This window comes from Sorghum bicolor, chromosome 9 (genome assembly GCF_000003195.3).
Source record: "Sorghum bicolor cultivar BTx623 chromosome 9, Sorghum_bicolor_NCBIv3, whole genome shotgun sequence".
Taxonomy (NCBI): domain Eukaryota; kingdom Viridiplantae; phylum Streptophyta; class Magnoliopsida; order Poales; family Poaceae; genus Sorghum; species Sorghum bicolor.
In genome coordinates this window covers 19,587,719-19,731,897 of record NC_012878.2, presented here as the reverse complement: position 1 = coordinate 19,731,897, position 144,179 = coordinate 19,587,719, and the positions used below count along the sequence as shown (strand labels likewise).

At 48.9% G+C, this 144,179-nt stretch overlaps 1 protein-coding gene across 1 annotated transcript; it reads right to left on the bottom strand.

Annotated features, from left to right (window-relative positions):
* LOC110430419 (skin secretory protein xP2-like) lies at positions 74,871-124,026 on the bottom strand. The gene is made up of 9 exons (XM_021448094.1): positions 123,980-124,026; positions 123,105-123,517; positions 122,496-122,621; positions 99,103-99,665; positions 98,986-99,017; positions 75,647-75,762; positions 75,219-75,286; positions 75,102-75,133; positions 74,871-74,877 (listed from the first exon to the last, which is right to left on the bottom strand). The coding sequence occupies exons 1-9, from the start codon at positions 124,024-124,026 to the stop codon at positions 74,871-74,873; spliced, it is 1,404 nt and encodes a 467-aa protein (XP_021303769.1).

The following is a 144,179-nucleotide window of genomic DNA, read 5'->3' as shown; positions in this document are numbered from 1 at the left end:
AACTCTATAGAGGTTCTTCTTCTTTTAATTAGCTCATGTTGAAGTATCATTACCTATTCTCTAGGTTGGCACCTGTACTATTACAAGCAAGTATAGTAACATGATGGTACCTCATCGTAGCATTCATGCAACCATTTATTATTATAACCCAAGTGTTCCATAGTCCTTACTACGAGGACGAAGCTCATGTCAAGTGCTCACTATCCAGGAGCGATGGCGATTCGAATCGATTTCTAACCAGCTGGCGAGGTATTCCCCACACAAACCACACTCACTGATCAAGTGAGCTACAGGTCACCGTGTTACACTATCCAGGACCAAATCGCGGGATCGACAGGCACCGCCAGTACCCGAGGACCGTTCCGGCGACCGAGGTATCCAAGGTATACCAAGGTTGCGCGTCGCGCCCTCGTCGTCCTCCTCAACCATCACCAATAGAGCGGATGGCGGATGGACTCCCGGCCCGGATAGTGTTCAGGCTTCGCGGTCCGAACGACTTATCCTTCCAGCTAAGTGTGGGGCATGCGTTCAACATGACAAGAGGGCCGTCAACGATCGGTCCTTAATCGACACAGGCAGGGGCACTATAGTCAACCCACCATAAGACCCTGCCTGGTCGCAAATTCCATTCCACACTTGGTTATTCTTTCTCAAAGCAATCACTGCTTAATCAAGCAGGTATCCACCTATATCTCGCAGGTGACAGGAAATCACCCGACTTCTACCGGACTAAGCAAGCTAAGCATAGACTCCGTGCCTATCTACATAGGACAAGGTAGATAAACGAGTAGAGATAACAAGGAGTACATATGCATCAACGGTATCAAGCAATTCCTATCACGTACATGCAACATAGTAGAACAAGCATAGTATATCATGTAAGTTAGCGAGAATAGGGAGACTTAGAATGCTCCGGAGCTTGTCTTTCTCAAACATGCTGGGTCTGTGATCCGGACACTCCTGTAGCTCTTCTCCGGGTTCTGGTGCTCCCAGAGGTTCCTGCTCCTGGGTTTCCTCTGGCTCCTCGGGTCCCACCTCGTTCTCCAGCGAGCCTGTATGATGCATGTGTGCTCATGAGTGGAGTGCGAGATGCCCGAGTGGATGCTTGTATGAGAAGGTACCAAATGACCATGACATGATGCATAGGTGATTTAATTGGTCATGCCCTTTGCAAGGTAGTCAACATTATCCAAGAACATGTAATTACACTAAGCATCCATTTCCTTCTTTCCTACAAAATTATTTTCAAGTGTAACCAGCAACTCACAAGATGCTTCAAAGATACACTAAACCTCTTTTATTCTACTTAATCTACATAAAACAATTCATAATTTCTTTATTCATTTCTAGGCCCATCAAAATAGGATGCAGTTCTGTCTATCAATAAATTCCACAAAAATTACAGGAGACAGTCCACCATAAATTTTTCATAATTTTGGACACTTATTTTGAGCTACAAAATTCAGAAGATTAATTATTAAAGGCAAGTACAATTACTCTACTGTGGTATAAGTGTCAAACAGCAGATTTCATATTTTTATAATTTGCCTAATAACATCAGAAACATCCACAAAAATTACCAGATTAATTGCATAATCCAAATTTTTATTAAAAAATCATAAACCACTGCCATGCAAGCATTTAAATCATTATAATTTCATTTATACATCAAATAATGTGTAGCAACATTTTCCTAGTGATTAAACATACATGCAGAGCCAACAAAACAAGTTTCACATTTTTCTAAGTCCTATTTTAATTACTATGCATTTTCCAAATCCAGCAAAAACATGGATTAAATATATTTATACAGAAAAGTTATTCAAACATGACATGCAATTACATCAAACTGTAGATCTAAGAACAGAGAGCACACCAAAATTTATTTCACTAATTTTGGAGCTATAATTCTCAAGATATGGATTTTAGATCATTTAAACCATTTTCTGGAAATCATTTTACTGAAAAACAAATCAAATCCACCCCGGGACCGGCTAGGTGCACCCGGTGCAGTGCACCCGCGGTCGCTGACGAGCGGACCCACCTGCCAGCCGGGCCCGCTGGCCAGGACGCAGAGAGGGGAGGAGATCCCCGGCGATGGCTCGCCGCGGGTGATGCCTCCCGGCCGAAACCAACGGCACTAACGCGTTCGCCTCCCTCTTGCGACTCGATCCCACCCCACCACTCGCCCTGGAACCTCGCACAGCGAGCTGGCCACCGGCAATGGCGGACCGGCGGCGCTGCCGCAGCGGTGCCAGCCACCACACTCCGGTAGAGCGCCCAAGTGCGACTCCTCGCGACTCAGGGAGTCACGACGACCACGATGCACGCGCTAGCGAGGCAAGAGAGGGTCGAGAGAGAAAGCCAGAGATGCCGACGTCGCGAAGAGCTCCGGCGAGGCCGCGCACTCTCCGGCGAGCGATTCGGCCCCCTAGGACCGCTCACCTGCGCGAAGAAGTCACGTCCGAGCACGCGAAGACGACTGCGGAGCTCGGAGAGGTGGAAGGAGGCGTTGGAAGGCGACGGAGTGCCGGGGACAAGGTGAACGGAGCTCGGGGAGCTCCGATGGCGGGCGGCGGAGCTGTGCGCGCGGAGCGGAGGTGAGAAAGCGCGAGAGAGGGCGAGAGAGCGCGCACCGGGTGGAGGCGAGAATGGCAAAGGAGGTGGCGCTGTCCACAGCGGAGGAGGGGGTCGTGGCGCCGGCGAGCAGCGCATGGCGTCCATGCGGCGCCGTCGGCCTGACACGGTCGGGCGCGCGCGGCGCGGCCGTGTCTGAGCGCGCGGGGAGGGAGGTGGACGCGACGCGGGCAGGCTGGGCTGGCTTCGCTGGCTGGGCCGGTTGGTTGGCGCCGGCCCGCCAGTGAACAGCCCCCTTCCCCTTTTTTTAAAATTTTATTTTCCCCAAATTCTTTCTAAATTCATTTGGACCATTTAAAAATCACTTTCACCCTTTTCTCCTAAAAGCAAAGTTGTTCCAAAACAAAAATCCTACAACTTTGTTTTAACAAGCAAGATCAAATTCCAAATAGAATTTGAATTACAAATTAAAACTAGTTCTAGGTTTTCAAATAAATTCATTTTGGAGATTTTTGTATAAATTCCATTTCTCAAATTCTATGGCTCCAAAAATTGCACAAAAATACTCTTAAATCTTTTTGCACACAAATCAACCTAGTTTGAATATTTCACAATTTTGGAAGCAAGCATAATATTTTTACACATTTAAATCACATAGAATAAAGCACATAAAATCTCATTTTGAATGGATGACATGCTCAGGTGATGCTATGCTTGATGAGAATGCTTATGAATGTTTTGCTAAGACTAAGTGCATGCTTAACACCTAGGGTGTTACAGCCCTTCTCCCTTAGGGAAATCTCGTCCCGAGATTTGAGTTACTAACCATTTCTTATGAAACTTTTGATAAACTGTTTTTAGATAACCCTCGGTTTCCCAGGTGGCATCCCTATCGTCATGATGACTCCATACCACCTTGTATGTTTTGACAACTCTGTTTCGGGTTACTCGTTCCTTGGTATCTACGATACCCACTGGCTGCTCTTTATACTCTAAGTCTGCTTTTATTTTGATCCCTCGAGGTTCAATCCTCTGTTCAGGTACTTTCAAACATTTCCGTAGCTGGGACACATGGAAAACTGGAAAGATCGAACTCAACTCTTCAGGTAACTGAATCTTATAGGCCACAGGGCCTTTCCTTTCTAGTATCTGATAGGGTCCCACATATCTGGGTGCAAGTTTACTTCGAACTCGGAAACGTTGGACTTTCTTCATTGGCGTAACCTTGAGGTACACATAGTCACCTATGTTGAATTCAAGTGGCCTTCTTCTCTTATCAGCATAACTCTTTTGTCGTGATTGTGCCGCTTGCATATGCTGCTGTATGATTTGCACCTTTTTCTCAGCCTCGTTCACGAAGTCGATACCATAGTATCTTCTTTCACCAGGTTCAACCCAGTTTAACGGAGTTCTACATCTTCGGCCATACAACGCTTCGAATGGAGCCATCTTGATGCTCTCTTGATAGCTGTTATTGTATGAGAATTCAGCCAGAGGTAACCATGATTCCCATGATCCCTTGGACGATAGTACACAGGCCCTCAGCATATCCTCTAACACTTGATTTAACCTTTCAGTTTGACCCGAGGTCTGGGGATGATACGCCGTGCTTCTTATCAGACTAGTCCCCAAACTCTTATGCATTTGCTCCTAGAAGTGAGCGGTGAACTGTGGTCCTCTATCTGATATGATGGTCTTGGGAATACCATGCAACTTGACAATCTCAGCCATATATATATCAGCATACTCGGGAGGTCTGTATGTGTTCTTAACTGGAATGAAATGAGCCGACTTGGTCAATCGATCTATGATTACCCAAATCGAGTCATTCCCCTTCCTCGTCGTTGGTAAACCTGTGATAAAGTCCATATTGACCTCTTCCCATTTCCACTCTGGAACTGATAACGGTTGCAACAGACCTGTAGGTTTCATATGGATGGCCTTAACTCTGCAACACGTGCCACAACGGGCCCCATATGCGGCTATTTCTTTCTTCATCTTGGTCCACCAAAAGTGGGGTCTTAGGTCTTGATACATTTTACTACTGCCAGGGTGAATAGAAAGCTTGGAGAGATGGGCCTCATCCATGATGTGATTCTTCAATTCTCGACTCTTCGGAACTACTAGACGGTGCTGAAACCACAATACCCCTTTCTCATCAACTTGAAATTGAGTTTTTGGGTCATCCTAGATCTTCTCTTTGATGTGAAAATACCCTTGTCTATTTTCTGACCTTCAATGACTTGACTCTCCAGTGAACAACTAAGCTGTATGTGACACAAGACTTCAGGATGCATGAGATTGAAACCATATTCAAACTGTGGTTGAACCAATTGACAGTGCGGTTTGCTACTACATTAGCTTTGCCTGGATGATAGTGAACCTCCAGGTCATAGTCTTTGATCAATTCTAACCATCGTCGCTGCCTCATATTCAGCTCAGACTGAGTGAAGATATACTTCAAACTCTTATGATCGGTATAGATATGACACTTATTTCCCAGCAAATAGTGTCTCCAGATCTTCAAGGCATGTACTACTGCTGCTAACTCAAGGTCATGAGTTGGGTAGTTGACTTCATGCTTTCTCAACTGTCGTGAAGCATAAGCTATCACTCTGCCATCTTGCATCAACACACACCCCAAGCCACTTTTCGACGCGTCGCAAAACACGTCTAAAGGCTTCTCGATATTGGGTTGCGCCAGAACGGGAGCGGTGTTTAGCAATTTTCGCAAGGTGCGGAAGGCTAGTTCACACCCCTCCGTCCAGACAAACTTATGATCCTTTTGTAGCAAACTGGTCATTGGCTTAGCAATCTTGGAGAAGTCGGGTATGAAACGATGATAATACCCGGCCAGACCAAGAAAACTTCTAACTTCCGAGACAGAAGTTGGTGCCTTCCAGTCCATGACTTCCTGCACTTTTGATGGATCCACAGCAATCCCTTCTTTAGACAGAATGTGCCCTAGGAAAGGAACTTTCTTCAACTAGAACTCACACTTGCTGAACTTTGCATACAACTGATGCTCTCGTAATCGTGTCAGCACGATTCTCAGATGCTCGGCGTGATCTTGCTCATTTTCTGAATAAATCAGGATATCATCGATAAACACTACAACAAACTTATCTAACTCCGGCATAAAGACTGAATTCATCAGATACATGAAGTATGCAGGAGCATTCGTCAACCCAAAGGACATGACAAGATACTCATACAACCCATATCTGGTAGAAAAAGCAGTCTTCGGGATATCTTGCGGGCGAATCTTGATTTGGTGATACCCAGATCTCAAATCTATCTTGGAAAACACTTTTGCCTTGGACAACTGATCAAATAAGATATCGATCCTTGGCAAAGGATACTTATTCTTGATTGTCACTGCATTGAGTGGACGATAGTCCACGCACATGCGCAGCGATTGATCCTTCTTTTTCACAAACAACGCCGGACAACCCCATTCTGATGAGCTTGGCCGGATGAACCCTTTATCCAGCAACTCCTTTAGTTGATTCTTCAACTCCGCGAGTTCATTTGGCGGCATTCGGTACAGCCTTCTGGATATCGGTGCTGTACCTGGTATCAACTCGATTGCAAACTCTACCTCCCTATCGGGGGGAAGTCCTGGTAATTCCTCGGGAAAAACATCAGGGAACTCACAGACTACTGGGATCTGTGGTAATGGAACCATGTGCGTAGCACAAGAGATGCTAGCAAAGTCAAGGCGATGGGGCAGAGGTACTTGAAAAGAGCTACTACCCTGGGGTTCTCTGAGAGATAACATCCTTTTCCCAGTATCTATGACCGCATCCCATTCTCTCATCCAGTTCATGCCCATGATAACATCCAAAACTAAAACCGACATGACTACTAAATTCACTCGAAACACCCGGCCACTTATATCCAGGGTTGCCCCTCGAACCACTCTATTTGTTAACACATCTGCCCCTGCTGAGCTGATGCGATAGCCATAACCCAGATCTATAACTGGTTGATCATGCTTTTGTGCAAATGCTTAGCTCATGAATAAATGCGATGATCCAGAATCAAACAAAACAACTGCAAGATGTTGGTTGACAGGAAACATACCAGCTGTTACCGGTTCTCCTTCCGGAATCTCCTCGATCGAGGTATGGTGCACACGAGCTGGATAGGTTGGCTGTTGCCTCTTGGGGTAGGGACATTCGTTAGCAAAGTGCTCCATCTTGTGGCAGTTGTAGCACGGACCCTTGGTCGCATTGTTGGCGGCAGGTGCCGCAGCTTGAATTGCCTTTGGCTTGGCAGGAGCTATCGCCACCTTGTACGGCTTCTACTGAGTTGGATGCCCGGTGTTCCTTCTCTGCGGTGCTCGAAACCTAGCACCCGGGGCAGGAGGACGATACTACTGTCGCCCTACCACTGGTGCCCTGAACTGGGATGACCCGGCCTCATAAGCTCTCTTACGAGACTTGGATGCACTATAGCTATTGTTATTGTTCTCCTGGGTTAGATAGTCACTGATATAAGCATTGAAGGTAGCCCTGGCTCCTGTACCCATGGTTTTCAGCATCTTTGGGTTCAAGCCCCTCTAGAAACTAGCAATCTTCTTGGCCTCCGTGTTCACAAACTCAGGGGCGTAGCGAGCGAGATTGTTAAAAGCGTGTAGATACTCCTTTACAGACTTCGTCCCCTGAGACAGCCGCATGAATTCCCCAACCTTCATTTCAACCACACCCGGAGGAATGTAATTTCCCTAGAAAGTGGTGGTGAAGAGGTTCCAGGTGATTGGGGTCCCCTCTGGGTAGGTAGTACGGTGATGGGACCACCAAATCCCAGCAGGTCCCTGCAACTGATGTGCCGCATACTCAGCCTTGAGTTCTTCGGTCATTCGAAGAAGACGGAACTTCTACTCCATAGTGTTGATCCACTCATCTGCCTCGAGCGGTTCCAGAGCCTCCTTGAAGACAGGTGGCTTGGTATCCACGAAGTCCTTGAAAGAGCTGTACTGGTTGACTTCACGGCCGCCCTGGTTATCCCCACGGTGGGTGTTGTCAGCTATGTTGCGCAGGGCTTCTTCCATATTGTGCTGCATCTGCTCCATGTTGCGTTGGCTCCCCAGAAACTGTGCGAAAAACAAGTCCGCAGTGTACCGAGGAGGCGGTGGTGGTGGCGGTGATGGCGCTCTTTCCTCGTTCTCTTGAGCCCCACCTCCGGAGGTACCTGCTCCAAGACCGGGGTTGCTGTTACCCCCGCCACGTGTTTGCACCATCTGCATGCGTCAACGATAAGCATTCGTTAGGAGTTGCCGTTAACGGTAGACATATGTAGAATCATGCAGTACTGAATTTACTGAGGAAATAAATTCGCATAATAAACAAAGGCACAACAATTCATCATCCACGCATAACATCACTAACGAACTACTTAACATTCAAGCAACAAGGTTCGTATACATCCAAACTTGCCAGCATACATACACTGGACTTTCAGCGTCATCTCATCAAGTTTTACATGGCCCAGATCCAAAAGTACAAGACATGCCATGCAACAACAACAACAAAAAGTAGAAGGACTAGCTCTAGAGCCCTAGCATCTACTCGCTATGGTCACTGTCCATGCCGGAGCCCTCCTCGTCCTCATCTCCACTAGCAGCTGCCCCTATCTCGGGATCCTCATCCATCTCGTCCTCAGAGTCTAACTCAGCTGCTCCAGGTAGGGGGTGAGGGTGGAGCTGGTTACGCAGCTGGTGGATCTCCTCATGCAAGTTCTCATTGTACTCCTCAGCATTAGCTAGCTGCTGCTCAAGCTCTAGCTGTCGGGCCCTCAAAGTGTCCTCGTGCCAGGCTTCATTCCTCTGACCAAGCACATGGACTAGCATGCGCTCACAGTTCCTGTGAGCAGTAGTCACCCTGTCTCTCTGCTCTCACACTGCAAGCAAGTCCTGGCTCAGCTCACTGTTCTTCTGAACCGCCTGATCCCTCTCTTGGGTCACGCGGGCCAACTCTGCCTGCAGCCTCTTGACCTCAGTGTCGAAATCACGCTGCAGCTGGCGCTTCTCATCCTGGACAGTGAGAAGAGACCTAGACAAGCGCCCCAAACAACGCTCCAGGCCTCCATAGGTCTTCATCAAAGTGTACATAGCACTCATAGCTGTGCTGTCACTGTGCTGGTCCTCATCCGCACTTCTCTCTAGAGCATTCACCTCGGACTGATCCTACACCGAAGTGTAGGGGTCACCCCGGGGAAACACCCCAGTGAAGGCGTGGGCCAGCTCCTGTGGAAACCTCTCCATGAGGTCCCTTAGAACTGCGAAAGCTGCCCTGCTGGCACCGTGAAAAGGTGTGGTACCTCGGAACTCGTACACCCAACCGCCCCAGGCGGGGTCACCTCCACTGGTAGGGACCACTGCCTCGATCCCCACCAGGGTCCCGTCACCAAGCTGCTCCTTGTCCCAATAGTAGCGAGGCTCCCTTCCTTCGGGATACCCCATCGAACTGAGCACCCTCCAAAGCAAAGTAGGCATCCCAAACTCCTCCAGGAAGTTGCTCTGATGTCGCGAGCTCCTGGCTGCCAACGGATGGCGAGGGGCCCGCCCACCAGTGGACTTACGAGCGGTGAGCCTAGTGCGGGCCATCTGCTGCAAAGGGAATACCTTGGGTAAGATTGAGGATTATCTTTAATTATTTTATTTAGAACTGGGACAGATTAAATTAAGGGGGAAAGTAAGCAATGATATGAGATGAACATGATGCATGCACGGACTTACTCTCTCACAAACTTAGAGACAAAAGTTAACGCTATGCGGTATATGCGGTGGCACACAGCGTTCTCTCATAACGTATCTAGAGTTCTAAGCGAGAACGTGGTTAGTGTACCTGCAGAAAATTCATTTCAGCCCAACCACAATATGAACATGCAGAACAAGAATTCAAAGTTGTACACCCCATATATACAGACACCCCGTCCATGCACATGACGTGCTACTACCCACATCATCGCCCTAATGACGGCATCGCCTCTCAGGACGGAATCTTCCAACATGCGGTACTGTTCCCAAACACACCAATCATGTGTGCATGACACAGCACCTAACAACACTCCCGTAGACCTGCAGTGTATGCGATCATGCTCTCACAGCTCCCACTTACCGGGGCGTAGAGGAAAACTTGATCCATACATTACCACTCAAATGAATGGTACTCATACTATTGCACGCCGTATGAGCGACGAAATAAAAATATGATGCATTAACCCTCAAGTCAGTACTTAACTGGCCACCTTAGAGTCCTTAACTGGGCATAAAGGATATGACCATGGCACAATAGGTAGTTTTTCCAGAAACTTAGTTTACACCTTGATTATCATTAATACAAATCTCTTAATAAACCGGTTTAGATTTAGTTCAGAATGTACTTATGAACAGTAACTCGCTAAACCATGCTCCGGTGCCAGGTGTAACAGAACCGCCCAAATTATAAGAGATTAAGCCTAATAGTGACCATTGGCATAGTCAAACCATCGAGCTTAAGCCCATATAATCCCGGTAGTCCGTGAAATCTCGAAGGATTTCAAACTACAGATCGTACATACAGCCAAGATCGTAATAAGTTCAGCGGTCACCGTTCACAGTTACATCCAGCTCAAAACCATTCATCGAAAACATCGGAGTGCTTAAGTTATTACAAGCCATGTTCACAGATAGCGGAAGCTTCTTAGTTCTAAAATAACACGCACATACTTAGTCTGATACAGTGCCATAGTTTTGGTCATTCCCACAACAGCAAAAGAAAAGACGGAGTGACCATCGCCCTTGGTCTAGTCTTCACCCATAGCTGGGTACAGGCAGAGGATGCAATAACCATAGTACATTTGACCATCTGCAAAACAACATGGGAATGGAACCCTGAGTACGAGAATGTACTCAGCTAGACTTACACGTCATAAACTCAAAAATAAAGACTTTTCAAGGATCATGAAGGCTATATAGTGGGGTAGCTGATGACCTTTGCATAAAAGCACTCTTATGTTAACCAAACTCTATAGAGGTTCTTCTTCTTTTAATTAGCTCATGTTGAAGTATCATTACCTATTCTCTAGGTTTGCACCTGTACTATTACAAGCAAGTATAGTAACATGATGGTACCTCATCGTAGCATTCATGCAACCATTTATTATTATAACCCAAGTGTTCCATAGTCCTTACTACGAGGACGAAGCTCATGTCAAGTGCTCACTATCCAGGAGCGATGGCGATTCGAATCGATTTCTAACCAGCTGGCGAGGCATTCCCCACACAAACCACACTCACTGATCAAGTGAGCTACAGGTCACCGTGTTACACTATCCAGGACCAAATCGCGGGTTCGACAGGCACCGCCAGTACCCGTGGACCGTTCCGGCGACCGAGGTATCCAAGGTATACCAAGGTTGCGCGTCGCGCCCTCGTCGTCCTCCTCAACCATCACCAATACAGCGCATGGCGGCTCGACTCCCGGCCCGGATAGTGTTCAGGCTTCGCGGTCGGAACGACTTATCCTTCCAGCTAAGTGTGGGGCATGCGTTCAACATGACAAGAGGGCCGTCAACGATCGGTCCTTAATCGACACAGGCAGGGGCACTATAGTCAACCCACCATAAGACCCTGCCTGGTCGCAAATTCCATTCCACACTTGGTTATTCTTTCTCAAAGCAATCACTGCTTAATCAAGCAGGTATCCACCTATATCTCGCAGGTGACAGGAAATCACCCGACTTCTACCGGACTAAGCAAGCTAAGCATAGACTCCGTGCCTATCTACATAGGACAAGGTAGATAAACGAGTAGGGATAACAAGGAGTACATATGCATCAACGGTATCAAGCAATTCCTATCACGTACATGCAACATAGTACAACAAGCATAGTATATCATGTAAGTTAGCGAGAATAGGGAGACTTAGAATGCTCCGGAGCTTGCCTTTCTCAAACGTGCTGGGTCTGTGATCCGGACACTCCTGTAGCTCTTCTCTGGGTTCCGGTGCTCCCAGAGGTTCCTGCTCCTAGGTTTCCTCTGGCTCCTCGGGTCCCACCTCGTTCTCCTGCGAGCCTGTATGATGCATGTGTGCTCATGAGTGGAGTGCGAGATGCCCGAGTGGATGCTTGTATGAGAAGGTACCAAATGACCATGACATGATGCATATGTGATTTAATTGGTCATGCCCTTTGCAAGGTAGTCAACATTATCCAAGAACATGTAATTACACTAAGCATCCATTTCCTTCTTTCCTACAAAATTATTTTCAAGTGTAACCAGCAACTCACAAGATGCTTCAAAGATACACTAAACCTCTTTTATTCTACTTAATCTACATAAAACAATTCATAATTTCTTTATTCATTTCTAGGCCCATCAAAATAGGATGCAGTTCTGTCTATCAATAAATTCCACAAAAATTACAGGAGACTACCAGTCAAGCATAAAGTCCACCATAAATTTTTCATAATTTTGGACACTTATTTTGAGCTACAAAATTCAGAAGATTAATTATTAAAGGCAAGTACAATTACTCTACTGTGGTATAAGTGTCAAACAGCAGATTTCATATTTTTATAATTTGCCTAATAACATCAGAAACATCCACAAAAATTACCAGATTAATTGCATGATCCACTTTTTTATTAAAAAATCATAAACCACTGCCATGCAAGCATTTAAATCATTATAAATTCATTTATACATCAAATAATGTGTAGCAACATTTTCCCAGTGATTAAACATACATGCAGAGCCAACAAAACAAGTTTCACATTTTTCTGAGTCCTATTTTAATTACTATGCATTTTCCAAATCCAACAAAAACATGGATTAAATATATTTATACAGAAAAGTTATTCAAACATGACATGCAATTACATCAAACTATAGATCTAAGAACACAGAGCACACCAAAATTTATTTCACTAATTTTGGAGCTATAATTCTCAAAATATGGATTTTAGAACATTTAAACCATTTTCTAGAAATCATTTTTCTGAAAAACAAATCAAATCAACACCGGGACCGGCTAGGTGCACCCGGTGTAGTACACCCGCAGTCGCTGACGAGCGGACCCGCCTGCCAGCCGGGCCCGCTGGCCAGGACGCAGAGAGGGGAGGAGATCCCCGGTGACGGCTCGCCGCCGGTGATGCCTCCCAGCCGAAACCAACGGCACAAACACGTTCGCCTCCCTCTTGCAACTCGATCCCACCCCCACCATTCGCCCTGGAACCTCGCACAGCGAGCTGGCCACCGGCAATGGCAGACCGGCGGCGCTGCCGCAGCGGTGCCGGCCACCACACTCCGGTAGAGCGCCCAAGTGCGACTCCTCGCGACTCAGGGAGTCACGGCGACCACGATGCGCGCGCTAGCGAGGCAAGAGAGGGTCGTGAGAGAAAGCCAGAGATGCCGACGCCGCGGAGAGCTCCGGCGAGGCCGCGCACTCTTCGGCGAGCGATTCGGCCCCCTAGGACCGCTCACCTGCGCGAAGAAGTCACGTCCGAGCACGCGAAGACGACTGCGGAGCTCGGAGAGATGGAAGGAGGCGTTGGAAGGCGACGGAGTGCCGGGAACAAGGCGAACGGAGCTCGAGGAGCTCCGATGGCGGGCGGCGGAGCTGTGCGCGCAGAGCGGAGGTGAGAAAGCGCGAGAGAGGGCGAGAGAGCGCGCACCGGGTGGAGGCGAGAATGGCGAAGGAGGTGGCGCTGTCCACAGCGGAGGAGGGGGGATCGTGGCGCCGGCGAGCAGCGCATGCCGTCCACGCGGCGCCGTCGGCCTGACACGGTCGGGCGCGCGCGGCGCGGCGGTGTCTGAGCGCGCGGGGAGGGAGGTGGACGCGACGTGGGCAGGCTGGGCTGGCTTCGCTGGCTGGGCCGGTTGGTTGGCGCCGGCCCGCCAGTGAACAGCCCCCTTCCCCTTTTTTTAAAATTTTATTTTCCCCAAATTCTATCTAAATTCATTTGGACCATTTAAAAATCACTTTCACCCTTTTCTCCTAAAAGCAAAGTTGTTCCAAAATAAAAACCCTACAACTTTGTTTTAACAAGCAAGATCAAATTCCAAATAGAATTTGAATTACAAATTAAAACTTGTTCTAGGTTTTCAAATAAATTCATTTTGGAGATTTTTATATAAATTCCATTTCTCAAATTCTATGGCTCCAAAAATTGCACAAAAATACTCTTAAATCTTTTTGCACACAAATCAACCTAGTTTGAATATTTCACAATTTTGGAAGCAAGCATCATATTTTTACACATTTAAATCACATAGAATAAAGCACATAAAATCTCATTTTGGATGGATGACATGCTCAGGTGATGCTATGCTTGATGAGAATGCTTATGAATGTTTTGCTAAGACTAAGTGCATGCTTAACACCTAGGGTGTTACAGCCCTTCTCCCTTAGGGAAATCTCGTCCCGAGATTTGAGTTACTAACCATTTCTTATGAAACTTTTGATAAACTGTTTTTAGATAACCCTCGGTTTCCCAGGTGGCATCCCTATCGTCATGATGACTCCATACCACCTTGTATGTTTTGACAACTCTGTTTCGGGTTACTCGTTCCTTGGTATCTACGATACCCACTGGCTGCTCTTTATACTCTAAGTCTGCTTTTATTTTGATCCCTCGAGGTTCAATCCTCTGTTCAGGTACTTTCAAACATTTCCGTAGCTGGGACACATGGAAAACTGGAAAGATCGAACTCAACTCTTCAGGTAACTGAATCTTATAGGCCACAGGGCCTTTCCTTTCTAGTATGTGATAGGGTCCCACATATCTGGGTGCAAGTTTACTTCGAACTCGGAAACGTTGGACTTTCTTCATTGGCGTAACCTTGAGGTACACATAGTCACCTATGTTGAATTCAAGTGGCCTTCTTCTCTTATCAGCATAACTCTTTTGTCGTGATTGTGCCGCTTGCATATGCTGCTGTATGATTTGCACCTTTTTCTCAGCCTCGTTCACGAAGTCGATACCATAGTATCTTCTTTCACTAGGTTCAACCCAGTTTCACGGAGTTCTACATCTTCGGCCATACAACGCTTCGAATGGAGCCATCTTGATGCTCTCTTGATAGCTGTTATTGTATGAGAATTCAGCCAGAGGTAACCATGATTCCCATGATCCCTTGGACGATAGTACACAGGCCCTCAGCATATCCTCTAATACTTGATTTAACCTTTCAGTTTGACCCGAGGTCTGGGGATGATACGCCGTGCTTCTTATCAGACTGGTCCCCAAACTCTTATGCATTTGCTCCTAGAAGTGAGCGGTGAACTGTGGTCCTCTATCTGATATGATGGTCTTGGGAATACCATGCAACTTGACAATCTCAGCCATATATATATCAGCATACTCGGGAGGTCTGTATGTGTTCTTAACTGGAATGAAATGAGCCGACTTGGTCAATCGATCTATGATTACCCAAATCGAGTCATTCCCCTTCCTCGTCGTTGGTAAACCTGTGATAAAGTCCATATTGACCTCTTCCCATTTCCACTCTGGAACTGATAACGGTTGCAACAGACCTGTAGGTTTCATATGGATGGCCTTAACTCTGCGCCACAATGGGCCACATATGCGGCTATTTCTTTCTTCATATTGGTCCACCAAAAGTGGGGTCTTAGGTCTTGATACATTTTTCTACTGCCAGGGTGAATAGAAAGCTTGGAGAGATGGGCCTCATCCATGATGTGATTCTTCAATTCTCGACTCTTCGGAACTACTAGACGGTGCTGAAACCACAATACCCCTTTCTCATCAACTTGAAATTGAGTTTTTGGGTCATCCTAGATCTTCTCTTTGATGTGAAAATACCCTTGTCTATTTTCTGACCTTCAATGACTTGACTCTCCAGTGAACAACTAAGCTGTATGTGACACAAGACTTCAGGATGCATGAGATTGAAACCATATTCAAACTGTGGTTGAACCAATTGACAGTGCGGTTTGCTACTACATTAGCTTTGCCTGGATGATAGTGAACCTCCAGGTCATAGTCTTTGATCAATTCTAACCATCGTCGCTGCCTCATATTCAGCTCAGACTGAGTGAAGATATACTTCAAACTCTTATGATCGGTATAGGTATGACACTTATTTCCCAGCAAATAGTGTCTCCAGATCTTCAAGGCATGTACTACTGCTGCTAACTCAAGGTCATGAGTTGGGTAGTTGACTTCGTGCTTTCTCAATTGTCGTGAAGCATAAGCTATCACTCTGCCATCTTGCATCAACACACACCCCAAGCCACTTTTCGACGCGTCCCAAAACACGTCTAAAGGCTTCTCGATATTGGGTTGCGCCAGAACGGGAGCGGTGTTTAGCAATTTTCGCAAGGTGCGGAAGGCTAGTTCACACCCCTCCGTCCAGACAAACTTATGATCCTTTTGTAGCAAACTGGTCATTGGCTTAGCAATCTTGGAGAAGTCGGGTATGAAACGATGATAATACCCGGCCAGACCAAGAAAACTTCTAACTTCCGAGACAGAAGTTGGTGCCTTCCAGTCCATGACTTCCTGCACTTTGGATGGATCCACAGCAATCCCTTCTTCAGACAGAATCTGCCCTAGGAAAGGAACTTTCTTCAACTAGAACTCACACTTGGTGAACTTTGCATACAACTGATGCTCTCGTAATCGTGTCAGCACGATTCTCAGATGCTCGGCGTGATCTTGCTCATTTTCTGAATAAATCAGGATATCATCGATAAACACTACAACAAACTTATCTAACTCCGGCATAAAGACTGAATTCATCAGATACATGAAGTATGCAGGAGCATTCGTCAACCCATAGGACATGACAAGATACTCATACAACCCATATCTGGTAGAAAAAGCAGTCTTCGGGATATCTTGCGGGCGAATCTTGATTTGGTGATACCCAGATCTCAAATCTATCTTGGAAAACACTTTTGCCTTGGACAACTGATCAAATAAGATATCGATCCTTGGCAAAGGATACTTATTCTTGATTGTCACTGCATTGAGTGGACGATAGTCCACGCACATGCGCAGCGATTGATCCTTCTTTTTCACAAACAACGCCGGACAACCCCATTCTGATGAGCTTGGCCGGATGAACCCTTTATCCAGCAACTCCTTTAGTTGATTCTTCAACTCCGCGAGTTCATTTGGCGGCATTCGGTACGGCCTTCTGGATATCGGTGCTGTACCTGGTATCAACTTGATTGCAAACTCTACCTCCCTATCGGGGGGAAGTCCTGGTAATTCCTCGAGAAAAACATCAGGGAACTCACAGACTACTGGGATCTGTGGTAATGGAACCATGTGCGTAGCACAAGAGATGCTAGCAAAGTCAAGGCGATGGGGCAGAGGTACTTGAAAAGAGCTACTACCCTGGGGTTCTATGAGAGATAACATCCTTTCCCCAGTATCTATGACCGCATCCCATTCTCTCATCCAGTTCATGCCCATGATAACATCCAAAACTAACCCCGACATGACTACTAAATTCACTCGAAACACCCGGCCACTTATATCCAGGGTTGCCCCTCGAACCACTCTATTTGTTAACACATCTGCCCCTGCTGAGCTGATGCGATAGCCATAACCCAGATCTATAACTGGTTGATCATGCTTTTGTGCAGATGCTTAGCTCATGAATGAATGCGATGATCCAGAAGCAAACAAAACAACTGCAAGATGTTGGTTGACAGGAAACATACTAGCTGTTACCGGTTCTCCTTCCGGAATCTCCTCGATCGAGGTATGGTGCACACGAGCTGGATAGGTTGGCTGTTGCCTCTTGGGGTAGGGACATTCGTTAGCAAAGTGCTCCATCTTGTGGCAGTTGTAGCACGGACCCTTGGTCGCATTGTTGGCGGTAGGTGCCGCAGCTTGAATTGCCTTTGGCTTGGCAGGAGCTATCGCCACCTTGTACGGCTTCTGCTGAGTTGGATGCCCGGTGTTCCTTCTCTGCGGTGCTCGAAACCTAGCACCCGGGGTAGGAGGACGATACTACTGTCGCCCTACCACTGGTGCCCTGAACTGGGATGACCCGGCCTCAAAAGCTCTCTTACGAGACTTGGATGCACTATAGCTATTGTTATTGTTCTCCTGCGTTAGACAGTCACTGATATAAGCATTGAAGGTAGCCCTGGCTCCTGTACCCATGGTTTTCAGCATCTTTGGGTTCAAGCCCCTCTAGAAACTAGCAATCTTCTTGGCCTCCGTGTTCACAAACTCAGGGGCGTAGCGAGCGAGATTGTTAAAAGCGTGTAGATACTCCTTTGCAGACTTCGTCCCCTGAGACAGCCGCATGAATTCCCCAACCTTCATTTCAACCACACCCGGAGGAATGTAATTTCCCTAGAAAGCGGTGGTGAAGCGGTTCCAGGTGATTGGGGTCCCCTCTGGGTAGGTAGTACGGTGATGGGACCACCAAATCCCAGCAGGTCCCTGCAACTGATGTGCCGCATACTCAGCCTTGAGTTCTTCGTTCATCCGAAGAAGATGGAACTTCTACTCCATAGTGTTGATCCACTCATCTGCCTCGAGCGGTTCCAGAGCCTCCTTGAAGACAGGTGGCTTGGTATCCATGAAGTCCTTGAAAGAGCTGTACTGGTTGACTTCACGGCCGCCCTGGTTATCCCCACGGTGGGTGTTGTTAGCTATGTTGCGCAGGGCTTCTTCCATATTGCACTGCATCTGCTCCATGTTGCGTTGGCTCCCCAGAAACTGTGCGAAAAACACGTCCGCAGTGTACCGAGGAGGCGGTGGTGGTGGCGATGATGGCGCTCTTTCCTCTTTCTCTTGAGCCCCACCTCCGGAGGTACCTGCTCCAAGACCGGGGTTGCTGTTACCCCCGCCACGTGTTTGCACCATCTGCATGCGTCAACGATAAGCATTCGTTAGGAGTTGCCGTTAACGGTAGACATATGTAGAATCATGCAGTACTGAATTTACTGAGGAAATAAATTCGCATAATAAACAAAGGCACAACAATTCATCATCCACGCATAACATCACTAACGAACTACTTAACATTCAAGCAACAAGGTTCGTATACATCCAAACTTGCCAGCATACATACACTGTACTTTCAGCGTCATCTCATCAAGTTTTACATGGCCCAGATCCAAAAGTACAAGACATGCCATGCAACAACAACAACAATAAGAAGAAGGACTAGCTCTAGAGCCCTAGCATCTACTCGCTATGGTCACTGTCCATGCCGGAGCCCTCCTCGTCCTCATCTCCACTAGCAGCTGCCCCTATCTCGGGATCCTCATCCATCTCGTCCTCAGAGTCTAACTCAGCTGCTCTAGGTAGGGGGTGAGGGTGGAGCTAGTTACGCAGCTGGTGGATCTCCTCATGCAAGTTCTCATTGTACTCCTCAGCATTAGCTAGCTGCTGCTCAAGCTCTAGCTGTCGGGCCCTCAAAGTGTCCTCCTCGTGCCAGGCTTCATTCCTCTGACCAAGCACATGGACTAGCATGCGCTCATAGTTCCTGTGAGCAGTAGTCACCCTGTCTCTCTGCTCTCACACTGCAAGCAAGTCCTGGCTCAGCTCACTGTTCTTCTGGACCGCCTGATCCCTCTCTTGGGTCACGCGGGCCAACTCTGCCTGCAACCTCTTGACCTCAGTGTCGAAATCACGCTGCAGCTAGCGCTTCTCATCCTGGACAGTGAGAAGAGACCCAGACAAGCGCCCCAAACAATGCTCCAGGCCTCCATAGGTCTTCATCAAAGCGTACATAGCACTCATAGCTGTGCTGTCACTGTGCTGGTCCTCATCCGCACTTCTCTCTAGAGCATTCACCACGGACTGATCCTACACCGAAGTGTAGGGGTCACCCCGGGGAAACACCCCAGTGAAGGCGTGGGCCAGCTCCTGTGGAAACCTCTCCATGAGGTCCCTCAGAACTGCGAAAGCTGCCCTGCTGGCACCGTGAAAAGGTGTGGTACCTCGGGACTCGTACACCCAACCGCCCCAGGCGGGATCACCTCCACTGGTAGGGACCACTGCCTCGATCCCCACCAGGGTCCCGTCACCAAGTTGCTCCTTGTCCCAATAGTAGCGAGGCTCCCTTCCTTCTGGATACCCCATCGAACTGAGCACCCTCCAAAGCAAAGTAGGCATCCCAAACTCCTCCAGGAAGTTGCTCTGATGTCGCGAGCTCCTGGCTGCCAACGGATGGCGAGGGGCCCGCCCACCAGTGGACTTACGAGCGGTGAGCCTAGTACGGGCCATCTGCTGCAAAGGGAATACCTTAGGTAAGATTGAGGATTATCTTTAATTATTTTATTTAGAACTGGGACAGATTAAATTAAGGGGGAAAGTAAGCAATGATATGAGATGAACATGATGCATGCACGGACTTACGCTCTCACAAACTTAGAGACAAAAGTTAACGCTATGCGGTATATGCGGTGGCACACAGCGTTCTCTCATAACGTATCTAGCGTTCTAAGCGAGAACGTGGTTAGTGTACCTGCAGAAAATTCATTTCAGCCCAACCACAATATGAACATGCAGAACAAGAATTCAAAGTTGTACACCCCATATACACAGACACCCCGTCCATGCACATGACGTGCTACTACCCACATCATCGCCCTAATGACGGCATCGCCTCTCAGGACGGAATCTTCCAACATGCGGTACTGTTCCCAAACACACCAATCATGTGTGCATGACACAGCACCTAACAACACTCCCGTAGACCGGCAGTGTATGCGATCATGCTCTCACAGCTCCCACTTACCGGGGCGTAGAGGAAAAATTGATCCATACATTACCACTCAAATGAATGGTACTCATACTATTGCACGCCGTATGAGCGACGAAATAAAAATATGATGCATTAACCCCCAAGTCAGTACTTAACTAGCCACCTTAGAGTCCTTAACTGGGCATAAAGGATATGACCATGACACACTAGGTAGTTTTTCCATAAACTTAGTTGACACCTTGATTATCATTAATACAAATCTCTTACTAAACCGGTTTAGATTTAGTTCAGAACGTACTTATGAACAGTAACTCGCTAAACCATGCTCCGATGCCAGGTGTAACAGAACCGCCCAAATTATAAGAGATTAAGCCTAATAGTGACCATTGACATAGTCAAACCATCGAGCTTAAGCCCATATAATCCCGGTAGTCCGTGAAATCTCGAAGGATTTCAAACTACTGATCGTACATACAGCCAAGATCGTAATAAGTTCAGTGGTCACCGTTCACAGTTACATCCAGCTCAAAACCATTCATCGAAAACATCGGAGTGCTTAAGTTATTACAAGCCATGTTCACAGATAGCGGAAGCTTCTTAGTTCGAAAATAACACGCACATACTTAGTCTGATACAGTGCCATAGTTTTGGTCATTCCCACAACAGCAAAAGAAAAGACGGAGTGACCATCGCCCTTGGTCTAGTCTTCACCCATAGCTGGGTACAGGCAGAGGATGCAATAACCATAGTACATTTGACCATCTGCAAAACAACATGGGAATGGAACCCTGAGTACGAGAATGTACTCAGCTAGACTTACACGTCATAAACTCAAAAATAAAGACTTTTCAAGGATCATGAAGGCTATATAGTGGGGTAGCTGATGACCTTTGCATAAAAGCACTCTTCTGTTAACCAAACTCTATAGAGGTTCTTCTTCTTTTAATTAGCTCATGTTGAAGTATCATTACCTATTCTCTAGGTTTGCACCTGTACTATTACAAGCAAGTATAGTAACATGATGGTACCTCATCGTAGCATTCATGCAACCATTTATTATTATAACCCAAGTGTTCCATAGTCCTTACTACGAGGACGAAACTCATGTCAAGTGCTCACTATCAAGGAGCGATGGCGATTCGAATCGATTTCTAACCAGCTGGCGAGGTATTCCCCACACAAACCACACTCACTGATCAAGTGAGCTACAGGTCACCGTGTTACACTATCCAGGACCAAATCGCGGGTTCGGCAGGCACCGCCAGTACCCGAGGACCGTTCCGGCGACCGAGGTATCCAAGGTATACCAAGGTTGCGCGTCGCGCCCTCGTCGTCCTCCTCAACCATCACCAATACAGCGCATGGCGGCTCGACTCCCGGCCCAGATAGTGTTCAGGCTTCGTGGTCGGAACGACTTATCCTTCCAGCTAAGTGTGGGGCATGCGTTCAACATGACAAGAGGGCCGTCGGTCCTTAATCGACACAGGCAGGGGCACTATAGTCAACCCACCATAAGACCCTGCCTGGTCGCAAATTCCATTCCACACTTGGTTATTCTTTCTCAAAGCAATCACTGCTTAATCAAGCAGGTATCCACCTATATCTCGCAGGTGACAGGAAATCACCCGACTTCTACCGGACTAAGCAAGCTAAGCATAGACTCTGTGCCTATCTACATAGGACAAGGTAGATAAACGAGTAGGGATAACAAGGAGTACATATGCATCAACGGTATCAAGCAATTCCTATCACGTACATGCAACATAGTAGAACAAGCATAGTATATCATGTAAGTTAGCGAGAATAGGGAGACTAAGAATGCTCCGGGGCTTGCCTTTCTCAAACGTGCTGGGTCTGTGATCCGGACACTCCTGTAGCTCTTCTCCGGGTTCCGGTGCTCCCAGAGGTTCCTGCTCCTGGGTTTCCTCTGGCTCCTCGGGTCCCACCTCGTTCTCCTGCGAGCCTGTATGATGCATGTGTACTCATGAGTGGAGTGCGAGATGCCCGAGTGGATGCTTGTATGAGAAGGTACCAAATGACCATGACCTCTTTTATTCTACTTAATCTACATAAAACAATTCATAATTTCTTTATTCATTTCTAGGCCCATCAAAATAGGATGCAGTTCTGTCTATCAATAAATTCCACAAAAATTACAAGAGACTACCAGTCAAGCATAAAGTCCACCATAAATTTTTCATAATTTTGGACACTTATTTTGAGCTACAAAATTCAGAAGATTAATTATTAAAGGCAAGTACAATTACTCTACTGTGGTATAAGTGTCAAACAGCAGATTTCATATTTTTATAATTTGCCTAATAACATCAGAAACATCCACAAAAATTACCAGATTAATTGCATGATCCAAATTTTTATTAAAAAATCATAAACCACTGCCATGCAAGCATTTAAATCATTATAAATTCATGTATACATCAAATAATGTGTAGCAACATTTTCCCAGTGATTAAACATACATGCAGAGCCAACAAAACAAGTTTCACATTTTTCTGAGTCCTATTTTAATTACTATGCATTTTCTAAATCCAGCAAAAACATGGATTAAATATATTTATACAGAAAAGTTATTCAAACATGACATGCAATTACATCAAACTGTAGATCTAAGAATAGAGAGCACACCAAAATTTATTTCACTAATTTTGGAGCTATAATTCTCAAGATATGGATTTTAGAACATTTAAACCATTTTCTAGAAATTATTTTTCTAAAAAACAAATCCACCCCGGGACCGGCTAGGTGCACCCGGTGTAGTACACCCGCAGTCGCTGACGAGCGGACCCGCCTGCCAGCCGGGCCCGCTGGCCAGGACGCAGAGAGGGGAGGAGATCCCCGGTGACGGCTCGCCGCCGGTGATGCCTCCCAGCCGAAACCAACGGCACAAACACGTTCGCCTCCCTCTTGCGACTCGATCCCACCCCACCATTCGCCCTGGAACCTCGCACAGCGAGCTGGCCACCGGCAATGGCAGACCGGCGGCACTGCCGCAGCGGTGCCAGCCACCACACTCCGGTAGAGTGCCCAAGTGCGACTCCTTGCGACTCAGGGAGTCACAGCGACCACGATGCACGCGCTAGCGAGGCAAGAGAGGGTCGTGAGAGAAAGCCAGAGATGCCGACGCCGCGGAGAGCTCCGACGAGGCCGCGCACTCTCCAGCGAGCGATTCGGCCCCCTAGGACCGCTCACCTGCGCGAAGAAGTCACGTCCGAGCACGCGAAGACGACTGCGGAGCTCGGAGAGGTGGAAGGAGGCGTTGGAAGGCGACGGAGTGCCGGGAACAAGGCGAACGGAGCTCGAGGAGCTCCGATGGCGGGCGGCGGAGCTGTGTGCGCGGAGCGGAGGTGAGAAAGCGCGAGAGAGGGCGAGAGAGCGCGCACCGGGTGGAGGCGAGAATGGCGAAGGAGGTGGCGCTGTCCACAGCGGAGGAGGGGGGGTCGTGGCGCCGGCGAGCAGCGCATGCCGTCCACATGGCGCCGTCGGCCTGACACGGTCGGGCGCGCGCGGCGCGGCCGTGTCTGAGCGCGCAGGGAGGGAGGTGGACGCGACGTGGGCAGGCTGAGGTGGCTTCGCTGGCTGGGCCGGTTGGTTGGCGCCGGCCCACCAGTGAACAGCCCCCTTTGTAACAGAACCGCCCAATTTACAAGAGATCAACTATGAAAAACTCCCGCCAAAGCAGTTGCTTTAACATAATCGAACTCTCATAAACCCGGTAGTTCGTGAAATCACGAGGGATTTCAAACCAACCATCATACAAGCCAAGATCGTAGTGATTCAACATAACAAGTCACATGTTACATCCATTTCACAAGTAGTTTGATATACATCGGAGTTCAGTAGAGTTATTACAACTTGAGTTGAAAAGTAGCGAAAGCAAAGTAATTTGAAACTAATATTGCACTCATTTCAAATACATGCCAGTATCCGGGTCAATTCCAACAAAAGCAGCATAGATGAGGTAACTAAGAAGGATCATGCCCATGATCTTTATCCTCTAATATGGTAGGAGTCATCCAACTCTTGCAGTAGCCATGATACATCACAACCTGCAACAAGTGGGAATAAACCCTGACTACGAGAAGGTACTCAGCTAGGCTTACCCGTCATAAACCAGAAATAATATGACACCAAGGAGTATGCAAGGCTTTATTGGTGGGGCTAGCTTGACAACACTTTTTGCATAAAAAGCTTAGGTTACAGGTAAGTAACTTTTCAGATATTTAGCTCAAGTTAATAATCATTACCTGTCATCTATATTAGCACCTGTACTAGAGCAATCACTTGATTAAGATACAACAGTAGTACCCATATTTGATGTGACATTTCCAACATCATCATCATACCATAACCATCCAAGTGTTCCATAAACATTACTACGATGACGAAGCTCAAGTCAAGTGCTCACTATCCAGGAGCGATGGCGATTCGAATCGATTTCTAACCAGCTGGCGAGTTATTCCCCACACAAACCACACTCACCGGCCAAAGTGAGCTATAGGTCACCATATTACACTATCCAGGACCAATTCGCGGGTTCGGCAGGCACCGCCAGTACCCGAGGACCGTTCCGGCGACCAAGGTATCCAAGGTATACCAAGGTTGCGCGCCGCGCCCTCGTCGTTCTCCTCAACCATCACCAATACAGCGCATGGCGGCTCGACTCCCGGCCCGGATAGTGTTCAGGCTTCGCGGTCGGAACGACTTATCCTTCCAGCTAAGTGTGGGGCATGCGTTCAACATGACAAGAGGGCCGTCAACGATCGGTCCTTAATCGACACAGGCGGGGATAGATAGGCACCCAAGACCTCCATGTCTTGTTACTTCTCTATCATCGTCCCGCCCGGTCTCCAATTATTCATCCTCATCACTTGGTTATTTCCATGATAGCATATATAGCCAACCTTTTCTGGTATCCACCTATCTCGCTCAGGTGACAGGACATCACCTGGCTTCTACCGATCTAAGCATAGCTAAGCATTTAGATTCCATCCTGAATCTACATAGGGTCATAGGTATATTTACTGGACAAGGAGTGTTATATGCAGCAAGGGTTTCACCCAACTCCTATACTTAATGCAACAATACATATATAACATATATTCTCAATTGCATTCAAAAGTAGTAGGAGACTTATAATGCTTCGAGGCTTGGCTGGGATCAACGCTGAGTCAGTTCAGTTAGTTGCGCCATCTTGATGACATCTTAGGTCGCAACACTTGCTTAGTCCTTCCACCTTCGGGATGGGTCTACCCAACACCGTCTTCGGGTTTGTTCCCACACCAAGACCTTCACGTGACTCATCTAGCGCACCTAGATGAGATGCAAGATGCAAGTGCATGAATATAAAGAATAATAACACAACATGCATCACATAAAAGTATGCAAGACATAGGTATCTAAAGTTATTTAGCTAACATCACACGACCAATTATATAGAGCAAACATATCAATAATGACACAAGTTTTACATGGTTACAAGTGTATTACTTAATCACCGTTAAAGACATGAATCACAGTTAGCACACACCAATTAAAGCAATCAAGCATTCATGCATTTTCAGCAATTCTGGACATACATGCAGCAACTCAGTAAATAAATCATAACTAGAGCTAAACAGCTCCAAAAACTATGCAATAGGACATTCTTGAAAGAATATAAAATTATCTACAATTCATCTTTAATCATCTCAGTATGATTAACAAGTTAACTAAGTCAAACATGCATGACCATATAATCTGGTCCAGGAACTTCCTGAGAACAAGCATTTCAAAGGATGAACTTCATACTACTGTAACTCATAAACCAATTAGCTGAATGATATGAAACTTTACCACAAGATATATTTGTAAGTTATCTACATCTTTTCTATATACAAGTTTGACAGAAAATATCATTTATATCATGGAATTAATTGCATAAATAAAACTGCTCATGCTGTTCATACAGTAGAGGTACAATTACAAACAGAAAACTAATAGGTAATTCAAAGCAGCACAACTGGAGTTGTAGACATCCAGCAAACATAATTCTTATATTTGTGGAAAGCTTATAAAGTTACCTACAACTTTCTTATTATCATCTAAATATGAATCCACAGTTAACAAGGTCAATTAACCTCATAAAGACATCTCTGTCCAAAACATGGACAGAATCTGTCATGCCACATTACACAGTTATAACTTGAGTTTCACATGTCCATAAATTATGGTTATGTACTTTCTAGAAATCTCACTAAATGGTGAACAACTTTGTTATAAACATCTACAGCTAAATCTACCATTAATAAGGTCGTACATTACAAACAATGCAACCCTGTCTGGGTTTAGACAGAAACTGGAACAGTACTTTAAACCACTATAACTAAACATATACTTAACCAAAAATTGTGCTACTTAGATTTCTGGAAAGCTTATGAAAAGTACTACAACTCACATATTTTCATCCAGGCATGATTCCCAACTTAACTGAGCCAAACAATACAAATATGCAGACCTACTCAGAATAGGAGCAAAGCAACAAAAGGGCATTTGTTATTTTTATAACTCTTAATATATCAACCCTAAAATCATGAAACTATTACCAGACATCAGGAATCATATTAAGCATATGTCACAATATTTTCACATTTATTGGAGCAATACTACAGCAGTTATGAAAAAGACAAATATAAGAAGCAATTAAAACCTAACTGCATAAATCTATTTTTACGATTAAAACTTCAAACTAAACCATGCCATATTATAGATCTAATGCATAGAGAATTTCAAAAGGATTCCAAAAAGTCTACATTTGCTATTTTACGACTTTTCTATGAATTACTATGCATTTCCAAAGTTCATCGAGAAATCTGCAAAAACAAAAGGAAAACAGATCTTGCACCGGGAACCCTAGCTTTTACAGGAATCACGCCACAGCCCAGTAACACTATTCATATATATGAGTCTTGGCTTCGCATGTGGAACCCTGAGTTGTTTCTTATTCTAACCCGAGATCCCTCCCTTCTCCCTTCTTAAGGAACATAGGACACAGACAACGACACAAGGACATGGCCTGCTTCGGGATTCTGCTGGAGAGCGCTGGTGGCAGCGGGGAGCCAGTCGACGGCCTGGCCTCGGCCAGCCGTGGCCACGCCCGGCCCTGGCCTTGGCCGGGTGCAGCTAGCAGGGGCAGAAGCTCGAGCTGGGAGGCTTGCCATGGCGGAGCACACACTCAGAAACAACCTGTGAGGGCGAGGATGGCGAGCAGGAGTGGAGGAGGATGTGGAGGCGAGTGAGTGAGGGAGTGGTGAGCCCCTCTGGCTGTCCCAAACATGAAATGGAGCAGCAGCAGAGGTGCAGTAATGGTGGGGCGCGCTCTGGTGCATGGCGACCACGCAGGCATTTCATCGAACACGTGGCGCGCATCGGAGTAGGCAAGGTTGGAGGCGATTTTGGGCTTGTTCCTGGCCGAATTTGAAGATGGTCCAAAAACGAAGTTTGTTCACACCATCGTGCTCTACAACTTTTATTAAGGGTGCTAAGTCATTAGACCAACAGATTAGGAGATAACTTGATGCCAAGTCACGAGTGTCAACGTATTGACAGTGATTAGCAAAACCAAGAATTGATGGTCCAAACCATGTCAAACATGATGCAACTTTTTACATGACCTTCTCCAAGTAATTGCCCACCACTTTTATTCTTGGACGAACTTTAGTTGCTTAACAAAAACATGAGAACGCGGCATGTCAACGGGTACACGTCCGTTTAGCGATAAAACAACCATTTGCTGTTTTGGGAGCTACTTTTAGATATCCAAATGAACTCAAAATTTGATGATACTTGATCCATTGCTTTCATCAAGAAGAGTACTCCAACTCATATTAAAGAATCCAACTGAGTTACTATATGAATTTGGATAATAAAACGTCACGAAGGAGCTAACTCACTGCTGTCCTTCTAGGGACTTAGAACTATTTCTCAGGGCTGAAAAACAGCAGCTGATTCGAACTTCGAGCCTCAGTTTGAACTATTTGCAAGCTGATTTGGTTCTTGACCCTTGAATAAAGTTTCTTCTACAGAAGGAAAACTACAACTTTTATTTAGGGTCAATCCTCATAACTCGAACCAAAGTTAAACTTCCACTTTGGTCAAAGCAGTATCTTGATAAAGCTCCAAATAGGGTTTTAGGCCAATTCAAGCATTTTCTTGACATAAGCTCAACATGAACCATTCATGACCTTTGTTGTATAATTCATCTAGTGTCATATGAACAAGTTTTCATGGTTTGGTTGGTGACCCATGATTCTATTTCCTTAATAGAGTGATTCCAACAAGGATATAACTTATCATTTCATGTGACTTCTTGATTCTAAACTTCACCAAACTTTTCCAGAGACCAACATAGATTGGGATGGATATAAGACACATGGAAAAGGTTCCATTAGCATCATCAAAGCATACCTTTTAAAAAGGCATATATGCATGCAAGGTTGCATCCACCAAGCCCAAGTTGGGGTTTACTTTCATAGATTGACTTTGACCTCTTTATTACCATTGAACTTGTCATGTTTGAGCTCAAACCTAGTACTTAGCAAGTGATAAACACCTAGGGTGTTACAGCCTTCCCCGCCTTAAAAGAATCTCGTCCCGAGATTCGGTGCAAAAGAGTTTCAAGGGAAGAAAACAATGTCATCCATCTCCCAACATCAGTTATAATAGTGGGCTACTTTGCTTGGAACATCAGAGAAGCAAACTTGGTCCAAACATTTCATGATACTTGCTCTTCATAGGGTAACACCCCAGGTGTTTGTCACTTGCTAAGTACTAGGTTTGAGCTCAAACATGAAAAGTTCAGTGGTAATAAAGAGGTCAAAGTCAATCTATGAAAGTAAGCCATAACATTATGTAACGTCCCGCCTCCACGAGACCGGGCCCACTTACATCTGACAGCTTTTCTAGAACATAGTCAGTCCCCGCAGACCAACACTAGTCTTTTCTGCACACTTTGTCCTTACTCGTGCGCACCCAAAAAGTACTTCCCGGTCGGTCACCCATCCCTAAATTTCTCTAGGCCAAGCACACTTAACTTTAGAGTTCTTTGGAGATGGGCTTCCGGAAAAGAAGTTGCAACTTGTTGGTATGAGTCTCTTATTAATCCTATTAAGCCCTGGGCCGAGTGTTACATCTGTTACAGCTGGTATCGGAGCAAGGTTCAACATTAAACTTGTCATATGTATATTTAAAACAAAAAATTTTGTCTAAAGGTGTGTTCAAATATAAAAAGTTTTTATCTAAGTATGCCAGTGGTCATTTCCTTTATGCCCAATAAAGGACCCTGTCGAGGGTATCAACAAGGGGTACCCTCACCAATGCGTATAACGAGATCATCCGTACACACGCGCGGCCATCGACGGCCGCAGCCTCGAAGACGGAAGTAGCATCGAGCGAATCGATCAGGGCTCAAGCGACAGCTGCCGTCGAATACGGAAGCGGGCTCGAGCGAACCGAGAGGCGTCGAGCGCAAGGACACTGTCCGCCGCCTGACGCGCGCACGAGAGCCAGGGCATTTAACGCACCTGACGCTTCCCCACCTAACACACGGGTCACGGGAGGCGTGATGGGAACAAGCTTATGTCCCATCGTTCTTTTTGCAGCCTTCCCACCGAACGACCCAGGGCGTGTCAGGATGCAGGAAACAAGGATGGAACGTCTCATCGGGACCCCCTCGAGACACCCAAGGTCAGCGCTCCAGATATCAGCAAATTACACGGCGTCCGACCCTCGACCGAACAGGGACCCTTCCTAGGGACGAGTTGGGCGTCGACTGACAACACCACAACTACCCCGCCGGATCTGCCGCCATACCGTATAAGCGTGCGACCTCAGAACCAGCGCGAGGCGGCGGGCAGGGCAGAACGCAGGAGCACGCGTAATCATCACCGGGCTATCAAGATGGGACGGCTCGAGGCCATGCCGTACGGAAGCCTCGAGTAGGTCAGCGCTCCATGCGGCTATCGACCCCTACTCTAACATCTACGCATGTACCCTGGGTCTCTCCTTGGAGCTATAAAAGGAGAGACTCAGGAATAGAACGGGACACAACACAAGACCACGCTCATATGTAGTAGAGCTCCACACTTCATACCACGCTTGTATTCGCCCCTGTACAAGCACTTAGGTGCAAGATAATACAAACTCTCTCCCCCCGCTGGACGTAGGGCCTTCTCTTGCCCGAACCAGGATAAATCTCTGTGTCTTCTTGTATCACCATCCGGGAAAGGGAGCACGCATACAAATTTACTCGTTGGTGTGACCCCCCCCGGGGGAAAACACCGACAGTTGGCGCGCCAGGTAGGGGTCCTGCGTGTTTTTCATCAATTTCCCACTCCTTTCCAGATGGCTACTCTTGCCTCGCCGTTTCCGCGCTCCACGGTGATTTGGTTTGGGAGCCTCGAGTTCATGTCTACGGGCTCCGGCTACGACATGATCTTGCTCTCAGTCAAAGGACCAGGAGGAGCCCGCGTTACGCCAGCACGGTTGAAGGCCCCGAGACGCCCTCACCACCACGCCTCCCCGCCTAAGAAGAGGCGCGGACAGCACCGCCGCGGCCCCTCTGCTTCAGCACGACCAGCAACTCGTGCGAGGCAGGACGTAGGCCACAAGTCGGCAGCACCGTGTGACGGAGCAACAAGCGCGACGACTCAGCACCGCGCGACGACGGGAGGGGACGCGTCTCGCGCGCTCTCCCCCACCGCAGCTAGGCTACTTCCACACGGGTTGTTCTCTCCAAGAGCGGCACTGCCGTTCGGATTGGACAACGCCGCGGCGTCGCTCGCCAGGGCGATATGCCCAAACGCCCAGACGTACGTAGAAAGACCAATGGTCCTCCCACGTAGCTCTAAAGCGCGGCGGTCGGCATCCGAGCTGCCGGACCTTTCCCGAGTACAAGGCCTCCGTCGTCTAGGCCCCGGACGATACTCGATCACCTCCCTCAGGCAACGATTGTTGGAGGAAGGACGTGGGTGTTTCTACGCCGCCGAACCGAACTCCGACTATGAGACAGATAGCTATGACCCTACGAGGGAATGCTATCACATCGACGGGGCGGTAGAAACTACTGACGAGACACGGGATGCTGCTGCGGGTGGTCGAGCCCCCGCAGCGCGAGAAGACCCCAGGACGCCTGGGAATGACGGACAGGTCGACCCCCCTCCTCAGGAAGATAGAACCGCGCAGCTCGCGCAGCTGCGGGAGCTCAAGATGAAGCTTGACGAAGACCGCGAGCGCCTCGTCCTGCTCGAGCAAATCCTCGAGCAAGACCTGCCCTACCCGCCGGGCGGAAGTGTCCGCAGACGCGCTCGAGAGGTACATCGACAGATCGTCGGCGATTCAGAGCCAGAGCAACCTGTCAGCCGTTTCCCTCGAGCAGGCCAGAATGTAGTGGCAGCGACGATGCTGCTACGTAACATGCCAGAGCCGTCGAATTCCCAGGCCCGACGCATTCGAGATGAGGTACAGACATTGCTCCAGGTGGCGGCGGTTCAACAAGCCGAAAGTTCGGCGTCTCGACGGCGAGGAGCTGCCACAGAGAAGCGCGACGAACAGCCTCTAAACGAAGAGGAGGTGTCAGTCCAACAACAACCTCCCCCTCGAGGTAGAAAGACCGCTCTCATCCGCCCCGTCGACGATCAACGTCGACACGACGCGCGGCACGACATCCAAGAAAATCGACGCCGCCGGCACGGAGACGCGGAAGAGCGCGGTTATAGCGCACATCGCGGTGGGAGATACGACAGCGACGAGGACCGGGTGGCCCCCGAGCCACCAGGCCCACGGGTGTTCAGCAGGGCGATCCGCAGCACGCCCCTGCCCAATCCATTTCGACCCCCGACCAGCATCGCGAAGTACAATGGAGAGACCAAACCAGAGTTGTGGATGGCCGACTTTAGGCTGGTCTGTCAGCTAGGTGGCGCTCGAGGTGATGATCGAGCCATCATCAGACAGCTACCCCTTTTCCTCTCCGACACCGCCCGTCGATGGCTCGAGGAACTCCCTGCCAATCAGATCCACAACTGGGTTGATCTGGTCAGAGTCTTCGAGGGTAACTTCAAAGGGACCTACATACGGCCAGGGAACTCGTGGGACCTCAGCAAGTGCAAGCAGAAGTCGGGAGAAACTCTTCGGGAGTATGCTCGATGCTTCTCGAAGCAGCGCACTGAGCTGCCGCACATCCCTGACCACGACGTCATCTTGGCGTTTGTCTCGGGCACCACCAGTCGAGACTTGGTGCGGGAATTAGGTCACAATTGACCTCAGACCGTCGACGAGCTGATGGACGTAGTAGCCAACTACGCGGCAGGGGAGGAGGCAGTCGGCGCCTTCTTCAGCTCAGAAGGAAGGAAAGGCAAGCAGCCCATCGACGAAGATGGGACCCCCAGTCGAGGCCTCAAGAAAAACAAAAAGAAGCAGAAAGTGCGGCAGTTCCACCGGGAAGATTCCGATGACAACCTTGTCGCCGCCATGGATCGAAAGAAGCCTCGAGGCCCTCCGGATGGAGGCATCTTTGACAAGATGTTGGAGGAGCCGTGCCCTTACCATAAGGGAGGCGCCAACCACAAGCTCAAGGACTGTCGTATGCTGAGAAAGCATTTCGACGGTCTGGGGTTCAAAAAAGATACGCGTGATGACTCCAAGAAAGAGAAGGCTGGCAGCAAGGAGGACAACAAAGATGACGACGGCTTCCCCGCCGTCCACGACTGCTACATGATCTATGGCGGGCCCTCGACTCAATTGACCACGAGGCAGCGCAAAAGGGAGCGTCGCGAAGTCTTTGCAGCAAGAATGGCGGTGCCCCAATACCGTAGCTGGTCAAGCACTCCTATCACTTTCGACCGAGAAGACCACCCCGACAAGGTAGTCGCCCCAGGTGTCTACCCACTCGTCGTGGACCCCATCATCGTCAACACCTGGCTCTCAAAAGTGCTGATGGATGGCGGTAGCAGCCTCAACATCATCTACCTCGAGACCCTTGACCTCCTCGGCATAGATAGAGGGAAGCTCCAACCAAGTGCCGGCGGGTTCCATGGCGTCGAGCCAGGAAAAAAGGCGCTGCCAGTAGGTCGAATTGACTTACCGGTCTGCTTCGGCACGGCGGCCAACTTCAGGAAGGAGACCCTCACCTTCGAGGTGGTTGGGTTTCGAGGCACGTACCACGCCATCATCGGGCGCCCGGGCTACGCCAAGTTCATGGCTATACCCAACTACACCTACTTGAAGCTGAAGATGCCCGGTCCCAAAGGTGTCATCACTGTCAGTTCCTCCTTCGAGCACGCGTACGAGTGCGACGTCGAGTGCGTCGAGTACGGGGAGGCGGTCGAGAACTCCACCGAGCTCGTCGCGAAGCTCGAGGCCCTGGCCGCTGAGGCTCCAGAGCCTAAGCGCCACGCGGGCAGCTTCGAGGCGGCGGAAGGAACCAAGAAGATCCCGCTCGACCCCAACAACTCCGACGGCAAAGTGCTGACGATTAGCACCGACCTCGACCCCAAATAGGAAACTGTGCTCGTCGACTTTCTCCATGCAAATGCCGACATGTTTGCATGGAGTCCCTCGGACATGCCAGACATACCGAGGGAAGTCGCCGAGCACTCCTTGGAGATTCGAGCCGGTTCCAAGCCAGTGAAGCAGCGGTTGCGCCGATTCGACGAGGTGAAGCGCAAGATCATTGGCGAGGAAGTCCACAAGCTTTTGACGGCCGGATTCATCAAGGAGGTTCATCATCCTGACTGGTTAGCAAACCCTGTATTAGTTAAGAAAAAGAATGGGAAAATGAGGATGTATGTCGATTATACTAGTCGGAATAAAGCATGTCCAAAAGTTCCGTTTCCATTGCCACGCATTGATCAGATTGTCGATTCTACCGCGGGATGTGAAACCCTTTCTTTCCTTGATGCATATTCTGGTTACCACCAAATAAAAATGAAGGAGTCCGACCAGCTCGCGACCTCTTTCATCACGCCTTTTGGGATGTATTGCTACGTGACCATGCCATTTGGGCTTCGAAACGTGGGAGCCACGTATCAACGTTGCATGCTGCACGTGTTTGGCGAACATATAGGGTCCACGGTCGAGGCCTACGTCGACGACGTTGTCGTCAAGTCAAAGCGACGAGGAGACCTGATCCAGGACCTCGAGATTGCCTTTAGCTGCCTACGCACCAGCCAAATCAAGCTCAATCCCGAGAAGTGCGTTTTCGGTGTGCCTCGAGGCATGCTCCTAGGTTACATCGTTTCGCAGCGCGACATCGAGGCCAACCCCGAGAAAGTCTCGGCCATCATGAAAATGGGGCCGATCCGAGACATCAAGGGTGTACAGAGAGTCATAGGGTGCCTGGCGGCTCTGAGCCGTTTCATCTCGAGACTAGGAGAAAAGGCATTACCATTATATCGACTCTTAAAGAAGGTCGAGCGTTTTTCTTGGACCCCCGAGGCCGAGGAAGCACTCGAAAGGCTGAAGAAGACGCTGACCTCGGCACCAGTCCTGGTTCCACCTCAACCTGCAGAGCCGCTGCTCCTCTACGTCGCGTCGACGACCCAGGTCGTCAGCGCGGCGGTGGTGGTCGAAAGACAAGAGGAGGGTCATGCGCTGCCGGTCCAAAGGCCAGTCTATTTCATCAGCGAGGTGCTTTCGGAGACCAAGACGCGTTATCCCCAAATCCAGAAGCTGATCTACGCCGTAATCCTTGCCCGCCGCAAGCTGCAGCATTACTTCCTCGGTCACCCCATCACGGTGGTTTCGTCTTTCCCTTTAGGAGAAATAATCCAGAGCAAAGAGGCCACAGGAAGAATAGCAAAATGGTCGGTCGAGCTCATGAGTGAGACTCTCACTTACGCGCCTCGGAAGGCCATCAAATCGCAAGCCCTGGTAGACTTCGTCGCGGAATGGACGGACTCCCAGCTTCCCCCGACTCAGGTCCAGGCGGAGCTGTGGACAATGTATTTCGACGGGTCACTCATGAAAACTGGGGCCGGGGCCGGCCTGCTGTTCATCTCACCCTTAGGCGTCCACATGAGGTATATAATCAGGATTCATTTTGCCGCATCTAACAATGTCGCAGAATATGAGGCCCTGGTCAACGGTCTCAAGATCGCTATCGAGTTAGGAGTCCGACGCCTCGACGTCCGAGGTGACTCCCAACTCGTCATCGACCAAGTAATGAAAACCTCGAGCTGCCACGACCCAAAAATGGAAGCGTACTGCAAGGAGGTCCGCCGACTCGAAGACAGGTTCCACGGTCTCGAGCTTGTCCATGTCGCTCGACGCTACAACGAGGCAGCCGACGAACTCGCCAAGATCGCATCGACCAGAGGCACGGTGCCGCCTGATGCATTTTCAAAAGATCTTCACGAGCCATCCGTCGACCTAGGCATGGGGGCTGGCGTCGACGCCACCACCGCCCAACCAACCAATGCCGTCGATACGCTCTTGATGGTGGAAGAAATGATGGAGATAGAACGACGACCAGGTCGACCATTCGATTGGCGCACACCGTTCCTCGACTGCCTTATCCGCGGCGAGTTGCCAGAAGACAGGTCAGAAGCTCGTCGTATCGCTCGGCGGGCCAAATCATATGTGATCTATGGCGAAGACAACGAGCTATATCGACGGAGCCCGACGGGGGTCTTACAACGTTGCATCACTGTGGAAGAAGGCCGAAAACTCCTCGATGACCTGCACTCGGGGGCTTGCGGTCACCACGCCGCTCCACGAACCCTTGTAGGGAACGCTTTTCGACAAGGCTTCTACTGGCCAACGGCCGTGGCGGACGCCATCGAGCTCGTACGATCATGTCACGGGTGTCAGTTCTACGCCAAGCAGACGCATCTGCCTGCCCACGCTCTTCAGATGATCCCCATTACCTGGCCGTTTGCGGTGTGGGGGCTCGATTTAGTAGGACCTCTACAAAAGGCGAAAGGAGGATTCACCCATTTGCTGGTGGCCATTGACAAGTTCTCCAAATGGATCGAGGCTCGACCCATCACCAACATCCGCTCCGAGCAGGCCGTCCTTTTCTTCACCGACATTATCCATCGGTTTGGGATCCCCAATGTCATCATCACCGACAACGGCACCCAGTTCACCGGCAAAAAGTTCTTGGACTTCTGCGATCGGCATCACATCCGTGTGAACTGGTCTGCAGTAGCCCACCCTCGAACTAACGGCCAAGTCGAGCGTGCCAACGGCATGATTTTGCAAGGACTCAAGCTAAGGATCTACAATCGGTTGAAGAAATTCGGCAAAAAATGGGTCGAGGAACTTTCCTCAGTCCTATGGAGCCTTAGGACAACACCAAGCAGGGCCACAAAATACACCCCGTTCTTCATGGTCTACGGCTCCGAGGCTATCCTCCCCACAGACCTCGAGTATGGGTCACCTCGACTCAAGGCCTACAACGAACAATCGAACAAAGAGACTCAAGAAAACGCGGTCGACCAACTTGAGGAGGCTAGAGACATGGCCCTCCTCAACTCTGCCAGATATCAGCAAAGGCTTCGACGCTACCACGACAAGCATGTGCGCAAGAGGGACCTCAACGTGGGTGACCTAGTCCTACGACGCCGGCAAAGCAATCAGGGACGCCACAAGCTGACTCCGCCTTGGGAAGGTCCGTACGTGGTAGCCGAGGTCCTCAAAGGCCCCTCAAAGGCACGGTTCAAGTAGCTAAGGCACCTCGAGCCCCTCAAAGGCCGAGGGACAACGAGCTGGAGAACTCCTACGCCCCCGGGCTACGGAAACTCTACTCGCTTCCCCACCATTGAAGTGATCGAGGTGGTCTTTTACGAAAAATCGAGCAAGGGATACAAACGTAGGCGCAAAGAGAAATGAAAGCATCAAGCGGAAAGACAAAATAAGCATCTAACAATTACGAAAGTGATACAGCATCAGTTAACCACAGAATTAACAAAGTATTGTACAAGGGGCCTCAGGCGCCCTGAGCAGGCTCGCAGGCCTCAGTCCATGGCACGATCTTCACCGCCCTCGCCTCCGCCCGAGCTAGCCTCAGGAGGGAGCACCTCAGGCTCGAAAAGCTTGGCCAACCTTTCCCCAGGAGCCTCCGCGTCCTCGATCAAGGCATGGAGCCTCTCCTCATTCTCCGCGTCGGTCTTGGAGATGTCGGTGACGAAGCCATGGGACACCACCTCCATGTCGTAGGAGAAGCCCGAGCAGACAACCGCCATCGCCCGCTTCACCCCGATGTGGAGGGCGTCCCGCACCCGATCTCGCAGCGTCGCGCCTATGTAGCACAACTGGTCGACCAGGGCGTCGCCTCGAGCATCCTCCCTCGACTCATCCATAGGCTCGACCTCCCAAGAGGTCGAGAGATCACTTATCGCCGTCCGTACTCGACGGTTCAAAGCAACCTCCGCCTCGAGCTGAGCCTTGGCGTTGCGAGCCTCGGCTTGGGCGGCCAGGAGTTCGTCCTTGAGCCCTGTAAAAGCCAATACAAAGAGACCTTAGGAAAACCTAAGCACACCTCGGAAAAAGGAATCTAATAGAGGAAACATACCGCGTACGATCTCCTCGAGGGCCGTGTTCTCGCCGACCAGCCAGGTGTTGGCCCCCTCGATCTCTTTGTTGGAGCATGCCAGCTCGGTGTTGGCAACGCGGAGATCCTCGATCGCCTTGCCAGCCTGAGCAATGGCCCCACTCTTCTCCAGCAATTCTCCCTTCAGACGCTCGACGTCGTTAGAGAGACTGCGGGATCGAGCCCGCTCCGCCTCGAGATCTTCGAGGGCCTTCTTCTTGGCTTCCTCCGCGGCGCCCCTGGCGACCTCGCCGTTCACATGCTCCACCTTCATCTTTCGGAAGGACTCTCGGAGAGAGTCCAGGTCGGATTTAAGGAGGCCCTTCTCCTTGTCCAGATCCGCGATAACGCTCTTGTAGGACAGGGCCTCCTCCCGGGCTCTGGACGCGGCTTCCTCGACCGTAAGAGTCCGCTCCCGTAGCTGCATCGTCTCCTCCTCCGCCTTCTTCGAGGCCTCTCGGGCCTCATCCAAGGCAGCCTCCCTCGCCTTCTTCTCCTCCTCGAGTGCTATGAGATCTTTGTAAGCTTTAAGGAGCTTTTCCTGCGACTCGAGGAGTTGATCCTTGAGGAGGGGGAGCTGCTCCCAACCGCCCCTCGTGGCGTGTATGAAGCTGGACTTGATGCGGGTGGTCTCTTTCATATCCTGCGAATCAAGAGTCGGATGGATTAGAATACAGAAACCAGAAAGCACCATGAGGATTGGAGTTCGAGAAACACTTACGAAATAAGCCGGGCCGAGCCCATTGTTGATAATGTCCGAGAGGAGCCCCACCACATGCTTCATCCAAAGGCGGAGCTCCTCGACGTGTTCCCACTTCTCCGCCTCCTTCCGATCGTCGAGGAAGATGTCGGGCTCAGACGGGTCGTGGGAGGCCCGGATACGGATGCGATCGGGGCACCAGTGCTCCATCTCCCGGCCACCCCGCGTCAGGGCTCCAGGCCCCTCGAGGGCAGGCACTGGCTTAGGCGCGCCGGTCCCCGCCTGGCGGGCGCCGGGACTGGCGCTCCTACGGCCGGCATCTCCTTTCTCAGAGGCCGCTGGGGCCTAGCCAGACCGCTCTCCCTGGGCACCGGGGGAGGGCGCGGTGCGTCTTGGCCCGCCTTGGGCGAGGGAGGGGTGTCGGCCCGGGGCGACGAGATCCGCTCGGACCCTCCTCTGGCGCCTCCGTCCGGGGGGCGTCGACGTCACCTCGAGGCGGGCCCTCGAGAATCCGATCGAGGTGCGACGCCATCCCCTCGGAGTCGTCGCTGTCCTCGTCGTCATCGTCATCATCGTTAGGGGATTCTTCCTCAGGCTCCCCCTCTGCCTGGATTTGGCTCGACGCGCCTCTAATGCTTGGCGGTCGAGGTTCTTCTTCTTCTCCCCCTTCTTTGCAGAGTCCTTGGCAGACTTTAGCTTTTCGGCAGATTGGCGCCGTTTGTCACGATCGACCTCGTCCTCCTTTACCGGAGGCCTCGAGGACCGGACATCAATCCGACCCTGCCAAAACTAAGGTAGACTTAGAAAAAAGAGAGGGGAGAAAGGAAACCCAGAATCGACGCTGCGCGCAAGAAGAAAGCGTACCAGATCGATCGAGCCTGCATCAGGTCTCATGGGGAAGCCGTTAACGTGCTCCGGCTGAAAATCACCGGCAATTGCAGCCCTGACTCGGGCCGCGACTTCGTCGTCCGCCGGAGCCTCGTTGGACATCCGACACGCCTCGAGGTCTCGAGATGAGACGCCAGGGCCCATCTCGTCCATCCTCAACGGTCGAGACATCAAAGGGAGAACTCTCCGGTGATGGACGGCCGAGAGGACGAGAGCGGCGGTCAAACCCTCCTGGCGAAGCTTCTTCAGGGCGTCGAGGAGGGGGTCGAGCCGAGATTGATGAGCTTGGACGACGCCGTATGTCCAATCCGCTGGACGCTCCATGATCAGACGGCCCGAGTAGGAAGGCAGGAGGTTGTCATCATTCCGCAGGTAAAACCACTGGGAGTCCCAGCCGGCGTGGTTGGTCGATAACCCTACCGGGATGTACTCCCGCGGCCTGTCCGTCTTCCCCGTCTTCTGCACCAGATTGAGGCATCCCGCCCGCACGGGCTTCCTTACGCCCGTGGTTCTGGTGGGGGCATGGAAAAGCTCGCCCCTGTAGAGGTGGAGCCACAGCTCCCAGTGCGGCATCATCCCCAAGTAGCCCTCACACACGGCGGCGAAGACCGCCGCTACGGTGATGGCGTTCGGAGAGAAGTGCTGGAGCTCCACCCCATAATGGAAGCAGAGGGCCCGCATGAAGCAGCTCGGCGGCGCGCCCAGACCGTGGCGGTGGAACTTGGCGAACGACACCACGTAGCCCTCGGGCGGCTGAGGTCCCCTGTGACTCGCCGGCGGCGCGATCCACTCTGGCGACGATAGCGAGGTACGGCGGCGCAGCAGTCCCTCTTTCTCAAGCTCTAACAACTGGCGCTCCGTCATCGACGAGGGGCGCCAGTCGTCGGCGGCGACGAGTCTTACAGGCATCTCGGCTGGAGGGACGGTAGATTCACTACAGCTCGAGGAGGCGTGTGCGCGTGAGACGGCGAGAAAGCAAAGGCAACGAGAGAATAAAAGCGAGAAGGCGGAAGGGAGAGGAACGGCGGCGACGCCACGACGTATTTATAGGCAGCGGTCCGCCAACGGACAGATCCGAGAAATAAGGTAACTCCCTCCCATAAATGCGCCGTCTAACGGTCCTTTCTCTCCTCACAGGCCGGACGCTCCGAATTCCCCGCCGATACAGTGTCGCAACGTCACTTACCTCAAAAGGTGCGCCCAACGGGCAGAAAGACGAACCGGCACGGCAGTTTCCTTACTTCGTAAGCCAAGGTATGCGCCCACGATAGTCTCGAGAGGTCGATGGCTGGCCCGTCGAAAGGGTTCGACAGCCGATCTCGAGCACCAAGAGTCAGGGATCCCCAACGAGTGGTCGAAAATCGAGGCCCGCCTCGAGGACTCGCTGGCGATGTCCAAGGTAGGGTCGAGACAGTCGAGAGGAATCCCCCCGAAGGGAGGCATCGAGCCGCTGGACTCTATCGAATGAGACCGGTATCCCCGACCACGTCGACCCTGCTTTATGAGGACGCCTCCGGGCTACAGCTGACCCCCTCGAAAGGGGCACAGGTTCTCACTTGGACTACCCGCTAGGAACTCAATCTGGGGTGGAAGACGCTCGCTCTATCAAGAGTACGTCGAAACCTCCACGCAAGGCAAAGCCGAACAGAACCTTCCACCACAAGTGTTGACAGCGTTTCTGCAAATTTGGCAAAATAACCCTCGAAGGAGTTAAAATACTCCCTCGAGGGCTCGGGGGCTACCCCCGCGGGGTCGCTCGCGCGCCCCCGTGGAAGCTCGACCGTAAAAACGAAAGCCTCCACTCGAGCGCCAGCGCTCGAATGAAGACTCGGGGGCTACTGTCGAGGGTATCAACAAGGGGTACCCTCACCAATGCGTATAACGAGATCATCCGTACACACGCGCGGCCATCGACGGCCGCAGCCTCGAAGACGGAAGTAGCGTCGAGCGAATCGATCAGGGCTCGAGCGACAGCTGCCGTCGAATACGGAAGCGGGCTCGAGCGAACCGAGAGGTGTCGAGCGCAAGGACACTGTCCGCCGCCTGACGCGCGCACGAGAGCCAGGGCATTTAATGCACCTGACGCTTCCCCACCTAACACACGGGTCACGGGTGGCGTGATGGGAACAAGCTTATGTCCCATCGTTCTTTTTGCAGCCTTCCCACCGAAAGACCCAGGGCGTGTCAGGACGCAGGAAACAAGGATGGAACGTCTCATCGGGACCCCCTCGAGACACCCAAGGTCAGCGCTCCAGATATCAGCAAATTACACGGCGTCCGACCCTCGACCGAACAGGGACCCTTCCTAGGGACGAGTTGGGCGTCGACTGACAACACCACAACTACCCCGCCGGATCTGCCGCCATACCGTATAAGCGTGCGACCTCAGAACCAGCGCGAGGCGGCGGGCAGGGCAGAACGCAGGAGCACGCGTAATCATCACCGGGCTATCAAGATGGGACGGCTCGAGGCCATGCCGTACGGAAGCCTCGAGTAGGTCAGCGCTCCATGCGGCTATCGACCCCTACTCTAACATCTACGCATGTACCCTGGGTCTCTCCTTGGAGCTATAAAAGGAGAGACTTAGGAATAGAACGGGACACAACACAAGACCACGCTCATACGTAGTAGAGCTCCACACTTCATACCACGCTTGTATTCGCCCCTGTACAAGCACTTAGGTGCAAGATAATACAAACTCTCTCCCCCCGCTGGACGTAGGGCCTTCTCTTGCCCGAACCAGGATAAATCTCTGTGTCTTCTTGCATCACCATCCGGGAAAGGGAGCACGCATACAAATTTACTCGTTGGTGTGACCCCCCCTGGGGGAAAACACCGACAGACCCTTAGGTGGCTTATCTAAGTACTGACTTGGGGGTTTCTGCATCATATTTCTATTTCGTTGCTCATACGGCGTGCAATAGTATGAGTGCCATTCATTTAAATGGTAATGTATGGATCATTTTTCCTCTACGCCTCGATAAGTGTGAGTTGTGGGAGCATGATCGGATACACCGCCGATCTAGGGAAGTGCTTTTGGTACTGGATCATGTGCACATTTTACATGTGCCTATGAAAAGGTACCACATGATGGGTGATTCCGTCATTAGAGGCGATGCTGTCGCTAGGACGATGATGTGGGTAGTAGCACTACACATACGGGTATGGGGATACACGTGTGTGGAGCACATAGCTTTTAAATCTTGTACTGCATGTTTCATACTGTGGGTGGGCTGAAATGAATTTTCTGCAGGTACACTAACCACGGATGCGTAAATTGAATATTACGACTAGCTATATGTCGAGAGTGTACGTTTTATGCCACCGATATAGAACGTGATTGCCACCTGGCAATTTTGTGAGGACGAATAGGATGAAACATGCATCATCATGATTGTTATCTGTTGACACTTCTTAACGCAACCACCGGATATCGGCGACGGCGCCAGAAGTGCCCTGGTAGGGTAACTCTATTTACTATTGGATAATTCCGCAAGCGCACAGAATGTACCGCTGTAGCACTTCACCAAGGAGTATTCCAAGGTATCGTAATTTATATTTTCCCAAGGGAAAGCGGCTAAGTGTGTTTAACAAAAAGGGGAATGAGATTCCTTGAGTTATCTAGTATCAACTAGTGAATAAGGGTCGTAAATAACGAATAGGAAGGGTAGTGGTGAATCCAAGGTCCTATGCTAAAGGTAAATGGTAGAGTTAGCTAGGTGGGAGGACAACGTGTGAGTAAAGGACTCCTATGTATCTAACTTGACTTCTGTGACTTACTTTAATAGATAATTGTCTTAACTACGCTAGAGCCTTACTAACTGTGTGCGAGGGATAGCCGAGCTGGTAAGACGCTTAGAAGGTTTTTCACCTAACCCCTTACCGAAAGCGACTATTGGGCTTATGGACGCCTTACCTTTTAAGAACTAGCCTGTACGTGAGGAGAACCTAATGCCGCCCACGATCTGTCACCTACTAGGGAGTGCGCTCCTACTTTCCGTTCAAGCCAGCGGTAATCAAAGGTAATCTTAAGTATGAGCACCACGCTCACACTTAATCCTACAACGCTAACTAGTTGCAGCTAGCTAGAGCTCCTATACAAGATAGGACGATGATGCACACACAGGAGTGGTTACAGGTCACTAACTTCACTAAGACAACTATATTACTAAAGTAAATGCACAACAAGACTAAAAGACTTGCACTAAGTAAGAACTCAGTAAAGTAAAGTAAGAATAATATATTAATAAAAGGAAAGTCTTACAAAAGTAGAAAGGTACAAGAGCTATACCAGACTCTCCAGAAGACGACTCCGGAGACCCCGAGCTTCGCTCGACTCGACTCTAACTCCCACTCTAGACTAACTACTACTCTACTTGTATGCTTGGAACTTGTAATGCACTTGGCCTTGGAATTGCACACTTGAAATGAAGGATGGAGGCTGCCTTTTATAGAGGGAGATGGAGTAGGGGTTACTCCATCGCCACGTCATCGATCCGCGTGACATCTTCTCTCCACCCTTGGATCAAACCGACCTCACAACCGCCATTTGATCAACGGCAGGGGCAAATCAACATGTGGGACATGTGGGGAAGGTCGGTGGGAGGCCACCGACCCTGGAACCGCCTTTGATGTGGGGTCGGGCGACCCCACTTCTGGGCCTCTGGGCCCACCAGCAGTGTCCACAGGGGTCCCTTATGTCGGTGGACTAGGTGGCACACCTGGGTCCCACCAAAGAGGGGTCGGGCGACCCCCTCCCTGTGGGCCCAGGGTGTCACCTGTTGTCCCCTCGATCTCCTCTTGAGGATTCTGATGTTGGCTTTGTCAAATAATGTCTTGAATTTGTTGTTCCTGCATAAACAAGCTAAGAGTACAAGTGGAACTAGTTATGGATAAAATATGTTCATGTCATGTCGTTTCCCCTTGCAACCGAGGCATGTTGACGGTGTTTTGTATGTGGATTTCTATGGTATATCCACCGTCAACAAGATCCCCCAAGCTTAACCTTTGCTCGTCCCGAGCAAACAATCAAACTTAGCCTCGGTGGATCAGGTATTGTTACTATGTTCACATTTCAAGAGTACCATGTGTACAACAAAGTTCTTCTCTTTGCATGAAAAATTTAGCTATGTAAACTTACCCCTATTACCTTAGTCCCTTATGGGGCTTATGGCTTTTCCTTTGTCTTAGGTGGTTGAGAGACAGAACAGTTTGACTTGAGCACTAACTTTCTCATTCTTAGCAAGTTTCATATCAGAGGTTTTGTGATATTTTCAAAAGAAAGCTTAAATGTTCCTCTTATGGTTCTCTCATGTCACTCAAATGGTGTATGATTCCTCACCAAGGCATATGGTAAGAGTTGCCTTCTCTATTTCATCCTATTTCTAAAAGGCTTATGTGGAGTTCAAGGTAGGGATGAAAGGAGATAGCATACTTACTTTGCATGTATTGCGAAGTCAAAGCTCGATCCTTGAAGAGAAGTGTCATACTCCCAGATCAAGATGTGCAAGTGTGATATATGGTGGACTAGGTTGCTCCTTTATTTGATAGACTCTCTATGTATTGAGACATGGCTAGCATTTTTTTCTTCTTTTTTTTTATATATATGAGCTTTCATGTGCTCAATTTTCTTTTTCTGTGGACTTGCACATGTCCATCTTTTTATTTCATTTTGCCTAGCCCTTTTGATGTCTCATTTACCAAATAATGCTTAGAGAGATGTTCTAACATTTAGAGTATGGAGCAACCTATTTAGTGGATGCGAAATACATGTGGTTGCGTACTTCCAGTGTAGAAGCAGCATATATATATGTGGTGTGTACGTGATCTTGATCTTAGGAGCATGAAAAGTCTCTTAACAAGGGTCAACAAGACTTGACGACACTCAACACAAAGCAAATAGCTTATGTGGAAAGGTTGCAATTATGTAAAGTAGATATGGCTGTGGTAGGAATTCATCACCATTGAGGAACAATTAAGGTTTTGATCATTTTAAGAATAAATCTCTGATAATCATGCATGCTTAGAAAAATATTATAGTAGCTCTTGTCTTACTATCTCATGTCCCACAATAACTTAGACTTAGTTCTAGCACTTGCAACCCACAAAGTTTTTAGGTTCATGGCAGTTTAAGTGAGCTAAGTGATCCATACTTAGAGAAATACTAAGTTGTATACTAGGCACTAGAGAAACATTAACAAGCAACTAGTCATAATTTCCATGAGGGATATAAACATACATGAAGCATATATGCTAAAGGGAAATGCTAATAAATTTTTTTTTTAAGTAAGAATGATAAAATGCATGAAAATAAATAGGATAGAATACTTACCTTAGTGGGGGAGAGGATCTCCCCCAAGCTAGATCTTCGCTCACTGTGGTGGCGGGAAATTTTGGTACCATCCAGCCCAGCGTTGTGCGTCTTCCTCTCGCACACGTCGGATATGTTGGCCGTTTTGTAACGCCAGTTGCAATGTTGCTTCTTGCCCAATCTGCAATTCGCCCATGTCATTAATGAGACTGTCCATACCTGTGGGCTGGTGACGCCTAGCCCTGTCCCTTGGGCGTGGAGTGCGTTGTGGAGGTAGACCCATGGAGTCTGAAGCATCCACTGACATCGCTTCATCGCCCTCTTCAACGTCATGGTGCGAGGATCCTCCTTGCTCCATCTGGGCGGCTTGCATCATCCTTCTTGTCACCCTGCGTGTCCCTGCAACATCTGGACTTGCCACTCGGGCTAGTCTAATGGTAAGTTTGCGGACCCCATACAACCGGCGCCTCGCACATGGGAGAGGAATTTCGGTTGTATAGCCCGGATAAATCATTTTAAGTTCACCATTTGGATCTCTAATGAGCATGTTAGCATTGATAAAGAAGTTCTCATCTACCACTCCTCTAACATAGCCAATGTCTTCAAAATAATGTGATTCAAGTAATCCAAAAGTATCGGCTATTCGAGTAATAAAGGATGTGAAATAGATGGGCTTCCCATACTCAATAGAGTTAAGCCAATAGTTCACTAGCAGTTTCACAGGGGAGACCTTGATTTTACTAACCATGGCATAGAGAATTTTAAATTCATCATCAATTAAAGTATCAGTTCCCATGCCAGGATCTAGAGTGCACATGATCCAGAAGTGAAGAAAGCGCAAGGTTGGATTATGGATTTCAATGGGAGTAGGATTTGAACAATCATTAGAGCCAGAAATTGCTTTCCAGAATCTAAATTTATCGAACATTCTAGTGGCATGATCTAGATCAAGTTCACATTCATGTTCACACCCTAAAGCAGTGTTTAGCAAACTCCAATTTAATTGATGTTCTTGCTCACACATGCGAAAAGATATTCCATTATTTGTGAGTTTTAGGGTGCATAGAAATTCCTTAGCAAGCAATTCTTTTCCAAATTCAGGCACTTGCCAAAAACTACTCCAACCAATTGCTCTAAACACCTTATCGAATTCAACATCCATACCTGTGCGGGCCAAAAGGTCCGGATCGATGATGCTAGTGTGTAGGAAGAGACCCTCTCGGATGATGTAGTACCTTTGCAACTCTTCTTGGCTTAACATGAGGCCGCTCTCGGGCTCTCTCATCCTTGATGGAGGCTCGTAGGGTACCATCCCTTCTTCTTCCTTCCTTCCATGAGCATGGTGAGAGCCTTGAGAAGAGCTCTCACCCTTTGCTTTCTTGAACTTGCCGAAGATATGCTTCTTCATCCTCCTACACAAGTGAGGCAAACCAAGCTCCTACTACTACTACTATGCAAGGGGAATCTTTTTGGGTTTTTGTTTTGATGACTATTTCTAAACTAAACTTGATAAATGGCTTGTAACAAAGAGAGAAGAGAAAGGATTGTGAGCTCGAAATGGTTCTGGTGGTTTTGGGTGTGGAGTTGAGCTCACAATGCTGTGGTATTTATAGGGGGAGAAGGGCAAGTAGTGGACCCACAATATAGGGGTCGGCCGACCCCCCCTAGAAGCACTTTGAATTTGAGTTTAGCTTTATACAGGGAACCATTCTGCATGTTTTCAAGATTTTGCAGAGATGGTCCAAAATGGGGGTCGGCCGACCCCCATCCTAGCCCCTCCTCCACTTTAAACATTGTGTCATTCATTGTCCAGAAAAGTAAAGGCTAGGTGTGGACCAAAAGTTTTCAAATTGTTTCTGAGATTCCCTGTTTTAGTGCTTTGTGAAAGGTAAAAGATGAATGGCAAAAGTGGAGACATGTCTAAAGTGATTCCTATGGACCATGGGAGCACTCAAGCATGCCTAGGTGACCACTTTGCAGAATTTAAGCTAGTGGAGTGGTCCCAAAAGAATCAAAGATGAAACGAGCATCTTATGACTAAAGTAAAGGATCAAGGGACCACTCTTTTTCAAACTTTAGCTAGTGTTACAAGCATAGGACTCCATTGTGATTCAAATGGTGGCCAGCAGGAGGCAAGTGGGGCCAATATGGGGGTCGGCCGACCCCCACATTGGAGCTCCCAGAGCATCCAAGTGCTGGGTTGGAACCTCTATGACTAGCAAGGTTGAAATGTGGTGAAGTGGGCCCCAAGGTGGGGTCGGGCGACCCCCCTTTGGGAGCTCCAGCAGCTCAAATTTTTATGACAAGTTATTCTCAAGATTTTATTTATTATGGCTAAACATTTTGTCGAAATAAGATATGCAAAATTCAAAGTAAGAATGCAATTGAAAAGTGAATAGTAGAAATTGAAATGCAGAAAATAAATATGGGATAACTACTGATTTACCTTATCAGCAAGGGCTCCATGTTTTAGGTCCGTAGAGCAGGACCTCTCCATCTTGTTCATTCTTCGGGTGCATCAGATGGTCCCGGAGATGTGGACCTTGATTGCACCTCTTTCTCCCGCCATACTTGCTTGGTATTGATTTTTGGTTCAGCGGGTTCCTCTTCTTTCTTTTCGGCCCTTTTGGCCGACTTACCTCTCTTGTCCCTTCGGCGTCGGATGTGGCGAGGCTTAGTCGGAGGTTCTTTTTCCTTCACCTGCATGTTAGCTTTATAACCATTGAATGGACATTTTACCTTCCATCCTGGGAATTGGAGGTGAATCTGGCCGGACCCCACATAGATGACTGCATTGACCGTGTTGAGGAATGGCCTTCCCAAGATGATCGAGACATCATTATTGGATCCCATATCCAAAATGATGAAGTCGGCAGGGACGTAGTCGTCTTGGACCTTTACCAGTATGTCCCTTGCCAACCCCTTAGGGAACCTGATCGTCTGATCTGCCATCTGCAAACGAACAAATGTGGGGTGCAAAGGCCCTCCTAGCAAATTATCATAAGTTACCTTGGCCATGATGTTGACACCCGATCCAAGGTCGCAGAAGGCGTTGTGGAAGATTTGCGGTCCGATCTCACAGGTGATGGTCGGCAGGCCTGGGTCGTCCTTCTTGGTGATGAAGGGCGAATCCAGATGATAGCTCCAGTTGGATTGTACCGGAGGCTTACCGAACCTCGTAGTAACTAGTTTAACTCCTTCAATTGGGTCCTCAGGTTTCCCTGGGATCTTGCCTTGCTCGAAGGATGGGACAGCTGCTGCTAATTGAGCTAATTGTGTTTCTAGCATTTTGTTAAAGCTCAACTGATTTTTCATAGCAGAGTTAAAGCTATCCAACTTTTCACTTAAGTTTTCAAGGATCTTATCATTAGCCATCATTTTCTTGTTAATGCTATCATTGATTTTAGATTGGCCTAAGACAAGATCTCTAAGAGAAGGTTGGTTACCAAAAGAATTATTGAAATTTTGATTGTAACCATTACCTTGATTACCTTGGTAGAAGGGGCGCGAGTTCCATTGCTGTTGTTGGGGCCGGTACCCATTGTTGTTGTTGTTGATGAAGCTCACTTCCTCCTTTGTTTCGGGACAATTGTTTCCCGAATGATCATCTCCTCCGCACACTTCGCACCATGAATCAGATTCAATGGCCCGTGCAGTGGCGTAAGGTTGAATGGTCTCTTGCTTGGAACTTTCTTCCATCTTCTTCATTAAGAGGTCCATCTTAGCAGAGAGCATGTCCACCTCATTCAAGGCATGGACACCTCTTCTCTTGGGTTGGAGGCGTTCCTCATTCCATCCTTGGTTTATAACCATCTTTTCAATGAGGTCCTTGGCATCCTTGACATTGTGTTGCAAGAATGCTCCTCCAGCGGTAGCATCAAGGTGACTACGGGCCAAACCGGTCAGGCCATGGTAGAAACCTTGGATTAGGAGCCACTCCTCTATCCCATGATGAGGACAGGCGCGAATGTACTCCTGCAGACGTTCCCATGCTTCGGGAATTGTCTCATCTGCTTGCTGTTGGAAGCTGGAAATCTTTCCACGAAGGGCGCTGGTCTTGCCCATCGGAAAGAACTTCTTGAGAAATGCATTGGCGCACCTCTCCCACGTGGTCACTTCACCCTTGTTGGCGTAGAACCATTGCTTCGCCTTCCCCAATAACGAGAATGGGAAGAGGCGAAGACGGATGGCGTCTGCGGCGACATCCTTGATGGTGAAGGTGCCGCACACCTCCAAGAAGTGTTGGAGATGGGCATTGGCATCCTCGTGTGGCTTTCCACAGAAGGGATTAGCTTGCACCATATTGATAAGCGCAGGTTTCAACTCAAAAGTCGCATCCCCCAAGTTAAGCTGCGGACCCGTGGCGACATTGTCAGCCGACGGTGCAGAGTACTCAGAGATGGTCTTCTGGGCCATAGCTTCTTTGATAACCGGTGCAGATACTCCTTCCTCTAACGGATTCAGGTTCGAGATGAACCTTTGAGGTGGAACTTGACGACGTCTAGTTCTCCTCAACAGTTGCTCAGGATCTTCAACGAAGTTTGACGGCAATTGGAAACCGCTCATACACTGTCAGGCTTCACAATAAAGGAAGACAAGACAAGTGATGGGTTATCCCTATCACTACTTGATAACTAGCAAACTCTGGATTCTCTTTTTGTTAAAACTCTTAGACAGACGCTCTCCCCGGCAACGGCGCCAGAAATGCTTGTTGACACTTCTTAACGCAACCACCGGATATCGGCGGCGGCGCCAGAAGTGCCCTGGTAGGGTAACTCTATTTACTATTGGATAATTCCGCAAGCGCACAGAATGTACCGCTGTAGCACTTCACCAAGGAGTATTCCAAGGTATCGTAATTTATATTTTCCCAAGGGAAAGCGGCTAAGTGTGTTTAACAAAAAGGGGAATGAGATTCCTTGAGTTATCTAGTATCAACTAGTGAATAAGGGTGGTAAATAACGAATAGGAAGGGTAGTGGTGAATCCAAGGTCCTATGCTAAAGGTAAATGGTAGAGTTAGCTAGGTGGGAGGACAACGAGTGAGTAAAGGACTCCTATGTATCTAACTTGACTTCTGTGACTTACTTTAATAGATAATTGTCTTAACTACGCTAGAGCCTTACTAACTGTGTGCGAGGGATAGCCGAGCTGGTAAGACGCTTAGAAGGTTTTTCACCTAACCCCTTACCGAAAGCGACTATTGGGCTTATGGACGCCTTACCTTTTAAGAACTAGCCTGTACGTGAGGAGAACCTAATGCTGCCCACGATCTGTCACCTACTAGGGAGTGCGCTCCTACTTTCCGTTCAAGCCAGCGGTAATCAAAGGTAATCTTAAGTATGAGCACCACGCTCACACTTAATCCTACAACGCTAACTAGTTGCAGCTAGCTAGAGCTCCTATACGAGATAGGACGATGATGCACACACAGGAGTGGTTACAGGTCACTAACTTCACTAAGACAACTATATTACTAAAGTAAATGCACAACAAGACTAAAAGACTTGCATTAAGTAAGAACTCAGTAAAGTAAAGTAAGAATAATATATTAATAAAAGGAAAGTCTTACAAAAGTAGAAAGGTACAAGAGCTATACCAGACTCTCCAGAAGACGACTCCGGAGACCCCGAGCTTCGCTCGACTCGACTCTAACTCCCACTCTAGACTAACTACTACTCTACTTGTATGCTTGGAACTTGTAATGCACTTGGCCTTGGAATTGCACACTTGAAATGAAGGATGGAGGCTGCCTTTTATAGAGGGAGATGGAGTAGGGGTTACTCCATCGCCACGTCATCGATCCGCGTGACATCTTCTCTCCACCCTTGGATCAAACCGACCTCACAACCGCCATTTGATCAACGGCAGGGGCAAATCAACATGTGGGACATGTGGGGAAGGTCGGTGGGAGGCCACCGACCCTGGAACCGCCTTTGATGTGGGGTCGGGCGACCCCACTTCTGGGCCTCTGGGCCCACCAGCAGTGTCCACAGGGGTCCCTTATGTCGGTGGACTAGGTGGCACACCTGGGTCCCACCAAAGAGGGGTCGGGCGACCCCCTCCCTGTGGGCCCAGGGTGTCACCTGTTGTCCCCTCGATCTCCTCTTGATGATTCTGATGTTGGCTTTGTCAAATAATGTCTTGAATTTGTTGTTCCTGCATAAACAAGCTAAGAGTACAAGTGGAACTAGTTATGGATAAAATATGTTCATGTCATGTCGTTTCCCCTTGCAACCGAGGCATGTTGACGGTGTTTTGTATGTGGATTTCTATGGTATATCCACCGTCAACATTATCTTATGTATAACTATGTGTCTCTCACCTTTGTTCTAACAATAAGTAACTTATGAATCAATGTGGTGTCACCTTGCTTGTGTGCAGTTGGATAAAATGCTTTGCTACATGTTGCTTGAATAGCTATAATTAAAGATAGGGTATAATTTGCTTTGTTTTGCCTGTTGTGGTCAGTCTGTGCACCCTGTCAGTATGATGCACATCTTTAAGATGACTAGTCTTTTAAGCATAAGTTAAAATTTTGTTTTCACAACTAGAGAAGAGACATACGCCTTTCTAGTAAAAGAAAGTGAAAGATAAAAACACCTTACCATCATGTTTTGTATGTTCATGTGTACTAGTGTTGCTTTAGATGACTCTTGTTATCTACAAAACTTTGTGCTTAGTAATGATTGTTGGAGATAGTGTGACTGATGTTCTCAAATGTTTGCTTAAAACCATGATGCATGAGTGGATGTGTTGTAATTAGGTAGTGTCATAGTTGTTACCTTTTTGTCCTTAGTAAGCATGTGAGTGTTGAAGAGCCATATCTTAGAATAACACTCATGTCACTTTAATCTCATGGTTATCTCCAAGTAGATTCCAATGATAAAGAGCTTGAGTTTGTGCATGGTTGTTAGCTCTTGAATGTTGTGTATCCGTCCCCTAATCTGTGTATTGACTCCATCTTTCAAATCTCAATCGTTTTATCTCCAACTCTCTTGAGTCTCTGGGTGTTTATCCGTCTTAATCTCATGTGATCTATGTTCTCTAGTACTATGTTTTAAATCACCTCCTTGTGGACTTCTAATCTCATGACTATCTTAGTTTGATGCCCCTCTTTTGCAAAGTGCTCGCTGCTATGCAACCCAATTTTTGCCATGAGAGATTTCCTTTGGGTTGTATGTTCGGTAATGGTGTCTTGGTTAATGATTGATGGTGCCGTGACAAAACCGAGAGCCCCTTGTGGCGGCCGACACATGGTTGTGCTGCTCGGCACGCACTGGTATCATTGATTGCTAGCCAGGCTCTATTATAGAACTACACCAATGTGTCTTCTCATCATGAGTTTGTCCTTAATTATCTATCCAGATTTGATCAGAAGATCCTTACTTCACGTGTAAATAAGAGAACTTCGTATGAAGTTACAAAGAGGATAACCTTTGAAGAATAGGTCACTGACATAAACATTAACAGACTGCAAGAGATGGTAGACAAGTGACACTATTTAACTATCCATGCAATGATGATGGTCATTTAATGAGCAACATGGGTCATCCACGCCAAACCAAAAGGACAGATGACACTTAATGTTGGACAAGCATCGATCATCACCATTGTATTTATGATCTAGTTTTCCTAAGTCTTGATCTTTATGTGCATCATGATCATACAGCTACAGTCAACCATCTTTAGCAAGTATCCTTATCTCCTAACTTTGAAGGTGACCAATTGCTAAGCGTCAGCCACAATTGTTGTGGTTAAGAGTGGAGCTTTGGAAATTTTAGTGCCGAGAGCCAATTGATTGGTTGCTAGTAACAAGGCGAATCTCAAGCAAGGTAATGATGGATTGACAGCCACGAAGGATATATTTCATCAAATAGTGAATCAAACTTTAGAGTTGAGAGATGTCTTGTCAGTCCGGAACACTGCCGTTTCAGCATCGAACAAGTTTAGTATGTATATGTTCTGCCTACACAAATGGTGCCCGTTTGAGCTGAATTTTGATCAGAGGTTGGAAGACTCATGGATCTGTATTTCTACCAAATTTCATGGGGATGTGAGCGATAATTGGTGAAATATGAACCGAAACCCAAAAAGGGGGTAGAAATCTGCAATCTCCCTTTTGATATCAATCATCCTTCGTATAGAAAGTGGTGTTTGTCTTGGTGCCATGGATTACAGTATGGGCAGTGTTTTGGGGTATAGATAGTGCTTATATGCCGAAATAAGATTCTTTGTAACCATTTATGCCAGTGTGAGCCAGAAACATTTTGAAAGGTGTCAGTCAATAGTTTCCAATGTTGGAGCTACCGACGGATCCTAAAAAGGAAAACCTCAAAGTCAAAAGTAGTTCCACTGGATTGGTTTGCTTTGGGACAAGTCAACCTAACTCTATGAAACTGCATCATGAAGAAAGGTCATGCTTAACCTACTTGGTGGTACATTATTTCTTTAGTTGGTTGAACACTTGCAACTGTTGGTGACATATAGGCCCCACTATCATCCTTTGTCAGTAGTGGTTATCCAATTCTTACATGCCTTGGGTACCTTCTATCTGTTACTCAACAAGTTACGTCTGATTCAACCCACATAACTTTTGTTGTTTGGATACAAGAATCTCCTTAAAGTAAATGATCATGGAAGGCGTTGAACCAACAAAGTCAGCTATCACATTCACCGTTCTCTTAATCGGGTAGTCAGTACAATGTTGTCATTAGAGAAAGGGAACTGCAAGTGTGGTAAGTTATAATTCAACCATTTTGGTAGAGGACTGCTTTTCAAATCTTGTGAATGAGCCTGGAATCACTATAGTGCGCAACCATTAGAAGCTTGTGACCTGTTGTGAAGTTCATATGGCTTGCATTAGTTTCACTAAAGAAGCTAATGGTACAAGTAGCTCCTTAGGCTCTAAACAACCAGAAACAAAGTACATGGAACAGTGTTGTCTTGGATTCCTCCTAAAGTAACAGTGCTTCACTAAAGTCAAACAAAAATGGAGATTCTCTAAATAAAGGTTTACTATGAAGGGCAAGTATCAGAAAATGTTTGGATCAAGTTAGCTTCTCTGATGTTCTAAGCTAAGTCGCCCACAGCTATCGCTAATGTTGGAAAATGTGTGACATTGTTTTCTTCCCTTGAAAGTCTTATGCATCGAATCTCGGGACGAGATTCTTTTAAGGGGGGAAGGCTGTAACACCCCAGGTGTTTGTCACCTGCAAAGTACTAGGTTTGAGCTCAAACATGAAAAGTTCAGTGGTAATAAAGTGGTCAAAGTCAATCTATGAAAGTAAGCCCTAACATTCTGTAACGTCCCGCCTCCACGAGACCGGGCCCACTTACATCTGAGAGCTTTTCTAGAACATAGTCAGTCCCCACAGACCAACACTAGTCTTTTCTGCACACTTTGTCCTCACTCGTGCGCACCTGGAAAGTACTTCCCGGTCGGTCACCCATCCCTAAATTTCTCTAGGCCAAGCACGCTTAACTTTAGAGTTCTTTGGAGATGGGCTTCCGGAAAAGAAGTTGCAACTTGTTGGTATGAGTCTCCTATTAATCCTATTAAGCCCTGGGCCGAGTGTTACATCCTCACCCCCTTAAGAGATCGACGTCCTCGTCGATCAACCCCAAGCCAGGAACGTCCCCTCTTGGCCACGTCCGTGCATCCAGTGCCAGCGCATGTGCCATGCTGTGTGACCACTCTGGGTCCACACCAGCCATGCACACCATGCCTGCGCAACTGCGACACACGCGCCCGTGAAACCGCGAGAGTCGGCTTTGATACCATTCTGTAATGTCCTGCCTCCACGAGACCGAGCCCACTTACATCTGACAGCTTTTCTAGAACATAGTCAGTCCGCACAGACCAACACTAGTCTTTTCTGCACACTTTGTCCTCACTCGTGCGCACCCGGAAAGTACTTCCCGGTCGGTCACCCATCCCTAAATTTCTCCAGGCCAAGCACGCTTAACTTTAGAGTTCTTTGGAGATGGGCTTCCGGAAAAGAAGTTGCAACTTGTTGGTATGAGTGGTATCAGAGCCGACCCTCGCGGTTTCACGGGTGCGTGTGTCGCAGTTGCGCAGGCATAGTGTGCATGGCTGGTGTTGATCCGGAGTGGTCACACAGCATGGCATATGCGCTGGCACTGGATGCTCGGACGTGGCCAAGAGGGGACGTTCCTGGCTTGGGGTTGATCGACGAGGACGTCGATCTCTTAAGGGGGTGAGGATGTAACACCCGGCCCAGGGCTTAATAGGATTAATAGGAGACTCATACCAACAAGTTGCAACTTCTTTTCCGGAAGCCCATCTCGAAAGAACTCTAAAGTTAAGCGTGCTTGGCCTAGAGCAATTTAGGGTTGGGTGACCGACCGTAAAGTACTTCCCGAGTGCGCGCGAGTGAGGACAAAGTGTGTAGAAAAGACGAAGTGTTGGTCTGTGGGGAGTGACTATAGCCTAGAAAAGCTACCAGATGTAAGCGGGCCCGGCCTCGTGGAGGCAGGACGTTACACCTCTCAACTCTATGATGAACTTGTTCTCCTCCAAGGGCCAGGGGGTCTGCTTATATAGTGCCCTTAGGTGAACGTGGGCTGTCGGATCAAACCGACATTGATTGAATGGTTATCATTGATTCATTTGAAAAGGCTATATAAGCAAGGCCCCTGGCCCCTAGAGTGGAGGAGAATCCCATTATTCGTTAGCATATTTTCCAGAGAGGATTCAGAGAGATTGGTTCCTTAGGGTTCCCACCTCATAGGGCTTAGCATCCAATGTGAGAGTAGAATTAGTTCTACTAGATTGAGAGAGATAGAGTGGAGGTGTAGATCGGAGGAATCCCGGCCTGTCGGTGTCTACTCCGAGGTTGTACCTGCGGGATCAAGTCTCCTATCCCGAGGCTTGCTGCTAGGATTCTTCAGTATTTCGACTTCTAAATTCTAGTAAGTTCTTTGTTTTATTGTTCTTTGGTTTATGTTTACTTTGATTTCTTCGCGTAGAGTTTAGAGTAATCATCTCTAGAGTAAATGTGGTGTTTGGGCTAGGATACTCATAGATATCCCCTGTCTAGCCGGACCGTGGCAGTAGCGAGGAACGTGACATTTCCGAGTTACCTTTGTAGCCACTATCCCATTAGTAGGATCGATAGGGTTTATAGGTGCGGGTCGAACATCCCTATGGTGTCTAGATTCTGTGAGCCCCCCAGCAGAACAGTAGATCATCCTTACCAAGGTTAGAATGAGAGTACGGTTGTAGTCTTCTCTGTACATCACTCACATCGAGTCACATAGTTTGTACATAAAGGATAGTAGTAATAGACCGGGTTAGTCAGATGCACGCTTTCTTCTAGTGGTAAAAATATAAATACGATACTCTGCATAACTTCCTAGGTGAAGTGCTCACCGATATCCATGCGCTTGCGGATCATTTCCTGATTGCGTTACCAAATATCAACAGCGAATTCCACCGGACTATAAATATGTGGGTAGACACCCATGGAGACATCAACCACTTCATTATTCATCAAGGCCTCAAGCCATCAAGCATCAAACGCCTTCAAGTTCATCAAGAGCCTTCTAGTTCATAGTTCTAGTTAGTTAGATTAGAAGTAGAGGAGATCTAGTTCTTCATCAGGATCTAGAGCCCATAGCGTCGGTCTGGAGCGCAAGAGTTCGGTAATAGATCTAGTTCTTACTTTATAGTATTCAATTGTATATTAGGGGGACTTTATTCTTAATATATTCATATGTTCTTAATTACATTAGTCATTGTCTACTTTGATTATATGTCCAGGATAGTTGGTTTGATCTTATTGAATTCATGTAATTGCTCGTATAGCGTTTACCTAATCGATCGTTGGGTAGATGATAGACAATATTTAGACGTGGTGTCTAGATATCTTGTTTGTCTGCGAGTGCCCCCTGATTTGTCGGGCCGTGTGGTGGTCCGCGTAGGTGACAGCTGCATTGGTTCCTCTGTAGTCCACCCCCCGTACGTAGGGCTAGCATGGGTGCGGTCGCGAAGGAGGTGACGGTTGCGTCTTAAAACCCTCATTAGTTGATGCCTCTTTACATGTAATTATGATACAGGGTCGACTTAACGATGATTTCTAGATGTAATTGCACTAGTTAGAGTTATTCATTGGCGTAGTTATAGAATTACCTTAGATCCAATTCCCTAGTTTATCCATTGGCTAACTATGATTATGACTAGTAGATGCTCTAATGATTATCCTTAATTATGATACTTGATGATTATGCTACCATTATTATTTATCTTGTGACCTCTGTCTATTATGAGTAGATTATAGGACTTGGGTAATATCATTTATTCATCCTATATAGTTTCTCATCAATATAATAGAATATAGTTTAACACTTAGCCTTCCCTGTGGTATAAATATAAATCGACAACCTGGATACTTCCTTGGGTAACATGCTACAATGGTATAATTATCTATCCGCTTGCAGAACCCATTTAGTTTATAATTATATTCATAATTGTTATTCTCTCTCTTTATAATAGAACATGTGCATCTATATTAAATTCCTAACAATATAATTAGGGATGACAACCTACTTTGTGCTTAGGAATATTTGAGTGGTTAGTTGCTATTTGACAAGTTAATTAAATATCATGCATTTTTGGTGTTGTTACTAGGAGTAGGGTTTACCTCTATTTTTAGTGATGACGGTAGTAAATCTCAACAAGCATTTTTGGCGCCGTTGCCGGGGAAGGCATGATAAACTTAGGATATATTGATAACATATATATGCATGAATAAAGTTATATTACCAATTAATTTCTGCTCAATCAGGTACACCCTTCGTTGTTATCATTTTTATTATCTTATGCAGGGTGATGAATGAATGGTTTTGCTCTTCCAAGAAACTTTACTGAAGTTCCAGAGAAACTCCTTACGAAGAAGAAGTTTATAGAAGCAAGGGACAAATTTGAATCACCATCAAGAACACCCTCTACTGCTCAATCTAGCTCTTCAGAGGAGCTAGATCCAACATTAGAAGAGGAATTTGAAGAACAAATAGAAGAACGAGCGGAAGAGTTAGGTGGAAACCTAGCTCCTGTGTTTGAAGACATGGCTGAGAAGACACTGTGAGAGTTCTCTACCGCAACAACAGCAAACATTCGGACTGGACCAGTAGTCAACACTGGGAAGAATGGATTCGAGCTCAAGCCTGCTCTCATCACCATGGTTCAAGACAGCCAATTCTGTGGAAAAGCTCATGAAGATGCAAGTGCACACTTACAACACTTTCTAGAGATCTGCAGCACCTTCACGATCAGAGGAGTACCAAAGGATACTATCTTACTTCGTCTTTTCCCATTCTCATTACTGGGGAAAGCCAAGCAGTGGTTCTAGACAAACAAAGACAAACACAATACATGGGACCTTTGCTCGATTGCTTTCCTGGCAAAATTCTTTCCTACAACTAAGACTAATGCTCTGCGTGGGAAGATTTCAAGTTTCCAACAACAACATGATGAATCATTGTTGACACCATTTTTTGGCATGAATCAGGATAGTCAAGGGGAATTGATCGGCAGTCAAGAGGATGTTGTGTCAAGTTGATAAGGAGATTGCTGATTGCCGATGATACTGATGACAGGATGACAGATGGAGGATGTTGCTGGCCTGAAGATTGAGATGTAGTCATTGATCATTGCCGATTGATTGTCGACACCGATGATTACCGATGTCGATGAAGAAACATGTGGAAGTTGCTGAGGATACACGGAGTATGCCGATGCCGATGAAGGAAGGCATGGAAGCTGTTAACGGCAATAATGATATGCCGATGGGGCAGAGCTGATGAAAAGTTTCATCATAGTTAAGTAGACATCAGGATAGATAGGTAGATATTTTCCATATTTATTAAAGTATGCCTTATGTAAGAGTCCTGTTTTGTTTAGAATTAGAATCCTAGTCGTATACGGTTGTAACTCTTTAGGTCAGGGTATAAATATAGACCTAGCAACAATGTAAGGAGGAATCAATCAATATTATACACAAAGTTTTACATCTACTATGACATCTACTTTTTTGACGACTTCGTCAACTCGCACGTTTTCTTTTGTTTACGAGTTCTCCAGGATTCAACGAACAATACTCAGTGAATTCTCGAGTTCCGCGTGAGTACCTTTTGGCCATAGCATCCGGGCGTATCGCTGTTGTCAGGACCAAAGTATTCAAGTTATCACCTTTTTCGATTGTTAGGTCAAATCGGCTGGCACGCCTCAATGTTTGAATCGGCTATTTGCCCTTTGTGTTTGTAGATCTATTTTCGCATCAACACATCTTTTGGCACGCTCGGTGGGACAAATCTATCAACAAGATCAACATGGCTACTATTGAGCTTCATGCAGACAATGTCATTGGCGTGATAGAAGCTGATCTTAGGGAAGAATAGAAGCAAGCCATGGAAAGGGTTACGGAGGAGTACAGGCAGCTTTGTCTGAAATCCTCGGCAGGTTACTTTTGATCCCAATCCTGGTAAATTGCAAGACATGGTTAATACTGCTATTAATCATGCTTTGATCAATCACTCCAACGTGCTGTCCAATACTGTTTACAATGCTGTGGTTTGAACTTTTAAAGAAGGACAGACACCACCAGTTTATGCCGGTCCGGCCTACCATTAGCCAGGATTATCATCGGTTGCGGCTCCATCAGCTCCTCCAACCGTTGCGGGTACAGAAGCTACTTCTCCTCCAAGCACATTAGGATTGACTAATGAGCAATCTACGACAATGAGATGTAATCCAATGACGTCAGGGGGATGGGTTCAGCTCAACACAGATCTATTGGTATTGGCAATGTTAGGGTCTGTATTTCAGAATTGTCAGGTTCCTCCCAATTGGTGGGGATATGGTATGCCTCTAGAGTTTTTAGAAAATAGTTCTGGAACCTCTCAGGCCACTGACTTAGCAGGAAAAGCTCCTATGACATCGGCACCTCCAGTCTCGTCAATGACCCAAATTCCTCAGTATTCTACAACTAGTACTGCAAGACCTGTTACGGGGAATTTTCAAATGCTAGCATTCTAGATGCCTAATGCAAATTCATTGGCAAATCCATTGCCAACACAACAAAGGTTTGTGACTCAAACAGGTTATGTCAACCCAGCAACAATGCTTAATTATCAGCCATCAGTAGGACCTACACCGATGAACGCCAACAATGGTTGGACAGGGTAGTTGGTCTTTCCACATGCAACATAGCAGAATCATCAGGCTGCAGGGTTCCAGCAGGGTCAGATGCAGGTTGGTTTACAGGGACTCGTGAATCAGCCGATGAATCTCGCTCAGCAAATCGGTGGTCAGCAAGCTATGGCTAACGTAATGTTTCCTGAAGATCGTGTACCCAGAGACACGTGGAAGCTTATAAGTAGGTACCAGAAATTCAAGCCATACATCGACAGGACGTCGATGCCTATTGGGCCAATAAGATAGCAGAGGTTATGCAAGACCAGTTTGGGATAAATCCCAAAGTTAACACCTACTTGTTTATGCAAAACTAATCTGCAAACATAAAGGGCTAATACCCAATTAAAACGTTAAGGCGTGCCAGCCGATTTGACCATACAATCGACAAAGGTGGTAACTCGACCACTTTAGTCCCGACAACAGGGATGCGCCCGGATGCCACGGCCAAGAGGTGATCACGCGGAACTTGAGAACACGCCGAGCTTAAGTTGATGAATTCCTAAGAACTCGTAATAAGAAAATATTGACGAAGTCGTCGAAAAGTAGATGCTGGAATATGAGTAAAAACTTGTGTTTTATTGATTGATAGATTCTTCATTACAAGGCCCTAGGGTCTACATTTATACCCTGCTCAAAGAGCTACAATCAGACATGACTAGGACTCGAATTCCAAATTAAACGGAATCCGTATACAAAACGAATTTAAACAACTAAGGAAAACATAAAACTATCCCCTTGTAACCGACCAGGACACCGCCACGGATCAATCGACAATCTCCATGATTTCCTTCAGAGTCATCGGCAGACCTCCTATTATGGCCATCGGCAAACACTAATACTGATCATCGGCACGAACACGTCACCACCTCTGGACTTAGTCACATTCAATCGTCTCTTCATCGGCAACCATCCCCATCGGCAACTTCCCTGCAGACTAATTACTGTTGCTCCATCTGCCGATCTATACTTTACTGATCCCCGGGTACGTGTCCAAAAACGGTGTAAACACATGCCCCCCAACTTCGGAGTATAAAATCATTAATGCTCCAAAATTCTCTGTAGTAATGATGCCTTACCGCAATTAATTCTCCCAATTTGGTAACCGCTCGTCAAATTCGAACAACCTTGGCCCGATTCTCTTGCATATTCCTCGAATTCCTCAACCTCCCGAAACGAATCTCTCCACTTTATGCGCCCATCGGCAATATTACCGTTAGAGGGAACTGCCGATGGACCGACTAGGAGATCTTGTACAGTGAAATATCTCCAAAATCATGACCGCTTGCTGTCAAATCACCTACGCAATCCCTTGATTACCGTGCGAACAGTTACCATATCCACCAGAGCACCCTCGGATTTCACGGATGCGACGACAAGATAAGTTAGATTTGCCCCTGTCTGTTTTGTCCTATAAATAATTCCTTCTCCGGTACTCTTTCTCCATCTTGTCATTCTACAGCCCAAAATCCACTTTCACAAGGGCCTTTCTTCACCAACCCCCAAGCCTTCGATCTTCTTCCCTGCGAGGAGATGGCCATCAACTTCATCGTTCCTGAGGTCAGCTTACCACACTTTCTTCTGCACTTTTACTGTACTCCTGTTCATCTGCAATTTGTCTTACTGAATATTCCTTTTTCTTTTTGTTCTTCTTTTTATCCTCAAAAACTTTTAGGATTTGGCCGATAAGATCGTTATTCCTACCGATCAACCTCACCTCCAATGTCTTGGCCCGCTAGGAAACCCAGATCCCATCGATCTGATAAACGTAGAAACAAACAGAGTTCCTTTTAGAGCCAAAAACTTCTCCCTAGATCTATGGAAAGATGCCTTCCGTTCCTGGCCCAGTCCTACCAAGGGATGGAAGGATTGGTTCTTGAGAGTCAGCCACTCAAATGAGGTTCAATGGGGCGAGCGAAAATTAGACCAGTGCATTAGATTGACCCTTGCCGATATGGAGAGGAATGAGTCACTGCTAATTGCTGCCTCATACTTTTGGTCAGACATGCTCAACGCCTTTGTGTTTGGCCATGGCCCTGCTTCTCCCACACTTGCCGATGTACTCATGCTCACCAGCTTAGATATATCCACTGCCGATAACAATCATCTATTTGACACCAAACCTAGCGCTAAGGTGGAAACTCGCACTATCGGCGGTTGGTCTGGGTACATTCAGAAGTACCGTAGAACAGGACCTGTTAATGCAAAGGAACAGACTACTTTCCTGAATATGTGGCTGGATAAATTCGTATTCTGTGGCCAATCGGTAGGACCAACTTATGTTTACTTATCGGCAGCAGAAAGACTAGCCGATGGCGGCCGATTTCCACTTGGCCGATACTTGCTCGGCTCGGTTTATCACCTCCTCCACCAAGTAGCCAGGAAACTTCTGCTCGGCCAACCCATCGGCAACTTAGGGGGTCCTTGGTGGTTTATCAACATGTGGCTTAATCTCCACGTGCACAAGCGCCTTGAATTCGACCTCTTTGCACAGCGCTTCCCTAGGGACATAGCTGAAGATTATGAACTGGATGAAGAAGAATCGGCAACTCGCTCTCCCTTGAACTTTGGCGAAGCGGCCATAGTCTTAACTGGCACTGGTGGTAACAAAGACTAGGTTAACTGATTCTTTCAAACTCTGTATGAGGGTCTGACCAGAGAACAGCGGGCATGGATGCCTTATGAAGATCCAGACACCAAATTCCCCTTGACTTGCCACCCCTTCAATGATGCTCTCAACAAGGACCGTGACGTGATGATGGCAATTATCACCCCAAGAGCCATACCAGTGAACTTCTTTGGCTGTGGGAAAGCTTCCAATATGACCTATGAGTTTTATAACCCATCGGCACTAGCTCGCGAACTGACTTTCGGCCAACTGCCGATTGCACTTTGCTATGCCGATGTGATAAAGCCGAGGGAGACCATCACCAGCAATCTGGAATGGATCAGGATAGCTCAACTTCCACCAAACGCCGATACAGATGTCGATCTATCGGCTTGGATCCCAGCTCTCTTCATTACTCAGGCATACAAACAGAGGTGGAAAGAGTGGAAAGAGCACCTGTTCTGCAGATCGGCTCTCACATACCGTGGCATGATCGACCCCAAATACAAGGTCCCTAATAATACTGTAAGTATTCTAACCGATTTTTTCAATCCTTTCACTTTCATTTTCTATCAGTAACTCACTTCCTTTGTTTTATTCAGGCCGATGATACACCATCATCAGTTAGCAGAAGTGGCAGGCCGATCGAACTCCTTCCATCGGGCCCGATCTCTTTGATCGGCAACAACGCTCCAACCTTGGCTGCCTTAATGCACTGGGGTGTGCGTCTCAAGAAATTTACCACCAAACGAACGAAAACATCCCCGTCGGTAGCTGCCACCGCTTTGGCACAAGCCTTCAAGGTAAATTCTCGAATCCTTCAACTTATACCGATTCCATTCTTATACTTACACAATTTTTCAGGACACATCGGCTAGTATGGGAACTTCATCGGTAACTTTTATTATTTTAATCAGAACCTCATCAATACCCTATTACACTTGTACTCATAAAATTTTCATTGTTGTATAAGCATACTGACACATCGGCAAAAACTAGAAGTATGACTGTTGATGCCCCCCAGTCCAGCCAACCAAAGAGAAAAGGTTCCAAGAGTACCAGATCACAAGCGAAGCGCCAGAGAACAGCAACGCCTCCCCCCCTCCAAGGTCACCGATCCCGGTGGAATCATCCCCCTCTTCTCCAGAAGCTCAGACACAACAAGCACCATCTTGTCCACAGCTACAAGAACTCCAAACAGAAGAACTCCAGCCAGAAGAACCTCAGCCAGAAGAAACATCGGTTGATGTACACGAGCAGACCACCGATCCAGCAAGCTTAATCATAGCATCGGTAGTCTCCTCGATTCAGACAAGTACTGCACCCCCTCAAGGTAACATACTTTCTATTTATTGCCGATGAACCTATTTTTCCACTTTATTAATCATTTCTGTCAATCTTTCAGCTGACATAATTTCATCGGCAATTCCAGCCGATCAGCCTGTGGTTCCATCGGCCTCAACTAGTCAGAGGCGAGAGATAGCTCTGAAACAAGTAAGTTACCCGATCTCTATTTTTATCATCATCAGTACTTGATCATAAAATAACTTATTTTATCTTCCTTTTCAGGAACAGGATTCTCCCGACAGCTTGTTCTCCTTCGCCATCGAAATCTCTGAGGATGAAGGCGAGGAAGCAAGTTCTTCTCGAGCGGTTGGAATCTCATCGGCAGAGATTAAAGCAAAGTTGGAAGATTTGTCAGCCCTACTTCATCAAGACACGGCCCAATTGGTTGATGACTCCGATCTAGCTAAGGCCATATTCAAGGCTCTTAGAGGCCAAATTCCTACCAATGCCGAGGAGATCCTCTTCAACGCTGCTAACTTGGAGAGTCAACAGCTTTAGTATCAAAAGGCTGCTCAGTGCCTTGCCGATAGAGCTACTCATGTCTAGCTCTCAGAAGAGATGAGGAAAGTAAAGCTCCTTGCCGATGAAAAGCATAAGAGCATCAACATTTTGAAATACTCAGGAGATGTGTTGAAGCAAAAGATCTCTGATCTATCGGCGAAGAGAGAAGCCCTGTTGGCAGAACTCAAACAAGTAGAAGAAGCTCTGTCCCAAGCTCAACAGGAAGAAAGCCAGCTGCCTGAAGCAATCAAGACTCTTGAAGAGGAGCGAAACATCCAAGCTCGCAAGGCACTACAGATGAATAAGCAACTGAGGCCAGTGGAGGGCTCTACCGATGAAGAAATAAAGGAGATAGAGGAAGCCAATCAGATCCAGCTACGCGCCATATCAACGATCCAGGCTCTGCTAAACATATAAACTCTTCATCGGCGGCATGTCTTGTTCTTTTCTTTTAAAAACTCCTCATTATTTTGGTCTAGCCGATAGGACTGTTTTCGGTATCCTTTTAAAACATCGAGTCCGGCCCCAGATACACTTTGAACCAGCCGATAGGAATGTTATCGGCACTTGAACTTCATCCATCAATCCATATGCTAGGATAATATTTCTTTAAATATTTGCCATTCAATGCCCTGGGAAATTCAACTCCTTCGAGAGTTTCTAAAATATAAGCATTGCCAGGAGCAGATCGATTTATCCGATAGGGACCCTCCCAATTGGGAGACCACTTCCCAATTTTTGAGCTTTTTGTCCCGACTAGTAAGATTAGTATCCATACTAAGTCTCCATCGACAAACTCCTTAGCCTTTACCTTCTTATCATACCATCTGGCAACTCTCTTCTTATTTTCTTCTATACTTATCAAAGCCCTCAGCCGATGCTCTGCTAAATCATCCAACTCGTCTTTCATCAAAGTAGCATAGTCATCGGCATTCAGCTGATCTTGAAAAGATAGTCGCCTAGATCCAGTTTTAACCTCCCATGGCAATACAGCATCGTGCCCATACACCTACTGATAAGGCGAAACTTTGGTCGATCCATGACAAGCCATCTGATATGACCACAAAGCTTCATTCAACAACGTATGCCATCTCCTAGGATTTTCTTCAATCTTCCGTTTGATGACCTTAATAATTCCTTTGTTAGATGCTTCGGCCTGCCCATTGGCTTGAGCATAATAAGGAGAAGAATTCAACACTTTAATCCCCATACCGATTGCAAATTCATCAAACTCTCCTGATGTAAACATAGTACCCTAATCGGTAGTAATTGTTTGAGGAATACCGTGGGGGTATAAACCCCTATACCCTTACGGCTAGACTTGGGCCAGGAGGCTTGGCCCATTACGAGACAAGTTCGAGGCTTGATCCGACCGCTCGGAGTTTCGTGCAAGGAAACAAGACGTGGAGATCAAGCAGGATTCTAGTCGGTTAGAACAGGAATTGATATCGAATATCTATGGCAATTGTAACCGACTAGGATTAGTTTCTAGATCTGTAACCCTACCCTCCGGACTATATAAGGAGGGGCAAGGGACCTGTGGGGGTATAAACCCCTATACCCTTACGGCTAGACTTGGGCCAGGAGGTTTGGCCCATTACGAGACGAGTTCAAGGCTTGATCCGACAGCTTGGAGTTTCGCGCAAGGAGACAAGATGTGGAGATCAAGCAGGATTCTAGTCGGTTAGAATAGGAATTGATATCAAATTATCCATGGCAATTGTAACCGACTAGGATTAGTTTCCGGATCTGTAACCCTGCCCTCCAGACTATATAAGGAGGGGCAAGGGACCCCCCTAGGACACATCATATTCTCTCGACACAAATCAATACAACCAGACGCAGGACGTAGGTATTACGCCAACTCGGCGGCCGAACTTGGATAAAAAGCTTGTCCGTGTCTTGCGTCACCATCGAGTTCGTAGTTTGCGCACCGTCTACCGATAAACTACTACCGTGGGTATACCCCAAGGTAGACTGCCGACTAGCTTTCGTCGACAGTGGCGCGCCAGGTAGGGGGTGTGCGTGCAACTTCTTCGGCGAACGAGATGGTCACGATCCTAGCTTCCGCGGCCGTGTCTGAAGGCCTCACATTCACCGTCGGCCAGATCACGTGGACGACGCGCAGCGGCGGCCTCATGACCACGGTTTCGGAAGAAACTCAGATCCAATCTGAGAACACGTCGTCTCCGACCACTCGCGTGGTGGAACCGAGCGCCCGACCATCGCTCCCGCTCTACAAGGGAAAGAAGATCGACTGCTCGGACCTTCTCCAAGCGCTCGATCACGCTGATTCCAAGCTACTTGAAGCCTCCCAGCTAGTGGACGGAATCCTGCGTCAGCCTGATCAAGCTGCTCCAACGGATTTTTTCAAATCCCATCGACCAACTCGTGTCGTTACACACGAACGGCTGGGAACGTCTCTGACGATAACCTCAACTCCCTCAGGACGATCTGTCAAGCTCAAGAAGGGAGACTATCCTTGCGGCCTGAGCAACTCGGCTTCTCTCTACTCGCGGCACATCCAATCCGTTTTCAGCAAAGCGGGTTGGTCGCCAAACAGGAACGGTCGTCACTACGTCAACATGGTGACAGTCCAAGAACTACGGGACGGCCAGGCTTCCAGCACCAACTCGAGCACCGGTTCCGTCCCCACCGAAGTTATAAACACCGAAGACGAGGACTACGACCTGGATTTGCCTTCACACCCTCCGGGTTTCCCTCATTTCCCGGTATTTCCCCCCCGGCGAGGGGATATTGTTTTCAACGTCAGCGCCGACGAGCCGGTCGTTGATGGAGAAACAGATGAGCAGAGGCAACTCCGCGAGCAACGCAACGCCGATCGGGCCCGACGACGCGCAGACGAGCAACAACAAGTTCCACCGCATAATCTTAACGACGCTTTTGACATGGTCGGGGATCAACCAGTCTACAAGACGCCAAGCGCCAACGTGGCTGTCGCCATGGCCAATCTAGATCGGCTCCCTGATACCCCTGAGTGCCAGGGAGTCCGGACCAGCATCCGAGCACACCTGATCGCCGCAATGGGACAGACAGCCACTCTGCTCAAGAGAGTCCAGGACGTCTCTTACACGGAAGCCACCTCCGACCAGACTAATCGTAGCCGGACCTCACCGCCTCCCAGCAGGCGTCACCGTAGCCGCTCTCCCGACAACCGTCGAAAAGATTCACGGCGTGACGATGGTGGTCGGGACACTGACGGTCACCGCGAGCAGAACCGCAGACGCGGTCAAGAAGTAAACCAGCACAGGGATCTCCGGCACAACATCCCTCCCAAAGATGCCTAGGACCGCATCAACAAGCGAGCCACAGAGAGAGCGGTCCATGAAAACCTGCGCCGTATCGAGTATGATGCAATGCACGGCCCCCCGGGCCTAAGACAGTTCTCCTCACACCTCCGCCAGGTCGTGTGGCCCCGCAATTTTAAGCTCAAAAAACTTAAGAAATATGACGGCAAAGAAAATCCAGAGAACTGGATCACTCTCTATGAAATCGCCGTCCGATCAGCAGCGGGAGATGAACATGTCATGGCCAACTACTTCCCCGTAGTCCTCGACCAGGCTGGTCATCAGTGGCTTCTTGGCTTGCCCGAGGACTCCTTCGACTCTTGGGAAGAGCTACGCCAGGCTTTTATCGACAACTTCATCGCCACATGTGAGCAGCCTGGAAACAAGTATGACCTCGAAAGATAAGGGACAGGAAGAACGAACCTCTGCGCGATTACATCCGACGATTCTCGGATATGCGCCTTAAGATCCCGAAGATTTCCCACGACGAGGCCATCTCTGCCTTCATCAAGGGCCTACGCTTCCATGAAGCGCTGAGGAACAAGCTGTTGCGTAAACGGCCAACAACGGTGGCGGAACTCCTCGCCACAGCCAAAAATTATGCCGATGCCGACGACGCAGAAAAACTATTCCGAGACGATGCGAGAGGTCCCGACCAGCCTCCTCGACGAGATGACGGTCGTGGTCGCTACGACAACAGGAACCACCGCCGCCCTGACAACCGCGATTACAGAGAAGGTTGGGATCGGCGGCGCGACAACCGCGACGACGTCAGAGGAAAGCGCCCCCGCGACTACGACCACGAAGTAAATACGGTCAAGCGTCCCAACGGGCGGCGGGACTACCAAGAAGACTACAACAAAACATTGAAGGGACCATGCCAATTACATCCAAAGTCTAATCATACCATGGAAGAGTGCCGCGTCCTCAAAAGCATCTATACATGCGCGAGCCGCCCAGGACGACTCCGCCAAGAAAAACGGCAAGCGAGACGGGCACGACCACGAAGACGAGGATGAGGACCAGGACAGGGACCCCCGACACCAATGCGTTAGCCCCACTGACGTGGTGCACTCCATCTTCGGGGGCAAGGTCTCCATTGAATCTAAGCGAGAAAGAAAGCTATTAAAGAGAGCCTGCCTCAACATAGACAGCACGGACGGGCTGATCGCAGACCCAAAATTTCCCCCGTGGTCGCACAGGGAGATCTCGTTCAGCGGGAAAGACCAGTGGGCCGCTATCCCAGAGCTAGGTCGTTTCCCCCTGATCCTGGACCCTTGCATCAACAGCATCAGATTCGAGCACGTGCTCGTGGATGGGGGAAGCTCCATCGAAATCCTCTTCTGCAACAGCCTGCCCGCTCTCAAGATATCTCCTGCACAACTAAAAACTTACGATGCCCAATTCTGGGGGGTTTTGCCAGGTCAGAGTTCAGTGCCCCTCGGACAGATAACATTGCCTGTCCAATTCGGCACACCCGACCACTTTCGGACAGAGTTCATCAACTTCGTGGTCGCGGACTTCGACGGGACCTACCACGCTATACTGGGCCGACCATCGCTGACAAAGTTTATGGCAGTCCCACACGACTCATACCTGGTCCTTAAGATGCCTACGGAGAAGGGCGTCCTAACCGTCAGAGGCAATGTCTACACCGCGTACACCTGCGAAGATGAGAGCTTCAAGATCACCGAAGCAATCGACCTCTCAATCCGCATGGCAGAAACAACAACCCAAGCCGCGCAGCTGCCCCCCGACCAGCTCCGATTACCCGAGCAGGAGGCAGCCAGGAAGAATTCAAAATCCAAGGAGTACAAAGAAGTACAGCTGGTTGACGGCAGCCCCGAAAAGATGGCCCTCATCGGGGCCAATCTGGATCCAAAATAGGAAGACGCGCTCGTCAGGTTTCTAAGGGACAACGTGAGCGTTTTCGCATGGAAACCCGCAGACATGCCCGGCGTCCCACGAAACTTGATCGAGCACTCCTTAAATGTCTCGAAGACCGCAAGACCAATCAAGCAAAAGTTGCGATGCTTTGCTCGTGATAAAAAGTAGGCTATTAGGACAGAAATAACACGGCTTCTAGTAGCCGGATTCATAAAAGAAGTGTATCACCCCGATTGGCTCGCCAATCCGGTTCTTGTACGCAAAAAGAATAATGAATGGAGAATGTGCGTTGATTACACTGATCTCAATAAACACTGTCCTAAAGATCCTTTTGGTCTCCCTCGCATTGATGAGGTGGTCGACTCAACGACCGGGTGCGAACTCCTCTCTTTTCTAGATTGCTACTCTGGTTATCACCAGATCTCACTAAAGGAAGACGATCAGATAAAAACATCCTTCATTACTCCTTTTGGCGCGTACTGCTACACGACCATGTCCTTTGGACTCAAAAACGCCGGAGCCACTTATCAACGGGCCATCCAGCAGTGCCTCCACGACGAGATTCGTGATGACCTCGTCGAGGCCTATGTGGATGACGTGGTCGTAAAAACAAGGGATGCGAGCACCCTAATCGACAATTTAGACCAAACTTTCAAGGCGCTTAATAGGTACAAGTGGAAGCTTAACCCCGAAAAGTGCATCTTTGGTGTTCCTTCCGGTCTACTGCTCGGCAACGTTGTCAGTCGTGACGGCATACTACCAAATCCTTCCAAAGTAAAAGCAGTACTCGACATGCGGCCACCCAAGAATGTCAAGGATATTCAGAAGCTTACCGGATGTATGGCCGCCCTCAGTCGCTTCATCTCAAGACTAGGAGAAAAATGCCTCCCTTTCTTCAAACTCTTGAAAGCGTCGGAAAAATTTTCTTGGACAGAGGAAGCCGACGCCGCATTCACCCAGCTCAAGACTTTTCTCACTTCGCCACCTGTCCTTACAGCACCTCAGCCCGATGAAGACCTACTCCTTTACATTGCTGCAACCGACAGGGTTGTGTCCACAGCAATAGTGGTCGAGCGAGATGAACCAGGTCATGCCTATAAGGTCCAGAGACCCGTTTACTTCATAAGTGAGGTCTTAAACGAGTCCAAGGCCAGGTACCCACAAATACAGAAGCTCATATACGCCATTCTAATAACATCAAGAAAGCTGAAGCACTACTTCGACGGCCACCGAGTCTTGGGAACCACCAGCTTCCCTCTCGGGGACATTCTGCGCAATAAAGACGCCAACGGCAGAATCGTGAAATGGGCGATGGAATTATGCCCATTTTCCCTGGAGTTCCAGAGCCGCACCACAGTCAAGTCTCAGGCCCTGGTCGATTTCATTGCTGAATGGACGGATCTCAACGAGCCTCCCGTTCCCGATGTCTCCGACCACTGGTCAATGTTCTTTGACGGATCCTTGAACATCAACGGTGCTGGCACTGGGATACTGTTCGGATCACCTAACAAGGACAAACTGCGTTACGTTCTTAGGATCCTTTTTCCGGCGTCAAACAATGTCGCCGAATACGAAGCATGCCTGCACGGCATAAGGCTCGCCGTCGAGTTGGGTGTCAAACGCCTCTACGTCTATGGCGACTCTACCTTGGTTATCAACCAGCTCAACAAGGAGTGGGATGCAACCCACGAGAAGATGGATCTCTACTGCAAAGAAATTCGCAAATGGGAAACCAACTTCTACGGCATAGAGTACATCCACGTGGTCCGGGATAAGAACCAGGCAGCAGATGCGTTGTCGAAGTTAGGGTCGTCCCGGGCCCAGATCCCGCGGGGTATTTTCATCCAGGACATCCACGAGCCAAGCGTAAACCCCACCCTGGTTGAAAAGCAACCCACCGAGGCAATGCTCACAGACGATGCCACTCCGACAACCGGTGGTCGTGACTGGCGTACCCTGTTCATCAAGTATATATCGGATGGGACAGGCTTTCAGGACAAAACAGAGAACGAGCGCCTCATTCGACGGTCAAAGAACTACATCCTGGTCGACGGTAAACTCATGCGAAAAAACGCAAGCTCTGAAGTACTGCTCAAGTGCATAACCCAAGATGATGGTATCAAGCTCCTAGAAGACATACATGCTGGATCCTGCGGCAATCACGCCGCAACCAGAACGTTGGTCGGCAAAGCCTTTCGGGCAGGTTTTTATTGGCCAACCGCGGTCAACGACGCAGAAAAACTGGTTCGACACTGCGAGGGATGTCAGTTCTTCGCTAAGAGGACCCACGTACCCGCTCACGAAATTCAAACCATCCCGTCGTCCTGGCCCTTTGCTTGCTGGGGGCTTGACATGATCGGGCCATTTAAACCAGCTCCCGGCAACTTCAAGTTTGTTTTCGTGTTAATCGACAAGTTCTCCAAGTGGATCGAATACATGCCTCTGGTCAAGGCAACCTCCGAGAAGGCCGTGGAGTTCCTCAATCAAATCATACACAGATTCGGCATCCCGAACAGCATAATCACCGACCTGGGTACTCAGTTCACTGGCACCACATTTTGGGACTTCTACGATGACAGGGGCATAGTCATAAAATATGTGTCAGTGGCTCATCCACGGGCCAATGGTCAAGTCGAACGCGCGAACGGAATGATCATTGACGCCCTAAAGAAAAGGCTATACACCGAGAACGACAGAGCACCCGGTCGATGGATGAAGGAGTTACCGGCAGTGGTCTGGGGCCTCCGAACTCAGACCAGTCGGAACACAGGAGTGTCTCCCTACTTCATGGTTTACGGCTCCGAGGCAGTCCTGCCGTCCGACATAACCTTCGGATCTCCCAGGATTGAACAATTTGACCAGGCGACAGCCAACAACGCCAGAGAACTCGAAATAACTGCATGGAGGAAAAGCGTTTGAATTCTTGTCTCCGAACAGCAAAGTACCTCGCGACAGTCAGGCGATACCACAACAGGAACGTCAAGGACCGTTCCTTCGTGGTCAGCGATCTGGTACTTAGGTGGAGAACAAGCCAAGAGGGAATGCACAAGCTATCCACCCCCTGGGAAGGACCTTTCGTGGTCGCCGAAGTCACACGACCCACGTCCTACAGATTGGCATACCCAGACGGAACACGCGTGCCTAACTCTTGGCACATAGACAAACTACGACGATTTTATCCATAAGTTCTAGTAACTTTCGCTTGTAAATATCTTATAATTGTCAATAATAAAGTTTTCTATTTTTTGCCTATACTTTGTTGGATGCAGAACTCGGCAAAACTTCTGCAACGGAAGCTCTTGGCGACTACAAAGTCAAATACAGTGACACGTCACTCAGATAATTACACAGCGCTCAAAATAACAGTCATGACAAAAGCAAACTTTATTACAAACTTTACACACAAAGTTTACAATAAAATACCCTGACGGGCAGACGCTAGTCTATTCCTACAGACTACTCTATTGGCCTAACTACTCGGGCTGATCACCCGCCTGGCCCTGCTGCCCGGACGAAGGGGTCGGGGCCACCGGCGCCTGGCTGGTCAAGACCGCAGGCGTCGACCGCCCATCTCCCGCAATGGACGCGCCTGACAGCTCCCTGGCCGACCTGTCTGAACCCGGCTGGTCTGGGGGAGTGGCCGTTCCACAAAGATTGATGTCGCCGATCACCGTCGACGACAAGTCCAGCAGACCACCACGAAGCTCGTCCGCCTCCTGTGGGCCGACCTCCTTGGGATACCCCTTTTCCAGCCTGGTCAGGTCGACCAGGGGGTAGTGGGCGCGCACCATGCTAAGGACATGCGCGCCAGCAAACTCCCCGGCGTCCTTTACGAATTGCTGTAGCCAGTCCCACGCCCGTTGCGCCTTCTCCACTAGAGTCAACTTCGGCACGCGGGGCTGGCTCTCCGGGAGCTCGGGACTGATCAGATCCAGGACCGGGGATACTCCTTTCCAGATCTTACAACAATTAACCTTCCAGGAGTCCCGGTCCTTGACCAGCTCATCCAGGTGCTTCTTGGCATTCACCTTGAGCACTGCGATTCAAGCAGGGGGTTATTTTCGACATATCAAAAAACAAAGGGACGACAAACGGCAGATAACGAGGCGGCGCGCATTACCAGTTATCTCCCGGTCCTTCCGACCCAATTCCTCTCCTGCTCGGCGCCCGGACTCCAGCGCGCCGGCGAGCTCTTGGCTGAGCTGCTCTTTCTCCTGTCGGAGGCGCACCACCTCCTCCTCCAAGCCTACGTGAATCATAACCTGGTCAGTAAAGCAGGCTACACAGCTATAGAAAGCTGCTTGGAGCGCGTGACTAACCTTCTCGCTGCCGGTACTGGTCGGCCAAGCGACGAGTGAGCTCGAGATAACGCTCCTCCTAGGCATTCATCTCGGCCACCTTCTCCCCTACTTCCGACCGTAGCCGGTCCACCTCCGTGGTAAGGGCCTTGTTCTCGGCCACAATTCCTTCTATCTGGTCGAAGCACCTCTTCCGGTACTTCGCCGTTGTCATGACACCCTGCAAGAAGGTCACATGTCATCCCAGCAAGATAACAGCAAAACAAAAGGGGAAAAGAAATCAATCGGGGCAGAGAGTCACTTACCTTGACCTCATCTACAAGACGTTTGGCTGCACGCTCCACCCTCGCAGCCTCCCCCGTCTTCGCAAGCTCTTCATGACCAATAAAGTGGTCCCCGCGCTAGCGCCACACGTAGACTTGCTGGCGGCCATCACGGGGACGACCCTGGACCTCCCCCACGTCGTCGTCAGAGGCTTCCCGGGGCTCCTCATTCGCCGCGCTGTTCCCGGCTGCGGTCGAAGGCATTACGGGCCTCCGGCCTAGGCCAGGAGAGCTCGCGGGTGAAGAAGCCCCTGCTCGGGGCGGTGTCGGGCCCCTCCCTTCTTCGGCTGGAGTCGGGATTCGGTTGTCCTCCTGAGCAGCAGCGCTCGGGGGAGGGGTCCTCGAAGCCTCCTCGTTCCTCGGTGGAGTACTCGCCGCGGCACTCGCTGGGGCAGACTGCCCCTCTGTGCCTGCAGCAGCGGCCACCGCCGTAGGCTGATCCATGGCCTGCGGCGCGGCGTCGACGGCGGCAGGATCGGATGCCCCCTGGTCGGCGGCATGGTCGGGATTGACATCCGACGCCGCGCTAGAAGAACAAAGTACATCTTAAAAAAAACGCCAAAATACGTAAGTCGAACACTTACAGGTCCGATCGACGGTGGGTCGCGATGAACCTCCTCCTTGCCCGGCCGGTCGGCGCCTGCGCCCCCACCTCGACAACGCGCGGAGCAGGAGGATCGCTGGCCACCCGATCAGTAGTGGCCGGCGCACTATCTGGGCGGCTCCGAGGTCGTCGAACTAGCGACGGTGCGGCCTCCTCCTCGTCGTCGTCGTCAATGATTCGCACGAGCCGACGACGCTTCGGCGCTTGGCTGCTCTCCGCCGGCAACGTCGGTACCGGCAAAGGATCTGCCGCCAGTGGCCTTTTCCCCGCCACACTCTCCTCGGTGGTCGGGACGGGGCGGGCCTGGTCCTTCTCACTGCTGGTGTACCGATCACACCGTGCAGCATCCTCTACCAGCGGATCCTCCCTTGCGGGATCCTCAATCCCAGGCGCCAGTGACACATACACTGTGCACCTGTCTACATCTCCGATGTACAAAAAGAAATATAAACAAGTCAGCATCCAACGATATAACGAATACTAAGGAGTCAGTCAGTAAAGGACATTACCTTAGGGGCTGGTCGTCCCAGCTTGAAGGCTTGCACCCGATCGCTACCACGGATGAAGCCTCCGTCAGCAAAGTTGAACAATTCGTTCAACAACTGCTGCACCTCTTCCTTCTCCAGGACCTCAGGCCTCATCCTGGTCGGGTCCTGGCTCCCGACGTACTCGTACGCCGAGTGCACCCTCTTCTGGCAGGGCATCACTCGGCGGCAAACAAAGTTGCCGACCACCCCTAGCCCGTCCAAGCGCGACCAGTCGATCAGCTTCATCAGGTCTGCTACTTGTCCGTCAAATTCTGGGCAGTCGGTCCAACTGATCCTCTTCTCGGGGATGTACCCCACGTCACAGAACGTGGAGCTTCCCGGCTCCTCCCTGACATAGAACCATTTCTTATACCACTCGGTAAGAGAGGTATTCCAAGGGCAGTTCAGGTACCGGTTTTTCATCCCGTCCCGGAGATTGAGGTATACTCCACCTGCAATCTTGGAGCCTCCAACTGCTCCCTTCTTCCTTAAGCAGAAAAGATAACGAAAGAGATCGAAGTGCGGCTCTATGCCAACATAGGCCTCGCACAGATGGATAAAAGTGGAGATGAGGAGAATTGAGTTCGGGTGCAGATTGCAAATCCCGATCTCATAATACAAAAGAAGACCTTGAAGAAAAGGATGAACAAGAACCCCAAAGCCCCTCTTAATGAAATCTTCAAATACGACGATCTCACCGGCGCGGGGGTTGGGGTAGCTCTCTCCCTCCGGTGCCCTCCAGCCGCCGAGCTCCGGGCTATGCAGAAGCCCCATATCGACGAGGTCACCAAGAGATCTGGTGGTGCTGCGGGACTTCTTCCACTCCTTGGCCATCAGTTCGGCCCTCTTCTTGGAGTCGCTCTTCGCCATTGGAGGTGAGAAAGTGGGCTTGAGTTAGGAAGATGCAGGTGATTGAAGGAGGCAAGAGTGGAAGGCTTGAAGGCAATGGCAGAGTAAGCAGTACAGGCGGAACTGTCGGGCTCTTATAACCCGCAACTCCACCTATCCCACTTCCCGTATTCTCGGGATGTGGGCGGGTCATGCGGCGGATGCGGCGTTTCGTTTTTCAATGATTATAGACAATTAATGCGGCGGAGTTTTTGTACCAATTGATGGTTTCCTTTTCTCAAACCATGCAAAGGGTGGCTGCACAGTTTCCAGGCGCAACTTTTCACGCATCCATCTGACACCCCGTCAGGAGGTCTCGTCACGTCAACTTTAATAGGAAAGATCTGTTCAAAAATAAGAAGATAAATGTGGCAGAGAGTCAACAATCCAGGGACTGCACCGACCACCGAGCACTTGATGCTCAGGGACTGGTCGCCCAGTCTATCAGCTCGGAACTTCAAAGACTGCACGGACCACCGAGCACTCGATGCTCGGGGACTGGTCGCCCAGTCTATCAGCTCGGACCTTCAAAGACTGCATCGACCACCGAGCACTTGATACTCGGGGACTGGCCGCCTAGTTTATCGACTTGGAACTTCATGGACTGCACCGACCACCGAGCACTTGATGCTCGGGGACTGGTCGCCCAGTCTGTCAGCTCGGAACTTCAAAATATCACACCGACCACTGAGCGCTCGATGCTCGGGGACTGGTCGTACAGTATAGCAATGCAGAATTCTAAAGAGCGCACTTGGTGCTTGGGGACTGGTCGTCATACTATTGAACACCTGGGGACTGCTCGATCTGTCCATTTAATTGCCGACGATCTGGTAAATTTAGTTTTTTAGACCTTGCTACAAGGCTCAAACTTCGCCTTCCAGCAAGCTCGGGGACTACATCGGTACGATGCATCTGGCGATGCATCTCAGTTACAGAATTTCTTTGAGAACTTTTCTTTTGACCCTGGCACCACGTGTCTACGTCACCTACTACCAGGCTCGGGGACTAAGTGGGCACACTTCACCTTGCGGTGAATATGCTTGCTTTTTTGAGAATAATACCTTGCAAAAAAGTAAAGTGGGCACACTTCACCAGGAAAGAAATCTTTTTTAATTTAGAGCACCATGCATTCTTCGAACAACCTGCTTCTTCGATGTCAATGTTGATCAACTGTCTTTTGAGTTGGTCAAAGTACCGTTGCAACTATTTGGGCGACTCTCCTGCTTATTGAAGACGTCAAGCCTCACTGATCGAAGAAGCTCAAGACGGCGTGTTACATCACAATACATGGTGCTCGGGGACTAGCTGTGGGGGTATAAACCCCTATACCCTTACGGCTAGACTTGGGCTAGGAGGTTTGGCCCATTACGAGACGAGTTCAAGGCTTGATCCGACAGCTTGGAGTTTCGCGCAAGGAGACAAGATGTGGAGATCAAGCAGGATTCTAGTCGGTTAGAATAGGAATTGATATCAAATTATCCATGGCAATTGTAACCGACTAGGATTAGTTTCCGGATCTGTAACCCTGCCCTCCAGACTATATAAGGAGGGGCAAGGGACCCCCCTAGGACACATCATATTCTCTCGACACAAATCAATACAACCAGACGCAGTACGTAGGTATTACGCCAACTCGGCAGCTGAACTTGGATAAAAAGCTTGTCCGTGTCTTGCGTCACCATCGAGTTCGTAGTTTGCGCACCGTCTACCGATAAACTAATACTGTGGGTATACCCCAAGGTAGACTGCTGACTAGCTTTCGTCGACAGGACCCCCCTAGGACACATTATTCTCTCAGCACAAATCAATACAATCAGACGCGGGACGTAGGTATTACGCCCACACGGTGGCCGAACCTGGATAAAAAGCTTGTCCGTGTCTTGCGTCACCATCGAGTTCGTAGTTTGCGCACCGTCTACCGATAAACTACTACCGTCGGTATACCCCAAGGTAGACTGCCGACCAGCTTTTGTCGATAGTGGCGTGCCAGGTAGGGGGTGTGCGTACAGCTCTCCCGACGAACAAGATGGTCATCGTTCCAGCTTCCGCGGCCGTGCCCGAAGGCCTCACGCTCACCGTCGGCCAGATCACGTGGATGACCCGTGGCGCCGGCCTCACGACCACGACTTCGGAAGAAACCCAGATCCGATCTGGGACAACGGCGGCATCGGCTCCGACCACCCTGACACCGAGCACTCGACCACCGCTTCCTCGCTACGAGGGAAAGAAGGTCGACGACTCGGACCTCTTCCGAGCCCTTGATCGCGCCGATCTCAAGCTTCTCGAAGCTTCCCGACTAGTAGATGGGATCTCGCGCCAGTCTGATCAAGCCGTGCCAACGGATTTTTTCAGCTCCTACCGGCCAACTCGTGTCATCACACACGAACGGCTGGATACGTCTCTAATGATAACCTCCACCCTCTCAGGACGGACCGTCGAACTCAAGGCTGATCCAGATCAAGGTTCCCCTTACGGGCTGAACAACTCAGCCGTTGACTATTCGCGGCACGTCCAATCCCTTTTCAACAGGGCAGGTTGGTCGCCAAAACGGAGCGGTCAGCCAGCCCGTCACTACGTCAACATGGTAACGATCCGAGAACTATGGGATGGCCAGGCCTCCAGCACAAACTCTAGCACTGGATCTGTTCCCACCGAAGTTATAAACTCCGAGGACGAAAACTACGACCTGGATTTTCCACCGTATCCTCCAGGTTTCTCTCGGTTCACGGTCTTTCCACCCCGGCGAGGAGACCTCGTCTTCAACGTTAGTGGCGATGAACCGGCCGTCCATGGAGAGACCGACAAGCAGAGGCAGCTCCGCGAGCAGCGCAATGCTGACCGCGCCCGACGATGCGTGGATGAGAAACGACAACTTCCGCCGCACAACCTCAGCGACGCTTTCGACGTGGTCGGGGATCAACAAGTCTAACAAACGCCAAGCGCTAACGTGGCCGTCGCTATGGCAAACTTAGACCGACTCCCTGATACTCCCGAGTGCCAGGGCGTCCGATCCAGCGTACGTGCGCATCTGATTGCCGCGATGGGACAGACAGCCACCTTGCTCAAAAGAGTCCAAGCTATCTCCTACGCGGATGTCTCCACCAATCACACTCATCGCAGCCAAACCTCACCACAACCAGCGAGCGCCACCATAGCCGCTCCCCCAATAATCGCCGGAGGGGTTCACGACGCGATAACGGTGGTCGGGACGCCGGCGGCTACCGCGAGCAGAATCGTGGCCGCGGCCAGGAAGTGAACCAGGATAGGGATTTACGACACAACATCCCTCCCAAGGACGCCTAGGACCGCATCAACAGGCGCGCCACGGAAAGAGCAGCGCACGAAAACCTGCGTCGCATTGAGTACGACGCCACGCACGGTCCCCCCGGCCTGAGACAATTTTCCTCACACCTCCGCTAGGTCGTGTGGCCCCGAAACTTCAAGCTCGAGAAACTCAAAAAATACGACAGCAAGGAGAACCCAGAAAACTGGATCACTCTCTATGAGATCGCAGTTCGTTCAGTAGCAGGTGATGAGCACGTCATGGCCAACTACTTCCCGGTCGTCCTCGACCAGGCCGGTCATCAATGGCTCCTGGGCCTGCCCGAGGACTCTTTCGACTCTTGGGAAGAACTCCGCCAAGCGTTTATCGACAACTTCATCGCTACCTGCGAGTAGCCCGGGAACAAGTACGACCTCGAGAGGATAAGAGACAGGAAAAACAAGCCTCTGCGCGACTACATCCGACGATTCTCGGATATGCGCCTTAAAATCCCAAAAACTTCCCACGACGAGGCCATATCTGCTTTCATTAAAGGGCTACGCTTCCACGAAGCACTGAGGAACAAGATACTACGCAAAAGGCCAACGACGATGGCCGAACTCCTTGCCACGGCTAAAAATTATGCCGACGCCGATGATGCAGAAAAGCTCATCCAGGACGATGCAAGAGGTCCCGACCAGCTTCCTCACCGAGACAACACTCGTGGTCGTTTCAACAACAGGAACCATCGTCGCCCCGACAACCGCGACCACAGAGAAGGTTGGGATAGGCGGCGTGACAATCATGACGACTTTAGAGGCAAGCGTCCTCGTGACCACGACCACGAGGTGAATACGGTCAAGCGTCCCAATGGGCGGCGAGACTACCAGGAAGACTACAACAAGACATTGAAGGGACCATGCCAACTACATCCAAAGTCCAACCACACGATGGAGGAGTGTCGCGTCCTCAAAAACATCTATACGCGGCGGGCTGCTCAAGAGGACCCCGCCAAGAAAAATGGGAAACAGGACGAGCGCGATCACGAAGACGAGGATGAGGACCAGGATAGGGACCCACGACACCAGTATGTCAGTCCCACCAACGTGGTCCACTCTATCTTCGGGGGCAAGGTCTCCATCGAGTCTAAGCGAGAAAGAAAACACTTAAAGGGAGCCTGCCTCAACATAGACAGCACGGACGGCCTGATCGCCGATCCAAAATTCCCTCCCTGGTCGCACAGGGAGATCTCCTTCAGCAGGAAGGATCATTGGGCCGCCATCCCAGAGCCAGGACGTTTCCCTCTAATACTGGATCCTTGCATCAACGGCATCAGATTCGAACGCGTGCTCGTCAATGGGGGAAGCTCCATTGGCATCCTCTTTCGCAATAGCTTGCCTGCTCTCAAGATAACCCCGGCACAGCTAAAGCCCTATGACGCTCAATTCTAGGGAGTCCTGCCAGGTCAAAGTTCAGTACCCCTCGGACAGATAACGCTGCCTGTCCAGTTTGGAACATCCGACCACTTTCGAACAGAGTTCGTCAACTTTGTGGTCGCCGACTTCGATGGAACTTACCACGCAATACTGGGCCGACCATCGCTGACAAAGTTCATGGCAGTTCCACATTACTCAGACCTGGTCCTCAAAATGCACATAGAAAAGGGCATCCTAACCGTCAGAGGCAATGTCTACACCGCGTACACCTGCGAAGAAGAGAGCTTCAAGATCACCGAAGCAATCGACCTCTCAATCCGCATGGCAGAAACAGCAACCCAAGCCGCGCAGCTGCCCCCCGACCAGCTCCGATTACTCGAGCAGGAGACAGCCAGGAAGAATTCAAAATCCAAGGAGTACAAAGAAGTACAGCTGGTTGACGGCAGCCCCGAAAAGATGGCCCTCATCGGGGCCAATCTGGATCCAAAATAGGAAGACGCGCTCGTCAGGTTTCTAAGGGACAACGTGAGCGTTTTCGCATGGAAACCCGCAGACATGCCCGGCGTCCCACGAAACCTGATCGAGCACTCCTTAAATGTCTCGAAGACCACAAGACCAATCACGCAAAAGCTGCGAAGGTTTGCTCGTGATAAAAAGGAGGCTATTAGGACAGAAATAACACGGCTTCTAGCAGCCGGATTCATAAAAGAAGTGTATCACCCCGATTGGCTCGCCAATCTGGTTCTTGTACGCAAAAAGAATAATGAATGGAGAATGTGCGTTGATTACACTGATCTCAATAAACACTGTCCTAAAGATCCTTTTGGTCTCCCTCGCATTGATGAGGTGGTCGACTCAACGGCCGGGTGCGAACTCCTATCTTTTCTAGATTGCTACTCTGGTTATCACCAGATCTCACTAAAGGAAGACGATCAGATAAAAACATCCTTCATTACTCCTTTTGGCGCGTACTGCTACACGACAATGTCCTTCGGACTAAAAAATGTCGGAGCCACTTATCAACGGGCCATCCAGCAGTGCCTCCACGACGAGATTCGTGATGACCTCGTCGAGGCCTATGTGGACGACGTGGTCGTAAAAACAAGGGATGCGAGCACCCTAATCGACAACTTAGACCAAACTTTCAAGGCGCTTAATAGGTACAAGTGGAAGCTTAACCCCAAAAGGTGCATCTTTGGTGTTCCTTCCGGTCTACTGCTCGGCAACGTTGTCAGTCGTGACGGCATACGACCAAATCCTTCCAAAGTAAAAGCAGTACTCGACATGCGGCCACCCAAGAATGTCAAGGATATTCAGAAGCTTACCGGATGTATGGCCGCCCTCAGTCGCTTCATCTCAAGACTAGGAGAAAAAGGCCTCCCTTTCTTCAAACTCTTGAAAGCGTCGGAAAAATTTTCTTGGACAGAGGAAGCCGACGCCGCATTCACCCAGCTCAAGACTTTTCTCACTTCGCCACCTGTCCTTACAGCGCCTCAGCCCGATGAAGACCTACTCCTTTACATTGCTGCAACCGACAGGGTTGTGTCCACAGCAATAGTGGTCGAGCGAGATGAACCAGGTCATGCCTATAAGGTCCAGAGACCCGTTTACTTCATAAGTGAGGTCTTAAACGAGTCCAAGGCCAGGTACCCACAAATACAGAAGCTCGTATACGCCATTCTAATAACATCAAGAAAGCTGAAGCACTACTTCGACGGCCACCGAGTCTTTGTGGGGGTATAAACCCCTATACCCTTACGGCTAGACTTCCGCCAGGAGGCTTGGCCCATTACGAGACGAGTTCAAGGCTTGATCCGACAACCTGGAGTTTCGCGCAAGGAAACAAGATGTGGAGATTAAGCAGGATCCTAGTCGGTTAGAATAGGAATTGATATCGAATTATCCATGGCAATTGTAACCGACTAGGAATAGTTTCCAGATCTGTAACCCTGCCCTCCAGACTATATAAGGAGGGGCAAGGGACCCCCCTAGGACACATCATATTCTCTCAACACAAATCAATACAACCAGACGCAGGACGTAGGTATTACGCCAACTCGGCGGCCGAACCTGGATAAAAAGCTTGTCCGTGTCTTGCGTCACCATCGAGTTCGTAGTTTGCGCACCGTTTACCGATAAACTACTACCGTGGGTATACCCCAAGGTAGACTGCCGACCAGCTTTCGTCGACAGTGGCGCGCCAGGTAGGGGGTGTGCGTGCAACTTTTCCGGCGAACAAGATGGTCACGATCCTAGCTTCCGCGACCGTGCCTGAAGGCCTCACGTTCACCGTTGGCCAGATCACGTGGATGACGTGCAGTGGCGGCCTCACGACCACGATTTCGAAAGAGACCCAGATCCAATCTGAGATCATGCTGTCTCCGACCACACACGAGGCAGCACCGAGCACCCGACCACCGCTCCCGCTCTACAAGGGAAAGAAGATCGACAGCTCAGACCTTCTCCAAGCGCTCGATCGCGCTGACTCCAAGCTACTCGAAGTTTCCCAACTAGTAGACGGAATTCTGCGTCGGCCCGACCAAGCTGCTCCAGCGGATTTTTTCAAATCCCGCCGGCCAACTCGTGTCGCCACACACGAACGGCTGGGAACGTCTCTGACGATAACCTCAACACCCTCAGGACGATCCGTCGAGCTCAAGAAGGAAGATTATCCTTGCGGCCTGAACAACTCGGCCTCTGTTTACTCACAGCACACCCAATCCGTTTTCAGCAAGGCGGGTTGGTTGCCGACAAGGAACGATCGTCACTACGTCAACATGGTGACAATCCGAGAACTACGGGACGGCCAGGTTTCCAGCACCAACTCAAGCACCGGTTCCGTCCCCACCGAGGTTATAAACACCGAAGACGAGGACTACGACCTGGATTTCCCTTCACACCCTACGGGTTTCGACCGATTCCCGATATTCCCCCCCCGGCGAGGGGATATTGTATTCAATGTCAGCGCCGACGAACCGGTCGTTGATGGAGAAACAGATGACCAGAGGCAACTCCGCGAACAGCGTAACGCCGATCGCGCCCGACGACGTGCGGACGAGCAACAACAAATGCCACCAAATAATCTCAACGATGCCTTTGACATGGTCGGGGACCAGCCAGTCTACAAAACGCCAAGCGCCAACGTGGCTGTCGTCATGGCTAACCTGGATCGGCTTCCTGACACCCCCGAATGCCAGGGAGTCCGGACCAGCATCCGAGCAGACCTGATCGCCGCAATGGGACAGACAGCCACTCTGCTCAAGAGAGTCCAAGACGTCTCTTATACGGAAGCCGCCTCCGACCAGACTAATCGTAGCCGGGCCTCACCCAGCAGGCGTCACCGCAGCCGCTCCCCCGACAACCGTCGAGGGGACTCACGGCGCGACGATGGTGGTCGGGACGCCGATGGCCGCCGCAAGCTGGACCGCGTACGCGGCCAAGAAGAAGATCAACACAGGGATCTCCGCCACAACATCCCTTCCAAAGATGCCCGGGACCGCATCAACAGGCGCGCCGCAGAGAGAGCAGTCCACGAAAACCTGCGCCGCATCGAGTACGATGCAACGCACGGTCCTCCGGGCCTAAGACAGTTCTCCTCACACCTCCGCCAGGTCGTGTGGCCCCGCAATTTCAAGCTCGAAAAACTTAAAAAATACGACGGCAAGGAAAATCCAGAGAACTGGATCACCCTCTATGAAATCGCCGTCCGATCAGCGGCAGGGGATGAGCACGTCATGGCTAACTACTTCCCCGTAGTCCTCGACCAAGCTGGTCATCAGTGGCTTCTCGGCTTGCCCGAGGACTCCTTCGACTCTTGGGAAGAGCTACGCCAGGCTTTCATCGACAACTTCATCGCCACATGCAAGCAGCCTGGAAACAAGTATGACCTTGAAAGGATAAGGGACAGGAAGAACAAACCTCTGCGCGATTACATCCGACGATTCTCGAATATGCGCCTCAAAATCCCGAAGATTTCTCATGACGAGGCCATCTCAGCCTTCATCAAGGGCCTGCGTTTCCACGAAGCGCTGAGGAACAAGCTGTTGCGTAAGCGTCCAACAACGGTAGCAGAGCTCCTCGCCACGGCCAAAAATTACGCCGATGCCGATGACGCAGAAAAACTAATCCGAGACGATGCGAGAGGTCCCGACCAGCCTCCCCGACGAGATGATGGTCGTGGTCGCTACGACAGCAGAAATCACCGCCGCTCCGACAACCGCGATCACCGAGAGGGTTGGGATCGGCGGCACGACAGCCGCGATGACTTCAGAGGAAAGCGCCCTCACGACTACGACCACGAAGTAAATACGGTCAAACGACCCAATGGACGACGGGACTACCAAGAAGACTACAACAAAATGTTGAAGGGACCATGCCAACTACACCCAAAGTCCAATCATACCATGGAAGAGTGCTGCGTCCTCAAAAGTATCTATACACGGCGGGCCGCCCAAGACGACTCCGCCAAGAAAAACAACAAGCGCGACGGGCACGACCACGAAGATGAGGATGAGGACCAAGATAGGGACCCCCGACACCAATACGTCAGCCCCACTGACGTGGTCCACTCCATTTTCGGGGGCAAGGTCTCCACTGAGTCCAAGCGAGAAAGAAAGCTGTTAAAGAGAGCCTGCCTCAACATAGACAGCACGGACGGGCTGATCGCAGACCCGAAATTTCCCACGTGGTCCCACAGGGAGATCTCGTTCAGCAGGAAGGACCAGTGGGCCGCTATCCCAGAGCCGGGTCGTTTCCCCCTGATTCTTGACCCCTGCATCAACAGCATCAGATTCGAGCGCGTGCTCGTGGACGGGGGAAGCTCCATCGACATCCTCTTCCGCAACAGCCTGCCCGCCCTCAAGATATCCCCGGCACAACTAAAACCTTACGACGCCCAATTCTGGGGGGTTTTGCCAGGTCAAAGTTCCGTGTCTCTCGGACAGATAACATTGCCTGTCCAATTCGGCACACCCGACCACTTCCGGACGGAGTTCATCAACTTCGTAGTCGCGGATTTCGACGGGACCTATCACGCCATACTGGGCCGCCCATCGCTGACAAAGTTCATGGCAGTCCTGCACTACTCATACCTAGTCCTTAAGATGCCCACGGAGAAGGGTGTCCTAACCGTCAGAGGCAACGTCTACACTGCGTACACCTGCGAAGAAGAAAGCTTCAAGATCACCCAGGCAATTGACCTCTCAATCCGCATGGCGGAAACAGCAAACCAAGCCGCACAGCTGCCTCCTGACCAGCTCCGATTACCCGAACAGGCGACAGCCAGGAAGAACTCAAAATCCAAGGAGTACAAAGAAGTGCAGCTGGTCGAAGGCAACCCCGAGAAGACAGCCCTCATCGGGGCCAACCTGGATCAAAAATAGGAAGACGCGCTCGTCAGGTTTCTAAGGGACAACCTGAGCGTTTTCGCATGGAAACCCGCAGACATGCCCGGTGTCCCACAAAACCTGATCGAGCACTCCTTAAATGTCTCGAAGACCGCAAGACCAATCAAGCAAAAACTGCGACGGTTCGCTCGTGACAAAAAGGAGGCTATTAGGACAGAAATAACACGGCTTCTAGCAGCCGGATTCATAAAAGAAGTGTATCACCCCGATTGGCTCGCCAATCCGGTTCTTGTACGCAAAAAGAATAATGAATGGAGAATGTGCGTTGATTACACTAATCTCAACAAACACTGTCCTAAAGATCCTCTTGGTCTCCCTCGCATCGACGAGGTGGTCGACTCAACGGCCGGATGCGAACTCCTCTCCTTTCTAGACTGCTACTCTGGTTATCACCAGATCTCGCTAAAGGAAGAAGATCAGATCAAAACATCCTTTATCACACCCTTCGGCGCATACTGCTACACGACCATGTCTTTCGGACTCAAAAACGCCGGAGCCACTTATCAAAGGGCCATCCAGCAATGCCTCCACGACGAGATTCGTGATGACCTCGTCGAGGCCTATGTGGACGACGTGGTCGTAAAAACAAGGGACGCGAGCACCCTAATCGACAATTTAGACTGAACCTTCAAGGCACTTAATAGGTACAAGTGGAAGCTCAACCCCAAGAAATGCATTTTCGGCGTCCCTTCCGGTCTACTGCTCGGCAACGTTGTCAGTCGCGACGGCATACGACCAAACCCTTCAAAAGTAAAGGCGGTACTCGACATGCGACCACCGAAGAACGTAAAGGATATCCAAAAGCTAACAGGATGTATGGCCGCCCTCAGTCGCTTCATCTCAAGGCTAGGAGAAAAAGGCCTCCCTTTCTTTAAACTGTTAAAAGCGTCGGAAAAATTTTCTTGGACAGAAGAAGCCGACACCGCATTCAACCAGCTTAAGACCTTCCTCACTTCACCACCTATCCTTACAGCGCCTCAGCCCAATGAAGACCTACTCCTTTACATTGCTGCAACCGACAGGGTTCTCTCCACGGCAATAGTGGTCGAGCGAGGTGAACCAGGTCACGCCTACAAGGTCCAGAGACCAGTTTACTTCATAAGTGAAGTCTTAAACGAGTCCAAGGCCAGGTATCCACAAATACAGAAGCTCATATACGCCATTCTAATAACGTCAAGAAAGTTGAAGCACTACTTCGACGGCCATCGAGTCCTGGTGACAACCAGTTTCCCTCTCGGGGACATCCTGCGCAATAAAGACGCCAATGGCAGAATCGTGAAATGGGCAATGGAATTATGTCCATTTTCCCTGGAGTTCCAGAGTCGCACCACTGTCAAGTCTCAGGCCCTGGTCGATTTCATTGCTGAATGGACGGATCTCAACGAGCCTTCCGTTCCCGATGTCTCACACCACTGGTCAATGTTTTTTGACGGGTCCTTGAACATCAACGGTGCCGGCGCTGGGATACTGTTCGTATCACCCAACAAAGACAAACTGCGTTACGTCCTTCGGAGCCTTTTTCCGGCGTCAAACAACGTCGCCGAATACGAAGCATGCTTGCATGGCATAAGACTAGCCGTCGAGCTGGGAGTCAAGCGCCTCTATGTTTATGGCGACTCCGCTTTGGTCATCAACCAGCTCAACAAGGAGTGGGACGCAACCCACGAGAAGATGGATCTCTACTGCAAAGAAATTCGCAAATGGGAAACCAACTTCTACGGCATAGAGTACATCCACGTGGTCCGGGATAAGAACCAAGCAGCAGATGCGTTGTCGAAGTTAGGCTCATCTCGGGCCCAGATCCCGCGGGGTATTTTCGTCCAGGACATCCACGAGCCGAGCGTAGGCTCCTCCCTGGTCGACAAGCAGCCCACCGAGGCAATGCTCATAGACGACGCCACTCCGACAACCGGTGGGCATGACTGGCGTACCCCGTTCATCAAATACATATCGAACGGGATAGGCCTTCAGGACAAAACAGAGAACGAGCGCCTCATTCGACGATCAAAGAACTACATCCTGGTCGACGGCACACTCATGCGGAAAAACGCAAGCTCCGAAGTACTGCTCAAGTGCATACCCCAAGATGATGGTATCAAGCTCTTAGAGGACATACATGCTGGATCCTGCGGCAATCACGCCGCATCCAGAACGCTGGTCGGAAAGGCTTTCCGAGCAGGTTTTTATTGGCCAACCGCGGTCGGCGACGCAGAAAAACTCGTTCGGCATTGTGAAGGATGCCAGTTTTTCGCTAAGAGGACCCACGTACCTGCCCACGAAATTCAAACCATCCCGTCGTCTTGGCCCTTTGCTTGCTGGGGGCTTGACATGATCGGGCCATTTAAACCAGCCCCGGGCAATTTCAAGTTTGTTTTCGTGTTAATTGACAAGTTCTCCAAGTGGATTGAATACATGCCTCTGGTCAAGGCAACCTCCGAGAAAGCTGTGGAGTTCCTCAATCAAATCATACACAGATTCGGCATCCCGAACAACATAATCACCGACCTGGGCACTCAGTTTACTGGCACCACTTTTTGGGACTTCTGCGATGACAGAGGCATAGTCATAAAATACGTGTCAGTGGCACATCCATGTGCCAACGGTCAAGTGGAACGTGCTAACGGAATGATCGTTGACGCCCTAAAGAAAAGGTTGTACCCCGAAAACGACAGAGCACCCGGTCGATGGATGAAAGAATTGCCGGCAGTGGTCTGGGGCCTCCGAACTCAGACCAGTCGAAACACAGGGGTGTCTCCCTACTTCATGGTATACGGTGCAGAGGCGGTCCTGCCGTCTGACATACACTTCGGATCTCCCAGAATCGAACACTTCGACCAGGCGACCGCTGACAACGCCAGAGAACTCGAAATCAATTGCATGGAGGAAAAGCGTTTAGATTCCTGTCTCCGAACAGCTAAGTATCTCGCGGCAGTCAGGCGATACCACAACAGGAACGTCAAGGACCGTTCCTTCGTGGTCGGCGATCTGGTACTTCGATGGAAAACAAGCCAGGAGGGAATGCACAAGCTATCCACTCCCTGGGAAGGACCCTTCGTGGTCACCGAGGTCACACGACCTACGTCCTACAGATTGGCATACCCAGACGGAACACGAGTGCCTAACTCTTGGCACATAGACAAACTGCGACGTTTCTATCCATAAAGTTTTAATAACTTTCCCTTGTAAGTGTCTCATAATTGTTGATAATGAAATTCTCTATTTTTTTTTGCCTATATCTTGTCACAGCACTCGGCAAAACTCCTGCAATGGATGCTCTTAACGACTACCAAGACGAATACGGTGACACGTCACTCAGATAATCTTACAGCGCTCAAAACAACAGTCATGACAAAAAAAGCAAACTTTATTACAAACTTTACATACAAAGTTTACAATAAATACCCTGACGGGCAGACACTAGTCTATTTCTACAGACTACTCTATTGGCCTAGCTGCTCGGGCTGATCACCCGCCTGGCCCTGCTGCCCGGACGAAGGGGTCGGGGCCACCGGCGCCTGGCTGGTCGAGACCGCAGGCGTCGACCGCCCATCTCCCGCAACGGACGCGCCCGACAACTCCCTGGCCGACCTATCTGAACTCGGCTGGTCGGGGGGAGTGGCCGTTCCGCACAGATTGATGTCGCCGATCACTGTCGACGACAAGTCCAGCAGACTACCCCGAAGCTCGTCCTCTTCCTGTGGACCGACTTCCTTCGGGTACCCCTTCTCCAGCCTGCTCAAGTCGACCAGGGGGTAGTGGGCGCGCACCATGCTGAGGACGTGCGCGCCGGCAAACTCCCCGGCGTCCTTCACGAACTGCTGGAGCCAGTCCCACGCCCGTTGTGCCTTCTCGACCGGGGTCAACTGCGGCACGCGGGGCTGGCTCTCCGGGAGCTCGGGACTGATCAGGTCTAGGACCGGGGACACTCCTTTCTAGATCCTGCAACAGTTGACCTTCCAGGAGTCCCGGTACTTGATCAGATCATCCAGGTGCTTCTTGGCGTTCACCTTGAGCACTGCAAATGAAACAAAGCGTTATTTTCGGCATATCAAACAAACAAAAGGGCGACAAGCAGCAGCTAGCAAGGCGGCACCCATTACCAGATAATTCCCGGTCCTTTCGACCCAATTCCTCTCCTGCTCGCCGTCCGGACTCCAGCGCACCGGCGAGCTGTTGGCTGAGCTGCTCCTTCTCTTGTCGGAGGCGCGCCACCTCCTCCTCCAAGTCTGCATGAATCATAAACTGGTCAGTAAAACAAACTACACAAGTACGCAAAGCTGCTCGGAGCGTGTGACTAACCTTCTCGCTGCCGGTACTGGTCGGCCAAGCGACGAGTGAGGTCGAGACGACGCTCCTCTTGGGCACTCATCTCGGCCACCTTCTCCCCGACTTCCGACCGCAGCCGGTCTACCTCTGCGGCAAGGGCCTTGTTCTCGGCCACGACGCCTTCTATCTGGTCAAAGCACCGTTTCCGGTACTTTGTCGTTTTCATTGCGCCCTACAAAGCGGGCATATAACGACCATCCAAGACAAGGCATACAATGTGCAACAGTACAAAAAACCGCTTACCTTGACTTCGTCGACGAGGCGCTTGGCCGCGCGCTCCACCCTGGCGGCCTCCTCGGTCTCGGCGAGCTCCTCATGCCCGATAAAGTGATCCCCGCGTTGGCGCCACACATAAACGTGTTGGCGGCCATCACGGGGACGACCCTCAATCTCTTCCACCTCGTCATCGGAGGCCGCCCGGGTTTCCTCCTCCTGCGCTGCGCCACCCCCGGTGGTGGTCCCAGGTATTACTGGCCCTCGGACCAGACCTGGGGAGCCTGCAGCCGAAGAGGTTCCCGCTCGGGGTGGCGTGGGGACTTCACTCCCCCCGGCAGGAGGAGCGGTCGGGGATCTTCCCTCCTCTTCTGTGGAGCCAGCTGGGGGAGCCTCTTCAGCCCTGGTCGGGCTGCCTGTCGTAGTCGGTGCCGCGGTCGGGAGCCCCTCGGTGCTCCCAGGTGCGACTGTAGCTGTAGGCTGCTCTGTGGTCTGGGGGGCTGTATCTTCAGCAGCGCGGACAGGCTCGCACGTCCCCTGGCTGGCAGCCTGGCCGGGGTCGACATCCGACGCCGCACTACAGGAACAAAAGTGTAATTTCAAAAAAAAAACAAAGAGGAGTCCAAAATACGTAAGTCGAACACTTACAGGTCTGATCGGCGGCGGGTCGCGGTGAACCTCCTCCTCGCCCGGCCGGTTGGCACCTGCGCCCCCATCTCGACAACTTGTGGTGCAGGGGTGTCGCTGGCCACTCGATCAGTAGCGGCCGGCGTATTATCTGGGTGGCTCCGAGGCCGTCGGACCAACGACGGCGCAGCCTCCTCGACGTCGTCGTCGTCGTCGTCAACGATCCGCACGAGCCGACGACGCTTCGGTGCTTAGCTGCTCTCCGCCGGTAGATCTGCCGGCAGCTCCGGTGTCTGCGAGGGATCTGCCGGCAATGGCCTCTTCCCCGCTACCCTTTCCTCGGAGGTCGGGACGGGGCGGGCTTGGTCCTCCTCACTGCTGGTGTAATGAGTACACCGAGCAGCGTCCTCCTCTGGCGGGTCTTCTCCCGCAGGATTTTCCATCCCCGGTGCCAGTGATACATACACTGTGCACCGGTCGACATCGCCGATCTGCAAAAAGCAACAGGGATGAGTCAGCTGCAGACGATATACGAATGCTAAAACAAAATAATCTGCTACATACCTTTGGTGCTGGTCGTCCTAACTTGAAGGCTTGCACCCGATCACTGCCACGGATGAAGCCTCCGTCCGCGAAGTTAAACAGCTCGTTCAACAGCTGTTGTAGCTCCGCTTTCTCCAAGATCTCCGACCGCATCCTGGTCGGGTCCACGCTTCCGGCATACTCGTACGCTGAGTGCACCCTCTTCTGGCAGGGCATCACCCGACGACAAATGAAGTTGCCGACCACGCCAAGCCCGTCCAGGCGCGACCAGTCGATCAGCTTCATGAGATCCGCCACTGGACCGTCGAACTCCGGGCGGTCGGTCCAGCTCATCCTCTTCTCAGGAATGTATCCCACGTCGCAGAACGTTGAGCTGCCCGGTTCCTCCCTGATGTAGAACCACTTCCTGTACCATTCGGTCAAGGAAGTGTTCCATGGACAGTGCAGGTAGCGATTCTTCATCCCATCACGAAGGTTGAGGTATACTCCACCTGCAACCTTGGAGCCTCCAACTGCTCCCTTCTTCCTCAAGCAGAAAAGATACCGAAAAAGATCGAAGTGCAGCTCTATGCCAACATAGGCCTCGCACAGGTGGATAAAAGTGGAAATGAGGAGAATTGAATTCGGGTGCAGATTGCAAATCCCGATCTCATAATACAAAAGAAGACCTTGAAGAAAAGGATGAACAGGAACACCAAAGCCCCTCTTAATGAAATCTTCAAATACGACGATCTCACCGGCGTGGGGGTCGGGGTAGCTCTCCCCCTCCGGTGCCCTCCAGCCGCCGAGCTCCGGGCTGTGCAGAAGCCCCATATCGACGAGGTCACCCAGAGATTTCATGGTGCTGCGGGACTTTTTCCACTCCTTGGCCATCAGTTCGGCCCTCTTCTTGGAGTCGCTCTTCGCCATTGGAGGTGCGAAAGTGGGCTTGAGTTAGGAAGATGCAGGTGGTTGAAGGAGGCGAGAGCGGAAGGCTTGAAGGCAATGGCAGGGTAAGCAGTACAGGCAGAACTGTCAGGCTCTTATAACCCGCAACTCCACCTCTCCCACTTCCCGTATTCTCGGGAAGTGGGCGGGCCATGCGGTGGATGCGGCGTCTCGGTTTACAATGATTATAGACAATTAATGCGGCGGAGTTTTCGTACCAATTGATGGTTTCCTTTTCTCAAACCATGCAAAGGGCGGCTGCACAGTTGCCAGGCGCAATTTTTCATGCATCCATCTGACACCCCGTCAGGAGGTCTCGTCACGTCAACTTTAACTGGAAAGATCTTTTCAAAAACAAGAAGACACATATGCCAGAGAGTCAACAATCCAAGGACTGCACCGACCACCGAGCACTCGACGCTCGGGGACTGGTCGCCCAGTCTATCAGCTCGGAACTTCAAGGACTGCACCGACCACCGAGCACTCGACGCTCGGGGACTGGTCGCCCAGTCTATCAGCTCGGAACTTCAAAGACTGCACCGATCACCGAGTACTCGACGCTCGATGACTGGTCGTCCAGTCTATCAGCTCGAAGCTTCAAGGACTGCACCGACCACCGAGTACTCGACGCTCGGGGACTTGTCGTCCAGTCTATCAGCTCGAAGCTTTAAAGCCTGCACCGACCACCGAGCACTCGATGCTCGGGGACTGGTCGTACAGTACAGCAACACAGAATTCTAAGGAGCGCACTTGGTGCTTTGGGGCTGGTCGATTGGTCTATTCAATTGTAGACGGACTGGTAAATTCAATTTTTTAGACCTTGCTACAAGGCTCATACTTCGCCTTCCAGCAAGCTCGGGGACTACATCGGTACGATGCATCTGGCGATGCATCTCAGTTTCAGAATTTCCTTGAGCACTTTTATTTTGACCCTGGCACCACGTGCCTACGTCACCTACTACCAGGCTCGGGGACTAAGTGGGCACACTTCACCTTGCGGTGAATATGCTTGCTTTTTTGATGTTTATACCTTTCAAAAAAGTAAAGTGGGCACACTTCACCAGGAAAGAAATCTTTTTCAATTTAGAGCACCATGCATTCTTCAAACAACCTGCTTCTTCGATGTCAATGTTGATCAACTGTTTTTTGAGTTGGTCAAAATACTGTTGCAACTGTTTGGGCGACTTTCCCACTTATTGAAGACGTCAAGTCTCACTGATCGAAGAAGCTCAAGACGGCGTGTTACATCACAATACATGGTGCTCGGGGACTAGCTGTGGGGGTATAAACCCATATACCCTTACGGCTAGACTTCCGCCAGGAGGCTTGGCCCATTACGAGACGAGTTCAAGGCTTGATCCGACAACCTGGAGTTTCGCGCAAGGAAACAAGATGTGGAGATTAAGCAGGATTCTAGTCGGTTAGAATAGGAATTGATATCGAATTATCCATGGCAATTGTAACCGACTAGGAATAGTTTCCAGATCTGTAACCCTGCCCTCCAGACTATATAAGGAGGGGCAAGGGACTCCCCTAGGACACATCATATTCTCTCAACACAAATCAATACAACCAGACGCAGGACGTAGGTATTACGCCAACTCGGCGGCCGAACCTGGATAAAAAGCTTGTCCGTGTCTTGCGTCACCATCGAGTTCGTAGTTTGCGCACCGTTTACCGATAAACTACTACCGTGGGTATACCCCAAGGTAGACTGCCGACCAGCTTTCGTCGACAGTCTTGGTAACCACCAGCTTCCCTCTCGGGGACATTCTGCGCAATAAAGACGCCAACGGCAGAATCGTGAAATGGGCGATGGAATTATGCCCATTTTCCTTGGAGTTCCAGAGCCGCACCACAGTCAAGTCTCAGGCCCAGGTCGATTTCATTGCTGAATGGACGGATCTCAACAAGCCTCCCATTCCCGATGTCTCCGACCACTGGTCAATGTTCTTTGACGGATCCTTGAACATCAACGGTGCCGGCGCTGGGATACTGTTCGTATCACCTAACAAGGACAAACTGTGTTACGTTCTTAGGATCCTTTTTCCGGTGTCAAACAATGTCGCCGAATACGAAGCATGCCTGCACGGCATAAGGCTCGCCGTCGGGTTGGGTGTCAAACGCCTCTACGTCTATGGCGACTCTGCCTTGGTTATCAACCAGCTCAACAAGGAGTGGGACGCAACCCACGAGAAGATGGATCTCTACTGCAAAGAAATTCGCAAATGGGAAACCAACTTCTACGGCATAGAGTACATCCACGTGGTCCGGGATAAGAACCAGGCAGCAGATGCGTTGTCGAAGTTAGGGTCGTCCCGGGCCCAGATCCCGCGGGGTATTTTCGTCCAGGACATCCACGAGCCAAGCGTAAACCCCACCCAGGTCGAAAAGCAACCCACCGAGGCAATGCTCATAGACGATGCCACTCCGACAACCGGTGGTCGTGACTAGCGTACCCTGTTCATCAAGTATATATCGGACGGGACAGGCTTTCAGGACAAAACAGAGAACGAGCACCTCATTCGATGGCCAAAGAACTACATCCTGGTCGACGGTAAACTCATGCGAAAAAATGCAAGCTCTGAAGTACTGCTCAAGTGCATAACCCAAGATGATGGTATCAAGCTCCTAGAAGACATACATGCTGGATCCTGCGGCAATCACGCTGCATCCAGAACGTTGGTCGGCAAAGCCTTCCGGGCAGGTTTTGATTGGCCAACCGCGGTCAACGACACAGAAAAACTGGTTCGACACTACGAGGGATGTCAGTTCTTCGCTAAGAGGACCCACGTACCCGCTCACGAAATTCAAACCATCCCGTCGTCCTAGCCCTTTGCTTGCTGGGGGCTTGACATGATCGGGCCATTTAAACCAGCTCCCGGCAACTTCAAGTTTGTTTTCGTGTTAATCGACAAGTTCTCCAAGTGGATCGAATACATGCCTCTGGTCAAGGCAACCTCCGAGAAGGCCGTGGAGTTCCTCAATCAAATCATACACTGATTCGGCATCCCGAACAGCATAATCACCGACCTGGGTACTCAGTTCACTGGCACCATATTTTGAGACTTCTGCGATGACAGGGGCATAGTCATAAAATATGTGTCAGTGACTCATCCACGGGCCAATGGTCAAGTCGAACGCGCGAACGGAATGATCATTGACGCCCTAAAGAAAAGGCTGTACACCGAGAACGACAGAGCACCCGGTCGATGGATGAAGGAGTTACCGGCAGTGGTCTGGGGCCTCCGAACTCAGACCAGTCGGAACACAGGAGTGTCTCCCTACTTCATGGTTTACGGCTCCGAGGCAGTCCTGCCGTCCGACATAACCTTCGGATCTCCCAGGATTGAACAATTTGACCAGGCGACAGCCGACAACGCCAGAGAACTCGAAATCAACTGCATGGAGGAAAAGCGTTTGAATTCTTGTCTCCGAACAGCAAAGTACCTCGCGACAGTCAGGCGATACCACAACATTAACGTCAAGGACCGTTCCTTCATGGTCGGCGATCTGGTACTTAGGTGGAGAACAAGCCAAGAGGGAATGCACAAGCTATCCACCCCCTGGGAAGGACCTTTCGTGGTCGCCGAAGTCACACGACCCACGTCCTACAGATTGGCATACCCAGACGGAACACGCGTGCCTAACTCTTGGCACATAGACAAACTGCGACGATTTTATCCATAAGTTCTAGTAACTTTTGCTTGTAAATATCTTATAATTGTCAATAATAAAGTTTTCTATTTTTTGCCTATACTTTGTTGGACGCAGAACTCGGCAAAACTTCTGCAACGGAAGCTCTTGGCGACTACAAAGTCAAATACAGTGACACGTCACTCAGATAATTACACAGCGCTCAAAATAACAGTCATGACAAAAGCAAACTTTATTACAAACTTTACACACAAAGTTTACAATAAAATACCCTGACGGGCCGACGCTAGTCTATTCCTACAGACTACTCTATTGGCCTAACTGCTCGGGCTGATCACCCGCCTGGCCCTGCTGCCCGGACGAAGGGGTCGGGGCCACCGGCGCCTGGCTGGTCAAGACCGCAGGCGTCGACCGCCCATCTCCCGCAATGGACGCGCCTGACAGCTCCCTGGCCGACCTGTCTGAACCCGGCTGGTCTGGGGGAGTGGCCGTTCCGCAAAGATTGATGTCGCCGATCACCGTCGACGACAAGTCCAGCAGACCACCCCGAAGCTCGTCCGCCTCCTGTGGGCCGACCTCCTTGGGATACCCCTTTTCCAGCCTGGTCAGGTCGACCAGGGGGTAGTGGGCGCGCACCATGCTAAGGACATGCGCGCCAGCAAACTCCCCGGTGTCCTTTACGAATTGCTGGAGCCAGTCCCTCGCCCGTTGCGCCTTCTCCACTGGAGTCAACTTCGGCGCGCGGGGCTGGCTCTCTGGGAGCTCGGGACTGATCAGATCCAGGACCGGGGATACTCCTTTCCAGATCTTACAACAATTAACCTTCCAGGAGTCCCGGTCCTTGACCAGCTCATCTAGGTGCTTCTTGGCGTTCACCTTGAGCACTGCGATTCAAGCAGGGCGTTATTTTTGACATATCAAAAAACAAAGGGACGACAAACGGCAGATAACGAGGCGGCGCGCATTACCAGTTAACTCCCGGTCCTTCCGACCCAATTCCTCTCCTGCTCGGCGCCCGGACTCCAGCGCACCGACGAGCTCTTGGCTGAGCTGCTCTTTCTCCTGTCGGAGGCGCACCACCTCCTCCTCCAAGCCTACGTGAATCATAACCTGGTCAGTAAAGCAGGCTACACAGCTATACAAAGCTGCTCGGAGCGCGTGACTAACCTTCTCGCTGCCGGTACTGGTCGGCCAAGCGACGAGTGAGCTCGAGATAATGCTCCTCCTGGGCGTTCATCTCGGCCACCTTCTCCCCGACTTCCGACCGTAGCCGGTCCACCTCCGTGGTAAGGGCCTTGTTCTCGGCCACAATTCCTTCTATCTGGTCGAAGCACCTCTTCCGGTACTTCGCCGTTGTCATGACACCCTGCAAGAAGGTCACATGTCATCCCAGCAAGATAACAGCAAAGCAAAAGGGGAAAAGAAGTCAATCGGGGCAGAGAGTCACTTACCTTGACCTCATCTACAAGACGTTTGGCTGCACGCTCCACCCTCGCAGCCTCCCCCGTCTCCACAAGCTCTTCATGACCAATAAAGTGGTCCTCGCGCTGGCGCCACATGTAGACATGCTGGCGGCCATCACGGGGACGACCCTGGACCTCCCCCACGTCGTCGTTAGAGGCTTCCCAGGGCTCCTCATTCGCCGCGCTGTTCCCGGCTGCGGTCGAAGGCATTACGGGCCTCCGGCCTAGGCCAGGAGAGCTCGCGGGTGAAGAAGCCCCTGCTCGGGGCGGTGTCGGGCCCCTCCCTTCTTCGGCTGGAGTCGGGATTCGGTTGTCCTCCTGAGCAGCAGCGCTCGGGGGAGGGGTCCTCGAAGCCTCCTCGTTCCTCGGCGGAGTACTCGCCGCGGCACTCGCTGGGGCAGACTGCCCCTCTGTGCCTGCAGCAGCAGCCGCCGCCGTAGGCTGATCCATGGCCTGCGGCGCGGCGTCGACGGCGGCAGGATCGGATGCCCCCTGGTCGGCGGCATGGTCGGGATTGACATCCGACGCCGCGCTAGAAGAACAAAGTACATCTTAAAAAAAAACGCCAAAATACGTAAGTCGAACACTTACAGGTCCGATCGACGGTGGGTCGCGATGAACCTCCTCCTTGCCCGGCCGGTCGGCGCCTGCGCCCCCACCTCGACAACGCGCGGAGCAGGAGGATCGCTGGCCACCCGATTAGTAGTGGCCGGCGCACTATCTAGGCGGCTCCGAGGTCGTCGAACTAGCGACGGTACGGCCTCCTCGTCGTCGTCGTCGTCAACGATTCGCACGAGACGACGACGCTTCGGCGCTTGGCTGCTCTCCGCCGGCAACGTCGGTACCGGCAAAGGATCTGCCGCCAGTGGCCTTTTCCCCGCCACCCTCTCCTCGGTGGTCGGGACGGGGCGGGCCTGGTCCTCCTCACTGCTGGTGTACCGATCACACCGTGCAGCAAAGTTGAACAATTCGTTCAACAACTGCTGCACCTCTTCCTTCTCCAGGACCTCAGGCCTCATCCTGGTCGGGTCCTGGCTCCCGACGTACTCGTACGCCGAGTGCACCCTCTTCTGGCAGGGCATCACTCGGCGGCAAACAAAGTTGCCGACCACCCCTAGCCCGTCCAAGTGCGACCAGTCGATCAGCTTCATCAGGTCTGCTACTTGTCCGTCAAATTCTGGGCGGTCGGTCCAACTGATCCTCTTCTCGGGGATGTACCCCACGTCACAGAACGTGGAGCTTCCCAGCTCCACCCTGACATAGAACCATTTCTTATACCACTCGGTAAGAGAGGCATTCCAAGGGCAGTTCAGGTACCGGTTTTTCATCCCGTCCCGGAGATTGAGGTATACTCCACCTGCAATCTTGGAGCCTCCAACTGCTCCCTTCTTCCTTAAGCAGAAAAGATAACGAAAGAGATCGAAGTGCGGCTCTATGCCAACATAGGCCTCGCACAGATGGATAAAAGTGGAGATGAGGAGAATTGAGTTCGGGTGCAGATTGCAAATCCCGATCTCATAATACAAAAGAAGACCTTGAAGGAAAGGATGAACAGGAACCCCAAAGCCCCTCTTAATGAAATCTTCAAATACGACGATCTCACCGGCGCGGGGGTTGGGGTAGCTCTCTCCCTCCGATGCCCTCCAGCCGCCGAGCTCCGGGCTATGCAGAAACCCCATATCGACGAGGTCACCAAGAGATCTGGTGGTGCTGCGGGACTTCTTCCACTCCTTGGCCATCAGTTTGGCCCTCTTCTTGGAGTCACTCTTCGCCATTGGAGGTGAGAAAGTGGGCTTGAGTTAGGAAGATGCAGGTGATTGAAGGAGGCAAGAGTGGAAGGCTTGAAGGCAATGGTAGAGTAAGCAGTACAGGCGGAACTGTCGGGCTCTTATAACCCGCAACTCCACCTATCCCACTTCCCGTATTCTCGGGAAGTGGGCGGGCCATGCGGCGGATGCGGCGTTTCGTTTTTCAATGATTATAGACAATTAATGCGGCGGAGTTTTCGTACCAATTGATGGTTTCCTTTTCTCAAACCATGCAAAGGGTGGCTGCACAGTTGCCAGGCGCAACTTTTCACGCATCCATCTGACACCCCGTCAGGATGTCTCGTCACGTCAACTTTAACTGGAAAGATCTGTTCAAAAATAAGAAGATAAATGTGGTAGAGAGTCAACAATCCGGGGACTGCACCGACCACCGAGCACTCGATGCTCGGGGACTGGTCGCCCAGTCTATTAGCTCGGACCTTCAAAGACTGCATCGACCACCGAGCACTTGATACTCGGGGACTGGCCGCCTAGTTTATCGACTTGGAACTTCATGGACTGCACCAACCACCGAGCACTTGATGCTCGGGGACTGGTCGCCCAGTCTGTCACCTCGGAACTTCAAAATATCGCACCGACCACTGAGCACTCGATGCTCGGGGACTGGTCGTACAGTATAGCAATGCAGAATTCTAAAGAGCGCACTTGGTGCTTGGGGACTGGTCGTCATACTATTGAACACCTGGGGACTGGTCGATCTGTCCATTTAATTGCCGACAATCTGGTAAATTTAGTTTTTTAGACCTTGCTACAAGGCTCATACTTCGCCTTCCAGCAAGCTCAGGGACTACATCGGTACGATGCATCTGGCGATGCATCTCAGTTACAGAATTTCTTTGAGAACTTTTCTTTTGACCCTGGCACCACGTGCCTATGTCACCTACTAACAGGCTCGGGGACTAAGTGGGCACACTTCACCTTGCGGTGAATATGCTTGCTTTTTTGAGAATAATACCTTGCAAAAAGGTAAAGTGGGCACACTTCACCAGGAAAGAAATATTTTTTAATTTAGAGCACCATGCATTCTTCGAACAACCTGCTTCTTCGATGTCAATGTTGATCAACTATCTTTTGAGTTGGTCAAAGTACCGTTGCAACTGTTTGGGCGACTCTCCTGCTTATTGAAGACGTCAAGCCTCACTGATCGAAGAAGCTCAAGATGGCGTGTTACATCACAATACATGGTGCTCGGGGACTAGCTGTGGGGGTATAAACCCCTATACCCTTACGGCTAGACTTGGGCCAGGAGGTTTGGCCCATTACGAGACGAGTTCAAGGCTTGATCCGACAGCTTGGAGTTTCGCGCAAGGAGACAAGATGTGGAGATCAAGCAGGATTCTAGTCGGTTAGAATAGGAATTGATATCAAATTATCCATGGCAATTGTAACCGACTAGGATTAGTTTCCAGATCTGTAACCCTGCCCTCCAGACTATATAAGGAGGGGCAAGGGACCCCCCTAGGACACATCATATGCTCTCGACACAAATCAATACAACCAGACGCAGGACGTAGGTATTACGCCAACTCGGCGGCCGAACTTGGATAAAAAGCTTGTCCGTGTCTTGCGTCACCATCGAGTTCGTAGTTTGCGCACCGTCTACCGATAAACTACTACCGTGGGTATACCCCAAGGTAGACTGCCGACTAGCTTTCGTCGACAGGACCCCCCTAGGACACATTATTCTCTCAGCACAAATCAATACAATCAGACGCGGGACGTAGGTATTACGCCCACACGGTGGCCGAACCTGGATAAAAAGCTTGTCCGTGTCTTGCGTCACCATCGAGTTCGTAGTTTGCGCACCGTCTACCGATAAACTACTACCGTCGGTATACCCCAAGGTAGACTGCCGACCAGCTTTTGTCGACAGTGGCGTGCCAGGTAGGGGGTGTGCGTACAGCTCTCCCGACGAACAAGATGGTCATCGTTCCAGCTTCCGCGGCCGTGCCCGAAGGCCTCGCGCTCACCGTCGGCCAGATCACGTGGACGACCCGTGGCGCCGGCCTCACGACCACGACTTCGGAAGAAACCCAGATCCGATCTGGGACAACGGCGGCATCGGCTCCGACCACCCTGACACCGAGCACTCGACCACCGCTTCCTCGCTACGAGGGAAAGAAGGTCGACGACTCGGACCTCTTCCGAGCCCTTGATCGCGCCGATCTCAAGCTTCTCGAAGCTTCCCGACTAGTAGATGGGATCTCGCGCCAGTCTGATCAAGCCGTGCCAATGGATTTTTTCAGCTCCTGCCGGCCAACTCGTGTCATCACACACGAACGGCTGGATACGTCTCTGACGATAACCTCCACCCTCTCAGGACGGACCGTCGAACTCAAGGCTGATCCAGATCAATGTTCCCCTTACGGGCTGAACAACTCAGCCATTGACTATTCGCGGCACGTCCAATCCCTTTTCAACAGGGCAGGTTGGTCGCCAAAACGGAGCGGTCAGCCAGCCCGTCACTACGTCAACATGGTAACGATCCTAGAACTATGGGACGGCCAGGCCTCCAGCACAAACTCTAGCACTGGATCCGTTCCCACCGAAGTTATAAACTCCGAGGACGAAGACTACGACCTAGATTTTCCACCGTATCCTCCAGGTTTCTCTCGCTTCACGGTCTTTCCACCCCGGCGAGGAGACCTCGTCTTCAACGTTAGTGGCGATGAACCGGCCGTCCATGGAGAGACCGACGAGCAGAGGCAGCTCCGCGAGCAGCGCAATGCTGACCGCGCCCGACGATGCGTGGACGAGAAACGACAACTTCTGCCGCACAACCTCAGCGACGCTTTCGACGTGGTCGGGGATCAACAAGTCTACCAAATGCCAAGCGCTAACGTGGCCGTCGCTATGGCAAACTTAGACCGACTCCCTGATACTCCCGAGTGCCAGGGCGTCCGATCCAGCGTACGTGCGCATCTGATTGCCGCGATGGGACAGACAGCCACCTTGCTCAAAAGAGTCCAAGCTATCTCCTACGCGGATGTCTCCTCCAATCACACTCATCGCAGCCAAACCTCACCACAACCCAGCGAGCGCCACCATAGCCGCTCCCCCAATAATCGCCGGACGGGTTCACGACGCGATAACGGTGGTCGGGACGCCGGCGGCTACCGCGAGCAGAATCGTGGCCGCGGCCAGGAAGTGAACCAGGATAGGGATTTATGACACAACTTCCCTCCCAAGGACGCCCAGGACCGCATCAACAGGTGCGCCACGGAAAGAGCAGCGCACGAAAACCTGCGTTGCATTGAGTACAACGCCACGCATGGTCCCCCCGGCCTGAGACAATTTTCCTCACACCTCCGCTAGGTCGTGTGGCCCCGAAACTTCAAGCTCGAGAAACTCAAAAAATACGACGGCAAGGAGAACCCAGAAAACTGGATCACTCTCTATGAGATCGCAGTTCGTTCAGCAGCAGGTGATGAGCACGTCATGGCCAACTACTTCCCGGTCGTCCTCGACTAGGCCGGTCATCAATGGCTCCTGGGCCTGCCCGAGGACTCTTTCGACTCTTGGGAAGAACTCCGCCATGCCTTTATCGACAACTTCATCGCTACCTACGAGTAGCCCGGGAACAAGTACGACCTCGAGAGGACAAGAGACAGGAAAAACAAGCCTCTGCGCGACTACATCCGACGATTCTCGGATATGCGCCTTAAAATCCCGAAAACTTCCCACGACGAGGCCATATCTGCTTTCATTAAAGGGCTACGCTTCCATGAAGTACTGAGGAACAAGATACTGCGCAAAAGGCCAACGACGATGGCCGAACTCCTTGCCATGGCTAAAAATTATGCCAACGCCGATGATGTAGAAAAGCTCGTCCAGGACGATGCAAGAGGTCCCGACCAGCTTCCTCGCCGAGACAACACTCGTGGTCGTTTCGACAACAGGAACCATCATCGCCCCGACAACCGCGACCACAGAGAAGGTTGGGATAGGCGGCGTGACAATCGTGACGACTTTAGAGGCAAGCGTCCTCGTGACCACGACCACGAGGTGAATACGGTCAAGCGTCCCAATGGGCGGCGAGACTACCAGGAAGACTACAACAAGACATTGAAGGGACCATGCCAACTACATCCAAAGTCCAACCACACGATGGAGGAGTGTCGCGTCCTCAAAAACATCTATACACGGCGGGCTGCTCAAGAGGACCCCGCCAAGAAAAACGGGAAACAGGACGAGCGCGATCACGAAGACGAGGATGAGGACCAGGATAGGGACCCACGACACAAGTATGTCAGTCCCACCGATGTGGTCCACTCTATCTTCGGGGGCAAGGTCTCCATCGAGTCTAAGCGAGAAAGAAAACACTTAAAGGGAGCCTGCCTCAACATAGACAGCACGGACGGCCTGATCGCCGATCCGAAATTCCCTCCCTGGTCGCACAGGGAGATCTCCTTCAGCTGGAAGGATCAGTGGGCCGCCATCCCAGAGCCAGGACGTTTCCCTCTAATACTAGATCCTTGCATCAACGGCATCAGATTCGAACGCGTGCTCGTCAACGGGGGAAGCTCCATTGGCATCCTCTTTCGCAATAGCTTGCCTGCTCTCAAGATAACCCCGGCACAGCTAAAGCCCTACGACGCTCAATTCTAGGGAGTCCTGCCGGGTCAAAGTTCAGTACCCCTCGGACAGATAACGCTGCCTGTCCAGTTTGGAACATCCGACCACTTTCGAACAGAGTTCGTCAACTTTGTGGTCGCCGACTTCGATGGAACTTACCACGCAATACTGGGCCGACCATCGCTGACAAAGTTCATGGCAGTTCCACATTACTCAGACCTGGTCCTCAAAATGCCCATAGAAAAGGGCATCATAACTGTTCGAGGCAATGTCTACACCGCATACACTTGCGAGGAGGAAAGCTTCAAGATCACCGAAGCAATTGACCTTTCAGTCTGCATTGCAGAAACAGCAGCCCAAGCCGCACAGCTCCCTCCCGACCAGCTCCGACTACCCGAGCAAGAGACTGCTAGGAAGAATTCAAAGTCCAAGGAATATAAGGAAGTACAGCTGGTCGACGGCAGCCCCGAGAAGACGGCCCTCGTCGGGGCCAATCTGGACCCTAAATAGGAAGACGCGCTCGTCAGGTTTCTAAGGGACAACGTGAGCGTTTTCTCATGGAAACCAGCAGACATGCCCGGCGTCCCACGAAACCTGATCGAGCACTCCTTAAACGTCTCGAAGACCGCAAGACCCATCAAGCAAAAGCTGTGACGGTTCGCTCGTGACAAAAAGGAGGCTATTAGGACAGAAATAACATGGCTTCTAGCAGCCGGATTTATAAAAGAAGTGTATCATCCTGATTGGCTCACCAATCCGGTTCTTGTACGCAAAAAGAATAATGAATGGAGAATGTGCGTTGACTACACTGATCTCAATAAACACTGTCCTAAAGATCCTTTCGGTCTCCCTCGCATCGACGAGGTGGTCGACTCAACGGCCGGATGCGAACTCCTCTCTTTTCTCGACTGGTACTCTGGTTATCACCAGATCTCGCTAAAGGAAGAGGATCAGATCAAAACGTCTTTCATTACTCCTTTCGGCACTGTTGATGCAAAATCGATCTGCAAACACAAAGGGCTAATACCCGATTCAAACGTTAAGGCGTGCCAGCCGATTTGACCTTACTATCGGCAAAGGTGATAACTCGAATACTTTAGTCCTGACAACAGCGATGCGCCCGGATGTCACGGCTAAGAGGTTCTCACGCGGAACTCAAGAACACGCCGAGCTTAAGTCGACGAATTCCTAACAACTCGTAATAAAAGGGAAAAAGTATGACGAAGTCGTCGAAAAAGTAGATGCTGAAATATGAGTAAAAACGTGTGTTTGATTGATTGATAGATATCTCTTTACAAGGTCCTAGGGTCTATATTTATACCCTGCTCAAAGAGCTACAACCAGACACGATGGAGGATTGGAATTCCAAATTACACGGAATCCTTATACAAAACGATTTAAATAACTAAGGAAATAACAAAGCTATCCCCCGTGACAAGCTGAAACTCTTCCACAAACCGATCGGCAGCTTCTGGACTCTCCCTTCGTATCATCGGCAGACTCTCTTGTCATAGTCATCGGCAAACTTCCTTGTCATAGCCATTGGCAGAGACACATCACCACCTATAAACTCAGTCACGTTCAACCCCTCCTTCATCGGCAACCATCCTCATCGGCAACTCATCCTATAGACAAAACACCGCCGTCTTATCCTGCCGGCCTGGACACGTGCCCAAAAACGGTGTCAACACATGCCCCCCAATTTCGGAGTATGAAATCATTAATGCTCCGAAATTCTCTGCAGTAATGATGCCTTTTCCCGCAATTAATGCTCCTAATCTGGTAATCAACAACCTCAATCTGAACAACTCTGATCCTATTCTTTTGCAGATCCCTCGAAATCCTCCATTTCTTAAACGGGCATCTCCTTCTTAACCGCACAACGGCAATATTACCGTTACAAAGATCTACCGATGGACTGATCAGGACATTCGTACAAATGGCTATCTCCACTTTATTCGCCCATCGGCAATATGACCGTTACAGGACGCTGCCGATGGACCGACCAGGAGATCCGCACAGCAAAATATCTCTGGATAATGACCACTTCCCGTCAAATCACCTGCACAATCCCTTGATTACCGTGCGAACAGTTACCATATCTACCTGAGTACCCTCAGATTTCTCGGATGCGGCAAAGAGATAAGTCAGATTTGCCCTTGCCCGTTTTATCCTATAAATAGTTCCTTCTCGGGTACTCCTTCTTCATCACATCGTTCCACCATCCCAACTTTACTTTTCCCGGCGGCGGCACCATCCAAAAGCTCCAAGACCTCCGACGAAGTTCCTTCTACACCAACTCCAAAACTCCCAAGCACCTCCTCCGTGGCGGAATGGCCGTCAACTTCATCATCCCTGAGGTCAGTTCTTCGCACCATCTCCTATACTTCTTCCTGTACTTTTATTTATCTGCAATCCGCCGTACCGAATACTTTTCCCCCTTTTTTGTTTGTTTGTTTTTTTTACACCTTGAAAAACCATTAGGAATCGGCTAACAAAATCGTCATCCCCACTGATCGGCCACATCTCCAATGCCTTGGCCCGTTAGGGGATCCAGATCCAACCAACCTCATAAACGCAGAAACCAACAGGATCCCTTTTAGAGCAGAGAACTTTTCTTTGGATCTGTGGAAGGATACTTTTCGTTCCTGGCCCAGCCCTACCGTGGGATGGATAGATTGGTTTTTGAGGGTCAGCAACTCAAACGAAGTCCAATGGGGGGAAAGAAGTCTAGCCCAATGCATTAGGTTGTCCATTGCAGATATGCACAGGAACGAGTCACTTTTGATAGCTGCATCATACTTTTGGTCAGACACACTCAACGCCTTTGTCTTTGGTCATGGTCCTGTTTCCCCCACTCTTGCCGATGTGGCTATGCTCACCGGGTTAGATATTTCTTCTGCCGATAGCACCCACTTCTTTGATACCAAACCCAGTGCTAAGGTAGAAACTCGCTCCATCGGCGGCTGGTCAGGGTATATCCAAAAATACCGCAAAACAGGCCCTGTTGACATGAAGGAGCAGACCTGTTTTTTGAACATGTGGTTAGATAAATTCGTATTTTGCGGTCGATCGGCAGGACCAACCTCTGTTCATCTAGCAGCAGCAGAAAATCTGGCCAATGGTGGCCGATTTCCCCTCGGCCGATACCTGCTTGGAGCGGCCTATCACCTCATCCACCAAGTGACTAAGAAGCTCTTGCTTGGCTAGTCTATCGGCAACCTAGGAGGCCCCTGGTGGTTTATCAATATGTGGCTCAATCTGCATCTGCACAAGCGCCTTGGATTTAACCTGTTTACATAGCGCTTCCCAAGAGATATAGCTGAAAATCATGTGTTGGGTGAAGAGGAATCGGCAACACGTGCTCCCTTAAACTTCGGCGAAGCTGTCATAGTTTTGCCTGGTTTATGGGGTAATCCAGATTAGGTCAGCCGATTCTTCCAAACTCTATATGAGGGCTTGGCCAGAGATGAGCGAGCATGGTTGGCCTATGATGATCCAGACAGCATGCTTCCCCTGGTCTTCAACCCATTTGACGAAGCTCTTGACCGGGACAATGAAGTAATGATGGCAATAGTGACTCCTAGAGCCATACCAGTGAATTTCTTTGGTAGTGGGAAAACCTCCCCCCAGACTTATGAATTTTACAATCCATCGGCACTAGCCCGTTAGTTAGCTTTCGGCCAGCTGCCGATCGCACTCTGCTATGCCGATGTGATAAAGCCCAGGGAAACCATCAACAGTCTCCTTGAATGGATCCGAATGGCCCAACTGCCATCGAGCGCCGATACAAACGTGGATTTATCAGAGTGGGTTCCAGCTGCTTTCATTACTCAAGCATACAAGCAGTGGTGGGCAGAATGGAAGGAGCATCTGTTTTGCAAATCGGCCCTCACGTACCGTGGCATGATTGACCCTGAGTACGAAGTTCCCAATGACACTGTAAGTGTTTTCAAACCGATGTTTCAATTCTTTCAATTCTGCTTCTATTGGTGATTCACTTTTGTACTTTTCCGCAGGTTGATGATACCCCTCCATCGGTCAGCAAAAGTGGCAAGTCGATTGATCTATTTGCATCAGGCCCAATTTCTTCAATCAGCCACAACGCTCCCACCCTGGCTGCCATCGTGCATCGAGGTATACGCATGAGGAAAGTCACCACCTGGAAGACTCAGACTTCACCATCGGTAGCTGCCTCCACTCTGGCACAGGCTTTCAAGGCAATTGTCAAACCCTTTTATTTATACTGATTACATCAGCTACATTTGTATTCATAAATTCCTTCTTGTTGCTGCAGCAAACCAGTGCATCGGCAAAAGCCAAAAGCCAAGGTGCCGATGCCCCCCAGTCTAGCCAGCCAAAGAGGAAGGGCACCAAGGGTACCAGGGCCAGAACAAAGCGCCAGAAAGTGGCAACTCCTCCTCCTCCTCCTCCTCCGGCATCTCCTATTCCGGTGGAATCTTCTCCTTCCCCTCTAGATGTAGAGATCCAGCAAGCACCATCTCCCCCTCATCCGCAGGAAGCACCAGAAATAGACGAACCCCAGCAGGAAGAACCCCAAGCAGAAGGTACATCAACTGACGTAGGTGAGCAGACAACTGGTCCGGCAGGTTCAATCACGTCATCGGCAGTTCCCCCAATTCAGACAAGCGTCGTTCCTCCTCAGGGTAACATATTTTTATAATATTGCCACCGATGAACTTGTTCTTATTCAACCTCATAACTCTTTCTGTCTCATTTTAGTTGATGTCGTTCCATCGGCAACCCTGACCGATCAACCTACGGCTCCACCGGCATCTTCCAGTCAAAGGCAAGAAATAGCCTTGAAGCAAGTAAGTCACCCAATCTTCATCAGTATTATTTGCCGACTCTCTTAGTATGAACTAACTTACTTTGTTTTCCTTCCCAGGAACAAGATTCTCCCGACAGCCTATTCTCCTTCGCTATCGACATCTCTGAAGAAGAAGGTGAAGAAGCAAGCTCTTCCCAGACAATTAGCATCACATCGGCAGAGATCAGGGCCAAGCTGGAAGAACTGTCGGCCCTCCTTCATCAGGACACGGCACAACTGGTCGATGACTCCGACCCAGCAAAGGTTCTGTTCAGGACTCTCAGAGGCCAGATTCCAGCCGATGTCGAAGAAACCCTCTTCCAAGCCGCACATTTGGAGAGTCGTCAGCTACGGTACCAAAGGGCCTCTCAGCGCCTTGCCGATAGAACTGCTCAGACTCAGCTCTCAGAAGAGATGAGGAAAGAGAAGCTCCTGACCGATGAGAAGCACAAGAACATTGGCATCTTGAGATCTTCAGGAGACACGCTGAAGCAGAAGATATCTGATCTATCGGCAAAAAGGGAATCCCTGTTGGCAGAACTCAAACAAGTGGAGGACGCCTTATCCCAAGCCCAACAGGAAGAGAGCCAACTGCCAGAGACCATCAAGCTCCTTGAGCAAGAGCGAAACGCCCACGGTCGCAAGGCACTACAATTGAAGAAGAAGCTGAAGCCGATAGAAGGTTCTGCCGATGACGATATCAAAGAGATAGAAGCAGCCAACCAAATCCGGCTACGCGCCATATCGGCGATCCAGGCATTGCTGAACACATGAAGCTCTCATCGGCGACATATCTGTCTTTTCCTGCTCTTTCAACTTTTAAATCCAGCCGATAGGAGTGTTATCGGCACTTAAACTTTTATGCATCGACCCACATGCTGGGGTAGTACTTCTTTAAATATTTGCCATTTAGTGCTCTGGGAAATTCAACTCCTTCGAGAGTTTCTAGAATATAGGCATTACCAGGAGCCGATCGACTTATCCGATAAGGACCTTCCCAATTAGGAGACCACTTTCCAAACTTCGAACTTTTAGTCCCGATCGGTAAAATTAATTTCCATACCAAGTCCCCTTCGGTAAACTCCTTAGCCTTTACTTTCTTGTCATACCATCTAGCAACTCTCTTCTTATTTTCTTCCATACTTATTAAAGCCTTTAACCGATGTCCTGCTAGATCATCTAACTCATCGGTCATCAAAGTGGCATAATCATCGGTAGCCAATTGATCTTGAAAAGATAATCGCCTAGATCCAGCCTTAATTTCCCAAGGCAACCCTGCATCATGTCCATACACCAATTGATAGGGTGACACCTTGGTTGATCCATGACAAGCCATCCGATAGGACCACAACGCTTCATTTAATAATGTATGCCACCGCTTAGGATTTTCTTCAATCTTTCGTTTGATAAGCTTGATAATTCCTTTGTTAGATGCCTCAGCCTGCCCATTGGCTTGAGCATAATAAGGAGAAGAATTCAACACTTTAATCCCCATACCGATTGCAAATTCATCAAACTCCGCCGATGTAAACATAGTGCCCTGATCGGTAGTAACTGTTTGAGGAATCCCAAATCGGTAAATGATATGCTCCTTCACAAAATCAATCATATTGGCCGATGTGACTTTCTTCAAAGGAATAGCTTCGACCCACTTAGTGAAATAATCAGTGGCAACTACAATAAACTTATGCCCTTTGCTAGACGGTGGATAAATCTGGCCGATCAGATCAATAGCCCATCCTCGGAACGGCCAAGGTTTTATGATAGGATTCATAGCCGACGCAGGTGCCCTTTGAATATTACCAAACTTCTGACACCCTTTGAAATACTTAAAGCAATCCTCAAGTATAGTCGGCCAATAATATCCATTCCTCCTAATCATCCACTTCATCTTAAAAGCCGACTGATGTGCTCCACACACCCCTTCATGAATTTCTCCCATCAAACTCCTAGCTTCATCATCACCTAAGCATCGGAGAAGAATTCCATCAATAGTTTGATAGTATAACTCTCCTTCGAGGAGCACATACTTGGTCGCTTGAAATCGAACTCGTCTTTCAACTTTCTTAGATGGATCTTTCAAATAATCAATAATTTCTTTCCTCCAATCATCGGCATCGATTGCCGATACTGTATTAATCATAGGCTGATATCCCGAGGCATGTTGAGCCAGCCGATTGGCCTCTTCATTATGCAATTGGGGAACATGCTCTAAACGGAAATCTTTGAATTCCTTTAACAGTTGCATGCTCTTCTTGTAATAAGTTATGAGAACTTCACTTCGGCATTCATAGCTCCCGGCCAATTGATTTATAACCAACATAGAATCCCCGAAGACTTCGACAGCGTCAGCACGAACCTCCCTTAACAACTCCAATCCCTTTATCAAAGCCTGATACTCAGCCTGATTATTTGTCGATGTAGCAACAATCGGCAAGGAAAATTCATACTTCCTCCCCTTAGGGGAAACTAATACTATGCCGATTCCTGCCCCCCGGTCACATGTAGATCCATCAAAGAAAAGCGTCCAGGGCACAATTTCCAAGGCCTCCACTGCACTGCAATGTTGAGTCACAAAATCGGCCATAATCTGCCCTTTAACGGCCTTAGCCGATTCATAATGCAGATCGAAATCTGACAGGGCCAAAATCCATTTACAGATCCTGCCACTCATAATCGGCATAGATAGCATGTACCGGACCACATCATCTTTGCAAACAACAGTGCATTCAGCCGATAACAAGTAGTGCCTTAACTTGATACACGAAAAATATAAGCATAGGCATAATTTCTCAATGGCCGAATACCTGGTCTCAGCATCAATCAACCTTCTGCTCAAGTAATAAATTACACGCTCTTTCCCTTCAAATTCTTGAATCAAAGCCGAACCGATAACCATCCCATCGGTAGACAAATACAATCTGAAGGGCTTTCCTTGCTGAGGTGGAATTAGAACTGGAGGATTCACTAGATACGTCTTAATTTCATCCAGAGCCAACTGCTGTTCTTTCCCCCAAATAAATTCTTGATCGGCTTTTAGCTTAAGAAGAGAACTGAAAGCACGAATTTTACCAGACAAATTAGATATAAATCTCCTGATAAAATTTACCTTGCCGATCAAGGACTGGAGTTCAGTCTTGTTGGTAGGGGCTACTATCTTATTGATGGCATCAATAGATCTTCGACTAATTTCAATCCCCCTTTGATGCACCATGAAACCAAGAAACTGCCCTGCCGATACACCAAATGCACACTTATTGGGATTCATCTTCAATCCATGCTTCCTTGTGCACTCCAATACCTTTTGTAGATCGGCAAGATGCTTTGCGAAGTCCCCGGACTTGACCACCACATCATCAATATAAATCTCTACCAATTTGCCGATGAACTCATGAAATATAAAATTTATGGCCCTTTGATAAGTAGCACCAGCATTCTTAAGGCCAAAAGTCATAACTATCCACTCGAACAATCCAACATGACCAGGGCATCTGAACGCAGTCTTTGGAATATCTTCTTCAGCCATGAATATTTGATTATATCCTGCATTACCATCCATAAAGCTAATAATCCGATGCCCAGCTGCAGCGTCAACCAACAGATCGGCAACCGGCATTGGGTGTCCATCCATCGGCGTTGCTTTGTTAAGGTTCCTAAAATCAATGCAGACCCGAAGTTTCCCGTTCTTCTTGTAGACCGGAACAACATTGGAAATCCATTCGGCATACCGACACTGCCGAATAAATTTTGCTTCGATAAGTTTGGTTATTTCGGCTTTGATGTCAGGAAGAATATTAGGATTACATCGGCGAGCTGGCTGCTGATGTGGCCGAAATCCAGACTTGATAGGTAACCGATGCTCAACAATTGATCGGTCTAAACCAGGCATCTCAGTATAATCCCAAGAAAAGCAATCTTTATATTCCTTTAACAAATTGGTTAATTGCTGCTTACATTCAGGATTTAACTTAGCACTAATAAAAGTAGGTCTAGGCTTATCACCACTACCGATATCTACTTCTACCAAATCATCGGCTGATGTGAATCCCTGGCCTAACTTTCCATCATCGGCGAACCTATCCATTAAAAACCGTCATCAGAACCGACTGCTTGGATCGGTGGAATCTCGTAATCGGCAACTTTGAGAAAATCTTTCTCCCAAACTTCTCTTGAAATGCACCTGGTCTTCTCATAGGTGTCCGCCTCTGCCGACGCAATGACATAAGAAGAATCTCCCGGGACAATCTCAATTTTGTCGCCTACCCACTGAACCAAACATTGGTGCATTGTAGACGGGATGCAACAATTAGCATGAATCCAATCTCTCCCCAGTAGCAAGTTGTAAGCACCCTTTCCACTGATCACGAAGAAAGTTGTTGGCAAGGTTTTGCTGTCGATGGTCAACTCTACACATATTGCCCCTTTGACTGGAGACACGTTCCCTTCAAAGTCTTTGAGCATCATATCGGTCTTGGTTAAATCTTGATCTCCTTTTCCAAGCTTCCGATACACCGCATATGGCATGATATTGATAGCAGCTCCTCCATCAATTAAAATCTTAGTCATCGGCTGCCCATCAATCCTTCCTTTGACAAACAGAGCCTTGAGATGCTGTCTTTCATCATCGGCAGGCTTCTCGAAGATAGCTGTCATCGGATCTAGAGCCAACTGAGCTATTTGATCGGAAAACTCCACCTCATCATCACCGGATGGCGCAAGGAATTCCATCGGCAACATAAAGACCATGTTGACATCTGCCGATGGACCTTCTCCTTTAGGATCTGGTTGATGTCGATCCTCAGGTTTCCCAGAGCTCTCGCCCTTGCTTAGCCCTTCTTGCCTTTCTCGCTGCAATCTCCTTTTCTGTGTCTTGGTCAACCCTTCCGGACACCACGGAGGAAGCGGCTTCTGCCTTGCTACTAGGCGTCGACTCTCCCTTGACTCCATCCGATGCGTATTAGCATCCCTGCAAAATATGAACTCATCGGGAACTCGTACATTAGCCATCTCCTCGAGCTCTTCCTGGTTCCTGGGAAAATATTGGACACGATCACCAAGCCTATCGTGCACGCTGAGCCTACCCCCCAGCCGATCATGAATTGATGCCCTTCCTCTGATCGGCCCATTAAATCGTCGACTGTCATCATGATAACGCCGATCGGTCCTATCATACCGATCATAACCATTGCATTCAGGGCAGTCTCTGACAATGGGAAGCTTAATATTCTCCTCCCAACAATGGATGAAGAACGGACAGTTCCAGTGATCTCTATGCCGATTCCACTCCTGTCGGCCTCTCTCTTCCTCCCGACGATAATCTTCTTGCTGGCGCCGATACCGATCTTCCCGTTGTTGCCAGTTATCTCGAGGCCTTCTATGAGTTATAACGATGCCAGACCGAGGAGGCCTACCTGAGCTGGTTCCTTCCTGAACCAAGCCCCTACCTCTTGCATCGGCAGTAGTAACTTGATGCTGAGGATCTACCGATGCACTTTTCTCGGCTGCTTCCGATGTTAAGACCTTGGCCTTTCCCTTAGCATCCAACATGTTTGTCGGGAAAGGATGTTGGTCTATCTTCATCGGCTTCTGGGTCTTGGAACTGTCAAACTTGATTCTCCCAGACTCTATAGCCGATTGCAGCTGCTGTCTGAAAACATTGCACTCATTGGTGTCATGAGAAGTTGCATTATGCCACTTGCAATATTTCATCCTCTTCAATTCCTCAGCCGATGGGATCACGTGATTAGGAGACAGCTTGATCTGACCTTCCTGAAGTAGAAAATCAAATATCCTATCGGCCTTAGCGGTGTCAAAAGCGAACTTCTCTGGTTCCTTCTGCCCAAAAGGACAAGACATCGGCTTCTTGTTCTTTACCCACTCTGCCAAGCCGATGACTGGTTCTTCATCGGAATCTGAGCTTGTTGCCTCATCAACAAATTATACCTTCTTGTTCCATGCTCTTTTGGGCTCGAAAGGCTTGATGTCTTGATCAGAAATCCTCTGCACTAGATGACTTAAGCTTTCAAACTCCTGAGAGGCATACTTATCCCTGATGTGTGGTAATAAACCCTGGAAAGCCAAATCGGCTAGCTGCCGATCATCTAGAACCAGACTATAACATTTATTTTTGACTTCCCGTATCCTCTGCACAAAACCTTCAACCGATTCATCATTGCGTTGCCTCAACTTGACCAAATCGGTGATCTTCTCATGAACCCCATAAAAGAAGTATTTGTGGAATTGTTTCTCCAGATCGGCCCAAGTGATCACTGAGTTAGGAGGTAGTGATATGAACCAGGTAAAGGCCGATCCAGACAATGATGATGAAAATAGACGAACCCTCAATTCGTCCCTATTACCGGCTTCTCCGCATTGAATGATGAACCTGTTGACATGCTCCATGGTTGACGTGTCGTCTTGCCCAGAAAACTTAGTAAAATCTGGCAACTTGTACCGATGCGGAAGCGGGATCAAATCATATGCGGGAGGATACGGTGTCCGATAAGAGTAAGTGTTGACTTTGGGTTTTATCCCAAATTGGTCTCTCATTACTTCAGCAATCTTATCGGCCCAGTACGCATCGGCCTCCTGCCAATGAGGAGGTTGCGGATCCGGCATCTGATGGTGAGCCTCCACGTGTCTGTTTGGGACACGATCCACACGGAACATTGGATTGATCATCTGGCCTCCAATTTGCGGGCCACCAAACTGATGTCCACCAATTTGCTGCCCCCCGACTTGCTGTCCGAGATTCATTGGCTGGTTAGGGATCCCCTGACTCTAGAATCCGGGATAGATCTGTCCTTGCTGGAACCCTGTAGCCTGGTAACTCTGTTGGGGCGTTTGTGGAAAGACTTGTTGCCCAAGCCATCCATTATTAGCGGTCATCGGCATAGGCGCTGCCGATGATTGGTAATTGGGCATCATCATTGAATTGACATACCCCGACTGGGCCATAGACCTCTGTTGCATCAACATTGAATCTGCCGATGCATTAGGCATTTGGAACATTGAATCTTGAGGATTCCCGGTGTGAGGCCTCGCAGTAGTAATTGTAGTATACCGAGGACTCTGGTTCAACAGCGCATTGGGAGGCGCCGATGCCATAGGAGCCTTGCCCCTCATGTCAGTTATCTGCGATGTACTCGGCGTCAACTCTGGAGGCATACCATAACCCCACCAGTTGGGAGGAGGAGTCAACCCTGACATTGCCGATGCCAACATATCTGTAGTCAGTTTATTCTGCCCACCTGAAGTCTGCGGGTTAGTTGTCATCGGCACAGATTGTGCATTAGTAGCTCCCAACGTACTTGGAGGGACGGCAGATTGTGCACTCGCAGCGGCCATAGCAGCCGATGGAGCCGTGACCTCCGGTGATGTTGGCTGATGATGAGTGGGGCCCACATAATCTGGTGGGATTTGTCCTTCCTTGAAAGTTCTTGCCACGGCATTGAAAACCGTATTAGACAGTACACCAGCTTGGTTGATCAAAGCACGGTTGACAGCACTGTCAACCATATCTTGAAGCTTGCCAGGATTGGCTTCGAAAGTAACCTGTCGTGGTGTCGGCAGTGCATCTTTCTGGATCACCTCACCGCTCTTGTTTATGCTGAAGGACTTCAGGCATTGCAGCTTGTATTCCTCCATGGCTTGGGCGATAGCTTGCTTCTGCTCATCCTTGAGATTGGCTTCCGTCACGGGGATGACGTTCTCCTGATCAAAGTCAGAGATCGACATGTTGATCTTGATCTTGAATCTGTCCCACCGAGCGTGCCAAAAGATGTGTTGATGCAAAATCGATCTGCAAACACAAAGGGCTAATACCCGATTCAAACGTTAAGGCGTCCCAGCCGATTTGACCTTACTATCGGCAAAGGTGATAACTCGAATACTTTAGTCCTGACAACAGCGATGTGCCCAGATGTCACGGCTAAGAGGTACTCACGCGGAACTCAAGAACACGCCGAGCTTAAGTCGACGAATTCCTAAGAACTCGTAATAAAAGGGAAAAAGTATGACGAAGTCATCGAAAAAGTAGATGCTGAAATATGAGTAAAAACGTGTGTTTGATTGATTGATAGATATCTCATTACAAGGTCCTAGGGTCTATATTTATACCCTGCTCAAAGAGCTACAACCAGACACGATTAGAATTCGAATTCCAAATTACATGGAATCCGTATACAAAACAATTTAAATAACTAAGGAAATAACAAATCTATCCCCCGTGACAAGCTGAAACTCTTCCACAAACCGATCGGCAGCTTCTGGACTCTCCCTTCGTATCACCGGCAGACTCCCTTGTCATAGTCATCGGCAAACTTCCTTGTCATAGCCATCGGCACAGACACATCACCACCTATAAACTCAGTCACGTTCAACCCCTCCTTCATCGGCAACCATCCTCATCGGCAACTCATCCTGTAGACAAAACACCGCCGTCTTATCCTGCCGGCCTGGACACGTGCCCAAAAACGGTGTCAACAGGCACATATTGCTACACGACCATGTCCTTTGGACTCAAAAACGCTGGAGCCACCTATCAATGAGCCATCCAGCAATGCCTCCACGATGAGATTTGTGATGACCTCGTCGAGGCTTATGTAGACGACGTCGTTGTCAAAACAAGGAATGCAAGCACTCTAATCGACAACTTAGACCGAACCTTTAAGGCATTAAACAAATACAAGTGGAAGCTTAACCCCAAAAAGTGCATCTTTGGGGTCCCTTCTGGTCTACTACTCGGCAACGTCGTCATCCGCGACGGCATACGACCGAATCCTTCAAAAGTAAAAGCAGTGCTCGACATGCGACCACCTAAAAATGTCAAGGATATTCAAAAGCTCACCGGATGTATGGCCACTCTCAGCCGCTTCATCTCAAGACTAGGAGAAAAAGGCCTCCCTTTCTTCAAACTCTTGAAGGCGTCGGAAAAATTCTCCTGGACAGAGGAAGTTGATGCTGCGTTCACCCAGCTCAAGACTTTCCTCACCTCACCGCCTGTTCTCACAGCACCTCAGCCCAATGAAGACCTACTCCTTTACATTATAGCAACCGACAGGGTTGTCTCAATGGCAGTAGTGGTCGAGCGAGACGAGCCAGGCCACGTCTACAAAGTCCAGAGACCCATTTATTTCATAAGCGAAGTCTTAAACGAGTCCAAGGCCAGATACCCACAGATACAGAAGCTCATATACGCCATCCTCATAACTTCGAGGAAGCTAAAGCACTACTTCGACGGCCATCGGGTCTTGGTAACCACCAGCTTCCCTCTGGGGGACATTCTACGCAACAAGGATGCCAACGGCAAAATCGTAAAATGGGCAATGGAATTATGCCCATTCTCCCTGGATTTCCAGAGCCGCACCACCGTCAAGTCTCAGGCCCTGGTCGATTTCATCGCAGAGTGGACGGACCTCAACGAGCCTCCCGTTTCCGACATCTCCCACCACTGGTCAATGTTCTTCGACGGGTCCTTGAACATCAACGGCGCTGGCGCTGGGATACTTTTCGTGTTGCCTAACAAGGACAAACTACGCTACGTCCTTAGGATCCTCTTTCCAGCATCAAACAACATCGCTGAGTACGAAGCATGCCTACACGGCATACTGCTAGCTGTCAAACTGGGAGTCAAACGCCTCTACGTCCATGGCGATTCTGCCTTAGTCATCAACCAGCTCAACAAGGAATGGGACACAACCCATGAGAAGATGGACCTCTACTGCAAAGAAATCCGCAAATGAGAATCGAACTTCTATAGCATAGAGTACATCCACGTAGTCCGCGATAAGAACCAGGCAGCGGATGCGCTGTCAAAGTTAGGGTCATCTCGGGCCCAAATCCCGCAGGGCGTTTTCGTTCAGGACATCCACGCGCCGAGTGTGGGCACAGACCTGGTCAAAAAGCAACCTAATGAGGCAATGATCATAGATGATGCTACTCCGACAACTAGCAGCCGTTACTGGCGCACCCCTTTCATCAGGTATATATCGGACAGGTCAGGCTTTCAGGATAAAACGGAAAATGAGCACCTCATTCGGCGATCCAAGAATTACATACTGGTGGATGGCAAGCTTATGCGAAAGAACACAAGTTCTGAGGTACTGCTCAAATGCATATCCCAAGATGACGACATCAAGCTCTTGGATGACATACACGCCGGATCCTGCGGCAACCACGCGGCCTCCAGAACACTGGTCGGGAAGGCTTTCCGAGCAGGTTTTTACTGGCCAACCGCGGTCACCGATGCCGAGAAACTGGTCCGACATTGTGAAGGATGCCAGTTCTTCGCTAAGAGGACCCACGTACCTGCTCACGAGATTCAAACCATTCCGTGTCCTGGCCTTTCGCCTGCTGGGGCCTCGACATGATCGGTCCATTTAAACCGGCTCCCGGCAACTTCAAGTTCGTCTTCGTGTTAATAGACAAATTCTCGAAGTGGATCAAATACATGCCACTGGTCAAAGCAACCTCCAAGAAAGCTATGGAATTCCTTGATCAAATCATACACAGATTCGGGATCCCCAACAGTATAATCACCGACCTGGGTACTCAGTTCACTGGCACTACGTTCTGGGACTTCAGCGATGACAGGAGCATAGTCATAAAGTACGTGTCAGTAGCTCACCCACGGGCAAACGGAAAAGTAGAGCGCGCGAACGGAATGATTATTGATGCCCTAAAGAAAAGGTTGTACACCGAGAACGACAGAGCACTTGGTCGTTGGATGAAAGAGTTACCGACTGTGGTCTGGGGTCTCCGAACACAGGCTAGTCGCAATACAGGCGTGTCACCCTACTTCATGGTTTATGGCTCCGAGGCAGTGCTCCCATCTGATGTCACCTTCGGATCTCCAAGAGTCGAAAACTTCGACCAGTCAACGGCTGACAACACCAGGGAACTCGAAATCAACTGCATGGAGGAAAAGCGTCTAACCTCATGTCTTCGAACAGCAATGTATCTCGACGCCTTCAGGCGGTACCACAACAGGAACGTCAAAGACCATTCCTTCGTGGTCGGTGATTTGGTTCTCATGTGGAAAACAAGCCACGAAGGACCGCACAAGTTATCCACACCTTGGGAAGGACCCTTTGTGGTCGCCGAAGTCACACGCCCTACGTCCTACAGACTGGCGTATCCAGACAGAACACGCGTGCCTAATTCTTGAAACATAGACAAACTACGCCGTTTCTATCCATAAGTTCCAGTACCATTTGCTTGTAAGTTTCTTATAATTAGTCATAATAAAAGTCTTCTTTTTTCGCTATATACTGTTTACACGCAGAGCTTTCGACGAGCACAACAATCCTCCTCTGCGGCGAAGATTCTTAACGATTGTTAATCAAACACAGTGATACATCACTCAGAGAACATTGCAGCGCTCAAAATCATGGTCATGACAAAATTAAACTTTATTACAAACTTTACATACAGAGTTTACAATAAACACCCCGCCGGGCGGTTCCTAGTCTACTTTTACAGACTATCCTACAGGCCTACTGATCGGGCTGATCACCCGCTCGGCCTTGCTGCTCGGACGAAGGGGTCGGGGCCACCGACGCTTGGCTGGTCGAGACCGCAGGCGTCGACCGCCCATCTCCGTGAATGGATGCTCCTGACAACTCCCTAGCCGACCTGTCTGACCCCGGCTGGTCAGGGGGAGTGGCCATCCCACAAAGGTTGATGTCGCCGATCACCGTCGACGACAAGTCAAGCAGGCCAGCACGAAGGTCGTATGCCTCCCGCGGACCAACCTCCTTGGGGTACCCCCTCTCCAGCCTAGACAGGTCGACCAGAGGATAGTGGGCGCGCACCATGCTGAGGACGTGCGCACCGGCGAATTCCCCGGCATCCTTGACGAACTGCTCGAGCCAGTCCCACGCCCGCTGCGCCTTCTCAACTGGCGTTAGTCTGGGCGCGCGAGGCTGGTCTTCAGGGAGCTCGGGGGTGATCAAGTCCAGAACCGGGGCTACTCCTTTCCAAAGCTTAATGCAGTTGGTCTTCCAGGAGTCCCGGTCCTTGATCAGCTCGTCTAAATGCTTTTTGGTATTCACCTTGAGCACTACAAACCAAGCGGGAGATCAGTTCAAGAATAAGGAAAGGAACGCTGAGCAACCAACTAAAAAAGGGGGTGGCACGGTTATTACCAGACAACTCCCGATTCCTGTTGCTTAGCTCCTCGCCGGCTCGACGCCCGGTCTCCAGCGCCCCGGCAAGCTCCTGGCCAAGCTGTTCCTTCTCTTGCCGGAGGCGTGCAACCTCCTCCTCAAAGTCTACAGGAACAATCCCCAGGTCAACAAAACTAACCACGCGGCTACATACAGCTGCTCGGAGTACGCGACTGACCTGTCCTTTGCCGATACTGGTCGGCCAAACGCGGGTGAGGTCGAGAAGGCGCTCTCCCTGGGCACTCATCTCGGCCACCTTATCCCCAGCCTCCCACCGAAGCCGATCCACCTCCGTAGACAGGGCCTTGTTCTCGGCCACAATGCCCTCAATTTGGTCGAAGCACCTTTTCCGGTACTTCGCCGTTTTCATTATGCCCTGCAAAGAAGAACACATATCGAAACCACGAACATAGCGCATAAGCATCGAGCAGCAAAAAGGACCACTTACCTTAACCTCGTCCACAAGATGTTTTGCCGCGCGCTCTACCCTTGCGGCCTCCTCCGTCTCCGCGAGCTCCTCATGCCCGATGAAGTGGTCCCCGCGTTGGCGCCACACGTAGACGTGCTCACGACCATCACGGGGACGACCTTGGATCTCCTCCACATCATCGTCAGAGGCCGTCTGGGTCTCCTCATTCGCCGTACTACCACCGGCTGCGCCCGTAGGCATCACTGGCCCCTGGTTCAGGCTAGGGGAGCCTACGGGCGGCGAGGCCCCTGCTCGGGGCGGCGTTGGGACTCCCCTCTCTTCGGCTGGAGGAGTCGGGGCTCTGCTCTCCTCCTCCACAACGATACTCGGGGGAGGCGTCCTCACAGCCTCCTCGTTCCTCGTCGGGGTCCTCGCCGCGGCACCCGCCGGGGCCGGATGATCCTCGGCGCTCGTAGCAGCGGTTGTCATCGCAGGCTGCTCCGTGGTCTGCGGCGCGGCGTCCCCAACAGCAGCTGTAGGCTCGGCCGCCCTCTGGAGAGCAACGTGGTCAGGGTCGACGTCCGATGCCGCGCTAAACAACAAGACGACATTTAAACAATGTCAGAAACAGAAACAAAACGCAGAATATCGCAGCACGAAAGTAAGATTGATAACTTACAGGTCAGAACGCCTATGTGTCGCGGTGAACCTCCTCCTGGTCCTACCGGTCGGTGCCTGCGCCCCCGTCTCTACGACGCGCGTCGGCTCGGAGTGCGGTGTAGGAGGGTCGTTGGACACCCGACCAGTGGTGGCCGGTGCAACGTCCGGTCGACTGCGCGGCCTTCGGACTAGAGAAGGCGCGGCCTCCTCCTCCTCGTCATCGTCGTCGGTGATCCGGACGAGCCGATGATGCTTTGGCGCCTGACTGCTCTCCGCCGGCAGTGCTTCCGTAGGGGAGGGGTCCGCCGCCAGTGGCCTTTTCCCTGCCACTTTGTCTTCGGTGGTCGGGGCGGGATGGTTCTGCTCCTCCTCACTGCTGGTGTATCGAGCACACCGAGCAGCGTCGTCTTCTGGCGGGTCCTCCCCCGCGGGGTTCTCCATGCCAGGTGCCAGTGATACGTACACTGCGCATCGGTCAACGTCTCCAATCTGCAGTAAAAAAGACAAATCAACAACTAGGAGAACACGTACTCAGAAAGCGAAATCAGCTCGCAACATTACCTTGGGAGCTGGTCGTCCCAGCTTGAAGGCCAGCACCCGATCACCACTACGGATGAAGCTGTCGTCCGCAAAGTTGAACGGCTCGTTCAACAGTTGTTGCACTTCCGCCTTCTCCAAAACTTCAGGACTCATCCTGGTCGGGTCCTGGCTCCCAGCGTATTCATACGCCGGATGTACCCTCTTCTGGCAGGGCATCACCCGACGACAGATGAAGTTGCCGACCACTCCTAGCCCGTCTAAACGGGACCAGTCAATCAGCTTCATCAGGTCTCCTACCTGACCAGTGAAATGCGGGCGGTCTGTCCAACTGACCCTCTTCTCAGGAATGTAGCCCACGTCGCAAAACATGGAACTGCCCGGCTCTTCCCTGACGTAGAACCGCTTCTTGTACCATTCGGTGAGAGAAGTATTCCACTGGCAGTGGAGATACCGGTTCTTCATCCCGTCACGAAGATCGAGGTATACTCCACCTGCAATCTTGGAGCCTCCAACCGCCCCCTTCTTCCTCAAACAGAAAAGGTAGTGGAAAAGATCGAAGTGCGGCTCTATCCCAACATAGGCCTCGCACAGATGGATGAAAGTGGAAATAAGAAGAATTGAGTTCGGGTGCAGATTGTAGATCCCAATCTCATAGTAAAGCAGAAGCCCCTGGAGAAAAGGATGGACAGGAACCCCAAAACCCCTCTTGACAAAATCTTCGAAAACCACGATCTCACCGGCACGAGGGTCGGGGTAGCTCTCCCCCTCCGGCGCCCTCCAGCCGCTGAGCTCTTGGCTGTGCAGTAGCCCCATGCCGACGAGGTCGTTGAGGGACCTCACGCTGCTACGGGACTTCTTCCACTCCTTAGCCATCAGCTCGGCTCTCTTCTTGGAGTCGCTCTTCGCCATTGACGCTGCGGGAATGACTGCGAGTTGGGAGGACTGATAGTGATTGTAGAAGGCGAGAATGGAAAGCTTGAAGGCAATGGTAGGGTAAGCAATACGGGGGCACTGTCAAGCTTTTATAAGCCACAACTCCACCCCTCCCACTTCCCGCATTCTTGGGAAGTGGGCGGGCCCAACAGCGGATGCGGCGTTTCGGTTTTCAACAATTACCGACAGTTAATACGGCGGCCTTTTTGTATAATTGATGATTCCCTTTTCTTGAACAGCGCAAAGAGTGGCTGCACAGTTACCAGGCGCAACTTTTCATGCAACAATCTGACAATGCGTCAGGAGGTCTCGTCACATCACTAATTTATGTGACAAGATGCTTTTTTCAAAATAAGGGACATAAATTGGTGGAAGATCAACATTCCTGGGGACTGCACCTATAACACAACCGACCAAATTATAAGAGATTAAGCCTAATAGTGACCATTTGCATAGTCAAACCATCAGGCTTAAGCCCATATAATCCCGGTAGTCCGTGAAATCTCGAAAGATTTCAAACCACACATCGTACAACAGCCAAGATCGTAATAAGTTTAGCGGTCGCCATCCACAAATACATCCAGATTACAACATTCATAAAATACATCGGAGTTCCTAAAATTATTACAAACCAAGTCCTTCAAGTAGCGGAAGCTTCATAGTTCGAAAATACAACACACACAGTTAGTCTGATACAGTGCCATAATTCGGTCATTCCCACAAAAGCAAAAGAGAAGACGGAGTGACCATCGCCCTTGGTCTAGTCATCGCCCATGGCTGGGTACAGATAGAGGATGCAATAACCATAGTACATTTGACCATCTGCAAAACAACATGGGAGTAGAACCCTGAGTACGAGAATGTACTCAGCTAGACTTACCCGTCATAAATAAAAATAAAGACTCTTCAAGGATCATGAAGGCTATATAGTGGAGTAGCTGACGACCATTTTGCATAACTGCAGGATTCCATTATCACAACTACATAAATCTTTCTTCTTTTAATTTGCTCAAGTTGACATTATCATTACCTATTGTCTAGGTTTGCACCTGTACTATTACAAGCAAGTATAGTGATATGATGGTACCTCATCATAGCATTCATAAAACCAGTTATCATTATAACCCAAGTGTTCCATAGTCCTTACTACGAGGACAGGGCTCATGTCATGTGCTCACTATCCAGGAGCGATTGCGATTCGAATCGATTTCTAACCAGCTGGCGAGTTTATTCCCCACATAAACCACACTCACTAATCAAGTGAGCTACAGATCACCGTATTACACTATCCAGGACCAATTCGCGGGTTCGGCAGGCACCGCCAGTACCCGAGGACCGTTCCGGCGACCGAGGTATCCAAGGTATACCAAGGTTGCGCGCCGCGCCCTCGTCGTTCTCCTCAACCATCACCAATACAGCGCATGGCGGCTCGATCCCCGGCCCGGATAGTGTTCAGGCTTCGCGGTCGGAACGACTTATCCTTCCAGCTAAGTGTGGCGCATGCGTTCAACATGACAAGAGGGCCGTCAACGATCGGTCCTTAACCGACCTAGCGCACCAAAGAACGAGCGGAAAGAGGTAGGAAACGGCAAGATCCGTCGCGGCGGAGTACTCCGGCAAGCTTGGGGCAACTCCGGTGAGCGATTCTCGGCGCACGGTTTCTTCTCACCTTGGTAGAGCGCACGCAGGGGCTTACCGCAGCGATGGCGAGTGCGCTGGTGCTCTCGGCGGTGAGCTTGGAGCTCTGGTGCGGTCGGCTGCGAGCGGCGGGACTTTCTCCGGCAATGGCGTGCGGCGGAACTGCCGCTGCTGCGCTGCGCGAGCGGAGGGAGGAGGGAGAGGGAGAGGGGCGCGCGACAGAGAGGATGAAGTGGCATGGGAGCCCGGGCCGGCGTCCCGACCAGGGTTGTAGGTGGCCGGCCGCGGCGCGCTCCTCGCCGGCGTACGGCCGCCACGTGGCCGGCGCTGGCTGGGACAGGGCGGGCGCCGCGCGCGCGGGAGAGAGGGGGAGGGGGAGCAGGCCGGGCCGCTCGCTGGGCCGAAAGGGAAGCGGGGTTGGCCCGGCAGCGCCTGCCCCTTTCCCATTTTTTTTTTAAATTTCTTTTCCCAATCTCTTTTCTAAATTCATTTGGACCAATTTAAATTCATTTTCACCTCTTGCTCCCAAAAGAAAAGTTGTTCTAAAATAAAAATCCTACAACTTTGTTTTAATAAGCAAGACCAAATTCCAAATAGAATTTGAATTACACATTAAAACTAGTTCTAGGTTTTCAAATAAATTCAATTTGGAAATTTTTTTATAAATTCTATTTCTCAAATTCCATAGCTCCAAAAATTGCACAAAAATATTCTTAATCCTTCTTACACATAAATCAACCTATTTTGAATATTTCACATTTTTAAAAGCAAGCATCATATTTCTAGCATATTTAAAGCACATGGAATAAAACACATAAAATCATATTTTGGGATGAATGACATGCTCATGATGCTATGTTGATGAGAATGCTTATGCATTGCTTTGGTAAGGCTATGTGCATGCTTAACACCTAGGGTGTTACAGCACCGACCACCGAGCACGGTATGCTCGGGGACTGGTCGTCCAGCATGCCAGTTTGGAGATCTGGGGACTGCACCGACCACCGAGCACGGTATGCTCGGGGACTGGTCGTCCAGTCTGCCAGTTTGGAGATCTTGGGATTGCGCTGACCACCGAGCATGGTATGCTCGGGGACTGGTCGTCCAGTCTGCCAGTTTGGAGATCTGGGGATTGCACCGACCATCGAGCATGGTATGTGTTGACGGTCCTTAAGTATCAAATTTAATTATAAAATAAATAAAGAAAAGGATCCAAATGAAATCAACATCTAGACTTAGGGTTTTATCTGACAGAATTCTATGAGTTTTGGTGTTTGTCTATTTCTCCAGGGGGTTATTAGGAAATACGGAAGAAAGGCCCACATGTTGGGATTACATAGAGATATTAACGTGCCGCGCAATTATCTTACATCTAGAAGACTCCAGAAGCCACGAGACCGAAGCGGAGGCGAAACGGGGCCAGAGGCAGGGCGCCCGCCCTCCTGCCCTGGGCGCCCGCACCTTCCGTGAGTCCAATCAGGACTCTGCTTCGTGGGAGATCTCCACCGACCTAAAGGATGAATCTAAACCATACAATCTATGTCATTTTGATCCAACGGCCCATATTCACTTGAAGGGACTATAAAACCAGACCCCCTGGCCCCTGGAGGAGAGAGCCTCTCAACCCTAATTCATTATTCTCAAGGGAGAAGAAGCCTCTGATCAAGATTAGAGCCACCACATCAATTAGATATCTAGATTAGCACAGCTACATAGGATTAGAACTAGAAGGAGTCAATCTTTGATTGGTTTCCGGATCTGTCAAGAGGATTCTTGGTAATTATCTAATTCTGCTTCTAATTACTTTCTAATTATCTTTGTTCTTCAATATTATGAATATGACTTTGTTCTACTTCAATATATTGCTTATGACTTTGCTCTACTTGCTTATATTCAAGATTATATTGTTCTTAGTTTATCATAGTTATGTACTTGGCTTAGTTAGATTGGATCTATATACATGCTTAGGATCGGATAGCGTTTATCCATCGGATCCATGGGTAAATGATAGATATTGTGTAGGCGTGGTGCTTATACCGTATTTATCTGCGATTGTACCCAATATGCCAGATCGTGGGATAGTTTGTGATAGTGACAGCTTCATTGATTCTTATATAGTCCCCCTCTCGTGTATTGGGCTGGCAGAGCAACATTATTACAGGGGAGTGATTGCTATGTTTCTCATATTCCTTGCTAATATCACTATGCATGGGCGTAGTCTTGTCTCGCAATGATTGCTAAGTATGCTTGCACTAACTATGATATGCTAGACTATATAGTTGAGAATAACTTAGGGAATATTCTTGTAGTTCGTTCTAATACCATGCTAATGACTTTCTAGAGTATCTAATTGAGGTGCTTATCATATTTATATGTGGCTGATCAGATTAATTATCTTTGTTACTATTCATTATTTCATATATCTTTTATGTGACACTTATCCCTTTATGAAGAGTTAGATAAATGTTCTCAATTATACATGCAATGATAGATGCTCAATCTCATATTCTATTATGTAATCAATAGTGATGATTGCTAATCCCTTCAAAGTGGTAAAAATATAAATAATGATACCTGGAATACTTCCCGGTTAAAATGCTACATCGGTATTAATCTGTGCGCTTGCAGATGCCATTCATTTTTTATTTAGAAGAGCAATTGCATATTTCAATACCGCGTCTCTCATGTCATGCTGGGGATGACAACTTGGCTTAAGTGGTGTGAGGGATAGGTTTGGCATTTTTGGCACCGTTACTAGATTTAAAGAACTTAGTCTACTTTTGGTAATGATGTTAAGAATACCCAACAAGCATTTTTGGCGCCGTTGCCGGGGAAGGTTGATTACTAATCAAGAATGGAATAAAGGATTTTGAGTTATCATTCGATTAACTAATATGATTGAGCTTATCTATTCTCTCGTACAGTTTTACCCCGATATTTTTCTATTTTATCTTATGCAGGGGAATGTATGAATAGAAGACATCTTCCAGAAAATTTTGTTGACAATCCCGTAGCATTATTCGAGATCATCAACACTTCAGCAAGAAGCTTCATCCAATCAAGAAGATCACCGAAACTTGTCTTCAGAGTTCGAGGCCATGGCGAACAAATCAATCCGCGAGTTCTCAGCTCCCACTACGGACAACATCCGCACTGGACCTACTGCAGAGATCGATGGCAACTTTGAGCTCAAGCCTGGAATTATCAACATGGTGCAATCCAACCAGTTCTGTGGGAAGGCACACGAAGATGCTAGTGCTCATCTACAACACTTCCTGGAGATTTGCAACACATTCACCATATCAGGAGTTTCCAAAGATGCTACACTACTTCACCTCTTCCCATTCTCACTGTTAGGAAGAGCGAAGCAGTGGTTCTACGCTACAAAGGAGAAGAATATTACGTGGGCACTCTACTCAACAAACTTCCTGGCTAAGTTCTTTCCCATGGGCAAGACCAATGCTCTCTGTGGGAAGATTACAAGTTTTCAGCAACAAAATGATGAATCTGTTCCAGAAGCATGAGAGCGCTTTCAAGACTACATCCTAGAATGTCCCCATCATGGAATGGAGAGTTGGCTACTGATGCTGACGTTTTATCATGGGCTCGGCAACAGTGCCCGAGAAACCATGGATGCTGCAGCTGGAGGAGCATTCTTATCACTTACTATACCACAAGCCACAGCTCTTGTGTAGAAGATGGCGTCCAATCAAAGCTGGAATGAAGAGAGGACCCAGACACGCAAGAGAGGTGGAGGTATGCATCAGCTCAAGGAGGTAGACATGCTGTCTGGAAAGCTAGACCTATTCATGAAGAAGCTCGACGATAGAGCTGGAGATAAGAAGGAAGTGATGCACATCTACGACACTCACATGACATGTGAGGAGTATGGAGACACTGGACACTCAGGCAATCACTGTCCTGAGATACTTGAGGATGTGAACTACATCAACAACAACAACTACTACTACAACCTTCCTCAACAAAATCAAGGTGGGAATCAACAGAGGCCTAACTACTCAGGTAATTATCAAGGTAACAATTCTTACAACAATAATAATAATTTTCCACCTTTGAGAGAGTTAGTGTCTAATCAAGGTAAGCTAATGGATAACCTATCTAAGAAATTGGCATCTAATGATAAAATGCTAGAAAATATAAATAATAGAATGGATAATTTTTCTACTGCCATCAAGAATCAAATTAGCTTTAATAAAATGATTGAATCTCAGTTAAATCAAATAGTTGTTGCTGTTCCTGCTACTAACCCCGGTATACCATCACACCAGGAAGGATTAGAATCTACAAATCTTGTAGACATGTTTGATGCAGGTAAATGGAGTAACCCCGTCACTGAATTCACTACTGACCTTCTGCCGGTCAAGAGAGGTGATCCAGGACGCCCCGTCATCCCGATCTCCATCGGCATGGTGGACGTCCCAGAAGCACTCTATGACTTTTGCTCCAGCGTCAACATTATACCTAGGGTACTCAATGAGAAATTCTTTACATATCCTTTATTAGAAACAACCATGTGTTTGCAGTTTGCAGATCAGACGATAACTTTTCCAAAAGGAATATTGAAGAACCTTTGTGTCCGTGTTGGTACTGTTGATATTTGGGAACGCAATAAGGAATTGATCCGCAAGCGCACGGATATCGGTGAGCACTTCACCCGGGAAATTATCCAGAGTATCGTATTTATTTTTTTACCACTAGGAGAAAGAGTGCATCTGACTAACCGGTCTATTACTACTAACCTTTAGGCACAAAGAATGACTTTCGATGTGAGTGATAAATAGAGAAGACTACAACCGTAGTCTCCTTCTAACCTTGGTAAGGATGATCTACTGTTCTAATGGGGAGGCTAACAGAATCTAGACACCACAAAGGATGTTCAACCCGCACCTATAAACCCTATCCTTCCTGCTAACGAGATGTGATCTGCAAAGGTAACTCGGAATTGTCACGTTCCTCACTACTACCACGGTCCAGCTAGTCAGGGAATATCTATGAGTACCCCAGCCTAAACACCACGTTTACGCCAGCAATGATTACTCTAAACTCTATGCGAAGAGATTAAAGTAAACTCATAAACCATAAGAACAATAAAACAAGAACTTACTAGAATTTAGAAGTTAAAATACTGAAGAATCCTAGGAGCAAGCTTCGGGTTAGGAGAACTTGATCCCGCAGGTACAAGCTTGGAGTAGACACCGACAGGCCGGGCTTCCTCCAATCTACACCTCCACTCTATCTCTCTCAATCTAGTAGAAACTAGAAGATCTATTTCTACCTTACATTGGTTGCTAAGCCTAAAAAGAAATATTAATTAGAGAAGAGGTTTTCCTTCGAGGGCACCCCTCAATCTCTATGATAATTTCTTCATGTCTTCTCCAGGGGCCAGGGGGGTCTCCTTATATAGTCCTTCCCTTCTATGCGTTTTTGCGTCGGTAGGCGAGGTGGTACTATGTTTTCCTTGATCCAATAGGTCAGTGGAATATCCCGTGCGAAGAGAGTCCTGATTGGCATCCAACAGGGGGCGGGCGCCCTGGGCCTGGCCCCTTTCAGCTTTCGTCTTCTTCCCGTGGCTTCTGGAGTCTTCTAGATGGTAGAAAATCGTGCGGTGCGCTGATATCTCTATGTAATCCCGACATGTGGGCCTTTCTTTCTTATTTCCTGATAACCCCCTGCAGAAACAGATAAACAACAAAACTCGTGTAATTCTGTCAGATCAAACCCTAATTCTAGGTGCTGGTTGCATATTGGTCCTTTCTCTTGTTTATTTGATAATTAAAATTAATACTTAAGAACCATCAACAAATACCCCCATGCTTAGGCTTTTACTCGTCCTCGAGAAAAGGATGGCTAACAAAAATATCTGAGGTAAACATTTAAAACATTTTCTTTATAATTGCAGGGTGTTAAAAATCCACTGTGTACTATAGTCAGGGAAGTTTATGGTTAAGAGTAAAGATCCTTTCTTCTCAATCCTGTCACTTGGAGTTTTTGTATATTTTTGAAAGAAAGTTAGCATACCTTTTGATCCTCATAGGTTCTCTCAGATCACTCATTATCTGTTATATATCTCACTGAGGCTGTTTTAATTTTGCAAAAATTCTCAAGCATACTTACTTTGCATTTATTGCCTGATCAAAACGGGATCCGAGGAGGGGAATGTCATACTCTTAGATCAAAGTCTTTGGAAATTAAAATCTTTGTCAACTCTTGCTGGCATATTGCTTATTAGAGGGACCATGGGCTATCATCTTTTTTTCTCTTTTTTTTTAAGTGGATACCGAGGTACCCCTAATTCTACTGCCGGACACTTGTCCATTTTTTTCTGCGAGGTTGTCGAGCACATGCTCCTTTTTATTTCCTCGAAATATCTCTATTTTTGCATAGCCCATGCCTCTAATGCAATAATACTTCGGAAGAGTGAATCTTTCTGAAATAATGTCTTGATCTTAGGAGCATGATAAATCTCTCAACAAGGGTCTGACTCATTTTGGACAAACTCAATACAGAGTAGATAGCTTTTATAATCATAATTAATATTTTCAGTTTTATCAGGCATATAAAACACTGAGGATGGTAGCTAGAATTTTGAATATTTTGAAATAAATTCTCCAAGCAACAATGATATCAAGAATAAGAAACTCATACTCTACCATCACATATTCCACAATGACTTAAGTAACACAGGGTTTTAAAATGATTTTATAATAATTGCAAGTTTTCAGGAAATATCACAGATTGAGATTAATTATGATTAGAAATATTTTAATCTTTTTAATTTATCATGTCAGAAATAGTAATCTGCATAATCCAAAATAGTTGTATGTGTAGAGTAAAGTGTGCAGAGTGTGTACATGAATTGTGGAATGGTGAGGTCGGAGTGTGTTTGGCATGTCGAGGGATCTCCCCCATACTTGTTTTCTGCTTTCTTGAACAAAAATAAAGTAGAGACACACAAGACATAATAATAATACTCTTTATTAATCTTGAGGCATTTATTACAAAAGACTAGTAGCAAACTGATGATAATAGTAAACTAATGATAATAGCAAACCTAAACCGAATTTAAAGATAAATGACTAAGATGTATTGCCTCAAGGTCTAATCTAGATAACTTAGCGGTGCTCTAATTTCTTGATCTTCTTGTTGGCACTGGCAAGATCTTGCCTAAGGCCTAGTATAATGGTGTTGTGGTTAGAGAGCTGCCTAGTGAGGGAATTAATCGAGGACTGGAGGTCTATGATAACTCTATCTAGCCTACGAACTTCCTCATCAATATCCATTATAGTCTTGCGACGCTTGGGAGGTGTCTCAAAAGCATTGAGAGAGTGCTTCGGGGCTGCCTTTGGAGGGATGAAACGGACTTTGGCTGCTCTAATCCCTTCAAAGTAAGGCCTTTCCTCCACCGTAGTGTAGCGAACACTGCTGATCTCGCCGCTCCGGTTGGTCTTGACTCCAACGACCCTCTCATTGGGTCTAGGTGGAAGGATCCTTGTGCCGATTGGCACCTTGATAGTGGTCTTCGTCTTGGATGATGATCCTTTGAGGAGTAGGGGTTGTGGCGGTGCGGTGAGAACTGGTTGACATTGGTAGGATTGGGCAGAGCTGCGCTGGCGTAATGGCATGGCTTCTAGCTGTCGCTCTGTGTTGGCCGGGACGAGAGCACGGGCATCGTGGTCTTCCACAGGCTCCATGTTGAGGTTGAAGGGGACGACTTCCCAATCATCGTAGTACTTCTCGGCCATAGGAGCAGCAAGGAACTAATCAAGCTCTAATTGAATGAGAGAAGGCTTGGTGGCTTGGTGTTTAAAAACTGAGGTCAGGGGTCTGTTTATATAGGGGTCAAAAAGTGCCTCTATGGGTTGTTCGGGTTTCTCCCGTCGATGTGCGTGCGAAACTTTCCAACCGAGGGATTATTCGGATTACCATAAGTGCATTTTCCATAACAGAGAAAATTGGGACCGAGGGGGAACAGGAGCTGGGCGCCCGCCCACCTGAGCTGGGCGCCCGCCCTCTCTCTGGCCCTTCTGTGGGCCCACTTTTCCGAGCGCGTTTCTAGATGTGAAATTATTTAGAAAAATATATATATGACCCAAAAACATCAGACTAAAAGTGTCGGGCTCTAATTCTCCATGGGAAGGTAAAAATGGACTACGTCTATTTCTTCAAATTCCTCATTGGGCTCTAAAAATAATTTAAGACGTTGACCATTTACCTTGAATAACGTACCTTCGCTATTTTGAAGTGTGATAGCTCCGTGGGATGATGAATTAATTACCTTGAATTGTCCTTCCCATTTGCTCCGGAGTTTTCCATGCCCGAAAAGCTTTACCCTAGAATTAAAAAGTAATACCTTATCTCCGGGTGTGAACTCCTTCTTCTTGATTCTCTTGTCATGCCACCTTTTGACTCTTTCTTTGTAAATCTTTGAGTTGTGATATGCCTTCTCTCGCCATTCTTCCAAATCTGATAGTTGCATTCTTCTATAATCTCCAGCAACATCTAGGTCCATATTCCATCTCTTTATGGCCCAGTGTGCTTTGAACTCTAGTTCAACAGGTAGGTGGCAAGTCTTCCCGTACACCAATTGGTATGGAGACATTCCAATTGGGGTCTTGTATGCTGTCCGGTATGCCCAGAGTGCATCAGGTAACTTGTCTTTCCACGCCGTTCCCATTTCATTTAGTGTCTTCTGAAGAATATTCTTGATTTGTTTGTTGGAAGTCTCTGCTTGGCCACTTGTCTGAGGATGATAGGGGGTAGCGACGTTGTGACGGATTCCATGTCTTGATAGGTATTGCTTGAAGCGTTTGTCGATGAAGTGTGCTCCTCCATCACTTATCACTACTCTGGGAACTCCAAATCATGGAAATATAATTTCTTCAAACATCCTCTTTGAACTGACGTTGTCGGCATGCTTGCAAGGTAATGCCTCTAACCACTTGGGGACATAGTCAACTGCCACCAAGATGTACTCACACTTCTTTGATGGAGGAAATGGACCCATGTAGTCTATTCCCCAGACATCAAAGAGCTCAGTCTGAAGGTTATTGGTGAGTGTCATTGCATCCCTTGTATTTATGTTTCCGTGCCTTTGACATGGCCCACATCTTCTGATATATTGCTTCGTGTCTTCATACATTGTAGGCCAGTAGAATCCACACTGCCAGATTTTTGAATGTGTACCGAATGCTCCATAGTGACCTCCATATGGTGATGAATGACATCTGTCGATGATCTTCCATCCTTCCTCAGTGGTCACGCATCTCCTGAGTAAGCCATCAGAGCATACTCGGAAGAGGTATGGCTCATCCCATATTTGTGAACGACTTTCTTGAATAAGCTTCTTCTTGTTTGCTCCTGGTGGTACATACCCTGAAAGCATAAAATTAACAATATCTGCATACCAGGAGTCAGACCTATTAATCCCGTAGAGCATGTCGTCCCGGAGTGAATCATTGATGGGGGTTTCCTGTGGACTCTTAAAATACATTCTAGACAAGTGATCAGCAACAGAATTTTCTACTCCCTTTTTATCTTTTATTTCTAAGTCAAATTCTTGGAGTAATAAGATCCATCTAATCAGGCGAGGTTTAGCATCTTTTTTAGTGAGCAAATATTTTAGTGCAGCATGACCAGTGTAAACAATTATTTTAGCTCCAACTAAATAAGATCTAAATTTATCCATGGCAAAGACAACAGCCAGAAGCTCTTTTTCAGTGGTTGCATAATTAAGTTGAGCTCCTGTCAAAGTTTTACTGGCATAAGCAATTGCATGATGCTTCTTATTTTTAGTTTGTCCCAATACTGCCCCCACAGCATAATCACTAGCATCACACATAATTTCAAAAGGCAACGACCAATCAGGGGGTTGAATGATTGGTGCAGAGATGAGTGCTTTCTTTAATAAATTGAAAGATGTTAGACATGCATCATCAAATTCGAAAGGAACATCCTTGGCTAGCAAAAAAGTAAGTGGTCTAGCAATAAATAAAAAATCTTTTATGAATCTACGATAAAAACCAGCGTGGCCAAGAAAGCTTTGAATTCCTTTTATATTCACAGGTGGAGGTAGTTGTTCAATTACTTCAATTTTAGCTTTGTCTACGTCAATACCTCTTTCAGACACTAGGTGTCCCAGCACTATTCCTTCCCTAACCATAAAATGACATTTTTCCCAATTAAGGATTAAGTGCTTTTCTTCACATCTTTGCAAAACCTTGTCTAAGTTTTCAAGACAACTATCAAAAGTTTTTCCATAAACAGAGAAATCATCCATGAAAACTTCCATAATCTCTTCAATCATATCAGAAAATATAGACATCATGCATCTTTGAAAAGAAGCTGGTGCATTACATAACCCAAAAGACATTCTACGGTAAGCATAAGTTCCACATGAGCATGTAAAAGTGGTTTTGCTTTGATCATCGGGATGGATCGGGATTTGGTGATACCCTGAATATCCATCTAAGAAACAGAAGAACGAATGGTTTGCTAACCGCTCTAGCATCTCATCTATGAAAGGCAAAGGAAAGTGATCCTTTCTCGTGGCTTTGTTTAATTTTCTATAGTCTATGCACATCCGCCATCCTGTGACGGTGCGTTGCGGAATTAGCTCGTTCTTTTCATTCATAATAACAGTCATGCCTCCCTTTTTAGGCACAACTTGCACTGGGCTTACCCACTCACTGTGCGGCACAGGATATATAATCCCTACATGCAGCAACTTTATAACTTCCTTTTTAACTACCTCTCTCATAGTGTTGTTAAGTCTACGTTGGGGTTCTCGAGAGGGTGTAACAGAAGGATCTGTTGGAATACAATGGGTACAAATCATAGGACTGATTCCTCTAAGATCTTGGAGTGAGTAACCGAAAACTGAGTGATGTTTCTCAAGAATGGTCATTAATCGTAGAGTTTGATCCTGAGTGAGTTTATCGCTAATGATTATAGGGAACTCTGGATTATTGTTTAGGAAAGCATAGGTAAGACCGGGTGGTAAAGTTTTAAGCTCTATGGGAGGTCTAGGTGTTTCTGCAAACTCATCTAAGGGTTCAGGCTCAGAAGGTTCGTCTTCTTCTTCAGTGAAGAAAGGAGTTTCGTCTTCTAAGTCTGGTTCATCTAAAAGCTCTAGAGATGCAGCCTTTACCTCCTCCATAGGATCAGGCAAAAGATATGACTCAGCCTTATTGTTTAAGGAATGTGAAATTGTTATCGGGAATTTAAAAGTTTTTCCAAAAGAAATGTGTAGCTTTCTAGTATGACCTTCATAAAGGAGTCTTCTAAAAGGCTGTCCTATCAACAGGTCGAAGTCCCATGTATCAAAGATATAGAAGTTCAAATGAACCATGGAGCCTGCTACCGTAAGAGGTAGGACATTAATAATTCCAAGACTGGGGACTAACCGTCCCGAAGATTCCTTTATGACCCTTGTTGTGGGGGTTAAGACAAGATTTTTAAATAGTTTAAGTGCAAAAGATTCAGACATGATGTTGATCCCCACAACAGGATTATAAAGAGCATTAAATCGATCAGAATTATAAGCACAGCGTATAGTTATAGAGGGTGTGTCCAAACGGATCACATCAGAGGAAAGCTCTGATTCCTCCAACCATTCGCTACTCATTACTGAGATAAGCTCTCTCAATTGATGTTCACTTGGCAAATAAATGCTAAACTGGCTATTTTGGGGTTTGTCAATAGAATGGTAGATTGAAATATTTCCAAAATCGGCAAATAGATCGGATTCTATATCCTGCATGAAGTCCGGTGGTGGAATTTCTTCCTGTTGTGGCTCAGAACATGGGATAGCTAAAGTAGATGAAGAATTTGGCAGAGTGTCTACTTCAGCTTCGTGGGTTTCATCATGAAGGGTATTATCCATCTCAGCTTCTAGGATTCTATCTAGGATCACTCTAGCTTCATCAGCAGGGATGCGAAAGAAAGAACCTCTAGACAATGTGTGAAGCATTTGTTTATGATTTTTCTAAAGACCTCGAAAAAAGTGAAATAAAAGAACAGGGTCTTCAAGATTAAGGTTTGGACCAGATTCTAAAAGATCAGAAAAACGTTTCTAGGATTTTCCCAAAGTTTCATTATCTTTTTGTTTAAAAGATAGGACTTCGAGTCTAAGGTCGGCTATACGGTCAAGGGAATAGAAATCTAGACAAAAGTTGGCTCGTAAAACTCCCCATTCACCTTGTTGTTGACTTACCTTCTGACTGTACCATTGTCTAGCTTCTCCCCATAAAGAAAAAGGAAAAAGCTTCCAACGTAAAGTTTTATCAGAAATGCCTTCAATGCGAAGACAATCACATGTTTGCTCAAAATCTCTAATATGAAGGTAAGGGTTTTCGTCTTCCTTTCCCGAAAAAGATAGATTTTGAATCATGGCAATCAACCTAGAACTTAACTTATACTGGGATGTTTGGATAGGCTGTGATGATTCCCATGGTAAAAGGTCAGTTGCTGAAGGGATTGCAGACTCATGGATCGATTTAGAATTTTGGTTTTCCATAAGGTAAGAATAAAGAAAATAAATAAAGAATATAAACGATAAGAAAAGATAAAAGTATAGATACAAGCTAGTAGTAAGACTCAGGTTATCTCAGCAACCGTCTTTCTCCTCGGCAACGGCGCCAGAAATACTTGTTGATATTTGGGAACGCAATAAGGAATTGATCCGCAAGCGCACGGATATCTGTGAGCACTTCACCCGGGAAATTATCCAGAGTATCGTATTTATTTTTTTACCACTAGGAGAAAGAGTGCATCTGACTAACCGGTCTATTACTACTAACCTTTAGGCACAAAGAATGTCTTTCGATGTGAGTGATAAATAGAGAAGACTGCAACCGTAGTCTCCTTCTAACCTTGGTAAGGATGATCTACTGTTCTAATGGGGAGGCTAACGGAATCTAGACACCACAAAGGATGTTCAACCCGCACCTATAAACCCTATCCTTCCTGCTAACGAGATGTGATCTGCAAAGGTAACTCGGAATTGTCACGTTCCTCACTACTACCACGGTCCAGCTAGTCAGGGAATATCTATGAGTACCCCAGCCTAAACACCACGTTTACACCAGCAATGATTACTCTAAACTCTACGCGAAGAGATTAAAGTAAACTCATAAACCATAAGAACAATAAAACAAGAACTTACTAGAATTTAGAAGTCGAAATACTGAAGAATCCTAGGAGCAAGCTTCGGGTTAGGAGAACTTGATCCCGCAGGTACAATCTTGGAGTAGACACCGACAGGCCGGGCTTCCTCCAATCTACACCTCCACTCTATCTCTCTCAATCTAGTAGAAACTAAAAGATCTATTTCTACCTTACATGGGTTGCTAAGCCTAAAAAGAAATATTAATTAGAGAAGAGGTTTTCCTTCGAGGGCACCCCTCAATCACTATGATAATTTCTTCATGTCTTCTCCAGGGGCCAGGGGGGTCTCCTTATATAGTCCTTCCCTTCTATGCGTTTTTGGGTCAGTAGGCGAGGTGATACTATGTTTTCCTTGATCCAATAGGTCGGTGGAATATCCCATGCGAAGAGAGTCCTGATTGGCATCCAACAGGGGGCGGGCGCCCAGGTCACCAGGGCGGGCGCCCTGGGCCAGGCCCCTTTCAGCCTCCGTCTTCTTCCCGTGGCTTTTGGAGTCTTCTAGATGGTAGAAAATCGTGTGGTGCGTTGATATCTCTATGTAATCCCGACATGTGGGCCTTTCTTCCTTATTTCCTGATAACCCCCTGCAGAAACAGATAAACAACAAAACTCGTGGAATTCTGTCAGATCAAACCCTAATTCTAGGTGTTGGTTGCATATTGGTCCTTTCTCTTGTTTATTTGATAATTAAAATTAATACTTAAGAACCGTCAACAGGTACCTTGTATGCTCTAGCAGACTTCGTAGTAGTAGAGACCAGAAATGATGAGAGGGCACCTATCATCTTAGGGAGGCCATTCTTGAACACCACAGGAGCTATCATCTACGCTAGTGCTGCCAAGATCAGTTTCTACATCAAAGGGAGGAAGGAAACATTTTTCTTTTGGAACAAGACTACACAAATCCCAGATCAATCCAGATGTGAATCAAGGAAGAGGACCAACAGAAGGAACAAGAACAAGCAAGTATGGACCGAGTCAGCTAAGATGGTCACTGCAGTTCATGGAGGCCAAGATCATCAACTTAAGTCACCGTGTTTGACCAAGAAGGACGACCCAGGAATGCCAAGCATCTATTGCTCCATAAATGGATACAACTTCTACAAGACGTTTTGCGACACCGGATCGGGCGTCAACATAATGGCCACAGTCACCTATCGGCTCTTGTTCGAAACCATGCCCCTCAGACCAACATACATTCAACTCCAGATGGCAGATCAGACAGTTCGAGAAGTTAAAGGAATAGTAACTGATGTCCCAGTCAAGATAGACGATCATTTTGTCTACACAGACTTTCAGGTTATTGACATGGGAGAAGATGAGTACGATCCACCCATCATCCTTGGAAGACCGTTCCTCAGCACCGTTAAAGCAATTATCTATATTGGAACCGGAGAAGTCCATATGCACTTCCCCTTAGAGAAGGTACGACGTTATTTTACTGACCCTAACTATATCATTGAAGAATCTAAGCAGGTAAGAAAACAACGCAACCACAACCAGAGGAGGCAGATCATCAAGGACAGATGGGCAGACTACAAAGGAGAAGTGATAAGGTCAGAAGACGTAGAGTTTAAACAGAACTATCCTGAGGAGACTGAACCACCAAGTCAGGTGTGGAGAGAGAAGATAACTATACATGAAGAGGAGGCGCCGCCGGAAGTACTGACTCCGCCACCCAACGAATCCCAGGACAATTGAGAAAACAGAGAGTCCCGTTCGGAGGACTTAAAAACACCGAACGCCTTGCCAAGAGGTAAACATGGTAGTTACCCTTTCCCTTTCAATTATGTCAACTAGTTTACTTAGTTAATCAGGTTCATACTATCCAAAGATTTCAACGGCATCAGCATGAACTTCTTTTAACAACTCCAAGCCCTTGATTAAAGCTTGATACTCACCTTGATTATTTGTTGACGTGGCAACAATCGGCAAAGAGAACTCATACTTCCTTCCCTGAGGGGAAATTAACACTATGCCGATTCCAACCCCCCGGTCACAAGTGGATCTATCAAAGAAGAGCGTCCAAGGTACAATTTCCAAAGTCTCCACTGCACCGCGATGTTGAGTCACAAAATCGGCCATAATCTGCCCTTTAACTGGCTTAGCCGATTCGTACCGCAGATCGAATTCCGACAGTGCCAAGATCCACTTATCGATTCTGCCACTCATAATCGGCATAGATATCATATATCGGACCACGTCATCTTTGCATATAACAGTGCATTCAGCCGATAACAAATAGTGCCTCAATTTAATACATGAGAAATATAGGCATAAACATAACTTTTCAATGGCCGAATACCTGGTCTCAGCATCAATCAATCTTCTGCTTAAATAGTAAATTACACGCTCCTTCCCTTCAAATTCTTGAATCAAAGCCGAACCGATGACCATCCCATCGGTAGACAAATATAATCTAAAAGGCTTTCCTTGCTGAGGTGGAATCAAAACTAGAGGATTTATCAAGTAATTCTTGATTTCATCTAAAGCCAACTGTTGCTCTTTCCCCCATATGAACTCTTGATCGGCTTTCAATTTCAGTGAAGGACTGAAAGCACGAATTTTACCAGACAAATTAGATATAAAACGCCTGATAAAATTTACCTTGCCGATCAAGGATTGGACCTCAGTCTTGTTAGTAGGGGCAACAATTTTATTGATAGCATCAATAGATCGTCTACTAATTTCAATTCCTCTCTGATGCACCATGAAACCAAGAAACTGCCCTGCCGATACACGAAATGCACACTTATTAGGATTCATCTTTAAACCATGTTTCCTTGTGCATTCCAACACCTTTCGCAAATCGGCAAGATGCTTTGTGAAATCTCCAGACTTAACCACCACATCATCAATATAAATTTCCACCAGCTTGCCGATGAACTCATGAAAGATAAAATTCATAGCCCTCTAATAAGTAGCACCAGCATTTTTCAAACCAAAGGTCATGACTATCCATTCAAACAACCCAACATGACCAGGACACCTAAATGCAGTCTTTGGAATATCATCTTCAGCCATGAATATTTGATTATATCCTGCATTGCCATCCATAAATCTTATGATCCGATGCTCGGCCGCAGCATCAACTAGTAGATCGGCAACTAGCATTGGGTAACCATCCATCGGCGTAGCTTTATTAAGATTCCTGAAATCAATGCAAACCTGAAGCTTCCCATTTTTCTTGTAAACTGGAACAACATTAGAAATCCACTCAGCATACCGACATTGTCGAATAAATTTAGCCTCAATAAGTTTAGTTATTTTGGCCTTAATATCAGGAAGAATATTAGGATTGCACCAGCGCGCCGGTTGCTGATGTGGCTGAAATCCAGACTTAATAGGCAACTGATGTTCAACAATCGATCGGTCTAAACCAGGCATCTCAGTATAATCCCAAGCAAAGAAATCTTTATATTCCTTTAACAAATCAAGTAATAGTTGCCTACACTCAGAATCTAACTTAGCACTAATAAAAGTAGGTCTTGGCCTATCACCATTACCTATATCCACTTCTACCAGATCATGAGCCGACGTGAACCCCAGACCCAATTTTCCATCATCGGCAAACCTATCCATTAAAACTTTTCATCAGATCCAACTTCTTGGATTGGTGGAATTTCATAATCGGCAACCTTGAGAAAATCAATTTCCCAAACTTCTCCCGAAATGCATTTGGTCCTCTCATAAGTATCTGATTCTGCTAATGCAACGACATATGAAGAATCCCCTGGGACAATTTCAATCTTGTCACCTACCCACTGAACCAAGCATTGGTGCATTGTAGAAGGAATACAATAGTTGGCATGAATCCAGTCTCTCCCCAACAACAAATTGTATGCACCTTTTCCACTGATCACAAAGAAAGTCATCGGCAAAGTCTTGCTGCCGATGGTCAACTCAACACATGACCCCCTTTACTGGAGATATATTTCCTTCAAAATCTTTTAGCATCATATCGGTCTTAGTCAAATCTTAATCCCATTTGCCAAGCCTCTGATATACTGCATATGGCATAATGTCGATAGCAGCCACACCGTCAATGAGTATCTTAGTCATCGGCTGCCCGTCAACCTTGCCTTTAACAAATAAAGCTTTGAGATGCTACCTTTCATCATCAGAGGGTTTTTCAAACATAGCTATCATCGGGTCAAGGGCCAACTGAGCTATCTGATTAGGAAAATCTACCTCCTCATCATTACTAAAGGGTGCAAGAAATTCCATCGGCAACATAAATACCATAGTAACACCTGCCGATGGCCCTTTTCCCCGATGATCTGACTGCTGCCGATTCCC

Coding starts and splice junctions, on each gene's coding strand:
- LOC110430419 (XM_021448094.1), bottom strand. CDS start 124,026: ATGGAGAACCCCGCGGGGGAGGACCCGCCAGAAGACGACGCTGCTCG. Junction 99,018..99,102: donor GTCTTGTAGATGAGGTCAAG/GTAAGTGACTCT, acceptor ACCTTCTTGCAG/GGTGTCATGACAACGGCGAA. Junction 75,287..75,646: donor GGCGGTGGCCGCTGCTGCAG/GCACAGAGGGGC, acceptor TTGGTCATGAAG/AGCTTGCGAAGACGGGGGAG.